This window comes from Dromaius novaehollandiae, chromosome 15, assembly GCF_036370855.1.
Source record: "Dromaius novaehollandiae isolate bDroNov1 chromosome 15, bDroNov1.hap1, whole genome shotgun sequence".
Classification (NCBI taxonomy): domain Eukaryota; kingdom Metazoa; phylum Chordata; class Aves; order Casuariiformes; family Dromaiidae; genus Dromaius; species Dromaius novaehollandiae.
Genome location: NC_088112.1, coordinates 22,649,864 through 22,753,500, shown reverse-complemented (window position 1 = coordinate 22,753,500; position 103,637 = coordinate 22,649,864). Strand labels below are relative to the sequence as shown.

At 41.4% G+C, this 103,637-nt stretch overlaps 1 long non-coding RNA gene across 1 annotated transcript; it reads left to right on the top strand.

The window, feature by feature from the left end:
* Window positions 1–44,188: 44,188 nt before the first annotated feature.
* Window positions 44,189–79,213, top strand: LOC112994052 (uncharacterized). The gene is made up of 11 exons (XR_003261839.2): window positions 44,189–44,320; window positions 44,512–44,626; window positions 52,525–52,569; window positions 52,691–52,776; window positions 59,772–59,937; window positions 60,687–60,905; window positions 61,591–61,695; window positions 73,518–78,377; window positions 78,467–78,553; window positions 78,963–79,030; window positions 79,170–79,213. It is a non-coding gene; the product is annotated as an uncharacterized LOC112994052 (long non-coding RNA).
* The last annotated feature ends 24,424 nt before the right edge of the window (window positions 79,214–103,637 follow it).

Here is a 103,637-nt window from a genome sequence, read left to right as displayed (position 1 = left end):
AAGGTGTCAAACGGGAGACTCCCTTCTCAGAGGAAGCAGAAAGCTCCTGCAGCCTGACAGCCTCAGCAGAACCTCTCCAGATTTTCAAGGGAAGCCAAATGCATACGTGTTTCCAAATGGATATTAATTAATTTCAGCTTCTTGGCCCCAGATGAAATAACAGCAATGGTATGTCTAAACAACATGTGGTGATGCTATACAGAGATGTATAAGCCAATTTAAATGCTGAAAAATTGATAGCTTAATTAGCTGCTGTGTTACCTCAAAGGAGGAAGAGCTGGAAGATAGGCAAGGTCCCCTGCTCCTCAGAGTCCTGCACCCCGCCTGACAAAACCCTCACCGTGCACTTTGGTGGCTCCCAGAAGTAGAGCGGCTTCAGAGCAGCATGCAGACACGTTGATAACAAAGTAAGCATTCTGGCAGGATCCCGTTCAGTGGAAAACTCTCTGAAAATACCTGTCTTCAGTTATGTGAGTTATGTTTCATAAAGCTATTATTCTGTAAGAGTAAGAACAGGTGCCGTTGTACCAAAGTTTAATAGTATTTAACAGGAAGGTTGTTGTTTAGTCTTCAGTGATGCACTCTAGAAGCAGCATGAAGGAAGCTTCTCTTAAAATGGTTTTTATTCTTCATTTTTGCTGCTTTCAGCATGTTGGGTATATCCTTTAATCTCTTTTTATAATTTATCAGTGTTTGCCACAGCAATATTGCTATAGCTTTTAACATTGGAGAGCCTAATTGCTTTATTGCATTTCCTGCACTGAGTGTTTTGGTACTTACTTCTTGATTTCTTTTTTCCCCTGCTGCCTTTTGTGTGATCATGCAGCAGTAAAGGCTCCTGTGTATAGACTAAAATATCCAGGCTCAGCTCGAGTTGAGTGGCCCAGGGTGATGTTCAGTGATGTTCTGGTACGACCTGAATTGTCTCTGAGGTCCTGTAAAGAGGGCGGTGAGCCATCTTGGAGAGGAAATGCCTTTATAAAATGTTTTCCTTGTCAAGAGCTTCTGAAAAGCTGCTTTTTATTTGAGGTTGCAAGTCAGATCTTCATATTTATTATCTTCAGAGGCTAAAAAATAGATGAATTGTAATATTCTTTCTTCTCAGATCATAATACAATGCTGTCTCTACTTGATAAGGGGGGATATGCTTTCTTCATCTTTTCTGAGGCTGAAGCCAACGGCTTTTTTACAATATTAAAATAGCAGTGAAAATAGCATAGCAGTGATTTTTTAAAAAAAATACCCACACAAATGTATTTACATATAATAAATACATTCTGCCTACTTCATGTATTACAGCTTGTGCTGAGCTCTTCTTATTAAAGATGCACAGAAATACAGTCTAATATGCTAGATAGTTTAAAGCACGTGCAAAAAGCATCTTAAAATTGATTTTTTTTAACTGTACTTGGTAAAAGGGTTTACTTGGATTTGTCTGAAAACTTTCAGACTGAGAATCCCAATTTCATAGTTCATTCATATGTAGGAAATTAATTTGAAATCTGAGCAGTTTTGATCTGATTATGAAGTCACATGATCTTCCATTTCTGGAGTGGAAAAATTTAAATCTCAGTTGGATTTTTGGTATGTGTGAATGCTCATGATTAGGAATTTGGCATGTGTTTCTGTAGGTAATCTGTAGTAAATACTTTTCTTCTCTGTAGGCATTTCTGGCAACAAATTGTTTGTTGGAATATGCACAGAAGTGAATGTACAAAGACATAGAAACATTAGAAATGAACTGGATTGCTTTTAAAAGAATATTAGCAAAACCTTTTTTGTTATAACAAATATGGAATACTGGGCAACAACTATGTGATGGGAACCATGAATAGCAGAGGCAATGGCATCCATCTTTCCCTCACATCCGTATTTTTTCAGGCCCTTGCGAAGTCAGTGCTTTGAACGCACATGAGCTCCCTGGTTCAGAAGTTAGGTGATGGCTTCCCAAACTCCGTGGCTCTGCAGCATTGCACAAATTTCAGCTCAGCTGCTGCGAATATTGAGTAAAATGCTTTGTTGGAAGAATGACTGAAGGGGTGAGAGTATTTCCTTTACCTGTGGTGAAACGGACACACACGTTTTTTGTGCCCCCAGAAAGGGAACGTGGGTTGCGTGGGCTGCCAGCACGGTGCCCTGCAGCGGGGCGCGCAAGGCCGGTAACACTGCTCCCTCTCATGCTCAGATCAGAGGATATCAGACCCTGGTTACAGAGCTTTTGCTGGTAGCCCTCTGTTCTAGTTTCTCTGCACCTAATACTGAATGGAGAATGCCTGTTTGCATTATTGCCTAGATCATTGCTTTAGCACCCAAGATTTTATCCAACACGACTTTTTGTATCCTTGTAAAAATTGCAGTGATCGAAGATGCATCAGCAATTTTCAGTCTTATTTCTTTCCCAGTGTTGCTCATCAGCTTCTGTAACAGTCTAATGAATGAGCTCACAGGTGCTCTTCTTCTACTATCTTCCATTTGTTTCAAAGCAGCTGTATTTTGGTCAATGAGACGTATGAAAGAAAAGCAAGGTGAACTAAAGTTTACCTTTTTTGCACATGTCTAACAGAATGTAATTAAACATTAAAACCATGCAGTTAATTCTACTATATTTACCAAAAGAAAATTTTCTGAGAAGTGGTTGTTATGGAAACAGTAGCCCTCTGTCCTTCCAAATGGAAAAGATTTATTTTAAGGGAGCTAAAAACCTTTAAATATTCAGTAAGTATAAAAAGGTGAGATCACAATATTCATCTTGCATATCCTCTACAAAGCTTCAAAAACTTTTGGAAAGATGAGGAGTAGAAAGTAAGAAAGCAGTAAGAAAGATTTGAGGGTCGGTTTATAATGTGGGAAAGCAAAGGGACTCATAAATAAGGGAAATAGGGCATTTGTAAAGCAGAAAGTGACTGCTCAAATAGAGACAAATCGTCACATGCAAACCCTGCCTAGGAGAATAAAGCTCCAATTCCACAAATTGGTTTACGTGCATGCATTAACCTTAACACAGAGAGTCTGAAGAAGATGCTAGCCTCCTTACGTAGTTGTTGTCATGGTTCAAGCGTTTGGAGGTGACTTTCAGGACTTGCAGCACGAATAGATTCTATTTATGGGGGTTCTGTGGGCCGCGTAACTGCATGTAATTTCAATACGCATGGCGGCCTGATAGTGTTTCTATGTGCATCACAGGGTAGCTCCAGAACAGTTCTCCGTGGTATATGCAAAGAATTTAGATTCAGCATACCAGAAATTGGCATAGCAGTAACTTTGGATGACAACCTTAAATACTATAATTTGTTGAACAATGACATATGTGTGTAAAAATAAAATTAAAAAATTCCCAAATTAATAACAAACCTCCCAGTGCTATGTGGGAAAATTGTTCCCAAAAGTACATTCACATTCAAAATCGAGCTTTGGCTATACTGCATTCCTGTTTCTTCTGTGCTTGCTTTCCAAAACACAGACAACTATAAAAGAGGGCTGCAAATTAAAAATATATTTTTTCTCTGCAAATGAATAAAAAGTGTATATTGAATTGCAGTTCTCAAATTTTCGATGTGTTGTTTAATTACAGAACACATTTAGATATATGTTGTGTTTCTGATATTTTTCTGATAGGATTTCTTTTTACATCAAATGTGTTCAGGTCAAAACCTTAACACAGTAGTACTTGTGTATTGTAATGAAGTATAAATTTTGAATTCTTTCTGTATGTTGGAACAAATACATAATGATTAACTGCACCGATTAACTATGAGGGCTTCCAGTGATAACAGAGAGTGGAGGGAGGAAGCTGAAGGAAACTGTAATGAAGATGCACAGGACTTGATGCAATGTTCTGTCATTAGTGTTTTCATTGAACCTTGGCAGAGAAAGTGAAAAATGTAAAATTTCAGATGACAGGAGATGCCTAGTCTTAGAAGGCAGCTTGTTAAATGCAAAACACTTTTCTTTTTCTTGGGTTGCATGTGATGATGGCGTTTCCACATCAGTGCAGGAAGCACTGACGGATGAGCGGACTGCAAGCTTGCAATCGAGATAGTCCGTGGGAATAAGAGTAGAAGAGGCTCTTCGCTAATACTGAAATTATATGCTGACGCTAATATTTCCCTATGCAAGCATTTTGATTATAATTAAGAAAGACACTGCTTGCAAACTCTCACCTGAATTTAGCTCACAATATTTCTTTGTATGCCAGAAAGAGTTTATTAAACTTTCAGATCAAATAGAAACTAACATAGGGAATGGAAAAATCAATGCTGCTTTAATTAATCTTTTGTTTTTGAGAGGGGGGGAGGGGAGAACGTCGCTTTCAATGTGGAAAAGAGAAATTAACCTTTTTCCAAACTCCTAGAAAAGCATAGTTTTTGGTAAAAGTCCAAATATTGCAGATGCAAAGGAGGAAGAATGAATCATGGCGCACAAATAGCCAGGCTTTCAATGTCATGAACACGTTTGCTCCCTGCAAACACAATTATTAGTTGCTACAGTTAGCAGATATTGATGTGGAGACATTGCAACAAGCTATGTCTGTATTTTTTTGGTACTTCTATTGTCTGGGTGAAAACTGAGATTCTGCAGAAATCGTTAACGTTGTTCCGTACTGCTTAACCTCTATTTTGTTGGCCCCTTACAGAGGGGCAACGCAAGCTTTTGTGAATAGCTTGCCAGCTGTGTAGGGAAGAAAGTGAGTTTTAGTTCTACCTAAGTTACCTCATGTTCTGTTCTTTGGGAGGTTAATGATGGGATATTTTCCTGTTAGATTTTGCACTAGAGAAAAAAAACTTTTGTGTAGCTTTATGGATCTTTGTTTTGTCAGCTCCATTCTACGGCTGTTTAACCATAGTTAGACGCTCTGTCTTTTACTTTTCAAGCTGTATTTTAACAATTCAGATGTGTGAAGTGTTAACGGTATGTAACCTTTAAATACTAGATTGTTCCGGTTAAGACATTTTTCATATCTGGAAAAAGGAGAAGCTCCCTGTCCCATGGCAGAGCACAGCACTTCTACTCTCGCCCCTGCACGGGAAGGAGATGCCTGTGGCCTCTCCGGAGGGCCCCACTGGCTGTATCGTCCTCGCTAGAAGTATTTGCTTCCTTTTCAGTGTGTGCGTAAGTAGAAGACTTCATACGACAGCCATCCACAGAGAATATTTTGGTGTTATTTATACACCTCCGTACCATATGTTCTAGACGGGACATGGCCCTTTGCTGAAAGATATCAATGTTATTTCTTTTGTCACAGTCTTAACAGTCTCTCTTTTACCCTTGGCCTCAGCATGCATGTCATTAACGCCACTGCAGCTTAATCAAGCTGTTACAAAGCCACTCTAGTTTCTTGCAGAAATGAGGGATAATCTCTTTTACAGTAGCCTCATGCATCCTTTGCTGGGGTATGTAACACAGATCCCCTAACTGCAGTGGTCTGTACAGATGATAACCAGCTGAGGGTCTGGCTCGGCACTGAATGCTCCTAACTTTTGGCCACAAGGTGCAGGGGGACAGCAATTGCTGACCTTAGCACCAATAACGGGTCCTTGGAAGGAGATATCTGAAATGAAGTGAAAACTTTTATTTAACTTCAGTTATTAGTCTGGACTGGGTCCAGAATAGATCCTTCCAAGAAGGGGGTTGTTTGCTGTATTTGTGTGCAAGAAGAATAAAAAAAAATCTGTGCAGAATTTCTGATGGATTTCATTGAAAATTTGGCAAATAAATTGCCAAGGAGAGTGAAGGAGCTCGCAGACGGTGAAGTTAGGCTTTTTAGATGGAGCACATGACACAAACCCTAACAAGCCCGGGAACAGGAAAGGTCTCTCTGGCTGTGTAAACCTGCAGCAATAAAATAGGGCAGTGTAGGATGCTCTGTCTCACAGAGGTGACATATCCAGATTGAATACCACTTGCAGGCAGCCTTCAAGGACTTGTGCCTCAGACCATGTCTAGGCTGAGGCTATAACATCTCCCGTAAGCTGGGTTTTGGTGTTTCGACGCTTTTTATGACAGTACTGGGTTTGGGGAAGGAATTTGCTCTGATATGCAAAACCAGAAGGCCTCCTGTTGCAGGCGAACCCTGAAGCAGCATGAGGCCTATTTCCACACTTAATTAGGTAAATTCATTTGATAATTCCTCAGACACATGATCTTGCTCCTTGGTTATCCACAGGACCTCAGCTGTGCTGTCCTCTCTCTCCCCAGGATCTACTCCTCCTCTCCTCTTGCAGCATTCCCCTCTAGTCTGCCTTTGACTTTGTATTTTGTTAAAGGTTGAATCTTTTTTTTATAGCGGAGCAGTAATAATACTCAGAGGTCAGTGTCTGAACTTTTCCCAGCAGTTGTGAGGAATGCAGAGCACCTTCGGAGATCCTGTGAGTGAACGACGATAATATCTATAGCCTGATCTCTGAACCTTCCTGACTCTAATGAGTGTTTCTGGGGAATTATGTCCCTAATGAGCCAGCACGTTCCGAAGGGAAGCAGTCCTTAAGACATCAATTGGTATGTGTGGGAACCCTCGAGGAGAGTAGCTGAGCAAAGTGCTGAAAGACTCCGGGCTCCTTTTTCTTTCTGTGTATAAAGTGCCTGCACAAACCTCTAAAGTACCTAAAGCTCATGTTTCTTGCTTTCTCTATAGTTGAACTGTATGCGTGAGTTCCACATTTATAATATCTTTGTAATGTTAATTGCTAAAATATATGAAATCTCTTAGGTCCAGAAAAGAGCACTAATGATATGCAATGAAATATGAATGTGTAATATTGGTCTTTAGCTGAATGCTTTGGATCAGGCACGAGGAACTTTGCAGTGAACTAGGAAGGTAAATTTATTGCCTGGATGTTGGTGCCCACTTTCTGCCTCTTCTGGGACCTGCTGACAGCAGAAGGATAATGGCTTTATGGTGTTACTGCTGCGGCTAACTTTTGCATACCAGGTTAATCTTTACAAATAGTCAGCATTACAAAACCAAATTCTACCTCTATACTCTGATTCTGCAGCATACTGCGAAAATTTCATGTTAAATTTTGAGGCGTATTAGGTTGCTACAGCCATTGCTCTAGATGTTAGTTGATGATATAATCATCTTATTTCGTGTGTTTCCACAGTAAATTTGGTATTATATATGGCCAGAGGTCATTCCAGTCCTGTTGCTCTTATGTATATTTAAGTATGAAATGAATTCATCATGAAATGGTTCAGCACTTCCAATTAAAATTAATGGGATACTAGTTTCAACTTCATTGGATCAGAGCCTGGGAATTGAAAAGTAGCTGAGCTTTTAATAAAGCCTTACAAATCTTGCTTTAAATGTTACATGTGATTTATCAGACTCTGGCTAAAGAAGAGCTTACTGTATCAATTTATCCTGACAGCATGTGTCTCTGATGTTTAATTTGATTAATAAAGAAACACTTCCACAGAGCATTCGGAGTTGTATGGGGCTGCTGCCATGGCAGAGAGTTAATAGTCTTGAAATAAATTATTGCTTCAGGGCAGCTGAGAAGAGTGACAGGAGAAGGGCGTTTGGGTTTCACGAACCTGTCTGCATGTTAGCTACTTGGTGTATCATGTGTGAAAGTTTTGCGGGCGATCTGGTGCAGCTTTTTGTGTGGAAGTGACAAGATGCTATAGATTTTCTCTGAGCACATGAAAATAAAGATGTGGGAAAAAGTCTGCCCATCTTGTCTAACTTGGCTGTTGCTTTCTCTCTCTTTCTCCCTCTCTCTTTCTGTTTCTCTTCCTCCCTCTGTCAGTTTCCCTTCTCTTTCCCCTCTATGAACTATCAATGATTTCGTTTCATTTGCGCTAACAACTGCTCACCATACTTCAGCTGACCCTGGTCAGCTCTGGCTGTACCAAGCAATGCTCTTTTCCAAGGTCTGTAAGTGCTCCCTCTCTTCCCCAGCCTTCTCTCTCTTAGTCTTAAGTCTGCCTTATTTGCTGCCCAACCGCTGGACTTTAACACAGTGTTTCCTTGTGCTGCTGCTTTTTTTTTTTTTTTTTAATTTAGAAGTTTTTCGTTAATAATGGTTCTGCTCTGGTGAAATACTCTCTTGTGCTAGTGGGTCTGTTTCCTGCTGCACGCCCTATTCCTGCAGCTTTGGCAGAGAAGCTGGAGTTTGCTGTACCTTGGAATTAGAGTTGCACAGGATATTCAGACATTTTGAAGTTTTGTTAACTGAGTTCAGCATCCATTGTTTTTTTATAGCATTTATTATTCTTGGCTTGTGGTAGTGCCTAGCAGCACTGAAATATGACTGCACCACGCAGTGCAGACACTCGTAGCGCAGGTCTCTGCTTTAGATTGCTGACAGATGGAAGAAGATGGTGAGAGGGTATAGCCAAGACAGGGGAGGCAAAGATAGCAATGACGCTACAGTTTACATAACGAGCAGTGGCCACATCGCTCCGTGAGCAAGCCTTACAGTAAGGATTGCATGGCAGCACAGAATAAAAAAACCCAGCTATGGCCACAAGTGTGCTGTTGGTTATATGGCTCCTCTTGTACGTCCCAGCTACCCACCCCTCCCTGGTCCAACCAGCCCCACTGGCCTGGGCTCAGTCCCTGCACAGGGCACAAGTAAGGGAGCTGTGTGTTACAATTTATTGTGTCAGCTGCTCTCCAGTAATGAACCACATGCAGGCTTTTCCCCTCTGCAGCATGAAAGGTAATTTCAAGTTATTTGTCTCTCCTTGAAAGAGAGGTATGCTGCTCTGCACATGCTGTGGAGTAGGGACCAGCAGACAGGCAATTGCTGTGGACCAGCTGGTGCTCAGGGCCTTTTTGAAGAGGAGAGTTAACCAAGATGAACTGTAGGCTTAAAGCTGTTACTTACGTTGTCCATGTCTAAGACCAGCTCTGCCTGAAGATATAATGCATATCTTCACATATGACCTTATTCAGAGAATATAGAAAAGGATTTGATTTCTGGATAGCAGAGTCCTTACTCTGGGTGTTCTTGTTAATTATCGCTGTCGAGGGTGCTGGAAGGGATATAAACATCACAGCTGAAGCCACACGTGCACCCTCTGTAGAGGGGGTTATGAAGAACCATTCCCTATGGAGCAGTGACTTTTATGCGAGCGCCCCTCACATCTTTTGCGAATAAACCTTGGCAGGCTGGTGGGCAGAGCACGTAGCTTGGTGGCCTGGTGGTAGGACTTTCCATGGCATTCCCATGTTCCCACTCGGCTTTGGAAGCAGGATGCTGTAAAGCTATTGGCACCACCTCTGTCCTGTGCAACTGTTTCCCATCACTCCTGGTCCCGTGCAGCTCTAGGCACAGAGATGCTCTGCCGGATGCGCAGTGCCATGAGCTGGGGCCCTGGGGCAATGGCAGCTGCAGTCTCACTCCTCGCTGCGAGGACAGAGCAGCGGCCAGGGCTCTGCGTGTGCAACCAGATGTGGGGCAGAGCAAATGACCAGCATCTCTGCACAAGCAGCATCCCTGGCTGGGCCACTCCAGGCAGTGGGAAAAATAGAGCAAAGGAGAGAAGAGATGTTGCGCGTGAAGCCCTCTTTGGTAGCAATCTTATTAGTGCCTGTGTGCAATAACTTTGAGTCATTATTGAGGCATTTTTATCTTCATCTCTTTTATCTTCGGTAGTAATTCTCTCTCTGACATATATAAAAAGCACAGAAGAACAAAGCATCCACTCCTGAAATGTGGCCATTTCTATATCAGAAATTGTCAGCAGTGTCACAAAGTGTCCTGGGGCAGGAGTGTGGGTAGGCAGGATGAAGCGCGCAGAGAACTGGCATTTGGGTAGATAGCAGTGATAAGCATCCTAATGGAGAAAAATGGGAAAAATCCAATGGTTTTACCATAGGATCCTTAAAGACAGTGAATGGACCGTACCAAAGAGATGGAGTCAGCTGACTATTAGCTGTTATTCTACCCATCTAGAAAGAAAAATTGTAGCTGATTGCATTGTTTTAGCACAAGGGTGTATTCTGAGGAGGCTTTTCATCCAAGTATCAGATCCAATGCATTTTAATTTACAAGATCTGTAAAGAATCTGCATAAAATAGGATGGCCTTGGACAGATGATTAGTGTAAGGACACTGCATAATTAGTGAAGGTGTTTATTGTGCAAATTAATGGAAGTGAAAGCTTTACCTGTGCCTACCAAATAGTAGTACATATGTGTGTATGTATGTGCAGTGAATTCTGATATTTTCTAATGCCTGCCCCTCAGTGCAGTACAGGTCCTCGCCATACTGATTTGGATTTGGATCTGGTTGTTGCTGTGATGAAATGACTTTAGAATTTCCAGCATCTGTTTTCTGCTGATATTGTTATTGCAGTCCTGCTTTCCATCCCACAAGGCTCGTTCCCTTCTCCCCCTGCTCCTCTCTGCTTCTGTTGTAAACTTGCTTCCCACCTGCTCTCACAGTCCGCGGGAGAGGCGCGTCTCGGCGCAGCAGACAGACGTGGCGATAGCGTGCCTGCAGCCAAGAGGTAGTGAGCGTTTCCTAATCTGTCGTGCAGCTGGCTAAATTGTAAGGAGAGCAGCATCCTGCAGCTCTTCCATTACTAGATTAAAATTCCAACTGTGCTCAAAGCTATTTTTGTATTTTAGTTTATTTTGTGTTAAAAAGTGGGTAGGGAGGGAGAAGGGACTTTGGAGAAACTTGATGCATGGTATGCATTTATGATCCATTCAGGAGGTGACCCTCTTATCTTGCACATCTTTTGCCTTGGGCAGGCTTGAATATTTTATTAGTTCTTAAGGTTTTATACCCTTTCAAATAAAATCCCTGCACTGCAAAGCCATTGTCCAAGCACCCTGCTTATATTGTTTCTGTAAGTGATAGCTCCAGAAAAAGAATGCACTGAAAAATGAAATTCAGAATGAAAGATACAAGAAAGAACAGCATTTCACTCTGTTCAAAAATAGTCTTTTTTTTTTAATTTTACCATTCCCTAGTAATAAAATTATATCCCAAATAACTACTCCAAATAGAGTGCGACTCAGAGAACTGCAGGGAAAACTATGAACAGTTTTAAGGACTTAGCTATTTTCTGTTGATTTTGTGGGGAATATGCTTGGAAGAAATCATGATGTGGCTATTTCAGAGTTTTTATACTGCTACCAAGTTTTCTTAGGCAGTAACCGATTATTAAGTAAAAGAAGAATACTTTAGTGTAAAGCTAGAATATGACTGCATACTGTTCTGGATGTTTCAGTTAACCCTTTACAAATGCAGATATGAACAGCTCGGCTGGACAGGTTCCATTTTCCAGATCGGGTGCCTTCATCACACACAATCTAATGGCGAAGTTCTGGTGTGCTGCAGCTGGAATTATTCCTCCATGTCAGTCAGAACTGAAATTTGATGTTGAGACCAGGGGCCTCTGGAACCCACCTGCTTCGGACAGCGCACAACAGTGGTGACCGTGGGAGCAGAGGGTGTTGGGGACACACCGTCAGTTACAAGAAATGACACAGCATCCTCTAAATTAAGATGCTACTGTAGAGGATTAACATTTAGTTTAAAAAATGAAATACCTCTGCAGTGTTAGCAGGACCTGTTCGCAGGTCGCTGCTGTGGATCCTGCCGGGCCCTCAGGGCCAGGCGTCCGCCTCGCTGTCCCTGACTTGTCAGCCCTTCTCTCGTGGAGACCGCTCACGCGAAGGTCCCTGTTCCTTACGGATGGCCGCCGGGCCTGGAGCACGTGGTCTGTAAGAAATGCACCTCCCGAGGGATGCAGCTTCGGAGGCAGCATGGTTTTCTTTGAAATCTGCTTTAACCCAAGCCAGGCTCAGTCAAAACAAATGCGCGTATCTGAGCTTCCAAAGCTGATGTAGTGACAGGCTTATAAAGACAGAGCTGCTAGAAATGATAAAACCTACACTTGCACCGTTTCCATCAGATTGGCAAAGTGTGTCGTATGAACTGCAGACACTCACCTAAGCGACGTGGGCAGGCAACTGAAGTGTTTGCATCCCCTGGTTGTCTGCTGAGGAGAGAGCCCTGCGTTAGTAAAGCCTGTGAAATTTCGTACTTGATCCTTTTCTTAGGTTCTCCATGGATTTGCATTGTATTTAAACCCAGCGTGTGAGTTTATTGATTTGTAATTTATTCAGAAGGCAGTTGCAAACCTCCTCTTCCCAGATGGACTGCCCTCCCCACGCTGGAAATGTCAGTGCTCTTTTGGATTATCGGTTTCCGTCCCCTGAGCTTGACTGAGGGGGCAGGATGTGCCTCTCCAGTTTGGAAAGGTGACCAGTGACAATCGCAGCAAAAAGCCTTGATTACACTGAAAGTGTGTGTTAGTAGCCCTACCCGAGATCAGTAGACTCATGGAATTAATGCACATAGTTCATTACTTGGTTTTGTTGGAGACCAGACAAAATGAAAATCAAATATACCGGGCAGATGGTGGATGATCAAACCCAAGCCCACCTCTGAGGAGCGCTGTGGCAGTGGCTGTCACTGGCTGTAATCCCTCCTCTCAAAACAGGCAGTTCTTCCCTACCACTGCCCCAGAGCTCTTGTAAGAGCTCGTTGCATCCCTAAACATGGCAACTCCTTAAATCACTTAGGGACAACAACTGTCCTGTGCTCATTTATTTTGAATTTTATACTAAACTTCTGCTAATTGCATGTTTTTGCAGAGCAAATGATACCTTATTAACCCAAGGAAATCAAACTGGCAGTATCGCAGAGTGAGGTGTTTACGCAATGTGAGGTGAGCGGTAAGCACCATCTCGAACAGGCTTACGTATTCCGAGTGATATCTTCAGGTTTACTTTCTGTATTTAGCCCACCTTTGGGTACAGTTGGGTAAATAATTCTAACAATCATCAGTCTTTTCTACTTTGATCTCTTTTTTCTTTCTTCCTTCTGTTCCCTGGGCACCTCAGTCTTTCTCCACACCTCAGTCTTTCTCCATCTGCATCCTTACTTCCTTTTATTTTGCTTCCAGCTTTCTTGGTTGCACTGTGACTGTTGTGCTTGATGCTCAGCAGTCACTCGTGTATCTGGGTCTGTAGATAGAGGGTACCTCTTTAAAAATAATGTTAGTGGGCAGAGCACGATCCACTTAGTCTTCATTTTCATGCATTGTATTTCAGACTGTGGATGGATCACTACATAGTTCAGTGAATTAACTTGCGCACTCTTTCCATATACCTGAGGCTGGGGAATCTGAACTCATCCCACAGAAAAGTGACTGAAAATCAATCAGCTTAGATAGCTGTAAAGAGCTCACTGGGGAAATGCAGTCAGGCAACTCCATCCTGAACTACTTACAGTGTGACAACAGCAGCCTGCTTTTCCACTAACTCAGTTGTCTCCAGGGCGTTCATGGTAAGCACGTCCGGGAAACGCATTTTTAATATTGCGGCTGCACAAATGACTCCTGCAGGAGGCACGGCGCAAGGAGACTGCTAACTGTGCTGTGGGCACGGTGATTCACTGCTGTCCGCCCATGCGTGCCTCTTGCAAAAACACCGAGTGAGGCTGTCCCTACCTTGCAGAAACCCAGGAGCATTTGTCAGTTCTCCAGCCCCAAATCTCTCCCCTTGCATGGCTCCCAAGAGAAGGAGCACTTTCCTAAGGAAAAATGGAAAGCAGCAGCTTCAGTTGGCTGCATCGCTCATCTGCAGAAGTGGCTGATTTCAGCAGTGAGTTAAGTGGTCGTATGTACCCTCCCTCCCCCCTCCCTCTGTCTGTACTCTGAGAAACTATAAATACAGTTTCCATGTCTTAGACTAGACATTTTGTTGTTATCTCTGCTTCACCCATCTATCCCTAAGCCTGCTGCTGTCCAGACCCCTGGCTTTATTGGGGTTTGTTGTGGCTTTACATGCATATACGCTGATTGTGACTGAAGTGTTTTGCCCCGTCTCCCTCTGCCTCTCTTACCAGAAGAGCTTGCTGTTAAGGAATCAGTGACCCGAGGCTGTGAAGACGGTGTGATGTATAATAGGGAAGATGCTCTGCTGTGAAGTCAGAACTGGGACACAGTCTTGTCCTCTGAGCGCTCTTCTGAGGGTGCATTTTTTTCTGCTTTTCTTTCCCGTCCTCCCTCTCTCTCATAACCTTTTTAATATGAAAAATGTGTGAACCGATGTTGAAAAAATACACTGCAATTGGGTTTATTAACCTAGACCATGTTTGTGGTTCTGAGAAGTTATATATTCTTGCAGTCTGTTCCAAGGTTTAAACCCTCGTGGATAACTGGAACATATCCGCACAGCCGTAGCAGTGCGATGGGCAGCACCGTCGGAGAGCCAGTGGTTCTGCACAAGGTCTTCAGGCACATCAGAGTGGTCTGGGTGAGCCATTATGTTTCTCAACTCCTTATTTTTTGCACTAGGAAAATAGGCTTGTTTCTCGGTTATCTCAGAGGAGTAAAGTTAGAATTCATTTGGGTTGATTAAAGTGCTTTGTAGCCCTTTGGTGAAGCTACGTGAAAGTGAAAAGGGGCTGTTACAACTAGCGCCTTGGTCCGTAGTGCCATGTCTTCGGGGTAAATTCAGTTCAGGCTTTAGGTGTTCTCCAGCCTTTCACCTGGGAGCGGAGGTTGGTGTTGTGTGCGGTGGGGCTGCAGGAGGGAGCGGCATTGCCGAGGTTACCGTGCAGGCACGGAAACAGCCTCGTCTGCGGGCTGCCAGCTCCTTGGGCAAAGAGGGCAGAAAGCCAGGGCTGAGCTGTGCCCTGAAACTGCTGCTGGGCGGTGGCTGTGCTCCAGAGCTGGGAGCCGACACCTGGGATGCCGGGGAGGACTGAGGTGCCGCAGGGCTTGGGCCAGCTTTCCGTGGGGTTTCTCCTGATAGGTGACGGGGCACGGCAGAGGGGAAAAAAATATGCAGCTAGGTTTGGGTATTGGGGTTTTATTCTGCACTATCTTCTCTGTAACTCGTGCGGGACACGCTTCCAGCAGCAGCCCTACGTGGGGATTGCTGTCGTGCCGTTTGCTTGTCGGCTGGGAAGCAGAGGCAGAGGGGCTCAGGTTTGCTCTGTTCTCTCCAATTTTGCATTCAGAGCAGTGCTTTAAAGGACTGTCTATCCTCCCCTTGGCTATTCTTTTACACTTCACTAAAACTTCTGCCCAAAGGCAGGGAAATTAAAATGATTCTTGCCCTCCCTTCCCTTTGAACACGAGATTAGTTGATTTCTCTCTGAGCTGAAGATCAAAAATAGGTCCCTAGTTCCTGTTAACAAAGGTCAATGACAAAAGGGCTGAATTGTTTGAAGTTTGGGTAAGTAATATTTCCGCAAGATACCATTTAAACTTCTGGTGATCAAAGACTAAAAAATAAGGAGCCTGGGTTTCTGCCAACGTTATTTTTGGATGGTGAGGGTTTTCAAGTACAGCGTTAGCTAGTACACAGTGGGTTTGCAACTGAGTACCCAGCGTTTACCATTTCTGCAGTGCTCCCTTAGCATGTTCCCGCTGTGACGGGGGCTGGACGCTGGACAGAACCGGCAGCGTTCCGGCGGCCCAGGCTCTGCTCCAGCACAGCCTGAAAATGAATGACCTAAAATTGAAAGATGCCACTGTCAGATGCATGTTGTGTGTGCCCGAGGAGCGTGATGCACGCTGTAAAAACAGAAGAAATATTTGTGGCGTTGTCCTGAGTTTCCAACAACCTTATAAAAACAAAAATTACATGTTGCAGATTTCTGGTTGTTTGGTAAAACAACTGAACAATTCCCAATAAGCACATTAACTTCGTTTGCCAGGAAACAGCTACTCAAGCCCTTAAGTCAACTAATTCCTGCTTCCTGCCTGTGTGATGCTTGCATGGACCTTGCGTGTCTGCTGCTGCACAAACCCTAAGCCCCTGGGGCAGGCCGGGCGGGGAGCCGCAGAGCGCCCTGCACGCCCTGAGTTGGGGAGGGCCCTGCTCCAGCAACCCCCCCCTCTGTGAGCAGCTCTGTCTCCCTAGGAGAAGTTGTAGGGAAGCTGGAAGTTTGCCTGTGGACAGACTGCGTATGTGAACAGCAGCAGTGTGGTTAGGTTCTCCCTCAGCTCTTTCCGTCGGCTTCCCTGCATTTCGGAAGAGCTGTAGTGCTAAAGAGGTACACAGGTGTACGTTACATGGCATATATTTTTAGGAGGATGATTAAAGATGGGTAGGAGGGGTGCAAGCCAAATTCCTAGCTTTTATTGAAATGCAGGGGTGGTGTGAGCAGTCTCAGAACAAAATCCTCTACTTATCCGACAGTATACCTCTACATGTTTCTGCCATGGAAGATTATTTTCTTTGCACTGCAGAGCTTGAGAAAACTATGAATTAAAATTGAAGGTTGAAAAGACATTCACATAGATACGTAGATCATCACTTTGCACTGTCTTTAGTTTTCTGTCTGCGTTTCTCACAGCTCTCCCAAAGTCACACGAAAGTGAAGCCACCACGAGGACATACTTGCAATTGTAAATAGTGCCCTAGGTAGTCCACCCTCTTGCAAAAGGCACCTGCGTTTCACCCCCTTTGTACCCTTTCTCTCCAGCACTCTCTGCCCATGAGTGGTAGAGATAACTTCTTAGGTTAATTAAGAAAAGGCTAAGCACTGTTCAAAGACAGGACAGGACACATGCAGACAGGAGCCCATCTTCCAGCTGCTGGAAAACATTAAGTGCTATGTGAGAATGACTGCCATTTTTGGTGGCTTGCCCAGAATATTTTTTTATAATGATTTATCAGTTAGTAGGAAAAAAAAACAATGAAATTCAGGGAAATCCGTCCTTTGTGAGTGATTTTTTTGGCTGCACTGAAGTGAACAGCATTGACTTAGAGGCCGAGATTTCTTCCCATGTACGCTATGTAATCATTCACTGGTGGCTTTGTCTGCCCTTGTCCATGCTGAGTGCTGAGCAGAGAAGGAAAACACCTGCGCCGGGGGCTCAGGAACCAGCGGCCCCTGCAGATGCCGAGATGCCCAGCACAGGGGTTGTGGGCTGAAGGTGTGGAGCACTCTGGCAATAGCACAGGTGGGGAGCACAGCCTGTTCCCAGCCTGAAAATGTGGGATTTGGGCTTTTTTCTTTTTTCGTTTTTGACTTCTAGCTGCAAGGTTATGATGAGGAATGAAATTGCTCTCTGGAGGAGACCTGGCTATGACAACGAGCCCTTCCTTATGCAGGGAAGGTGGCTGCCACCCCTGCTCACTCAGGCAGGTGCAATCCTAACCTGACCCAGATTTCTCTTAGAAGATTAATGATTTTGGTGACCTGTGCAGACTCGGACCATGTGAGTGTGTGCTGCAGGGAAGCTGTTCTGCTTCCACTCCTTTCTGCGTTCCCTGGCTGCCGCCAAACTGTCCAGGCAGGCTGGTGCCTGGGTGAGGGATGCTGCGGGGTAGCAAGCATAGAGCGAGGGTACAGGGGTTAAATGCAGCCCCCACGAGCTCCGATCCTGGACCCTGGTCTGGGTGAAACACTCCTTGGTCTGAGCAGGAGCATGAGCTTGAGAGCCACAGGGTGTGGGCCTGGCCCAGCATTTTTTCAGTGCACCAAGCCACATGGGAGGTGTTAGCTTCCTTCTTATCTGGCGAAAATGGAGCCCAGAAGTGATGTCCATGTGGGCCTTCAAGGGTATTTTGCCCTCTCTGAGCTGTCTTTGTCTACAGGCCACTTGAGCTCATCTGCTTAGCTCTGTTTCTGTTCAATTGTTGGTGGAAAAAAATCTCCTTTTCCTTAAATTAATTCCTTAAATTAATTTAAACAGGAGAACATTGTCAAGAGTTGCTTTGGCAGAGGGAGGAGACAGGTTTGGGGGTTTTTTTGTTTTTTGTTTTTTGTTTTTTTTCCTCTTTCTCTGTAAATACGTGGATGTCTGTACAGGCTTTCTCCTTACTACTAGCTGTGCCTTCAGGAGGGTGAAAGGTTTAAGTAGATCCCATTAGTGTAAAGTAGGTAGATAGAAATCCTTTCTATGCTGCGTGATAAGGAAGAAAATACTACACAGGCCACAGGATTGCCAGACATGTGGCTACGGGTCTTAGTAAAATAACATGGAAAAAGTAGTTCTTCACTTTCATCTTCCCCACATAATTAGAGAACGTTTTTTGTGTGCCCATTTTTTCCCCTGATTTTAAAAGGGCCTCATGCAGGATCAGGTAGTCTTCTGGTGATGGGCAGTTTGCTTTTCCCGTTAGGAGGACCAAGGCCCCACTGTTTTTCTGCTGGTGCATAGAGAATTAGTGGAACTGAATCAGACTTCAAGTTTGGAAATAAAAAGGTTTTAGCAAGATATTTTTAAAAATGTGTTCACTGAACACCTGTCAAAGATGACTGGAGCACAACTCTGTGTGAAAGCTTTTGCCTCAGAGTCCTCTTTAAAGGCTAAGAAAGATCAAACCGGTTCTGCCATCTTTCAGAAGTTCTTCAGAAAGCCCGTCAAAGTTTATAGCTCTGATATTTCATAGCGTTTCTTTTACTTTGCTCTTTAATTTCTTCCTGGCTCTTAGCATGAGAGACAATCCCATCTAATGTTTCGTTCCAAAGATAGTGTTGCCGTACCTATACCGAGACTTAAAATGTTTTATGTATTTTCTGTTTCCTGATGCCTGATAATTAAGTATTATTACCAGAGTTAGTAAATGACTTTGTTAGTACTGGATCAGGGATAGACTGATCTGCATGGATACGGCTACTAGAAAAGGAGTATGTTAATTGAAAGTAACACTACCTACAATGCAGCAAGAAAAAGATTTTCCCATTGTATTTTGCCGTACAGAAATTTTGATATTGGAGTGCAGCAGTGTTTCTAGGCAGAGTGCTTAACTGTTGTCAGGATTTGGTGTTCAAAACTGGCTACGTGGCTTGTACCGTGAGCTGCTACAAAGGGGCATCTCTCGGTGCAGTGCGACAGGGACCGAAGTCCAGAGGGAGCAGTTTGGATCCCTGAGCAGGAGGGCATGAGATTTGACTTCGATTCCTAAATTGAGGTCAGAAAGAGCAGGACCATCTTTGGGCAAGATCTCAGAAAATTTGTCAGGACCTGTGCAATGAGGGAGGTATTTAGGATGGCAAACTGGCTGCAGGGCAGAAGAAATAAAAAGTTCATAAAGTGGAAGAAAAGAAATTTGTTGAGATCTACAGGGAGATCGGATGATTGGAGAGAATGGGGCCAGCTCCTAGCAGATCTTGAATGCTCAAGCAGGAAAATGGGTTTGGCAGAAATAATTACAGACATTAATACAATGTTAATGTTAATTAACTTTATTAATGCAAGGTCTGAAAACATAATCAATAGTTGGGAGATTCAGGTGAGGAACCATGTCGGTAAGAGTGGGGCAGGCAGATGTGATGCTGTCACGGGAGCATTACGGCCTGTAAATAGTGTGTGTTGGGATGAGGAAAATGCCGAAGGAATAAGCACATGGACTGTAGAATTGCTCCTGTTTTCTGTGCTGTCAACTTCAGTGTGACTAATCCTGACTTATGTTTGCATAAATAAATATATTATCAGGCCAATTATGGAAAATAACCCATCTTTTACTTTGTGCTTTTCAGAAGAATAATTTTTAATAGGTTTTTTTAAGTTTTTTCATTTTTTTCATTTTTGGTTTTGTTTTGCTTGTGGGCGTTTTTGTTTTTCTTTTTTTTTTTTTTTTTTTCTTTTTGTGCTAATCTAACTTGAAATCTGAAAGAAGGCTGCTTTGGGGTGAGAGAGCATAAAGGTGTCTTGTTGCAGACTTCAAACAAACTGTGCCATGAGTAAATCCATATCAAATTCACATAAAATTGGGTTGGCTAGCATGCTTTTGATGTCATTGTATTACTACACAAAAAATCCTCAACAGAGAGATTATCTATTATGATTTCTAGTCCAGTTGGGCAATTATTTTAATTTAGAAAAAGGTTTCATCTTCATGGAGTGCCAGTTAATAGCAGTTCTCGCTTCCTTCTGATGTAGAATGGATTCGTTGGTGCTTTTCCTGCCAATACCATTCAGATCAGCTTCAGTTCTCTAGTAAAACAGGTATCCTCAGATGTTCCCAAATATTGGTGGGGCAGGTAGGCACAGCTTAGCTTTTACTAGGTTCACCCCCTTTCATGAAGCCAAGGACGCACTGATTTGCCAGATGGGGCTATAGAAGTCACAGAATTAATTCCAACTTTCCGGCAGACAGGCGTGGAGGTGCTCCTGGAGAGGACTTCTGCACACGCGTGGCGAAACGAAGACACTCGATGGGTATTCGCATTCCGCCTGCTTTGTCTCCTCGTTTTGCTGGAGTGCAAAGGAGGAGAGAGTGGGCTTGTTTTTCTGTTTCTGTATTTAGAAGGTGAGAATTCAAAGTGTCTAGTGGTTTGATATTCTTTCTAATGTATTCTCTCTGCTTTGTTAATTCTAGCAATTTCTGATTAACTTCATGTTAATTAAGGTGAGGCATATGTGTGTAGGGGGAAGACCTCATAGCTGTCCTTGCCTGCCCCCCCACCTCCCAAAAAAAAGGCTAGCGAAAGATAAATGTGGTTCTGAACAAACTTTTTAAAGGTGAATTGATGCCTTTAAGCAACAAGCTAAGTCTCTGCATCAAAACCAGGCACCTAGTGGAGACTGTGCCAGTGCTGAACTTCAAATGGGATGATCCAAGGACTTTTGACCTCGCCTTGGAAGGGAGGAGAGATTCCGGTTATTTTCTGACCGTGAGGAAAAGTGCAGTTCTGCTGAACTCTAGACCATCTGACAGGATTTTGTTTATGCTTTAAACAAACATGAAAAAGAACTATTTGAGCTGAGACCAAATTTAGAAAATTGTGTCCCTGAGATGCATGTTTGGATCATTACGAGCAAACAGCAGCAGGGCATCGCTGTGCAGCCTTAGCTAATGAAAGCTGCCAAGTGTCCTGAGGGATGACGCTGATACTGCGTGTCCCTACAGGGTTTTCCTGGGACGTGGACAGATGAGTGGATTCTTCCTGAGCCTAATGAGTGCAGGTTGCTTGTCGGGGATGCTGCAGAGACTATGGTATGACTGTTAGTCAGCTGATAGTACTCTGAGTCTCTGGAGCTGAGGTGCCATAATGCCAGAGAAGTGCAGAGAATTGTATTACACATAACTCCATGCTGGTATTATTTTTGAAAGTTGTTACCTGCTTTTCCCCAGAGCAACTCTGCTGCTGCTTGCTAGAGCACTGCAGAAAAAGAGAGAAAGCAGCATTCACGGTTTCACTGCTGTGCATGCACGAGACAAAAAGTCATTGCAATTTTCACCAGCCAGGATATTTTGATGGTCTTCTACACTTGTAGCTAAACAAAAGCTGTTGGTTCTGGTGTGCTACAGAGACTACGGGGTTAGTGTCTACTAACAGCATCTACTACAGTGCTAGCTAGTGTTTGTCTGCTGCCTTCATCACTGATAGCGCTGAGTGCTGTGAAAGCCCGTGTGAGACCTGGGAATTCCTTGCTTTTCGTGAGCCATAATGCCCACATTTAATGTCCCTGTGGATGGTATACGATTTTAAGTATTGCATGAAGTTGTGCGGATCCCTCTGTGTCTACCAACTATCAGGGGACTTCGGCAGTGTCTCAGTGTCTCACCACAAACCTGCACTTAGGGAACGGGAAGGGGAGGTGCTGGGTGGTTAGCACCGCTCCTCCACACGTGCGCTGCGAATCGCAGGTGAAGTGGGCAATGCGAGGTGAGCGTTTAGATTCCCAGGTTCTTCATCCAATGGAAACACCAGTCGTAGGTGACCGTGTTAGCTGGGGGCCTCCAAAATGCGATTCTGAAGCTCCAGTGACAACATGGAAGACAGATCCCTCTCTTGTGAACTGCAGCTGGGATGTGCAAGAGGGATCTTCCCCTGGGCAGCTAGCACAGGACTGCTGCTGGAGTCGTGCTCTTGCTGCACTCCCTGGCACTTTGCTTTCCTTTTCACTGTGTGCTGCTTTTGTTCTGTCCCATGGTCCCTCACCTCTGAGCTTGAATTGCTGCCTATATGCATGGGTAAAGCCTTTGGAAAAAGCCCAAGCATATAATTAAAAGAGTCAGTGTATTTTACAGAGAGAGTGACTAGAGGAAGCAGCTTTTCACTTTAGTAATTGTGAATGCCTGTCGAAAGCAGTTTGTGGCAAAGGGAGGTCGGCTGGGAGGAGAGCTCCTGCTGGAGAAAAGTTGGCTTCCTTCTAGAATGGCTAGAATTGGGTTAATCAAAATTATAACATTTTACAGATCCCATGCATGGATAGGGTTAGCTCTCTTGGGGCATGCACCCCAATTGCTGAATTGCTGTGTGAGATCAGGGAGGAACCTAAAGCCAAACCCCTTTCTGAAGAGAGGCAGGATGTCATCAGGTCATGCAGAGCCAAGAGTTTTTGTATCAGCTCACTTTGTGTAAAGAACAAATCTCTACCACTTGGAAGCCTGGGCAGGGAGAAACCTTGCGGATTGAAGGAAAGCTGGATTTACTGTAACATTAAAAGGCTTGAGGCATAGCAGCATAGTCCTCCCAAGCATCCAACAACAGGAGAAATAGTAAGTGGGAAAGTCAAAGCATCTTTGTTGTGGTGTCAGTTTAATTCATGGTTGACAGCCAGGCAGTCAGAGACTGCAACCTATTGCCTGCCTGATTCTCCTGCATGGCAAGGGCAGGCAGCACATGCAGAAAGTATGATGTAATTCGCTCCTGATCTCCTCTTATAAAGAGCTGTATCATTAGACAGTCCTGGTTCAGTGCCCGCATTTCTGTTTCTGCTAGTACTTTTCTCTAAAATGCCCTGAGGTGTATTTATTAAGGCTGATTCTTATGCTGTTTTCATACTGGGATGTCTGCACCAAAGGATGGTTAGAAAGCAGAAAGCCTGATATTTTCTAGCTGCTGCGAGTAGCTGTTGCATTTTCAAACCCTCTGGAAGAACGGCTGGGTTTGCACGCTGCGTGAATCCCTGGTGAGCACAGCGCAGCTGGGTTTGCACGCTGCGTGAATCCCCAGTGCCCAGCGAGCGCGGTGCGGCCGGGTTTGCACGCTGCGTGAATCCCCGGTGAGCACAGTGCAGCTGGGTTTGCACGCTGCGTGAATCCCCGGTGCCCGGTGAGCACAGGCCGCGTCAGGGAGCGCTCATGCCTTAACTTGCTCCCCTCTGCATCCAGGATTTCCTGTAGTTTTAAGTTCACGTTCCCAGTGCTTTGCAATACTTTCCTCTCCTTTTATGTATGTTAATGAGGAGTGCTTTATAGTTATAAGACCATTATAATTATCCTTAAGCACACAAAATCTAGCTAATTTAGCAATGAAAGAGAGGTGACAATGCTTTTAGAACTTCTTATGAAGGCCGTGAGTAAATAAGAAGCAGTAATTAGTTTAAAGCAGAAAAATTAGTATTAGAGTGTTTATTGTAGATGTGATTTACTGATACCTGTATGTCGCGGTGATGGTAGGCACACAGATAAGTAAAGACAGGCAGAGTAAAGGAGTGTTTTGCTGAGACACGTGGTTTGTTATGCTCTGCAAATAGTTAATCAAGTGGCATATTAACGTATCTTGTTTTCCAGTAAGTCATTAGTCGTTTAAGTGAAGTTGCTCGTGCCAGTTTTCCCTTTCATTAAATATTCATGTTTACTAATGGAAATTGTCTTGACAAATTGGTCAAACTGAGCAACTTATGAATTCATGCCACAGACTAAAAAAAGTTGCTGTGGACCTCCCAGCGAGCTGGGGTAATGCGTAAAATCATTAACACTTCACTGATTTTATAATTAAAAAATCTGTAGAATAAATAGAGCATCCCTTTAAATGTAGCATAGCTGTTTATCTCAGTACTTAGTATTAATATTCATTTTTTTTCCTGAAAATATCCATAAACTTCTAAAGATGCCTTTTATTGCCAGGTCTTAGGACTCCCTGCCCACCCCAGAAGCTTTAGCTGGTGACAGTTACAGTCGATATCTTCCAGGGTCACTTCGTTTTTCTGTTTTTGTGTCACCCACCCCATCACCACAGCATTTCAGTGGTAAACAGCTTCTGTGGCAAGCGGGGGCCCCTCAGGCTGTGGATACAGGTACGCCAGTCCTAGGGAATTTGTGTGGCCCTGCGTTAGTAAGGTGATACCGTCCATTTCCCGAAGAGGAAAATCGCCCCACGGGCGATGGGATCCGGGGGAAAACACTGAGAAGCTGGCTCTATAACGACTCTAACAGGCCAGTAATGAGTATCTCGTGGCAATGCAAAATCTACCTGGGGACTACGGTGTCTCTGGTCATCTCTGGCATAGCTGCATGCATGTTCCATGAAGAATTATTACATTAATTACGCTGCAAAATCAAATGCCTGAGGTGAGGCAGAATTAAGGTTGCCTTAGGCAACAATTACAAGAATTAGTAGATGTATCTCTGCCGCTGCTAAGCGTGCTTATTATAAACTCAAATGGGGATATATTTCATGGAGACTGATTTAGCCCATTAACTAATAGCTAAAAGCCCACAACGAGTTTCATGGAGGCTAATATTTCAATTCTCTGCTCCAAAGCATGGCTGCTAGAGCTTCCCAAGGAAAGATAAGATCTTTTTAAGATAGACACTTTTCTTTTTTTAACCTATTTTGGAAATAACCACACTGTTACTTAAAACAAAACCAAAAAAAGAACAAAGAAAGAGAAGAAAAAAGTCATCCTGGCATAGAAAATTTCAGGCCTTATAGTTTTTTGGAAAAAAAGTGGCTCCAGTTTGGGTCAGCTGATGAGAAGTGTCTTTGACTTACCTTTTCACATAAGCATTACCCCCTGTTTGTGCACGTGCAGATATTTACAGGCACAGCGCATGCACCTCTCCTGCGCAGAAGGCAGGGCCATCTTGCTCGCGCCGCGGTCCCCCGGGAAGCCGTCGGGGTGGGACAGGCAGCCGTGCAGGTGCCCCGACGCTGGGCTGGAGAGGGGAGAGCAGCTCCGCTGCAGCCAGCGGCAGCTTCTGCCCCTCCCATTGCCTCAAGCCCAGAATGACAAATGATTTATTTTGCAGTCGTCTGGAGCAAATATACTGCACTTGTTATCCTTGTTCTGAGCCTCTGATGATCTCCACAGCTCAGCCACAGGAAAACATTAAAAGTAGATGCTAAAGCACAAACAGTGGGAGGACAAAATGTGTTTAACGCACCAACTTTGTATTTCTTTCTTTGGATAATGAGAGCCTTCTGTTCTCTCAGTATCAGTCTATTTTCTCTTCTAATTAGCTTTCATCTGCTAGAAGATATATACTGTGTAGTGGCAACCTCTTAGAGCAGCCGCGAAGCCTCGTTTGGAGGAGATGGTGTAACAAAACATGACAAAAGCATTTGTACAGGGCTTTAACTTTCAAGAATCCAGGAACCAACCTGTTGGCTGGCATTGCACCTACAAAACTGGGCTGCAACTGCTATACAAAAATAACAAGTCACTCCTGCCTATCTGATAAAAAAGGTATTTTTAGTTGACATAGCAGTGTTATCCTCTTCCCTGAAAAGAAGAGCAATTTTGGTTAGAATTGCTGCGGTCCTGTATATTACACTGTAAAAGGAGAGGGATGTTTTTCATCCTGTGTAGCCTGTGTGCTTCAGTATCGCCTTTAAAAAATACGTCACCAGCTTAATGCCTGTGTGTGTGTGTGACTATTAGTAGGCATCGTGCATAGCTCTGCCACTGCAAAACAAGAGAATTAAACGAGTGGGAGCCAAGAATATATGCTCTGCGTGACACTTTGTGGTTTAGTCTGAGTGACCTTCAGCTTGCAAATAGCAGTTCAAAAGTTTCATACATTAGCAAAAATGACAGGCATTTATCTGCAGTGATAACAACAGGCTACAGCCTATGTACTCACAATTATCTATATACCCTCAAGAAGAATATTTGAACCAAGCAGGAAATTTTTTTGGAAGAATTCACTTTTGATTTTATATAACATACAGTTAGAGGGCAAAGCAGATAGAAGTAGAGAACAACGAATATTATTTAACATGTATTCGTAATTATTTGATTAAATAAAGAAGATAAAATTGTTTTACTAACAGATGTACTTCACTATGCTTTTTCCATGTGAATTATATTTTGTTCCAAATACTTTGAAGCACAGCTGTCATACTGTTGTCACATCGCTGTTTTCCTCCTTTTACTTGTAAAAGCTCCACTCCTCCAGTTCTGGACTGGAGATACTCCTAGTGATACTGCGAGGGGCCACATGCCACAGGTAACTTATAGTTGAGATGAATTGCTTGTGAGCAACTCACCTGAGAAGAAATCTCCTGAAATATTCGCTGAAAAAATTAGTCACGTGCATTCACAGCATTCAAATTCTATTCATGGGTAATTAAAGAAGGAAAAGGAGTTAAAATTAATTGAATAAATGGTTCACTGGATAATTTGCATAAGACCTAATTGCTTCAATAATCTCTTGTAATATGCTGTATAAAATTCACAGGATAATACACTGGAAATAAAAAGGTGGTTGGATAGCAATTAAAATATTTTATTGTTTCTGTTGTGGTTTATGGCTGCTGGGTTATCCTGGCAGGTGGGAAGGAACGGGCTCACCACCGTGGTGCCCGGAGGGCTGCTGTGCGGCTGGCAGTCCTCCTTTCGCGGCATGGGCAGAACAGAGGTCTTGAGCAAAACCATCTTTAGAATTTGCAGAATTGCTCATGAATTTCTTTGCTGATCATCTGCCCAGATTTATTTTCTGTTAAAAGTGAATTTTTTAATTTTCATGTATTTTTCATCATTGTTGAAGTATGCTTAGCATTTTCATTCTGATTTGAAACATTTTTGTTCTTTGTTTATGCTGACAACATTTCAATGTTCCTGCTGAACGAGGCTGTTTTCTATCCTCCCTTGGTGTAATGCACGCACACACACACACTTTCCTATATTATTTAAGCAAAGCTATGAAAACATGTTACTTAAGAATAGCATTTTGTATGTTGTTTAAAGACTAGAGAGTAGAAACTTAATAAAACAAAGCTAAGTAACACAGGGGTTGCTACTGTTACTAATGTGTGTGATTCTCCATTGTTGATAATGATATTGAAAATAAATGCATCTGCCTTACAGGTCAGTGACACCTGGAGTAGTCCCCTAGAGCAGGCAAAACAGAAGAACAGTGACTCTATTTTCTGCAGTCATCGATGTTTCATCTGGTTAAGTTTAAAACAGCATGAGTGCATCTTGATAGGAGAACTACAAGGAATTTAATACTTTTTTTTTCTTTACACCTACAGCTTGCAGCGAGTGGGAGGTTTTCAGCGAGAGATTACTGGAGTTGTAGGAATGCCCTCTGAAACTGTTCCGAGTGTGTAGCTAATGGGCAGTTATCTTTGAGAGGCTTTTATAGGTTAATGTATCTGGAGAAAAATTAACCAGGAGATGAGGTAGGGAGGTAACCTCGTTTTGGTTTATAATCTCTCTTATATTTCCAGCAGATAATTTCTGGATGCCATTGGGGATGTTAATTTAGTAGTCTAGGATGTAGAATGGAATTAATATCCTTAATTAATAGATTCAGTTTGAAGCTCTAATATTGTAAGATAATCAGGTTCTGGTGTAAACTATCATAACTACACTTAAATAATTTTTGGATATGTTGATTTGAAAATGTTTCTGACTATGTTAAAGGATTTTTTTGGTAATCTCTATCACCTGCAGAAAAGTTGCACTGAATTTGCAGAACTATGCAATGTTGACTTTAATTAGCGTTCTCTTGATTTCTGTAGGATGTCTGTTATTACTTCAAGAAATAGGCTGCTTCTGAATGTTTGAAAATTCTACCTAAATTCCTTCTAAGAAGAAAATAGGACAGTCACACGTTTGTCCAGTGTTCCACGTTTGGAAGTAAGCACGATAAGAAAAGATGGGGATAGTTTACTTTCACAAGCCAGTGGTGGTTGGAGAGACTGCAAGGTATAAGATTGTTTGAATTAATGCAGAGAGCATTAACAAGTCATCCCAAAAGCCAAAACTGAACATTGGTTGAGTTTGAAATAAATTGACTAGTTTTTCTACTATGTTTCTTTTTCTTCATAGTATTCTTCTTGGAGTGCACAAGCTCCCAGGTTTTTAGACTCATGAATTATGGTTGACTGATGACAGGGTTTCTGCCAGGAGAGAAAATGAAGAGTCGAAATATGTATACATTCCCTCTTATACAAATAATTTTGCTTGAAAAAACAAGCAAATGGTTTAGAATGATTTTTTTCAGAGGCCTTGATTGTGACTAAGTCTCCTCTTTACTAGGCAAATATTTCCACAAATCTGTCAACACGTAGGATATTTTTCTAGCAAACAACTCGGGGTTTAATATCTTCTGTAACATGATTGATGTGCATAGCTTTGATTTCTCGAGGGCATGCAGATTAGCTTATATATTCTTTATTATTTTGAATAATGGGGAGGGGTACAAATGGTAAAATATGCTTATGCTATCAAAAATATGAGATTTATGGGGGGGGAAAACTTCTGCAATTGTTCATTCTGTTTTAAAATTAATTTTTTGAGCTGTTTTTCTTTCATATCTGAGATTTCCAGAAACTTGTCAGCAATGAGGTTCTCTAAGAATGAACATTGGCTGAAAGCCTATTTTAAGGGCTGTGTGTGTGCGTGTATAGGAACAGAACTTTATGTTCTGATACGTGAGCAATTACAGTAGGAGTTGTCCCTCATACAGCTAGTCAGTTGAAACTGGGCCTTGTTACTTGTTGGATCAGTTGCAAATAAACAATGTAACGTGGAATTCATGATCTACAGTATGGAAAAAAACTATCTAGAAAGGGTTTTTCCTAGTTAAGGGGATAATGAACCTGTCATGTACCTGCATAGAGAAAGAGTGAATGATGAATTAGTTAGCCTCCTGTAGAGAAGTACTTAAAATACCTGTAAGGCGTTTTTCTTTCTTTTCCTCTGATGGTTTGAGGGACTTTCTATCTGGCTTTTGTTGACTAAGAACTGATGGGGATTCACAGCTTTTCTGAAGCTGTTGGCTTTGGCTGTGCAGCGTACTTGGCAAGATTTCCACAATAAGGATGTCAAAATTAAGAACAGTATTAAGCTGTCATTTCTGATCCCTTGTAACAGAGTTCATCATGTTTTAGCCCTTTTGATCAAGTTGGGAGTTTTAAGATCTTGCAGAACTTGATACAATCATTCTAAGTGAATACCCACCAGTGTTTTGTTTTTACACAGCGTGCATAATCCCGTCATCGTCATTTTTTGTGTCTTTCTGCTGTGTTTTGTAGATCTTTAGAGGAAATACTTTTCTAAGCTCAGTTCAACTAGAACAATCTCTTCTAATTCAAATTTCTTCTGGATGGAAATGTGTCACTGTTCAAAACCTGAAAAGATAATTTATTGGAACTGTTCGCATTTCAAGATCTCATGGCCACTAGTATACATGTTCTTCAGTACTTTTTATGTAGACAGTCTCATCTTCACTGACTTTTTCCTATCAAAAGGAAGAAATCCTTCCTGGAAGAAGAGAGTGGATAATCAAAGCAGAATTTCCACACCTTGCAGGGATGGAGACCATGGTAGGGAGCTGATAAGGTTGAGGCTGAAGTTAAATGATGTGATGAAGTTAGGGTGCTAATTATCTTGGCCAGCCTGTTGAGGTACTGCAACTTCAGGTGATTTAGAATATCTAAATTAGCCATCTGCTCCTTGTCGCTGCCTGTATTAGTTTGTTCTTCTCCGCTGACCCTCTAGAAACCCTGATGGTATCAACCTCCTATTTTAAGCAATTAAGGGTGAAATCCTGACCCTATGGTGTTGAGTTTTGCCATTTATATTACTAAAGCAAGGAGCGGGAGAGGTGAAAGAATGGGTAAAGAATAAATTAAGGAGATCCAAGGATGATTTTTTACCTATTAAAATGGCCTTACCGAAGGCTGTATTAACTCTGTCATAAAGTCTCTCTCTGTCAGTCTTATTGGGAGTCATGGCTGAAGGCCAGAGCAATGAGGCTTCCATGGAAATTGCTCCAATTTTGAAAAGAAAATACAATTGAAATGAAAGCTCCAAAATGGAAGAAAAAATGATTTTGAACAGTGTCCCAAAAAACATCACTTTTATTGCTTCACCCTGAGTTTGAGTTCTTTTATAAGTTCTTTTATAAAGTTTTGCGTCGTAAACCTAAATTGGTCTCTGAGCTCAGTATCACTGTGGACGTGACTTGTGAGCGGGTGCAGACCAGTCTGGGCTTCCTCTACTCATGCATTTAGCTAGTAATATCTGAGTAAACTCAAATCGGAGAAGCCACTTAGACACAACAATAGAGTGCTGCATCCGAAATTGTACTCTGACTTTAAGCAGACTTTTCTTTTGCGTGAAATAATATGAATTCCATTGTCATCTAGTTAGTTTTATATGATTTCTGAACTAGAGCAAGCACAGCCAGCTCCTGCTCGTATCTGTAGCGTTCTTGGTCTAGCTGCCCATCAAAATTCAGTGTTTCACAATTCCTCACTTGCCTTTCTGAATTCTTCTTACCGCGAAGTTCACATCTCCCTCCCCCCCCACCCCCCAAGTTACCCTCCTGTTAGCTCTGCGAGTTTGTCTTCTCTTGGTCAGCAGCTGATAAGGTGGATGCCAGTGCCTAGCTTTCAGGGAGTTTTCAAGGATGACCATTATCCTACCCTGTTTCTTGGTTGTTCATATCACATTGAGTAGCTAATATGTTTATCACCAAGCCCAGTAGTAACCAATCTCCAACCAGTCCTTCGTGACTTCCCTCCATTAACAGTAGATCTTCTAGATTTGGTGTTCTTCAAAAAAGTATCAGACCAGGCAGAAACTACATGTACAGGATGAAACATTAGATTCAGATTTGTCACTGGTATCAAAATGTGGTACATTGAATGAATGCTATGTAAACATTGAGGGGAATAGTAAATTCCCTTATGCAGATGATTAAGGAAGGTATTGAAGCAGTGAAGTAGATAAATAAAAATCCACATAGCCTATGAAAGTCAAGACTGACCAAGCAAAACCCTGTGATCAATCCACACACAGAAAAAACTAATGAGGTAACACAGTTACTCCAAATTCTAGCTTTTCTAGTAGGTGAAGAGCATTTCAGATACGGCTATCTCCTTGGTTGGTGTTGCTTAGTTTAAAAAAACTTTCCGTGGCAGTCCCCAGCTGCTCCAGGCTTTTCCTCGACTCCGTGATAATGAACATGCATTCAACCAGAAAAGTAGACAGCACAGCTCTCGCCACTGCCTCGGCTCCTGGAGGTATTTTGTTTCTTTGGAACTGGTTCAGAACTGAAATATGATTATCTGACAACTCACATTATGCTCCATTGATTACTTTTCCCTGATGACGAGGGTAGTTGCTCAATAGTTGTTCAGCAGTGATATGATCAACAGTTAACTTTAAATTTTAAAAAAGGGAGTATAAAGGATAAGGAGCAGGAAATTTCTGCCTAGATTAACCCCATAAAATTTCAAAGTTATGTAAAAACTTTATCTGGAATAAATCAAGGTGAAAACTACATGAAATTTCTCATGTACTGTCTAGTTTAACTCCAGCCACTCCTTACTGTTGTACAAAGGTAACCCACTCTGGGCAGGTCAGGTGCTGAGAGGAGAATATGTTGGTCGGTTATTAAACAGAGGTAGCGATCAGTCTGGAAACGATGGCCTGGAGTTTAGCAAGTTCTGCTTGGTTGTTGGGCAGCAGGTACAAGGCAGCCAGCCTAATGCTCTACTCATGGTCCAGAAGTTTTATGTAAATCCCAGCCTTATGTACAGGTAAGAGATTTAAATAATCTGTTTAGCCTTAAAACTTTGGAAATTTTCACTCAGATTTGGCTGAAAGCGTTCGTACCAAAGTCATTCACTTGTCTCTAATGAGCTGCCCTGGCACAGCTGGGTCGCGCTGTGCATGGAGGTGCTGCGTGCTCCTTGTACCTGTGCTGCAGCGGCTGCCCTGGGCGACGCGGTCCCGGCTGTGAGCCGGCTGACAGCTGAGGAAGGTGCAATTCGACTTGCAATTTTTGTTGCATCTTCCTTCAGTAATGTGCCCGCCTCTGCCCTGCCACAGGTTTGCATGCGTGTACTTATATGTGTATCCGATATTCCTACAATGCTTTTAGAGTTTCCTCTTCTTCAAACCACCTGGTCCAAATAAATATAAAAAAATAAAACCACATTAGAACACTGTTTTGGGCATGACTCTCAAAACTGACAAGCTTTTCTTTCTCTTACTGCAAATTATTTATTTCAGATTATTGTATGTTCCTAGGGCCTGAAATAGGCATTTGTTTTGAGAGTTATGTATAACTCTGGCTGATTTCCTGTGGTTTAAGGGTTTCCCGTAGTTCTGTTATCAGTTCCTAAGAGTCTTAATTTAGCAGTTTACTTGCAGTGCACTGTGCTTGATGTGCCAGAATGCGCCTTTAAATATGCATATATGCTGAGGAAAACGGTGCTTTTCCATGTGTTTTAAAACTGCGAGTGGTGAGTTATGGAACGAGATTAAGGCAGGGCCTGGAGGGGGACTGAGGATGCGGTAACTTCCGTGGGCCTCCACTCCGTGTTGTCACCCGCTCTGGACCAAGCGACATGGAGGCACCTGCGAAATCCTCCTCCGGGTCATGGCTGTGGCAGGATCGGTGTTAGTATCGCTGAGAGAAGTCTGACAGATCGGCTTGCTTTGTTTGGAAGTGGTAGGATGTCTTGGATTATAATACAAAAGGTAAAAAAATATTTTTTTACTTTGACCAAAAGCAAAGTACTAAGCTGAGCCCGGTGCTTAAGTTCAAATCTGGTGAAACATATTCTGTATTCTTCCCAGCTACAGTATTAGTGTTGCATGCCTGTTCCCTGTGCTAGATTCCCTGTGTGTGTTCTGTCTTGGTTTGTCTCGTTGCATTTTGCTTTGTGTCTTTGTAAGATGAAGAAACCATCCTTTCTTCTTTCCTAGTAGTAGTTATAATTAAGGTAGGGTCCAATACAGTTGCCAGAAAAGCCTAGATAGTTGCTTGAAAAAACAGCACACAATGGAAACTTGCCACAGTAAAGAAAAAAACGGTTACAGCACAGTACTCCTGTGCTCCAGCAAATTGAAGAATACTTTTTTAAAAGCAGGAGCATTGGAAAATGCGTATTGTTGAAAGCAATGTACTTTCCTGTCTCCCTCACCAATAATAGCCAGAGAGATTGCCTTGATGTAGTAAAAAGCGTTGTATCTTACATCTGCTTGCACTACCAACAGACTAAATGTTCCTTTTGTCATCACTGCTAAGTTGTTTGCGGCTCTAGTGTGGATCCTTCACTTGGAAACATGCTGGTGGTCCCCCCACCATACAGTCTTGTGCCTCGTCCTCCTCTCGTGCCCCCGTTGCCTGGGCTGTTTATTTGTCCCCCGAGGTCCGTGCTGCAGCGCAGGGCAGCAGCGTTCAGCACGGCGCTTCCTCAGCACGTCTCGGTGCACGCAGGGACACGGCTTAACGCTAATACTTGGGTAACTGGAAGTAACTGTCTAAAAATTGCAATGTGGCAACTGTTGAATTTGCATACTTAGAGCTTTTGCAAAGTAAGTAGTACCATTCATCATAAAGCATTATCTAAATTTGTTGCAGAAATGCTCTTAGCCACAGGGAGTTTGCTTTATGGCTCGAAAAGAGTGGCACGTTTTTCAGTGTCTATAGTAATAGCTGTCTGTTTCCTGAGTGTAAAGATCATTATCCAGTGCTCTTTCATTCAGCATAACTTTTATGTCTAGCAAATTAAATTCCTCGGCAAAATAATTACATGTAAATGCAGCTAGGCTATTATTCACAGGGGGGCAATTTTCTAGCCATTTGTTGGCATTTGAAATGTCAAATTTATTGCACTGTAATACATACAACATATAGAATATGAAAGGCTCCAATCAAGTCTGCAGATGTAAATTTTGAAGATATCTGGACATCAGAGCAGGAAATGAAATTATCTGAGTTAAGCCAAATGACTATTTTATTTCAAATATACTGCGTTTTCTGTTCCATACTCTTCGAATGTCGGTAAGTTACTGGCAGCATGTGCTGCAGTGCCAGAGCGAGTGTTTTTCTGCATGTGTTTCTGCAGTTGGAAACCTGACTTTCCTCCAGTTGAACAGACCTTCACGTTTCCTGTATCTAACTGGGCTGGAGATACGGCAAGATGCTTGTTATTGCTGATACTCTAATGAACGAGGTCACGCATGTTTTGGATTCACCACCTGGTGCAAGGACCAAAATTTGCAATAGGGTTATGCCGTATTAACAGTGGTAGTACCACTGTCTGGAGGGCCTAGGCTGCGTCTCTGTTATGATTTGAAGTTTCATGGGGGCACGCTCAGTTTTCTAGGTATCTGGATCAATATTTTTGAACTTCTGTTTCAGCAAATACAGTCAGTGTCTTTCTTTCACTGAGATGAAGACCATTTATCTTCTGCTGTTGTTGTTGTGTGGTATGTCCTAGTAAGGTAAATATCTGCCTAATTTGGTTTTTATTTAAATTACCCCACCCTGCTCCACCTGAAAACAAAGCTGAAAACAGAGTGTACGCGTATGTGCCGTGTGTGCATACATGATATACGTATGTTGTGATAACGCTGCATAACGTTAGCAGTTTTGCTTGCATTAATACAGAGGCTTGCAGGGTACTAGCCCCTGCGTGCCATGCAGAATGAGCCTGCTAGCAGGAGTCCGCAGCAGCGTTTTGTTGTGGGCAGCGAGCAGCTGTTGCTTTTGCCAGTCTCCCTGAAGTTTTTGGTAGGTTTCCCAGGAAACTCAGAAGTCTCTTCCCTTGTGCTGCGCTCTGGATAGAGGTATGAGCTGGGGTGCTCACTGGTACTGTGGCAACAGAATTACCCACCCGGTTTTGGCAGCTATCCCTGCACTTGTGACCTGCCGGAGCCACGCTAGCGCTCCTGGGGTGAGGCCGGGCATCCCGGCCCGGCAGCCTGCGGGGACCCGGCTCTGGCCAAGGCCTGATGTGGACGGATGGCGGCGACAGCCCAGCCTGGCTCCTCCAGCAGCACCGCGCCGGCTCCATCAGTCAGCACCGTCAGCAGCCCCTTCTTGGGAGAGGGGATTCACCTCTTGCAAGCTGAGGTTGAAGAGCTGTGTATATTCACACACCAGGTGTCTCGCTCGATGTTATCTCCCCTTAAAGTTTTTATAACGTGCACACCCCCACGCTCCTGCTTTCTCTCACGGTGCTCTCAGAAAACAATCAATGTAAAGCCCTGTCTTCTCCTCATAAGATAGATGACTAATGAGTTGTAATTGCTTCCCTACCCCACAGGAAACTAACTTCATGAGGAGTTAAGGATTATCTAGCTCTATGTCCCTGGGAGGTTATTATTCTGGGAAATTAATTTAATTAGTTTAGTCCTATTAGAAATACAGCGAGAGCGCTGAAAATTGGCAGGGCAGAGGCAGAGGAATAGGCTTTTTTAAAAAAAAAAAAAAAAACTGTAAAGGCTGTGAGTGAAAGGGGTAATTTCATGTTAACAAAATTACTTCTTTCTCCTTTGGGGCTTTATTGTTCTGAAATTAAAATTCTATTTTTTTTTTCTTTTAGGCAAACAGCTTTATTCTGCTCTCCCTGTGAACACAGTATGTATTTCGGCAGCGCGCGCATTCAGACGCACGTGACTGGGGTCCTGTTCTAAATACAGCGATTTCCTCTGCATGCCTTGGGAAAGCAAGGTGTGTGGCACAAGCCGTGGCGCGTGTTCCTTGCCTGGCGCCTCCGCGTTAGATGATGAGGTTAGTGTCTAAATGAGTATGGTTTCTTAGGCAGAAAGGAACAGCATTATTCCCTCAGGGTGTGCTTAGCTAATAAGCCTTGTCGATGATAGAGAAATTTTACAAATATTTGCTAATATTGCTTTGGTGTTGAAAATCCCAGCACTGGCAGGCCGCGGGCATTTCCGACTGCTGTGTAATCCCGCTGGGCTGTGTGCTGGCGGTGCTGGTGGTGCTCCTGTTGTCTGCTGCTGGAATGATCAAATTCCACCCAAAACAGAAGTGTTTGCAAAAATCTACAATGCAAGAGATTTGCCTTGAAAGAAGTGTGGGATTGTGCTGTAACCTTTGGTTTTAACTGGGCATAAGAACTACACTTGGGCATTTCCCATGTACAAAGCAGAAGAGTTCTATTTGGAAAATTTTATTTGAAAACTTCAATTGAAATTTGGAGAAAGAATGCATTTCTTAGCAAAAATTTCAGAAGTAAAATGAAGCAGCTTATTTTAAGGACAGCTTTACACCATTTGGGGTCAGTTTATTGAAATTTTACAGGGAAGAACAGGGAACGTGCAGCTCCGCTGCATCACTGCAGCACACTGGGGAACTTTGATCCTGCTCCAGCTTTGGAGTGCAGTGGAAACGCCCCAGGCTTGCACTGGTGCTGTATGTGGCTCCTGGGCGGTGCTGCGCCGCGGGGGAGTCGCGCGAGCCCTGTTCCTTCCCTACGCCGGCTGCACCTCAGTTCCTTGATCTGTGAAAGAGAATGTATTTTTCCTCTTGGATGAAACAGAGATTGCACTGCACCCACTCAGCAAAGCACCTAGGCCAAAGCGCTTGCCCACGCGTGCTTTGCTGGCCAGGGCTGTATCGGTCTCGCCGAACCCGTCCGCACGCACATGCGTAAGCGCTCTGCGGCACAAAGCAGGGTGATGGCTGCGATTTGAGCTCAGGAGAGAACAAACAAAACCAATAACAGCTGGTGTCACTGCGTGGCCGAGGCGCTGAGGGCAGTGCTGTGGTAGGGCGTGCTGACAGTGTTCATTGGCGTCAGCTCTTTCTGGTGAAAACCTCATTCTGCAGGTGCTCGTTCAGGGGCTTTGCGAGTCCAAGGCCCACGCAGCTGAACCGCTGCTCAGAAGCAAGGGAAGAAATCCAAATTCCCTTCTGAAAAGACAAAAGTGTCAGTGCCGGTCTGGACTGGCGGCAGGGTTGGGGTGATCGAGCTGACTGGTGGAGCTGCCGTACGAGCTTTCTGCTGTGTTTTACAGCCTTTTCACCAAAGCTATTTTTCCACGTGAAAGTGATGCAAACATCTCCTAGAGAAGATGTACTTTACAGCTGTCCCATTCTCACGGTATCTGTCATAGCAAGATCCTTCTTGCCTGAGACAGGAACGCATAGGATATTAAGGTAAACAATTAACAGACAAAAAGCTCAAAAACGGGAAGCCTCAGGCACGGCGGCAGTTCATCCCTGGCTGCGCTGGCAGGCACGCGGGATCCCATCCTGGGGTGAGGGGTGCTCCCACTGGGCGCTTGCCTTGGCTACGAAGCAGCTCATCGTTGGCTTTGCTCCTTAAAAATGAGGGTTGCCGTTGTACTGAACGGTGCCCCGGCGGGGAGAGCCTCCTCTTCCCCCGCTGCCCCGAGCGCTGCTGGGGGGAACCCGGGTTAATGCCTTCCTTACAGCAGCTGCCTCCCTTTAGAGCTGCTGTGAGTGATGCTGGACCACTGTGGTCCGGGGTGCGTTGCACATGTGAAACAAGGAACTACACATCTCTTAGAGGGGAACCTCTTTGGTAATATCTAAATTCAACCTCAAATAGCTGTTAGGGGAAAACACTTTATTTGCATTAAAATGTGTTTCACTACCCCGTGAATAGTGATGTGGCAAGTAGGCACTATTACTTTTAATTTTAGTCAGCTTTTGGGGGACAGTAATAGATTGTATCATGGTTTGCTTATATTCAGAGAATATAAGCAAATATAATTCAGGGGCAGAGAAAGTCCAACAGGGAAAACTGCTACAAAAATTGATACGGTCTGGGTAAACTGCATCTGCACAGCAGAACCACCTATTTCTTTGGAAAAAAAGACGTTCTTACATACTATGACTTATTTTCTCATTCTGTTTTCTGTCTTATATTGTGCCTATCATGGCATGGGGTGTCTAAGCACCTAGGAGTAGTCTGTGTCTAATATCTACTAGATATGTGGTATTTGATAAGGACAAAATTTAATAGTGTTTGCTATCTAATTTATGAAGTGTGATGGTATCCCGAAAGAAAGTATGCTACATTATTTATATAAATCCTGGTATTGCAAAGTCTATTTGAAATGAAGCTTTTTGGTTGTGCAGTTGGGAACGCAGATTATCGCCTTATACCTTAGTAAACCCTGGAAACCAACAACTGATCTCAGGCATCATTATTTTTGGTACTTCTCAATGTGTCTCTAACCTTAAGGCACCTCCCATCCCAAGACAACGATGAATGAAGAACGTGTGTTTTCAGGGTCATGGAAGATGCAGTTTGGAGTAGTTTTAAACACTCAGAGAAGAATGTTTTGCCTTGTTAATGAAGAAGCGTAGTACTTCTGCTCATCAGCAAAGAGTGTTGGGAAAATAATGAAAAATATTATTTGTAATTATTTTTAAAGCATATGTATCTGTGACATAGCGTATGTTCCTGCAGAAAAAATACTCAACAAAATACTAAAAACTGCTGCTGCTTGTTAATTTCCCATCAACATTGATTACTGAAAATCTGGTTTCTGATGAAATAAGAGTTCTTATGATTTGGGCAGGGGGATTTTCCTGGCCTCATAAAAAGCCCAACCACCAGGAAAAAGAAGCATCTTTCCCAAAACATTTCTACTTATGACAAAGTATTTTTCATTTTTGGCTGAGAATTGAGGCCAGAATTACATTGCATTACTGGACTGAGCAATGAGCCTGTCTCTCTGCCCTTCCTCGGGCCAAGTCATGAACTCGGCCGTGGCCCTTGGCCGCTGCAGGTGGCTAGTGTGGATGGGCTGCTGCAGTCCAGCGCTGCGAGCTTTCACTGGTGCCAAAAAAATAACAAGTTTGGGGGTTGTTGATGTTTCTGGTAGGAGATTTATGCAGCGTGCCTAGAACGGGTTTATCTCGGTGAGAGGGAGATAGGCCCTGGAATGGATTTTCATGCTTAAAGCTTCCAAACATAAGCACTGTGCAGCTTTCCGTTTGTTTTGCAAATCCTTATCATATCACAGTTATTGCTTGTGAAGTGGAGCAAGAAATAAAACCGCTGAGGACTGGGTGGCAGAACTCTCTCTCTCTTTTTTTTTTTTTTTTTTTTTCTTTTTTTTCCCCCTCCTCTCTTTGCTTAGCCATTCTGTTGTTTTGGAAGGAGCAACGTACACATCTAACAAAAGCCTCCAAAACATGCATCTTACATATAGTTAATTAGTTTGCAAGTTTAACCTTCTAGGAACTAAATATATTGCATTTCCCCCGTTGTGAGTTGCTTACAGACAGCTTATTTCTTGGGTTCTTTATTTCATGTCTCAAGATTTGTTTTATCTATTTGGTATGAGAATTGTGATTTGCTTTGACTTATTTTAGATAGACAGTTAAAAAGCCATCAGTCTGTAATTTTTTTAATGTTATAATGAAGCTTACCTGTTAAAATTCAAAAAGGGAGGGGGGAAGGAAAGGGAGAGGGTCGGTAAGTGAGTGATTTTCCTTTGCTGGCAAATGGACCTTATCTGCTGTTGTCCTAGAGCTCCAGCTGCTGTAGGCAGGTTTGCAGATTTAAGCAGAACAGTCTCGGTTTGCATGATTTCTCTTGCTATCATGAAATAGTGTAAAATTATGAAAAGAATACAAAAGTGGAAATAGGAGAATATCCCAAGATATATATTTTCTTCAGTTTGGTTTCTTGGGTGTGCTGGGTGGAATTTGTTTGCAGGTAATTTAATCAAAAACTACAATTTTGCAAGGAGTTAAAGTTTCATCATACTGGCATTGTTTTCTGTAAAACCACTTAAACGTTTTCTCCCTAGCTGTGCTTATTGACTCCTTCCCGGTTAGCCAGGCCGCAGCCCGTTCAGAGCGTGCTAATGCCCTTCTCCATGGCCATAGGGAAAAACAGCATTGCCAGCTTAAATTATTTAAACGCTACATGTCAGACTTTCAAAATTAGGAGACTCGTACATACACTTCGCACATGTTTTGGAAAGAATGCCTGTGCCACCGGCGCGGAGCGGGGACACGGGCTGAGCCGCTCCTCGTCACGGCAAGGAGCTGGTGCTGGGAGCACAGGGAGCGAACACCCAGGCTGCTCGAGCCCTGCGGAGCCCTTGTGGAGCCTGTCAATTGGCCTTTGGTGCTGCTACTGAAATTAGAAAAAAAAACAAAAAAAAAACCAAGAAACCCCCGCCCCCAAGAACACTATGTGCATAGTAACAGCAATTGATTAAGATGACATGGAAATGCAAGGTGATAATTTCTTGTAAGTAACCTTGTACAAAATTTCTCAGTAAAAGAGCTCTTCTGCAGGAAAAGAGGGGTTTCTGATTCTGCCGATAATTACTATGTATTTTTTAACATAGACAAAAATGATATTCTGTTTATAAAGTGGCTTAAAATATCCATGGGGTACGTATAAATTGGTATGAAAGTAGGTCAGTGTGGCTTTTCACATAGCACAATTGTGTTGCATTTGTATGTGAATTCAATTACAGAATTGTAAAAGCTTATGGAGAAAGCTATGTGATAAGCGAGTTCTTTGGCATGCTCTCTTTTGCCTTTAATCCCTGCAAGCTGGTGAGTCTGGGCAGAGCTTAATTAAAGTTGGTGAAAGTAATTCTGAAAAACACAAACCCACGGAGCGCTTGGACCTGCTGCCCGTGTCCTGGCCTGTTAGCCTGTCTCCTTCTTGCCATCTGCCTTTCTCTGTTTCCCTTGCCTAACTCTCAGAGAGGGCAACAAAGTCAAAAAAAATGAACCGAGTTTTGGATACCTTTCCCACCCACGTGAGCGCTGGTTTCCCGGCTGTCCGTTCACCGGCGGGCGAGCGGAGCCGTGACCTGCGTGGGGCCTTTGGAGACCTGCTGGATGCGGGCACTGTCCATTGCACAACCTCCCTCTGCCACCGGGGAGGCAGCTGGTTGCAGCTGGTCTTTTTCCTTTTCAAAATCCCTTTCTAGTGCCTTGTTTATTATTCCGTAATGGATTATTATGGTTATGGGCAGCAAGACTGTGAATAAAGAACAGCTACAGGCCTGTACTCGGTGGCTCTGTAACTGGCTGCCCAAAGCCCCGGTCCTGCTTGCCAGCTTGGCAGATAGCTTTCGGTTCCTTTTACTGACCACCCATTACCCTGCGCAGTAGGAAAGGGAGACAGCTACAGTATGGCCGAGCCATCCTCAGGGAGCAGTCCTGGAAGTGCCTGACCCCTCGGATGATCTCCTCTGCCTTGCTGTTTTCAAAGCCCGACTGTGGAGGGGAGGGTTCGTACTCATGCCCTCAATAGGAAAAGCCTCGTGCTCAAAGGTTGCAGCGTGCAAACGCTCACTTACTCAAGTGAGAGGATTCATCCAGCAAAATTCCCATGGATTTCAGGCAGAAGTTGACACTGCCAACTTTGATAGAGTGCGAACGTCCAGCAGTGCAGGCTTCTGATCCGTAATATTTTGTACGTGGTGGATTATTGCTAGAAGTCCTTGAGCAAACTGAGTGCTGTAAAATGGGATTTGAACTCGGGAGGAGAAGCTGTTTAATGAGTGAAAGAAAACAGGGTGGAGAATTCTGGCGTTAAAGGTAGGGAATCAGAAATGACAGTATAGTGGCAAGGGGAAGTTTTTGTTCAGAGGGTTGTTTTCTCTTTTTCTCTCAGAAAGAGAAAAGATTAGAGGTGCACAGTGGAGAAGACTGAGAAAAGGAAGCTCCTCCAGCAGCAGCATTGTTTGCAAAGAGTGCTCCAAACATAGAAGCAGCAGCATCTCCCCTTCACCCCTTCTCCCTTTTCCCTTCCCCTCTGCCAAGACTGGCCAGTAAACTCCCTCTTCTCTCCTATTGCTGATTATTGAGTTAGAATAAGATGGAGTCAAACTATATGCATGTTCAAAGAGGGAAAATAAAACTAGACTGGAGCCAGAGGTGGCATATTTTATGGCTTTTATAAAATTTTGTTGCATGTTCTTGGAATAGATGGGAAGCCAGCACCACAGCTTGAGGGCAGAGTTCTTCCTGAGAAAGAATTATTGCTGAATTTATGCAGGGGATTAGTTAGGAGCAAACAAGGAGATGAGGTTAAGAATGGAAAGGTAAATGTTTTATTTTTATATGCCAAAGAAGAGATGCATCTGATTAAAAAATACTGATTTTGTTGCAGCCCTGAGGTTGTATGTTTAGCGTTTGTTTCTCAAATTCGGACAGATGGATTAAAATCTCATTAGAAACTAGAAGGGCAGAGTAGCAGGAAAATGGGAAGAGCAGGAAAGAGAAGCAAAACAAATGTAATAGCTCAAATAATACGGGGGTTTTAAGTGTGTGTGTGTTTTTTCTTAAGTTTAAACTGTGTATCTCACAGTACGTGTGTCTTCTGTGGGACTAACACCTTATTAATTTTGTTGTCAGCTATCAGATATCATTATTATGACTGTTCATCTGCTCCAGAGATTTCCTTATGCACCAGGTTAGAATGGCAGCTCCTACAGATGAACACGTTTACACTTCCAGGCACAGGATACTTGTAAGCTAAGATTTATCTTAATGGAGAAACCCAGGCACCGATAAAGGAAACAAATACCACTATTATTTCTTTGTATTAAGCACCCTAAATAAATTCCAGGCGAGGATTAAGATTCCTTCTTGCTTCCTCTGTGCAAATGTTGGTGCACATCTTTTCTTGCCCCCGATCAAGGCTGGGGGTTTATCTGGGGTTTATCCTGCTGCCAGTTGTACTTAGTGGTAAAACTCTTGCTGACCACCAGTTCAGTCTTTTGCTCAGGGTAACAGCGAGTTATTTACTGAAAGATTACAGTGACATAAAGGTCAGTGGTGTCCTGCAAGGTAAACCCTGCAACTCACTGTAATACATCTGTGTTTCAGTTTGGTACAAGGATGATATACCAAATGTTTATCCATATCTGCATGTTAAAAGCTTCTGAATGAATGACTCTGATTTCTTTTACAGATTCAGTGTTAATCTGTCAGTATTATTTATGTATCTGCGCAATGTGGCATAGCTTTGAGTCTAATATGACTCCTTTCATTAAAAACCTACAATTACCTCAAGATAACCTCCTTTTCCCCCCCCCCCCTCGTTTTATTCATGACTTTGACATTTTTGGTTGATGTGCTTCAAGCTTCACTTGGGTTTTGAGGAAGCAAATTTTTGTACCACTGTGTAATGATTGCATCACATTAGTATTCAAACTACATGCACTGGATTGCAGCTGTATAGTTAAGGTAATGTGAAATAAGAAGTTTGACACATTGCCAACCTTGCAGGCATTTTCTTCTTCAGAGCTGATCTGCTGTCTTTAAAAGCTTCACTGTGGGAACGCTTTTCTTCAGGGTTATCTGTAATATTTATTTGTGTTTTGACAGGCAAGTGTGCCAGCAAGATTCTCAGGTCTAGGGGAACTTGCAGAGTCCCAAGCTCTCTGGGCCTATAAATTTCTGCTGCCCAACTTGATCCCTATTCGCTCTCTCTTTGTGTCCCTTTCTCCAGCACATTGCAGAGCACCTGGGAAGTTCTGCACGCTTTCTACCAAATATCTACATTCTAACATTTCTATATTTCTCATCTACGTTTCTAACAAAATATCTACATTCAATATTCAGTATAACTGAATATGGTCATACGTAAGCCAGCGTAGGCACCATGAAGAGTAAAGTTGCATCATTTTGCAGTCTTATTGCAAATTGTTTGAAACATCAATTTGTTTGTGAGCACTTGCATATTGTCACTATACATGCACTTATTCATGCACAACTCATTACACATTGAGTTGCTTGGTTTTACATACAAATGGATTGTATGGTTATGTGTGTATATAGATTTGTGACAGCTACAACATGCTTGTCTCTGGAAAAGGAGAATTGGAAATTAAACACTTGAGAAAGTATGCAAACTAAACTCCTGAAAAGCAGTATGAGTTCAAAATGTTTGCAATCTGAAGAGAAAACAGTAAAGATGAACATGCATGTTTTCTCTTACACAGACACATACACAGGCCTCCTAATCAGCTCTGTGAAAACTGTTAACATAAATATCTCTTGGTTGCATTTTCAGTTTTGAACTAAGAACCTAGCATTTTGCATAATCTAAATTCTCCATTGCTTTAGCAGAAGTGTGACTGCTACTGTGCAAGGTTAGTGTGAAGTGTTGAGAATGTGCCACATTGCATTATGCAATCAGATTTTGTTGCTGTTTTAATGAATACATTCTGGAGAAGGCTATTATTAATTAAGCTACAATATGGCATAATCGGAGAGCGATAAGAAGATGCTAACTTGATCTGAAGGACCCATCTGTAGAACTTTCTTTTTCAGAAGCAAAGCCCAGTTGTCACCATACACTGGAGGAAATCTTTGGCAGCATTTCAATGCTTTACTGTGCCAAAAACGTGCCTTTGGAAGACAGAAATAATTAGAAGTGTGGGGATTCATTGTGAGATGCCTGCCACAGGTAGGTAACATGGGGACAAGAAGCAGTCCAACCTATTACGGTCTTGGGTATGAATAGATGAAAAAAATTCCAAGCATATGTTAAGCTATTCTCCATATGAATAACAGTTTCTAATTTGCTTGACACAATTCTAATAATTCTGGCAGCTTCTTCTTTCATAATTAACATCTTCATTTTGTTGCATTCTAAAGGTGTAATGTGTATTCTGGCTCAGAGGGATTCAGCCTCTTAATTTCCAATGTGGAAAGTGGAGACGGCATGCGGAAGATGTGCTGGGAAGCTGAAAAGAACATTCCAGCCACCTGGGTAAGCTGAACTACCAGGCAAGCTTAGCTCTTCTGGCTCACTGGTTATTTTCTGATATTCTCAAATAGATGAATTTCATCTAAAAATTGCCATATGCAAGATGTGTGGTTTTATATGTGGTCAGCAGTAGATGTGTAGAATAAATTGTTTGTTCACTAATATAAAACATGAAGCTCTGTTTAGTAATTGTGTAGATAAATATAGACCACACTACGCCTTTTATATATGTGTACCATGGCTTTGGTATATATTAGTTACTGTGTGACACAGATTATAAAACTATCCAATTTCATCACTGTGGTATCAATATTAGAAATTACAATATTTGGGCTGTTACTGTTGAGTCCCGCGAAGCCTGGAAGCACAGCCACTTCACAGTCAATGTCTTACCACTGTTAAGAGTAGGGACACCACTCTGATGCTTGCAGTTTCTGGAGACCTTTGAATCTCAGCATTGTCTTTTATTTTGCATATAAGCAAAATCATAGAGGTGAATGCCACAGAAACATGGTAGTTTCCTGATGTAGATTTGAGTACATGGTCCAAACCTAATCGAGTCCATCATTATTCATTCTGAAATGGAAACTAGAGCTGTGAAGAGCAGAAGTCTGTCTCTTGTCCTTTATCTGCTATGGGATTTGTCCGATATGGCATAATGAGCGCTGGCTTTGGACCAAGGATCAGATATAGTCTCCTAGCCCTGTCCTACCTTGCAACAGAGAAACTGGCTGCATAAATTATCCCCAGAATACAAAAATCATTTTCCTCCCACAGCTTTTCCTATCTGTATGACCTAGTTACTGGCTCAGAGTACACACAGAAAGCCACAGGAGTTAAAAACAGATATTTATTTGAATAAGGAAAGTTGATTACTATTTTAAGCCCCTTATCACATGGAAGCATTTCAAGCTCAGACACCCTACTCATCTATAACAGTGAGATAACTCTAAAGGCTTTTTCCTTCTGCTCTGCAGTTTGACAGTAATGTAGTTTCAGGCAATTAAAATCACTTCACATGTCTCTAGTTCACCTGCTGTAGTCTCTGTATCACAGGCCAACATGATTCCGACTTGAAACAATAATATATCTTGTTTGGAGGAGGTGTTTTACAGGTTCTTTTACCTAATTGGTGCAATGTGAATATTTCAGATGGATTAGTTTAATTAAGTGACTCTTGAGTTACCACACTGCTTTGGGACAGAGGTGAGGAAAAGCCCCAGACATAACACAATTTGAGAAAGAGAACTTGTGCAAAGAAAACAGAGAAGCCCTTCAATCCCATAACACTACACTTGGTTAGTTGCTTTCCATATTTCCCAGAGAAACAAAAGGATTTTTTGGTTGTCCTTATATTCCCCAGAGTGCTGCTGGAGATATTTATGATTGAATGAGCATATTCTCCCCTGCAACCTCTATTTGTGTTTTGCTCTATCCAGCAATTACACATCTGTTTCTGATCCAGCAATCACTTGAGTGTGTTGCAGAAAGCAGCACAGTGACCTCACTGTGTGATCAGCTAGAGCAAGAGGTGGGAATGACTGGACACTGAAAATATTAGAAGATAGAATACAATTTTATCATAGCATTACTGATAGGAATGGCTTGCAAACTAGAATAGAGCTTACAGAATATATCAAGGTATGACATGTTTTCATTCATTGTACGATGTCTTTCAGCCCTTTTATTTTGGTGAAATCTCTCCAAACCTCTCCTCCAAAAAATGACAGAGAGAATGTGGAGGGAACCCCTTTAGGCTAGTCAGCAGCTCCCCATCTAAGACGCTCATAAATGAGTGAGACGTGGGCATGAACCTTTGAGAGCAGAGACTTGAACCTGTGTCTCCCCCATTCCGGGTAGATTCTCCGACTACTTGAGTTAGTCGCCCTGTATCTGGCCCAATGGATGGTCCATCCTGTGTATGAAGCCACACAGCTGGAAGAAACTGTCTTTATAACATTTTGAACTGTGTCTTCTAAATCCTGTGTAAACACCTTTCTTTTAGACTATTGAGTACTCTGGTTGTAAGACAGATTAATCTTTATCTGACCAAAAAAGTTCATGATTGGTTTTAAATGTTGATGCAACAATGCAGTTCAAGTGGAGGAGATACAGCATAAATGAATAATCCCCAAAGTATGATAGCATATGCAAGTGGATGTATAGACGAGGTTTTTACTTCCTGAGCTTTTGCTATCTTGTCTGGAAAACTGGAATAAAAAAAATCAAATGTCAAATGATATCTTTGCCTGTTTGCTCAGGAAGTACCATTCAACATGCACAAGTGTGGCATAATGTGCTGTTGACATGCTAACATATTTCCATGGGAAAAGGAGAGGTCTTTTGCTCCTGAAAATCATTTTGTCTCTGTAGTTCCATGTAAAACACACACCTTCCCTCCAAACCTTTCATCTTAAGGTTTTTTATATTTCTTTTCTCCTTGCTCTTTTCTTCAACTGAAGATCAAAATGCAGCTGTTGGATAATGGCTTTGGGGAGATGCACCGTCTTTTTTTGGCAGATTTCATCAGTAAAGGTGTGCCAGATGTGGTGTATTCAGATGCAAAGGGTTAAAGAGGGCCTAGATGCTTGCTTCTCCTTCCTTCTCTGCCTGGAGGAAAAAAAACCAAGCTCTGTTAATCTGAGAATTTTTGACATAGATTCAGCAAACTGTTATTAGGAGCATTCATAATGCATTTGGTATTACTTAATTTGGACTTTAAAATCGTGTAGAGAAGATTTAAAACAAAGAGAAAGCAACAGACCCAGCTGTACAATACTAATTTTGTGTTGCAACTTCATTTAGATAAATTACTCCCATGAGTTTCTAATAAAAACAAATGTTGGCTTGTGTCAAAATTACTGAACAATTCTGATAACAGGAGCAGCTATTTTTAGTTATGTATTAACACAGTTCATTCAGTCTTACATCAAATTATATTAAATTTAGAAGATACAAATAGGATCCATGCTGGTTATTCATTTGCTTCAAAACATGCTTAAAACATCTCTTTTGCTTTGCATAGTAGGTGGGATAAGTCAGTAGCTGAAAGGCAAGTTATTTGTCAAATTTCAAACAGCGGTTGTGTGTTAGTAACTGGTATGGCAGCATTAATTAGGGGAGCTGGCACAAGCCAAGTAATTAGTGTAGCGAAGGGTCACCAGATACACGGAACAAGTAATCTGTCCTTACAAAAAATATTTGCCATAACTGAAACTGATGTGCTTCGTTTGCTGCACTGCACAATCAGATTATCGGCAGCTCCCAGGTATTCAGGCAGCCCTGGGTATTTGTGGATGACTTTGAGGTGTGAATTTTTGGCAAGGCAGATGCTGCTCTCTCACAGGAGGAGGTATGCCAGTAGCTATTTGTTAGCATCTTTCGAATGTTTCAGGCACTGACAGTAGAGGAAGAAATCCTACCTCAGAACAAAAATGACCAGTGATGTGTCATGTATGGTGAATAACCAACAGCGCAGCACTGCTGGGCAGTGCTCTGTCCTGCTCCTGGACTTCTTTGTGCTTCCAGGTGTATCACTGTGGTGTAAGGTACACTACCTCATATTTACCCCATACTGTAGATCCTGCAATTTTTAAGGTAAAATTATTTTATTATTTTGTGTAAACATATTTAAGTGCGTTTGTTCTGATATTTTCAGTGGGAGTTGGGCATATTTTGAACAATCAATAGATATGTAGCTAATAAATTATCCCTTTAATGCTCAATCCTCACTGTTTTATGAGGTAAAATATGCTAGTCTCAGTCAGGTACTATATTCCAGAGAAGGAAATAGAAGAATCTATTCAAAAACTTCATATTTCTAGTTGACAGTAATCTTAAAAATATGCATGGAAACTGGCAGCTCAACCAGCAGGATCCCTATAAAGCGTGGGTGTCAAAACCTCCCTCCACTCTGTAAAGGTGAACAGAGACCCCATTCTGTTGGTTATATGACACTGATGTATTTCCACCTTATGCACATCACAAATATGTGAACAAAGCACAAGTCTGAATTCTGGTCATTCATTCATGATTTAGTGTGCGATAGAAGGAAAATGGGCGATTTTCCAGAAAACTTAAGGAACAATGTGAGTAATGGAATGCCGATGTATAATATGCTGCATGTAAGGGAAGAGTGCTAGTTCTGCCCTATGAAAAAACAGATTTCACTGATCTAGATTTCACCTGATGTATGGAAACAGCAGTTCTTGTATTTTCCCAAGAACAATAGATATCCTATACTGTAGTCAGTCTTAGTGAATTAATTCCTGTTTATTTGGATTGTAGTGCATTTTTTGATTCTGTTAGTGCAACTGTACCTGGGAGCTCAGATGTGAAGTAGTATTTATGGGGTATTTGGAGTTTAAGTGTTTATTACCTATGCGCTGTGCAGCAGGCTGTCTCATTATCAGCTAGGTGCACGGCAACTCAGGCTCATAAGGAGCTGCTCAGAAAGCCTGTTATCTTCTTGCACAGATATTTGCGCACAGCAAGAAGGTGATCCTATCCCAGTGAAATAATAAGGTTTTTGCCAGGTACTTGGATAGAAATGGGTTGGTACTAGGTTATCTGCTGGATCTATAACTTGTGGGTATTACAGTAATGAGAAATATGTATGCAAAGAAAGGTAAGATTGGCTTAAAAATAAGCAAATGGAGGTTTCTAAATGCCAGTTAGGTACCCAACTTCCTTCAGAAGTTGCTGGGAGTTGAGCACCAAACTCCCATTTTTGTCAAGTAAAGTCTCTCACCAATGTTATTTGCCTGAACTTGAATGCACTATTTATTGTTAGCTAGGTGTGTTGGGATAGAGAATGGGCAGGACAATTCAGATCATTTAATTGCTTAGAAACAGGGTTTTACCTAAAACTTGCATCAGCCAAGAATGAAACTTTGTGCATGCTAGCTCCTTTCTGTTTTTTCCCCTTTTCCTATTCATTCAAGAACAGTTGCAGTCAAAAAAGCAACGAGGGCAAGTATCTAGATCTTTTCATGGTAGGTCTTGGCTGGTTACATCAGTGTTCATACACACTCTTGACTGTTTAACTTCTCATCTTTTTAAGTGTCTAATGTTTCTATTTCAGTGTTCTCTTCCGTGATAGACACCGAGAACTTTCGTAGAGCCAAAAATAGTTGCCATTTAAAATCTGCTCTCTACAACTGTTGCATTACTGAGATGTTAGGGCAACGCATTCCTTCAAATTGCAGTTCTCTGTGTCATTCAAACTATATATTCAATATACATTTGAATATGCTTCTGTACAATTTGAAGCCTTGAAGTGTATGGATAGCCTTTCAAAAGTGTGGTTTCCATTGCATGGGTATTAAGTATGCACTGTAAAAACCACAGTTTATTTAATGAAGTGTTGAGCCTTTTCAGACTAGAACAGTTTACTGAGACTTTTATTTAATCATCTCAATGGTTATTCTATATTACTATGAATTATGTTATATGAAGTTACGTTTTCTTCCAGTGCAATGTAAGTAAGAAGGAACACAACATAAACAAAAAATCCAATCTTAGTTTGGTTTTTTTTAGCTTAGTTTAGCTTAGTTTAAAATGTAGAGAATAAGCTTTATAATGATTCTTGAGTTTTGACAGTTTTTTGTTTTCAGGGGCTTCCTTTTCCAAATTCTAGATTTTATCAACTAGTAGTAGCTCTGACATTAAGTGCATTGCTAAAAACATTTAGGATGCACAATTAAATCACTATTTATATCGATTTTTCTCTTCATGGGAAAAGTTTTATTTCAGCTCCTCATTATTTTAAAGCAATTTACAGAAAAAAATATCATTAGGAAAATTAGGTTGATGGCATTTGGGGCGAGTCGAATGCACTGTTAAGCAAATCAGAAATTAGTGTAAATTTCTTTCATTTGACTTCATTTGCTGAGGATCAAATTTGATATTAATGATGAAAACAGGTCAAGCTTTTATAAAAATTGAGGTCTTTCTGTGTGATGAAACTGAATAACGGGGCAAGAGAGATGAGTGTGGGGGGTTTCCTGTTATAAGCTGGAGTAATATTAATGATTGTGTTATCTCTTGAAACCAAGGTGCAGTCTTGTCTCAGAGCGTATCACATAGACATAAAGAGCCTTTCCCCATAGTAGAAACAGGGCAAAATCTGATCTGTGAATGCCAGCAGGACGTGGAGTGACCTAGGTGGAACTGTGGATATCCTCATTTGCCCTGGTGCCATTAAAATCAGATTCTAGTCTACAGAATGCAGAACTGCCTACTGTACTTTTAAAAAAATAAAAGAGAAAAACAAGTGGATGAGATCAATCTAGCTTGATAAATGATAATGTTTGGGACTGTTTTTCCTTATGATTTGTATTCTGCTGCTTCTCCCCTTGCTCAGCTATTACTGTGTGTCAAGATGCTCACCGAGTCTTTGATTCGGTGCAACATCACTTCTAGTGGGGGCATCACTAGCCCTTTTCAAATGGGCGGCTTATTTGTATTAGAGAAAGGCACAGTACCTGGATCATATAATGTAAAGTGATACATGTATGTACAGTAGGAGAGGAAGAAGATGCAATTAAAGGCCCTGATTCTACAATTACTTATATACCTGCCTAATATTAGTTGGAGTATTCAAGGCAGGAAATTAAATGTCATTAGCACATTTGGCAGTGGTATAGAAATGCAGCTTGTGGCTATTATAACACCCAGAAATATGGAGAAGCTGCTGCTGACGGAAAAGAGTAATCAATAGCTAAAGCAGAAGGAGAAGAGAAAGGAGAGATTCAGGAGAAAAAAGAGACCCCAGAGCATTCCTGAAACTTTTATATTTGGAGAATCATATTAATGGTTTTTGGCTGATTGCAGCAATGTCCTCCACCAGAACACTTTTGCATCAGAAACCAATGTAGTATCTACAATGTAAATGATCATTTTACATTTATTCAAAAGTCTTTTCAATTCTACTGTGTTAAACCATGAGTGAAGCCCTGAAGAGAGAATATGTTTGACAGTTTGTATTGTATACTGCTCCAGCTTGTGCTCTTTTCATCAAAAGTGAACAAAAGCTACAGCAGGTTTACGCAAGAGTACCTGAGAGTAGCGCATGGCCCTTCTTTTTTGCGTTGTCTGAGAAGGTCTAAAATGTCTTGGATGCTATGGGAGAAAATATTGGGAAGTTCTGAAGAGCTGCTGAATAGTCCAGTGATTTCAGCAGGAATGTGAGTGCTCAGAAGATATATGGATTAACAGTGCTAAAAGCCTAGTTCATTCCTTTTAGCTTGACTTGAGAAAATGGAATTCCATGCAGGAGGCAAGGTAGGAGGTAAGATTCGGAAAGGGTATAAAATGAAGCAGAAAACAGGTTTCATGTTTAGTATCTCCTAATCAAAGACAGCCAAATGAAGTATGATTGCTTCACCTTATTTTCCTGCCCATCCTTTCATTGGATGTGATCAAAAAGGAATTCTTCCATCTGCTTCCTCAGTGTAAAATGAAGATGTACTGTGATTTGAGAATGGGATGCAAGTTCTACTAGAATAGTAAAAAGCATGTCAATACTTAAACAGTTGTAAAACGAAAAGGAAGGAAAAGCCAAAAGAGATGAGAAAATAGCTGATACTAAATTGATAGAATAATCTTACCCCATGGTACAATTCTGTGTAGCTTAAAGCAGCTTTCTTCACCCAATATCTGTCAAATCCTATCAGGAATGTAAGGTGACATTATGAAGTCTCCAGATATATTTTCATGTCATTTAGTTGATTTGTGTCATTTGATAAATTGCGTGTTTGTAAAAATCAATGTTCTTCACTGTGTGTATTCTATTACTTTGCAAGTGTCAAGGTTCTGTGCTAGAAACAATAATAGCAATTCATAAGAGCTAGTATTTCATCTTATCACCATCTTATTAAAAATCCTTCTTCATTTTCCAGCACACTTGGTATAAAAGATTGATGAGATACATGAAGATACATAAGGTGAGTCTTCTTTAATTCTGCTTAATGACATCTCAGTTATTTTTTAAACATGAGGTAAAAGGGAAAATGAAGTACTAGAGAAAGCTGGAGACACATAATCTTGTTCTATTGCTTGTGGCAGTTAAACCCAGGAGAAAGGCATTCACTGCTGGTGCAAATGAAGGACAACGTGGGACCCAACTATCTGAGCCGGGCCTCCTTGGGCAGGTGAGCTGAACCGTGGCCAAGCGGCACCACTGTGGATCACAGCATACACCGCGGTCCTGCATCCGCTGTGAACACAGCTCGACCCTTAATATCTCCTAGGTACCTTCCGCCTCCTCATGGGGCAGAGGACAGGCAGCTGAACAAAGTGATGTGCTGAACTCGCGCAGTCCGTAGCTATTTGCCAGTGGCAAGGTGAATCCATAAAACTCCATTGCTGTTGAGTACTGAGGCAAGATCTGGACCAAGGTTTCCAGAAGTGGCTATGTATTTGTGTTAGGCACTCAAGTGGCATGATAGATGCAGTGCAAGGACCTCAGCGGATGCACTAATTAATCCTGTAAAGGTTTAGAAATCCAGAAGAATGTCTGTTGCCCTCAGAGCCCCTGGCCTCAAGAAGGAAGTTGAGCTGGAGTTGGCCTTTAAAATTCCCTGAGGACTGATGATTTTTAACTGGTTTGAACTATTCCAAGCAGTTTGGTTCTGCGGATTATGCACAGATAAAATCCTGTAATCTTTGCAGGAATCACAGAAGAGATGTTTCTGAGTATTTAATCAGGACAGCCATCTTCCATGCATAAATCAAGACCAATGTTGTTTTAAACCCTGAGGTTTTTTTTGTTTTGTTTTTTGTTTTTTTGCTAAGCCATTAAGTTAGAAAAAGCAACTCTAACTTTTCCATTATTGACTATTTGTTTGAAAGTCATTTAATCTTTCAAGCAAAATATGCATTATGAAGTTTTACATTACCTGATATATTTTCTTCCATTGTAAATATACACTAAACCTGCCACATAATCGATCAAATAAGGATGTTTTTCTATGAATAACACTCCCCTTCTAAACTAACATTTTTAATACCACCTGACCATTACCTGCTGCAGTGGATCAGGTTGGTTCTTTGAACAGCTCAAGCTCTCAGAAGTTTCTCAGCAGTGTATTTTGAATCTACTGAGTGGCAGTAAAGTGAACTCTAGGTCAGCGTCAGTGGAATATGCGTATGGTTTGGCTAAGGACCCTGGCACTGGGAAGGGCATTTTCTGCAATAATCCCAAGAGGGATCTCAAATGTGAAGTAGATCAGCAGAGTAAAGATAGTTTTGATTTGACTGGGAAACCTGTAAGGTTTATTCAGTTGGATAATCCAAAAGCTTCCAGGCCTTTAATTTGTTACTTTCTTTCCTATATGATGGCTGAATTTCTGCTCTCCCAGAAGCCCCTTCAGTTATTTCTTTCTCATTAGAGTTGGAAGATGTCAGCATTGTTACAAAACACCTCTAAAATGATGTGTCGTCTCAAAGTGTCATTGTAGTGTATTGGCTCAACCACAAGTGTACTTTTAAAAACATTGGTACCTTACACCACAGGGTAAAATGTTTCTCAGTCGCATCTTATGCAGCACAAATTGACCCCTCCGCTGTTGCAGAGGCTGCAAGACAAGGAAAAATGCTGTCCATTTAGGGGTTTATTGTTGTTTTGGTTTGGATTGTTTTGCTTCTTTTCTTGGAGACTTTAATGTAATTTAACACACAATCAACAGTACACAGTACTTGTCTTGAAGAAATTGCACAAAGAGCTCATCTTGGGAATGCAGCTGTGTAATTAATGTTTCAGTTGTTTTGCTGAGGAGTTATGAAAAAATGTTTAGGTTAGCTTTCCCATTGTTGGTCGGTTAACTATCGCACTGCTAGCCTAGGACAAAGCACTGGGCAGGTGTCATAATTTCTATTCATCATACATCTCAGACAAAAATGGATCTCTGCTGCTGTTGTGCTCTCTCAGCTAATCTTCCTTCTGGAGTCTGAGCTTTCCTGACTCTTGTTTGTACATTGCTGAGTGCTCAGACTGATGATGAAACAGTATTTGTGCAGCTGCCACCGTCAGTGTTCGTGACTGCATTCAGTGCATCAGTCTCCATGCCCAAATATCTGTTGGTTTTTGCCTGAAATACCGTCCGAGATGCTCCAGACTATTCTTATAATGGCCTTTAAAGGACAAAGAGAGGACAGACAAACACGATATTCCAGACCACGTTCTTCTGGCAAACTGAATTATGCTGTGACAATCTGCAAATGACGTAGGCTTTGAACCTGGTTTTGCCATCAAGATAGTGGTCTAGTATCTAAACGCAGGCAGCTAATTCACCCCAGCTGCATAGACACTGACACTGTCCTCTCTGCTGCTTCTCATTAAATGTCTTTTTTCCATCCATGGTAGTAGCCTAACTACGTCTACTCTAAGGTCTGTATAGTTGAGATTAATTAAATAGCTGCCTTTCAGTTTCAGATAGACTTTCTTCTTAGCCAGGCAAACATTTTTATGGAAAATAAGATGACACGTTATTCACTGATCCTGGTATCCTATTATAGTTTATAGCTATAGGTAAAACAGTTCTGGCAAACACAAGCTCAAAATAAGAGCATCTTAGTCAATATTAATACATGATAACTTGGGACAATGAGTTATTCACAAGTTTTATGATGGCATACAAATCAATATACATCACTAGGAAATCTTGTTTGGGAAATTATTGGCCAAATCATTACCTTGGGGCAAGCTCTCCCCACCTTTCTCCAGTGCATCTGAGTCCTTACGGCAGTTCCTTGTGAGCAGTGTCTTAATGATGTGATCACCTTCATACTTAGCTCAGGTCAGTACCCTTCTTGACAGTCTTATTAATCTGTCCATTTTTAGTTATGCTATGAAATTAAAAGTTACCCTGATACCTTTGGTACACTCCCGTTAACGTAAGTAAGTGTTAGTAAGTACTAGGCTACATCTGGCAAGTCTGACTCAGTGACTGCGCGTCTTCGAGGCCTTAGATTGGGAAGGACTATCCTGCCTAATTTCCTGATTGTAAAAACAGAAATATTAATAAATAAGGAATATCTGCATCTTCTGATAGTGTACTTTTTTAGACATTTCTTTATTTAGTTTTTCTTGCTATTTCTTTACTTAGTTTTTCTTGCAGCTTTTCTTTCTTTCTTTCTTTATTTAGTTTTTCTTGCAGCTTATCAGCTTTTTTCACTTTCAGTCTTTCTGTCTTGGGTCTTGTAAGATAAATGTTCGTCTCAAAGTCAGCCTATCAGTTCTATTTTACTTTCACATGCAAAGTTTAATGGCTTTCCTGATGACCCAGCATGATGTCTGGTTTGTTTGCTAAAAAAAAAAATTAAAATAAAAATAGAGCCAAAAAGCAACCCCCCCAAATAAAACATATATATAAAATTTTTTTAGCAAAACCACACCATACGATACTTCTATTAGGTGGATAGATATCTACCTAATAGATAACACAGATAACAGTGAGCTAAATAAATCATATATATTAAGTAGTAGTAATTTTCAGCACATCAGTGATTGGTGTAGGGTTTTAATAGCCTCACTTGAGCTGTACTGCATAGTTAAGACCAAATGTGATGAAGAATAAATCATGCATTTGAATAGTCCAAATGAATAGAGTATGTCCTGTACTGTAATTTAACCGAAGTTTTCAAATTTGTCTTTGTTATCCCAAAAAGGGAGGACAGAATGAAAAACTGAGAAATGTGACATTGGATAAATAACATATTTATGGCTGTACCCATCTATCTGTCTGTCTCTCAAAACCTGCAGCCTTTCTTTCCTTTAGAACAGCATAAGGCCTGTCAGCACTTTTGATGCCAACTTTTTAAAAACTTTGGCTGGGATCTTGCAATAGTAACCTGGTAGGTGTTAGAAAAGGCGGAACAAATTTGGTACCCTGAATTTACCATCAAAGAACCGAAGCATATAAAGCTTGTGAGCCCACTTTTGGGGCAAATAACTTGAAAATATAAAGTAAAAATGAATTAAAATTCATCTTCTTGACCTGACTCTTGCAGAGAAGTCTTTACATGTCTGTCTTGTAGGGTGCCAGGGGAGAGGAAGAGAGGGACGTCGCTCTTGCTTCCTAGAGCTGACATGTTGAGGACAAAAATCAAATGCATATAATGGAGGAGCATCACATGGGAAACACAGACTTCAAAAGCAATTTTAATAGTAGGCTGAATTCTAGTTCTAAGAGCGATAGTTGAATGGGAGGACAACATAATTGCGGTTTACAGGTATTAAGTTGCAGAGCAGAGCAATTGTAGTTCTCTCTCAAAATGCATCTCCTGTCAGACTGTACTGGAAGGCTCTGCTCAACGCACCAGTTCTGGGAAGATGGAGATGATTCAAGGAGCAACTAAAATGATGAAAGATAGGATGGGATTTATGAGGGAAGATTAAGGAATTAAATATATGTAGTCTGGCTACCTGATGACTTAAGGAGAAGTATAACTTTTTATGAGTATTTGAAGCTTGCAAATACCAAGTATTGGAAGAATTATTCAGCATGATACAGAGCAGAATTGCTAAGAGTAATGGGATGATATTAAGAAAAAGTAAATTTTCAAACACTCTAGGTACTATTTGATCACATTTGCAGGTAACTGGAAAACAAAATCTGTCTGTATGGAGATGACATAAATGCCTTAGATTTATGGAGAGCTTTTCAGTAATAGATTCCCAAAGTCTTTTTATAGAATCACTGCAGTTCTCACTGAAATGCAACCAGCTCTCAGGTGGGACTCACCACTGAAACACCCAGCAGCATTACAAACAGGCAGGAAAGCAGAATTAGTATCATATCCACTGCAAAAGAAAGCTAACAAATCTAGACAACACTGAATTTTGTCTCTCTCATAATCCCGGTCTTTCAGCAAGAGACTTGAACAGGATGTGTCTGCAAAGGGATCTGCAAAACAAGGGGAGGAAGAGGGCACAAGGAGAAATGTAAGAAGAGCCCCGTTCCTTTCTGAGACTCTCTTCTCCCTGTTGGATAGCTGGACAAAAAGGAGAGAAGATGCGTTCTGTACTCTTCCCCCTCCGCTCACGCTCCTGTTCTCTCAAAACTGGTTGTGGGGATGAGCCTGGTGCTGACTGTGGCTGCCCTTTTTCTCTGAAGCTACAGTGAGGGAACCATGTTCCCGAAGGATCTTGGGGCACGGCTAAGAATCAGCTTCTAGGGTGGAAAGTGGCAGTGTTTCTCACTGCATGTAAAAGTGGTGGATGGTAGGTGGAAGATGGAGAGGACAGAAGAACCCATCTGTTCTTGGATCTGAGTTACAAACCATGGTATATTTCCTAACTGAAGACCAGATGAGCTAGATACATTTGGAAAAATTTCCAGTTAACTTAAGGTAGCACTAAAAGGATTTAAAACTAGGCGAGACTGCCTAGTTCATTGCATCCAGTTCTGTACAGTTGCAGGCAAACATGCAGTAGGGTGCAGTCTAGAAGACTTTAGAGAACATCCAAAGAGGTATTTGGACTTACGAAGTGCTTATCATTTTCACTGTGTGTTCATATTTATATATTTCATATAATAATAATGAGTGTTTATAAGCTCCGCATTCATATATTAGCAATAAACTTTAAGTAGACTTCAGTCAATGTCAAGAACCCTATCATGCAGGTATCAGGAATTATATTGCCTGCATTGAGGAATATATAGCTCTACACATCAATTACAAGTTGGAGAGAATTATAAAATATTTCCTGAAAATATCTTATAATGAGTGAGATAGAAAATCTCACTCATTCAGGTAATTGAGATCTGTATCCAGGTAGATCGTTAAATCAGTTATGGAAAACAGACTTGAGAAATTATAATCATTACTGCATTGCATCCCCCTGCAGTGTATGGCTTGGCTTTTATTTTGTTGTCTCTTACCCTTTTTCTTAGATGATCTAAAGGAGAAAAATTGTTTTCGATATGGGCTTAATCCTCATTTTAGGAATCATTTATATTTCAAAATCCAAATGTTATACTGGCTGAGCACCAAACAGTTATTTTTCAATTACCTTAATTCACTTTCTCAAAGCATTTCTTATTCTAGGTAATTTGTTTTTATACCTCATCTAGAACTTGGAAAATGTAGAGAGGCCTTTTTATTATTAGCCTTGAGCAATGACTCTAAGTTAATCAGCATCAGCTAAATGTCTGTAAGTTGGCTGAAAATAAGAAATTTCTGAAGAACGTTGAGTGGCAGTGTGATGGAGCACAGTACTGGAGTACAGCTACGGTAGATGTCTGAAATGTCTGCTCTTGCCTTTTCTCACCCTCATCTCTTCTGTGTCCTTGGGCGAATCAGTTTCTTTTGGACTTGCATGCTCCTGCCATGTCCCTGGTAGTGTCACCCTCGCCTATGCAAAGTGCTGAAATGTTCGTATGCCATGGATCTGGCATGGGAGAGCACAGCGCAAGACAAGAACTGGGGTCTGTCGCTTGTTTTCCTGAAGGTTTAACCTGAAATGAAACCCAGCTTTGCAAATCACCACCTTCAGCTGTTCAGATGAATTATCCCAAGGGAGAGGATATTGTATTGCTGTCTACGAGAATTACGTTCATACATTAGACAAGAAAAATTGGAGGTAGCCATTAGGATCTTCTCTAATACATCGTGACATAAAACCTAAAAAGAATATAAGAAAAAGCAGAAGAAACGTACTCTTTAAATAAGTAGTACAGCTAGGCGTTGACAACACATAATAGGATACAGGCATTTCAACTAAAAAAAACTAAATTGCTTCCAAAAGATAGGTATCATGGCTGAAATTGCTTCCATGCTTCACACTAATTAAAGTCCATGACATTTGTTGCAACTGTCAGCTGGTATTTATTTTTTTGTTTAACCATCTGATAACTGCTGCTGTATTAAATGAATGGGTGATCTTTTGATTTCTTTGTATGTCCATGTCACCTGTTACACTAGCAGATGCCCCTTCTGACTATTTCATCAAAACCCAAGCACCGAAAGATTGCAGAGGATGTAGTCTGACTTTTAGCTGTAAGCCAACAGAATTTTTCCATTGAATTCCGAAGGTCTTGGGCTAAATCTGCTCTGAAAGCCTCTCTTAACATGGTAAGGCAGTGGTTAGCAATTTTTCCCCTTTTAATCTCTTTTTCTTAAATCTCCTTTCTCCCCATCACAGAGCCCCGCTGTCCCTAGGTGAGTGAGGGGTTCAGGCCTTCGACAGAAGATGCTGTGTTGAACACCGAGGGCCCTGGTGGGTTAAGAACCTCAGTCACCGTTGCGAAGAAGCTTCTGCGCTGACAGCTGTGCCCGCATGGCCACATCAGGCTCCGTGATGTTCCCAGGTACTGTCTCCTCGCTGCAGCCCCTTGCAGCAGTTCCCCAGTGACACCACCTCCACCCCTTCCCAGCAACAATCCTCTCAATCTCCTCTGCTCTCATAGCCTCCCCTTTCTGAAGAAATTCAGTGGACTAACCTCTATCCGACTATGTTTTAGCAGTCAGGAGGCTGAGGTGATAAACAAGGTCTTTAGAATTTGGGTAAACAACATTTTGCTGCTTTACAAAATCATTTTATCGTAATTTCAGGTGGTAGAATTAAGCACTGATAGCAGTCAAGAGTCAGTCGCCAATTCTGCTTGCCGGTGGGTGCTAACACACACATCCCTGCACATTTGGGAGATACACATGTGTGATTTTTTAACTGCAATTTTTTTCATGGAGCTTCTCAAATCTCTAGGCCAGCACTGGTTCACAGATCACGTGCCGAGCGATGCCATCTTTTCAAGTTTGACCTGTGGTGCCTGGCAGGAGCACTGAGGAGGCATGCATGGCAGAGTCCTTGCTGAACCCAGCCACCAGGCAAGACAGCATCTCGACTGACTGACTGCACTGAGTGAAATAAATGGAGAGTAAAAATAGACTATCCTTTGAAATGGGCAGGGCGTGGGGAGAAAAATATTTCTACTGGAAGTGAAGGTGCTTCCATGACATGGCCAGTTTTTGATGGATTTCTTTTGCCTTTAGAAAAATGAAACTCCAGTAAGCAATACTGCTTCTTAACAGATTTGTCAGCAATGACTTCTTGTTGCAGTGTTTTGATGCCATTTTCCTGAACTGCCTTTATAATGGATGATGCATCTTTACATGCCCAGTGTGAGTTACTCAGATCCAAAGCCATTCTGGAAACAGTCTGTCTGACAGCCTTTTTATTGGCAAAGAAGCTATTTAAATGAGAAACCTGTGCAAGAGATGAACTAGCTGCCCCATGCGATGGCAAACGGAAGCTGATGAATTCTGCTTGGGCAAACAGGTGACCTTTCTGCTTTCCACTCTAATTACTTTCCTGTCAGATGTTCAATTAGAGTGACAGGGTCCCAAATTCCCAAAGATCTCTGTTTTGTCTTAGAAGATTAAAGGGTGGCAACTATTTTCAATATGATTATCGTCATTATCTCTGGGAGATTTTATACCTCAGAAGTCAAAGTCATAATAGCCCAGCTCACTGCAATTATTTGCAAATTGCCTTAATGTATTTTCCAGAAGCTCTTTTCGCACTGTGTAATTTATTTATTTGCTAATCCAATAGCACGCTAAAATGTCTGTGAACCAATATGAAGCCAGTCTGACATGGTAACTTGCATAGACTTTGCCAGCATTCCCTTTACCCACCAGTAACCCTTTATCTTTCCTCTGTGTGTTCTCTTTGGTAAAATAGCTTAAAGAATTCCTCTTGTTTGTGTGAAAATTGAAGAAAATTGAAGAAAATTTTGTTAACATTGCAGTAGTTGTCTATGCTGTTGGAAATGTTTGTGAAAACATTACATTTGAACCAGCAGAAGAGAATATTCACTGGTACAAAAAAAGCTCAACTTCTCAAAACATGCATTTTCACTAGAAGCATGTTTCTAAAGAGTGATCCATCAAGGAACGGAAATAGTCCTGTACAACCAGTATGTTGGAAACTACCTAACAGGCCTCCATTTTCTCTACTGCAGAAGCCAACAGGTCTTAAAAGAGCAACAAATGTATTCTTGCATGCCGCTGGTAAACACAGTGTTTGGACCCAGCTCTGTCTGTGCCACTGCTGCATATTTCTGATGGTGAGTATAGAATGAAGAGACAATATGCTCTATGTATTCAGTTGAATACATGCAATTGAAACTAACCCAAATAGCTTCTAAAATACACTCAGCTAATTGTTTAGGACTAATTTACAGACCAAGAGTTACATTGTAATAATTGTGAATAATGAGTAAACCATGAAAAAATCGTAAATGGCTTGCAGACATTTTGTGAACAGAAAATGAGCCTAAATTCATTGAATAAATTAATTGCTATGGATTATTCTCCCAGCTTTCATCTGCTGCCTGCTAAAAGAAGCCTGTATAAATGTGAAAGCTTGTCCACTGCTTTCATTTTGAAATGATGCTGTTTCGCATTGAATAGAGAAGAGAGAAGAGGCCTGGAAGGGAATTTGCTGTGTTATAATAATGCATCATGCTTGTAACACAATTTTCACCCTCACAGTTTTACCTGTCCTTTAGGATGGGACAGTTTTATAATCCCATTTTATAAGGGAGAAGCAGATGGGGAGCCTGCAGGGAGGAGAGGAGGTTTTTCCCAAGGCCACACATTGTCTCTCTGACAGAATTCAAGTCGGAACTTGGGATTTTGCAATCCCTGGCTGATGCTTATGATGTTTTTCTATTTGAAGACTTTCCTTTCCTGCAAGATCATTCATACCGGGAGAAAACAACCCTAAGCTGATTTGAGGCTTAGCCAGTCAAAATGAGGAGGGGGGAAAAAAAAAAAGGAAACGAGAAGACACATCCACCAGTCCATTTTTGAAGATCAGTCCTAGTAAAGAGGAGTTATATTCTGAGAACCAGACAAATTGTCTCAGATTTAATATCTTAGAGGACAGCAGTGAAGGCAAAGCATTTTTCTGTAAGGATTAAGATTACCTGACAGTCTTATCATTACCAAATGACCCTGATTTAGAATTGATCTGTTCATTTATAAGTAGCTGTTGCTTCCTAATAGTTCATATTTTTCATACTGCTATTAATATTAATTAAAATAGACCTCAGGTCTATGACTTTACTTGGTTGAAATTTGTGATTTAAAACATAATTTCCAGATCAATCCTCACATTTTATAAGCTGCTAGTAGCAATTTGTATAGATAATAGACTACAAAGCCCTTTCAGGTGCCGAGCACAGGCTGTCTGCAGTGCTGTAGCTTTTGGCAGCCTTTTCTTTCCCAGTTTGATTTGGTGTGGTCAGGGGCCTTAGCAGGGTGTCCTTGAGCTGGAAGTCCTGTGACAGTCCAGGAGCTTAGGACAAGCTCTCTGCTATTAATGGGGCTCAGAGTCGTATCTCTGGGCTCAGATTTATGTACCGTGCAAGTCACCTCTTCGAGAAAGCTTTGCCTTCCCTGTGTACAGGACGTGACATCCCCTCGCTGCCGTTATTTATAGCACGATACCTTTACACACTGCCTGACTCTGCATAGCTATAGTAAACAAATTGGTAAGTCCTTTCCATTTTAGCTCCAGTCCGAAGCGAGCCGAACGCTACTATAAACCAGCATAGCCGTATGGGGATGCAGTTGCTGGAGAGGTTTGTTGAACAGAGCACAATTACTCCGTCTGGCTTGGTCATATCTACTCAGTTTATCAAAATAGATTTTTCCCCTCCATTTAATAAAGTTTAATAGAGCAGAACAGAAACCCAAATGTTAACGTTAACCGTAAGGTAACAAAGGGAGACGCAGCGGTATCGGTCATGGGAAGCAAATCAGAGGGGCCCGAGCTCTTTCCGCGCTCCAGGCGAGCGTCTGCCGCTCTGCCTGCGCGGACGCTCCGCGGCAGCTCCCGTGTCCAGCCTGCCGGGGCACCGCAACCCAAACGGTGCGCGGGGCCGGGGCAGGCCTCCCCCGCTCCCCCAGGCCGGGAATCCTCTTTACTACAAATTTTAGTGTCTAACAACCCCCACAGAATTAGTACTGTTGGAACAAACAGTTACAAATTGTTGACCTGAATATACTATTAGTTTTTGTTGCTGTCCTTGACTTCTGCTGTGTGTCCCTTTTTGTATACCTTCCCATTCTTTTTCTTTCAAAACACCTTTGTTTGCTGTCTTGAGGTTAGAGTGTATTTCCAGTATAATGGATGTATTTATCCAAATTTATCTAGCTCTATTGACACCCAAACTGCGCTCTAGACTTACCTGCTGTGGGAAGTCTAGTGTGAGAGGAGCACAGCCTAATACTGTTGGTCTTGTGCAATGTCTTGGATTGGGGTTGATTTGCTATTGTGGAAGGTTCTTAATTCTCTTGTGCTGTTTCAGACATTAACTGTGAATCAAACTTACTGCATTCCCTTGAAATGACACCAACATAAAGAAATGAAAATAAGCATCTTTTCCTGACATGCTTGAAGCCATAGAATGATTTGTATACAAATAAAAATCAATCTAAATAAATCAGAATCTTTTTCTCTATGTTCAGGAAGGTTAAACCTCAAACAGCAATGGCAGCAACACATTGTACTCAGAGTTTTGCAGCCATAGTGTCACTCTTTTATTTTATTATACAATGCAGTTCACCCTAAATTACATTTTCTTCTTTTAATTTATTTGCATGAAAAAGATGGCATGGCATAAATCATCTTGTGTAGGTTGCTCTGGGTTATTTGCATTTCAGAGGTTGTTTTTAACTTTGTATTAGAAAGGAATTTGCAATCAAGAAGCTCTGGGAGGCATTTACTTTTAGTGATTGGTGATTCTGAAACGGTGATGAATGATGTTCCTTGCACTTAGGACAAACATCCCAAAGTTTGTGTCTTTCTGAGAGACAAAGACTGAAAGCGAGTGAACTGTGCTTTCATCTCAAGAGATCGTTCCTCTTGGAGAAGCAGGACAGGCTGGATCAGAATTTGGTCTCGGAAACCGGCCTCTCGGCTCCGTCCCAGCAGTGCAGACCTGCCCGAAGCAGGCGGCTGCCCGGGGGAGCTCTGCAGCCGCAGCGCCACGGGGTCCCGGGGGCAGCCACTGCCTCCAGGAGCAAGAGGTGCCAGTGGCACCCAGCTTCAGCCACCGCGGCCAACTGATGCAGCAGTGTGTGTAGTGTTGCATGGCCTGTTCCTTGTGTGCATTTTGAGAAGAAAAAGAGGATTTTTAGTCCCTAAGCCTGTCAATCCTGACACTTTTAAAAAGCTCTGACTATGCTTAGAATAGGACAATGTGTGGGAAAATTTAGTGCCAGGTCTGCATTTTAGAGCTGCTTTTTTGGGAAGAGGAGGGGGAGTGGAGCCTACCATACCAAGTTTTTGTCTAGAAGCTAGAAACTACAGTGAGACTGAAGCTCTGGGAGTCTGTGAACCACTCTTTCTGTGAAATTTTCGTTTTACACTTACAGAATGAGACAGCAGTAGGGACTCAGCAGTTGCCAAACCTGACCAGAGATGTGGGCCAAGTTCTGCTCTCTGTTATTCCAGTAAAAATCCACTGAAGTGGCTATTACTGTGTACTTATATAAGAGAGAGCAGAATTTGACCTGTGGATGCTGAGTCACTCGGTGTCTGCCTTTCTAAAATGGAGGCATTTGGGCTGCAATTAAGTAGAAAAAGAGCTCCTCTCTTGTAGGGAGCTTTTGAAGAAGTGCCTCTCCTCCTCTGCAAGGAGAACAATCAGACAGGCTTCGACAGCCTTTCCTGCCCGAGCTTGCTGTTGCTTTTCGTTAGGGTCCTTGGTTAACGGCATCTGACACAGGGCAACTGGAAGTCTGAGAGGCTTTAATGAGCCTGCAGATGACTATTCCCTGCTCAAAAGTGTGATGAGAAGCTGTATCTTAAATCTAATACAGCATGTGGCATACAGTGAACAAAACAGCAGAGTAAAACATATTTTATTAGCGATGAACTGAGGCTGCACATGAAAGAACCCTTTAAACATCTCACATATTAAATGCATTATATTCCCCTTCAGGAAAGGAAGTAGTCAAAGGGACAGGGCGGATGAACTGAGCTTATTAAATTGACTTGGTGGTGATGAGAATGATATTGACAAAAAGGCTGTGGTTTACTTCAAACACATTTACTGCAGTAATGAACTTAAAGCACTATTCTAGCAAAAAGTTGGCATTACTTTACAGGTTGATGCAAGGTCTCCAGTGGATGCTTATCATCTGAAGCTGAGCATAGTTCAGAAGTTGAAAGCGAAATGATGAAACGTATCCACGTCATACAGCAAGCTGGGAATCGGAGAGCATCAAAGCTTGCTTCACCGCAGGCACGAGCAAGGGTAACGCAGCTGAGCCGCAGCATGAAAGGCACCTCCTGGAAGAACGAGGCCCTTGTTGCTAACAGGACAGCATTCACAGCTCTTAAAAAATGTAGGGAAATTGTTTATTCCCTCATTATTCTCCTTGTTGATTCATCTGGCCGTCGCCTTTTGAACAAGTTGCTCGCTGCTTTACTCAGCTTGCTGTGTAACAAGATGGATCTGAAGTCAAGTGGTCCTTAGTGGTATACAAATATCCCATAACTTTTGTAAGTTAGTTGAGTCTTGATTGGGACTGCTGCTAAGGGTCCGGGATAAAAAACATTTCTGAAGTGCTAGGTGTCACCAAAACAGTTTTAACATGCTGAAATGTATAAGTAAACAAATTTTGCTTTCCCTTCTTACAGAGGACTGCTTCCATGTAGTTTTCTTCTTGAAAAAGCCCTTTGGGATTTGCAGATCCCTTAGAATTAGAGAGTATGTGTTTCAGGTTTCCCTGTATCTCACTCTGACTTGCTTGTGCTAGAATAACAATTTCTCATATTTGTTGTTTTATCTGTGCCTCTTTTTTTCTCTCTGTTGGCAGCACAGCCATCTAACTTCCTATAATATCTTTTCCCATATTTTTTACACTAGCTGCTTTCATGTTCTAATTCCAACTGAAGGTCCCTCTCTGTATACAAACTCTGCATTATTCACTAAGGAAGCTATTTCATCACATTTCTTTATTGCTGGTCCCCCAAAGACTGGGAACTGCAGAGGAAATTGCCAGATCTAATTTGATCTGTTTTGTCAAATGGATTCTTAAATGTGTGAAGATTTGTCCACTCTCTGCCTGTTACTAAATTCCTTCACATTAAAAGGGACTTTTTGGTAAATGAAGGGGAAAGTATTGAATGAAAAATCATTTGCATTCTAGAGAATTTGGAGCTGGGAAGCATACTAACCAGGTTAGCGGCCTTATCAGGAATTCAGATTTACTAAAAACTGGATTTAGAAGCCAATACAAAAACTGATGTCCTCTAAGCTGTCAGTTGAGTAAGTTACACTAATGTGACTACTATTCAGTAAAAAATCTGAATCCTGGTTTTCTGCAATAGTTCTCTGTGTGCAGGTTTACAGCCCAGGACTGTGCCTTCGGATGTGTTTTTACAAGTGGTGGCCCAACGCATGCTGTTCTTGACCAAGCCCTCTGTGCAGTGGGATAGAAAAAGCTCCGGACCCGGTTACCCACCTGTTAGTGTGAGTAGCTAATCCCAGTTGCACTTTCAACAGTGTGGAGGGATTAGTCTTGTTTGCAGCTTCTCTCCTACATGAGCACGGGATTTGCAGCAGAGCTGTGAGGAAGAGCTGTTTCATGGGCCCGTTGTTTCCCCTGCGCCACCACTGTGGTGTAATTTGGGAAGGTTTGGCTCTTTACCCCGAGGCCGCCCACGGTACCCCGCAGCCCCAGGCTGCCTCCTGTGTGTGCCCACGCGCTGAGCAGCATGTTCACGGCAGGGGAGCCTAGCTCCGCGGGTCTGGCTCGCTGGCCACGGCTGCCGGGTGCTGCAGCAGTTCCCCGGATGAATGCGATTACATCACGCTTCTCGCATAGGAAGAGGAAAATAACTCATCCAGGAACAGGTTTCTTGGCATGGTTTACTAATGAATGAAGAACTGCCTTTGGCTGTTTTATGAGAACAGTTTTTGTGAGTTTTGTCCGTGTATTGGTTTGTATGAGTGGCTTAGACTTAAGGCTTTCCTAACTGGTTCATAAAAATTTGGTAGTGTGCTAAACTGCAGCCGCCTTTCCTGTGATGGAGCCCAGCTTGGTCCCACTCCCTTCCTGTTACTTCCCCATATTACTCCTGCTTGAGGATATCAAGGCAGTCTATCGAAACAGATTGGTATATTTATTTATTGCCTAACATTATGGTGCTATTTTGTAAAGAAAAGATGCAAATGTTTAAACTAATTCTTTTACATTCACAAATGTGTATAAAGCCTTTAGAAGCATCAGAACAGGAGGGAGTGTCTTGGTTTAAGCTCGAGCAGATATATTACTCCGAGAGCTACAGGAACTTACTCAGCAGTATCTGAATACACTAGCCATTTTTTTAGACAGAAGCTCAGTGCTCTAAATAGAAATCATTGCCAGGAGGACTGAACGGAGTTTCTGGCCATGTCCAGTTACCCTCAGTGAAGTCTCTACAAGCTATTTGTGAGGACACCACAAAGGAAAGGACTCTGGGTTTCTGGGAGCCGTGACTGTACATCTCATTGTGAGAACCCGGGCAGCAAGTGCTGATGTTAATATATCTGTCTGCACCTGTAGATGCCTATAGGCATATCTGCCTTCTGCCATAGGCATATTATTTATGGGCTACTTGAGAGTGTTTGTGGAGACATGCAGGTGTTATTTTACTATTTTTCTAACTCATTTTATGTAGAATTAGTATTCACTGAACTGATGTATATGCATTTTTGTACTTTGTGTTGCCTAGGGCTATTGCACTTCAGACTTTGATCCTGTCAGATTTTGCAAGCTAAGCTGGTGGGAACTTGGCCAGTACTTGGATAAGAGATTTGATAGGAATTTCATAATACTGTGAGAAATTGTTAGTGCCTGAAGATGCCCCTTTTTCCTATGAGTAGCACTGAACAAATACCCCAGGATGGAGTCAGGGTTGCGGGGATGGCGCAGGTGCTGTCTTCAGAGGAGAGGGAAAATGGTGCCATAGAAATCTGCTAGCAATAGCAGAATGGATGTCTGTGCCAAAATCAAATCTATGTAATTAATGCTGTATTCAAAAGTTTCAGTGAATGTATGATTACCTTTCGCTCTGTCCCAGCCTATTGCTTTCTGAGCACAGCTGTAGCATTTCAATGAAGGATGAAGCATTTCAATGAAGGAGACTGGAGAGTGAGAGTTGTGACGCCAGCAGCTGCTTTTTGTATGTTACTTTTGTGTATGTGTGTAGTACGAGTACGATGTGCAGATACACAAAACATACCTGTGTGCATTTTGGTGAGTAGAAAATTGTGATAACTCTCACTTGAGTAGAGGCACCGTTGTTTTCGTGGAGGTATTACATCTGGGCAAAGAGGCCCTCGGGGCAGCACGTGCTGCTGGCTGTGAGCTTCGTGCAGGGAGCCCCACGCCCGCAAGAGCCAGGGGCTCCCAGACACGTCTGCGCTGGTGTGGGCGTCCATCTGACTCGTGAAGGGCAGCTCCTGGTTCAAAAGCGGTGAAACACCAAGAGCACAGAGCAAAGGACTCCCCAGTGCTACCAGGAGTGCTACTTACTTCTTCAGCAAAAGATTTCCTTACATTAATGTGGAAAACAGCTGCAGAAAACTGGCCATTATTTCTAAGGCACTGTGGGACTCATATAGCAAAGTTCAGCAAACAGTGTCTATTTTGCCATTAGAGAGTGACCCCTTAATCACATCGAAAAGTAATCACTCACATGAGTAATCCTATTGACAGTTGGACTAGATGCTGCATCGTTATAATTTAGCAAATAACTACTCAGTTGTTTAGAATATAAATGCTTCAATTGTTGTAGAAATGGAAGGCATTTCTCTCTCTTTCATTAAAGAAAACACTATGTGAATTATCACTTAACATAGCCAGGATAAAGAAGATTTTAAGCAGCATAACACAATAAAAAGAATGAATCTTTTTCCACCAGTGTCAATGTGAAATTCCTAGTGAATATTTCCCATATTTTTTTCTTACCTGAATGGTAAACTCAAGCTGAATCTAAAACTTTTTTTGTTTTGTTTTTTCAAGATTAGACATCATCAGTGGTTTTGAACTTTGTTTTGAAATTGTGGTCTTGCAGAACTGTATGGACTTATATAACCCCACTTTAATCCTACTGTTAAATACAAAGCAAGAGCTTTCCTAGTTAGGAAAATAAAAGTTTCAAAGAACGCCAAATTGAAACGTTTCTTCTTTAAAAAAAAATTGTGCTAGTTGCAATTCATGGCATCATTTCCTGAGTTGCAAGAGTGTTAGTTTAAAAAGAAATCTCTGTAGTGGCACAGGAAGAAAAAGAAACTGTGAAGTCTTGACAAATTGATGGCTTCTTCCTTCCTCTAAATCTTTATAGATTAGCACATCTATTTTCTTTTCACAGATATGTTTGTTTGCACTATATCATCTAACCTAATCTGTAAGGGAAGTATATATATCCTAGAGCTATGGGGCCTTTATACTGTTGACTTGTCACCAAGAATAATGGAGGGGATAGGTAAGATAATTTCAACCATGTTAAAGGCTGAGAGGCAGCTGTACATATTTTGATAATAGGACACGCACAATGAATAAGTTGAAATTCTTACGTCACATATTTGCTGAAAACCCACCTTTTTATGTGCTTTTTCCTGTTTTTTCTCTGTTCCACCACTGAGTGAGGTCGCCTGGCATTGTTCTGGGACAGAATGACTTCCATAGCCACCCAGGGCTTGCCCAAAGGACCACCAACATGAAAACACATCGGGGTGCGAGCCTCTGGTTCACAAATAACGGCTTGGTCTAAGCAAAACAGAATTACATCAGGAGTTAAAATGGAGGTACAGGGGTGGTGCCTTGTACAACTCACATTTATTCTTGAAGTTCCCTATCTGAAGAAGTTTTTAGTCTTTGTGACTTGTGATGACTTTCCTTCCCTTTGGTTTGGGCTCATGTTTTGTTTGGCATGTTGTGTGCTTATCCTACTTTAAATGCTGATGAAATGTGCAAACTATTATCAGCAGTGCTTTATCTAAAGACATGGTAGCCCTCCTTGTGATAAATGTATCTCTCTTATTCTTTTACCGTCCAAAGATGCGCTTTTACATTACTGAGCTCTGGAGGGAATGGATGCTCTGGGTTTGACCATCTGCTTTGGTCACTTGCTCATCTGAGCCTTACTGAAGTTATCTCCTGTGGTTCTAGTCCGGAGCATTAATTAAGTAATCCTCGGTGTTATGGGAACTGTGCTTTACTGGATAGAGCAGAAAAAACTTTTTAACTTTGATCGTTCACAAACCAGACAGGATTTTTCAGAGCTAACGTCTCCTAAGACAGAAAAAGATGGATAAAAGACTTCTAAAACGAATACAAAGTGTCTTTTCAAGGCTAGCTAGTTTCTACTGAATTTTGAGGAAATAATTTCATCCTGATTTATGGATAAAGGAATGTTATAGTGGCTATTTTAAAGTTATCTAAGAGGTCACAGTAAGTTCTGCGATAATAGCAGCAGGAGTGATTCACCAAGCTGGAAGAGGATGGAGCTTTTCCTTTTTTACTGCAGATCTTAATGATGTGCATACATTATTGAACCTTCCCACAGTGATGCTGAGAGCTGAGGATGCTATTTGGACAACAGAGAGGTAGGAAACGTGTTGAAAGGCCCAAAGTTAAGTATGAATTGAATGGCAACAGGAGTCTAGGCGTGTTTTTCACCTCTCCAGAGCCAGTGCAATAATTTTGGACCCAGGTGGCTGGTTCCCCACAGTTCCTCCCTCTCCTGTAAATGAAATACAGGGTTCAGAATAGGGGGTAAGTCCACATTAGGGACCCATGTGACTTTTTTCATCACAAAGATACTTTTTCTGGGTAACGGCTGACTAGGGATTTATTTCTAGATCTAATGAAGAAGCTGGTCTCTGAAAGACTGCTCCTAGTCTTTGTTCTGTGACCAGACATTATGCAAGCAAGACTATGTTAGTTAACTGCTAATTCACACTCAAGCAGCAAAGGAGTCTTTTCTGCAGTCCTGCTGTTTTGCCAGATGTTCTCTTCTGTGATCTTGTATCTGCACATTTGATTCTTCCTTTCTAAGCATAATTGTTTGTAACTCTTTACTGGATTTCATCTTACTGATTTCAGACCACTTCTGCAATTGTCAAAATCATTTTGAATTCTGATCCTGTTCTCCAAAGGCTTGCAACCACTCCCAGCTTGCTGTCATCCACAAATTATATTAGTGCCTTCTCTATTCCAGCATCTGAGTCAGAACCGAGAGCACACTGTCAGCCTCCACTTCATCTGTCCTTTCAGCTTCACAGGTGACACTAATAACCACTCTTTGACTGGTGATTTTCAACACATTTCAACTCACTTTGCATTAATTTCATTTAGACCATGCTTTTCCAGTTTTGCTTATGAGAGTGGTGTATGGAATTGTGTCGAAAACCTTGCTACGTGAGATCTGTCAAAGCCAGTGCTTCCTCAGTGATGTGGTCATTCATCCCTTCTGTCCCTTCCCTCCCTCATGCTGTCTTCTCTCCCCTCCCACACAACTGCACATTAAGGCTGATTTTTTTTATTCTTGAGAAATTAATAAACTTACATTGGCAATTTCTCTTGGGCCAGCATCTTATCCTCTAGATGGTGACAACTTGATTGATGAATAAGAGATTCCAGTATCTTTGTAGCTGTCGAAGAGAGCTACGCTTTCTAAATGCATCCTTTAACATAGAAGTAGTGTTTGTCCTTCTGCAGGAGTTGGTCCTTATTCAGCCCTGTCTTCTTTACACTGTTGAAAACCTCTTTTCATTGAAATATACAACAAAACTATTGAGAAATAAGCCATTTACATTGCATTAGTGCACAGATTAGGGGCCCAATATTTTGCGTGCTGCAGAAATCTTCTGATATTCCTTGCTCTGGAAAACTTCTACATTAAGTAGACAAGGTAGATGATTGAAAGGGCTGCAGACAAACACATAGGGAGGTAAAGTGACTTACTGAAGGTCAGGTATAGATCAGTTGCACAAGGAAAATTAAAAATCAGTCTCTTCAAACCTCAGAATAAAACTTCACCATTGCTCTGGTGGCATTTTTTAAATAGACTATGGAAAGTACAGAAAAATGGAATTGTTTCCTTGAAAACATTCCAGATTGAAGAATAACTTGCAATTTCATAATTTCAAAGATCTTTTTTTATTAGCATTCACTAAAATCCCAATGGGAACTGAAACCTGAACTTTTTCACTTATTCTGTGTTTATACTTCCAATGTGGAAGTCAGCTATCAATATACTTGCCTCATAATGTTAGAAAAAAAAATAGTTGGAGAAAGCTGAATTTCATCTTCTTCCATAACTGTGGATACAAACAAAAGTGGTTATGAATCACTTCTTATTGATAGAAGGAATTTATTTGTCCATTTGTTTTACCGGAGTGTCTGCTGTAATTGAAGTTCTTGATTTATGATCTACAGGAGAGAACACTGGAGAAATCTGCTTTTGCAAGCAGCTTTTTTGAAGCTCTGAAAGGACTCAGTGGATTATATATCATACAGACCCTAATCGCTGCTAAGAACATAACCCGTACAAACACAAATGGACAAAATATCATGTACAGACCAGGGTCACTCACTAGTGGGCAGAGACATCGCTCCTGTCACACAGTTATATGGAAATGTGTCAGGTACAGTTGTTCAACAACCAGCTTATCAGAAACAGTCCTTTAGGTAATTCTACTAGAAATATAAACAGATCCAGGTTATTTGGAGAATGTTCAGCTTTTCTGAATCAGCATTACCTCCCAGAAACCTCTCTAACAAAATTGCAGTGCTGGTACAGTCCAACGTTTTAAATAAAAATAAGAAAATGAGGGTATCAAGCCAAACATTAACCACAGCTTTCTGAACACTCACCCAGGGCTCTCTGCTGAAGCGTGATGGAGTTCGAAGGCGCGGAGGAAAAGACGCTCTGATTTGTGCTGGATGGCCCAAAGAGAGACCCGCCAGGACTGCTCACCCGTTCCTGCAGCTTTCTTCTCTTATGCTCAGATCCAACTTGCTACAGATTTCTCAAAGGCAGAAGTCTCACTGAAATTAAGATGAGTTTAAATTATCTTCATGTCTACTAAAGAGTCCTGCATTTAAAATATTATAATATTTATAGCAAGATTTTATTGAAAATGCAGGAAAAAAAGCTGCTTTCATCTTTATCTTGTTGTGTATTATTGATGAGGCAAGCGTACAGCACTAGGGCAGTTCCTGGAGGCTGAGCTCACGCTCATCACAAGGGCACGGCTCCTGCACAGGGCCTGACAAATGGCACTGCTCACTTCTGTTTGACATTCAATTCCTTCAGTTGCTAAAGTGATTTCTGACATACCTCAGCTCCTGGCATTCCCAGAGCTGGTTTGGATTACAGGCCCCCAGAAACAGGTGTACAGATGCACTCATCTCTCATAAATCTTGCTTGTTTGGGGTATTTCTGGGGACTCTTCACTCTGGCATTGCTGAAGGTGGACTCTCTCATGCTTTGCCTATTATCTTTTTATTTTACTTTCTTCCTAGTTTTTTTTTTCCTAATAGAAACTTTAGGTAGCTTATCCTTTACCATAGAGAGTAGAATTTCTCTCTTCTGCTATCCTCTGGACTGCACCACTCTTCACTCCCTTATTCTTGGAGTTAGATTACAAAATGCAAATATGCCAGACAGGAACTTTCCTATTCTCCGAGACCTTCTCTGCCTCTAGGTCCATTGTATTCCTTAAATAGCACAGCTTTTCCTGCATGAGCAGGTTTTTCTGAAATTAAGAGCCTTTTTGAGAGTGCTGCAACACTTTATTAATCATATATCATAAGGAGTATTTATCGTACACACAGCTTAGCAAACTCATTTTTCAGCTTGCTGTTGGCTTTTCCTAAAGCCCGCACATGGTATGTCGGTAGTGAGGCCGTGGGTCCACTAGTGGGGTTTGCTCTCAGTTACTGCCTCACTCTTCCTCTTCCCCCTTTAATCAGCTTTAGGATTAGGAGTATTACAAGGCAGCAACAGAGTATGTCTTGTCTGTCTGGACTTTTTTTTTACTGAAAATGGTAAAACTGTTTTTCTAAAGAAAAGAAAAAGGTGTGCAAGTACACCAAATGCATGCATTCCTTTTGCAGACGCATACTATCTAGTGAATATCTGCCTTATAAATACATAGTAACAATCAGTTTTCAGATTTAACTTACACAGTAAGTAACAGAAAATGAAGCTCTTCCTCATTATTGGCCTCGTGCCTATATTTGTGTTATCCAGTTGGCTGTAGTTAACCATAGTCGTAGGTTAGATGCTGCCCCAGAAATGAGACACATACAATATACAAAATTTCTATGGGATCGAAGAGTTTGTATGCTAAAATTTCTCCTCTACAGCCTGAACTCTTTATTCAATCTACAGCTAGGATAGGAAGTTTTATCATTTGGGATTCCCTGAGGATGCAGTCTGGGGAGTCTAACCCGTAGAAGATGGAGCAGACAGAAGGCAGCCGAACTGTGATTTCCATGAGGCATTTTGGAGTCTAAATATTTCCCTTTTCAGGCTGTAGATCTTACAATAAAAAAGAAAGTATGTTTTGCAGAAACTCTTTCTATGGTAAAACAGTATTCACTTGAAAATCCAATTCGTCATTGAAAGAATCTTGACATAAAAAGTTTTAATTAGTCTTGTGAGGAATTTTGCAGGAGATTGTTCACTAAGTCCTGGGCCAGCAAAGTCATTTGGGTCTTTCATTTGACTTGAGTGGGAGTTCAAGCAAATCCTCTGTAACAAAAATAGCTGGAATCAATACTTGGACTTCATCTCACAGAATGGAAAGTGTGATAATGAGTTAACTGCTATTTTGGCTTCTGATATGCTCTCTACATTACCAGAACTGATGAAGCATTTTATGGGAGAAGAGAGAAAAAAAACAACAAATTAGGGAGTATTCCCCTAGGGTGATGAGTACATGCAGTGTGATAAAATACTATTATCAATCTCAGCTGGAGGCAAATAATGGATTCACAGTAGAAAAAAACATGCAAAGATACCCCAGCCACTTGGAAAAAATGTCCTAAACATAAAAGCAAAAAGTTACAAATGTTACATAAGGGCTTGTGTCTAATGGCCCAAAATATGGCCTACTATTGAACAGTTTTGCATGCAATTACTTTACTATATTAAAAAAAGCAATTAAAATGAAAATATTTACAGTATTTAACAGATTGCTTATTTACATGCATGTAATTGTATTTTGCTTCCCTAGATGCTCTCAGCTGGCTGTAATGTTTTCCATTTTCCATACGTATTGCTGTCCCGTAGCTGTTTGCTGTTACCCATGGGTGCGCGGGGAGAGGGATTCCTGCACCGCCTTGCGTGGAGCATCACCACGGTCCTGCCGAGCGCGAGGTCCCAGCTCGCTTTATTGGCACAAAGGGAACGAAACTGCCTCCTGCCTGGTAATTCAGCACACCAGGAATAAGTCTCCTATCAGAATGAACATTCACCTCATGAGTACCACAAGCCTCTGGAGCCAAAGCCATTTCGCTGTGGTTATACCCAAGCACGTACAACCAGGAGAGTGGGGATGTGCTGGAGATGCATTACGTACAAACCGGCTGTGTTTATTTCTGGAGAGCAGGCGACTGCAGGAAGACTGGCCATAAGATGAGGTTTCTGGGATGCTGTGATAGTTTTTGGCTGAGCATGTATAATTAATTTAATCTTAAATCAATTTACAATATAAATAATGAAGCACCTGTTAATGGGCTTTTGGCTGGTCAAGTGTCAAGCCAGATTGCACAACACAGAAAGAATCAAGAGGAACAACTTGCCTGGTTACATAACTTTTTGTAGAACATAAATAAATTATTCCCTCTTACTGGCAACTGTTTTATACTGTTCTAAGATTTCTGAAGTTAACTTCCTTGTAATTTAACATATGCCAGCAGTTTAAAAGCAGTCTCATCCGCTTAAGAAAAAGCACCTAATTTATGCACTGCTTTTAACTTTTAATAAAAGAGCATGCTTGTGAACTCTGAAAAAGAGAAATAGTTGAGAATTAAATTTATGTTTTCTACCAACTTTGGAGATTAACAGCTACTAAGAGAAGGCTAGCAGGAGTTAACTGCGTCTGCAAAACGCTGAGAGTCCTGCAGTACTGCTTGGAGCTTTTTATGTAATTGTATGAACTGTTTTCCCTTATAAAGGCACTGGATAAGCTCTTTCTTCACTCTCATTAAAATATCACCACGTATTTTCATCTGAATTTCCCATACTGCCTGGGAATTTTGATGCATTTCTGCTCTGGAATGAGGCTACTAATAATACTGCTATGTGCTCTGGCTGTTGTGCCTCTGCACTGAATTATGTATTTCCTAATTGCTGAGACAATGTGGAGAGTTTTAGCACTGTTGCATCCATTAAAATCAACCACGACTATACTGGTAAAGCTCTCCATAATACTTTCAAAATTGTAATTTGCTCATGAGTCTTGCTAACAAGTTTTCTCTAGCCCAAGAATATGAATGAAACCAAGAACATCTGTTCAGCAAATAGATTTATCTCCTTTATTCCCCTTCTCTGCCTTTATTTCCGTGATGTACTCATCACCATGTTCCACCTTTGAAACAGACTGAGGACTTCACTAGGAGAAAAAGCTGGCAAATTTAGGGACTGCGATTTTTTGCTAGCCAAACCGCTGGTGGCATGCGCTTTGTGACTCCAGCCTGTTAGCCCCCAACCAAGGTTCTCACGTGACAGCCCACAGGAGGAGCGGCCAGGCTGAAATAAACCTCATGTTTTGATCTCCAGAATGGTGTTACAACCTGCCCAGGCTTAGGAGGTTTGGTGCAGTTTCTCACATGCAAGGAGGGGTCTCGGAGAACACCTCTGCCAACCTTTTTATTGGAAGAGCTACAGCTCTAGGAGATAAAGGATTTCACAGGCCCCAAGCAGCCTGTGCCGGAGACCAGAACTGGCCTGCAGACCAGTTCTGAAAAGCAATATTCAGCTATTTCAGTGCTTACCTTTCATGTAGATTTGTGCTTGAGTTTTAAAGGGTGTGGACTAGTTCAGCATTAATTGGACTAGCCAGAGAGCACAAGTGCTGGATGCTGTGGTGTCTTTGGGCTGCGCCTGTGGTACTTCCAGGCAGGCAGGCATTTTTTTTGTTTCAATGTACATCTGATGCAGCCTGCTCTTGCATTAACTGTATAGCGCATCCTAAGTGAGATTTTCAAAGCTAAAGGTTTCTCTACCCAGTTCCCACTGGAAAATTCCTTCCTTTCTGCACTGTGGTTGGCATCTTGGCTGCATTCAAAGCGATAGTTACCATTGCCATTTACAGATTTCCCTAAATCTAACACAGAAAAAATTGTTTTTGATTCCTCCTCAGAAAGAAGCTGCTTCTGTTAAATGTAATGCTATTAAAACAAACAAACAAAGCGCAAAAAATTCCTATGTTATTTCACAACAGGGAATATTGTCTTCTGCATTATTAAAATTCCAATTCAGTGGGTTTTTTTAAGCAAATACAGTATTTTTCTAATGATAGAATTTACAACAGGACTAAACAAGGCTGTCCAGAAAGTAAGTTTACCTCTGAGTATCCACAAACAGCTCAGTTAAATAGTGCTGCTACTGACTTTTCCTTCTCATTTCTAAATACAGGCAAGCATCTTATAATGAATGTCTCTGTGCCCAGTCATCGCATAGTTGCAGCATCAGGAAAAGAATAGGGAGCTTTTACCATTTTCCTGGGTAAGATAAATAATGATTAAGTGGTAGGTTTCTCATCTGAAGATGGATTGAGTAATAGAAGCTTTTCTCTCTTAAATTTCTGTTTTCAGATGGCTGAGAAGCAATTTCAAGCAACAGGGAAGTTCTGACCTGGTAGCGTTCATCACTTTGTTTCTAGTAGAGAAATTAGTCATGATGTAAGTAAATAATGGAGGGAGGGTAAACGGCAGTGATGCAGTATTTTTCTTCATCTTTTGATTACTGCATTGCAAAAGTCATTGCCATGGAGAAGTGCAATCTGCAGCATGGTAGCTTTCCCCTGCAAAAAGATGCAGTGTGACTAGCAAGGAGATTGTTCTGTGCACACCTGCCTGCTTTTGTAACCAGAATACCCGCCTGGTTTAATAAACAGATCTTTTAGCAGCTTCTCGAAGGCTTTTCCCTCCAGTCACCCTCACCCCCACTCCTTTTGAAGAAGGCTTCTTTCTCAACTCCCTTCTAGTTTCCTTTAGACTGCAAAGTCCAGAAGCACAAAATCACTATGACTGCAGTAGTGCTTGGCTGGGAATTTATAAATTTATTCTTTTTTCTAATCTGGTTTTGCAGGTTAAAGAGATTGGACTGCACCATATAAATGGTCAAGTTTCAGGATGCCTCTCTGAATCAAACTCATTGTAAGCTTAGAATTAAAAGTATTAAACCCGCATATTGCTTTTATTGAGGGGAAACCACCCCCCCAGTAGTATGTCCATAATTTCCCATGCGCTTTTGAGGTACCAATAAATTACTCTTAATATTAATATTTGTTTGAAGATTGACAACTGATGGGGAGAGATGGGACCCACCTCACTAAGCGGGACACGCATGTCTTTGCCAACAGGTTGGCCAGCCTGGTAAGGAGGGCTTTAAACTGGGAAAGATGGGGGAAGGGGGGAGTTACAGAGACAGGGTAGTCAGCAAAACGCGGCTCAAGTCGGGATGCCTCCAGCGGGTGCACACAGCCGGGGAAGCGCCTATGGGACGTGACTACGGAGGAGCCTCTCGCAGCCCTGGGAAACTTGTGTGCTCAGTCACCTCTCTGAAGTGCCTGCACACCAGTGCGCGCAGCATGGGGAATAAACAGGAAGAACTAGACATCTGTGTGCAATCGCAGGGCCATGATCTCACTGCAATTACAGAGACGTGGTGGGATAGCTCGCATGGCTGGAATGCTGCCATGGATGGCTACGTGCTGTTTAGGAAAGACAGGCCAAGAAAATGAGGTGATGGAGTTGCTCTTTATGTGAGAGAGCAACTGGAATGTACTGAGCTCTGCCTGGGGGTGGATGAAGAGCAAGTTGAGAGTTTATGGGTAAGGATTAAAGGGCAGGCTAACAGGGGTAACACTGTTGTGGGTGTTTACTACAGGCCACCTGATCAGGACGAGGAAGTGGATGAGGCCTTCTGCAGACAGCTGAAGTAGCCTCATGATCACAGGCCCTGGTTCTCGAGGGGGACTTCAGCCACCCTGATATCTGCTAGAAAGACAACACAGCTGGGCACGAACAGTCCAGGAGGTTCCTGCAGAGCACTGATGGTAACTTTCTGGCACAGGTGGTGGAGGAGCCAACAAGGAGAGGTGTGCTGCTGGCCCTTGTACTAACAAACAACGAAGCACTAGTTGGAGACGTGAAGGTTGGGGGCAGCCCAAAATATCTGAAGGGAGGGTGTCAAGAGGATGGGGCCAGGCTGTTTTCAGTGGTGCCCAGTGACAGGACAAGAGGCAACGGGCACAAACTGAAACACAGGAAGTTCCATCTGAATATGAGGAAAAACTTCTTTACTGTGAGGGTGACAGAGCACTGGAACAGGTTGCCCAGAGAGGTTGTGGAGTCTTCTTCCCCGGAGATATTCAAAACCCACCTGGACACGATCCTGTGCAACATGCTCTAGGTGACCCTGCTTGAGCAGAGAGTTGGCCTAGATGATCTCCAGAGGTGCCTTCCAACCTCAGCCATTCTGTGATTCTGTGATTTACTGCGTTGTTCTTCCATACCTGCTCTTTGCTTTTATTAATGGAAAGCGTGTCCCCTGCCTACCGTGACTGCTACCAGTGCAGATTTCATAGGAGGAGAGAGCAAAACAAAACAAAAGTTCTGTGGTTTTCAGGTTGAGATGACTGAATTTTATATACGTATGGGATTTTTTTGGTCTAGATTACAGCTATCTGTCACCTCATAAAAGATATGTTATAAAACTATTTTTTGGTCCCTGCACAGAACTGAATGGAATTTTCTTGCAGCGTTTAAGATCTGTCACATACTACCTTTTAGTTTAGCTTATTTTTCATTTCAAGGCCATAGGAAAAATTACTTTTGCTGCTCATTCCATTTCATATTCATTCATCATTTTCACATGATAACTACGCAGAGAAGTGTCATGTGTTAATCAGCTCAGCCACACTGAAAGCTGCCAAAGCTGAAAATCAATTTTTTTCTCTGAATCAGAAACTAGTAAGTGTTTTTTATCACTCTTCAAGAAAGTGAAAAGTAGCACTGGCTCAAAAACTGTGTTTTTTTCATTCCTAAGTTCTTGAGATTTCAGAAAGTTTCCTTGTTCATATTGAATTAAAATCATGCACTTTTGAAGGTTTCCTTACAAAAAACAAAGCAAATGAAGATGTTCAACGTATAGTCAATAGCACGTTTCTGAGGTCAGTAAAACATGTTTCTATAAATTGATTCTTTCCATATTCAGCACTAGCCAGCTTGAGTCTCCCTGGACTATTCAGAATCTGTTCTTGGGGGTTATGTACATCTTGTATGTGTAATGGATTTGCATAGAAATTCTTCATTTACACATTAATATGAACTGAATTCATGGTCCATTCAGTTCTTATACCTGGGTAGAATTTTTTGCGGCTGCATCTCTACAGGCCAAAGGAGGCAACTCTCTGTCCAGAGGAAGGGGAGTGTTATGTTAAATGTTAAGTGATCCCCTTTTCAATAATTCTATTTTCAGTTTTAAAAGATTATTAATAATAAGGCAGTATCTGTTTAGAAACAAGGTGCATGGTAGAAACATGTAGGAATACATGTGTATATGTAAAAGAGAAACAAATTTCTCTAAATCAGTAAAACTTTCTTAATACATCAAGTGGTAAATGTTGGATTGTGGATGTAATCAGAGTAGTTCTACTATTTTAGTCCTTATACTAAAACCCCTGTGAAGGGTTCCTCCTCTGCTCAATTAGTTAAGATTATTTTGGGGAAAAGATGAGGCCTGAGTTCTTGCATACTTGCTGCCATGAATTCCCAAGTACCATTGAAACTTTTTCCCTCTAAAACCAGCACAGCTGTTTTTTGACTGCACAGCTACAACAAGACTGTATCTTTGTTTCATTCAGCACAATGAGACATCCTGGGTAGGTCAATTAATGGAATAAAACGGACATTACTAAATCTTTGGGCGCTGGCTACAGGCTAAGCTTTTATTCAGCTTACCCTCCTGGTACCTTAGATAGCTGTAGCAAAGAGAAGTCTCAGATTTTGAGAGGACAGCTCTGGCTTTTCGATGAGAGCTTTGAATGATTATCGATTTGTATGCTCACCCCAAACAGAGCAAACCCATTCTTGCTGCCTTGCTTTTCAGTATACACAATGTCAAGCTTTCATCCAAAAATTCCTTTAAAATTTCAGACTATTTAACAAAACGCCACTGGAAAACAGGAACTATTGATTTGAAATTCATTAAGCCTTCCGCACTGACATTTCAGTTCTGGCCTCTTGCTACTGCTCTCCCCATGCCTCACTCGTGCGGGGGACGAGCTCTGTTGAGGAGCTATATTTCTGACTGTGCACCACAGCTTATTCTGTCCGAGCAGCAATGCTGTGCCATGGAAGAACAGTCCAGCTGGGACTGTTAGAAGCTGGACTTACAGAAGACATAGGGGCATGGTGGATCTGAGTTACAGCTTTAATCATCTAGCAGCACAATTTGTTATATGTCCTGACTACTAAAAAATTAGCCTTCACAGATACCAGCTTCAAGCTGAATTGAAATGTTCATGGTAGAAATAGTAAGTACTACAGTAGGTTAATGACAATATTTTGTATACTTAGTAAAACAAGGAGTTAACAGTTCTTTTGTAATAAAAAGAGGTAGCTAACAGCATAGTGAGACTTCTTTTATTTAGTCTTGTAAAGCAGGGATAGTTCAGCTGGAGAATTTGAAATTGCAGTGGTATGTTATCAGTGTCAAACAGGAATCAAGACCAGTAAACAACTCCTGCTACTCACTTACTGGTAGTCATCCTTTATATGTATATATAGCTCCATAAAGATACACAACGCTTTGCAAACAATTAGGACAATACCATCTACATCTTTCAGTATGTTTGGTGAGAATTTGGCTGTATTGGCTCTTTTGTTGTGGTTGTGGGAGGGAGGGAAGGAGGAATCCTCCATCTTCATTTTCCAAGTTATTCTTTCAGCTCTTACTGCCAGCAACAGAGAGATGAAGGCTGATTGTCCCTGAACTCATTTAGAAATTGGTGCCCATCTTGTGGGTTAGCTCAGACAACCTCCGTACCCTTAGCTGCAATGGCAAGCTGTGGCTTAGATAAATAATTTTTCAAGGAGCAGGGCTGTGGGTGAATATACAGTTTTATGACACTGGGACCAAATGGTGAAAGGCCGGTCTTGATTTGGCTTTCTCATTTTCCTGTAGCATGCTAGAGTTGAGCAGAAATGGATCTCAGAAGTCAGTTTTAGTAATACGGAGGATGACTTGGCTCACTGCTGTCTGTAGCTGTTGGCCTGCACCGACAACACCAAAGGGCTGGAGCCCGGAGCTAATAAAGACCTAAGATCGCATTGATGTAGCTGTGTTGTCTTCACAGTGAAGAGGCTCCGTGAATTTCTGAGCGGTACACTCTCCTGCTGAGAGGGCAAGTGAGCCAGGAGAGGGACTGCATCACAAGAGAAAGGTAATGGTGACTCCTAAACATGACAGTTTTGGAGTCTTTTTTTTCAGTTAATGAGATTTTTTTTTCCAGTTAACTGTCAGAGAGAGAGCCTGATCCTGGGTCCTTGTTTGTTCTTTTGCATGTACTGATAGATGATACTTCCTCCAAAAAGGTGAAACAGAGAACAAGCAGTCAGAGTAACTATGGGTAGAACAGTGTAGTCATGTTCCTCCAATTGCATTTCCAGCTCCCGTTACACTAGTCTGGGGTGCCCGTGTGGTATTCTCCTATTTACTGCAATATCCAGACGAGCATGTCTCCATCGAGCCTTTTGCTGAAGCAGAAAAGTTTATTTAAATAGGTCTCTGAGGTGATTTGCCAGTGCTGTACTTTGGAGGCCTGCAATAATTTAAACTGTATCTTTTCAGAGCTGACATTAAATCTATGGAAATAAATCACTTCAGAAAACCCATTATTTTTTAATTACAGGACATACTACTGTCTAGCTTAGAAAACCCCTAGTGGGTTAAGGGATCATGTAGTTAGAGGAAAGGTTTCATTTAACCTACTGCCATTCCAGACATCAGTGGAACATCACTATTAGCAAAGGCAGAGAGTTACGTAGACTTACTCCAGCTTGCTTAAAAATTGCTAACTTGAATATGGAGGGGAGTCTCATGAAACAAAAATGACTGACAAAATGAGGACTTTAAAATCTACCAAAGGAACTGGGGAAGTACTCGAGTGACTAGCCCACACTGTGCACCAGGACAACTGTTTAGACGCTGCTGGCGTCAAAGCTAGCCTGGCTGCATCTATGCTGCAAATGTTTCCAGAAAGAGGTCTGGTCCAAAATAGAAACAGATAATCTGGGGAATGACTGGAAAGGGGAGGAGCAAGGTGTTATTATTTTCCCATCTCTAGTAAAAGCTGTAGACTGACTGGAAATTTTAAGGGACAGGGTTTTTTTTCCCCACTTCAGGAGAAGGAGTGAAAGGAAAGACAGTAGGGAGTATTGCTGACAAAAAGTAAGTGGTTAGTGTTTCTCATGCTTTTCCAAGAGCCTAACTTCTCCCTGGATTGTCCAGATCTGGGATTCTAGTTCTGTATTTTATAGCTAAAGTGGCTACTGACTAAGGAGGGAGATTGTCATGCCAGGAACTCAGGCTTGGCAGCACGTAGGCTTTTGCTTCCTGAAATAGATGATGTCTTACTCTGACATTTGGGAATTCAGTTCTCCCAGAGCTCCCTTTCGATGCCTAGTCCTTTTCTGAATTATTTGGTGTTTTTTGAGGCTGACACCACGTGTGCAGCAATATGTATCATACTTACATATTAGTATTACAGTGATACCATAGCACAGCGACATGATGCCCTACAAAATATAGAGAAGTGAAGACATGAGATTCAGGGGAAAAAAGGGCATTTAAATTTTTTACTTGGAGGAGTAAAAGAAACATGGGATATTTCCCAGGAGAAGAGCTTGTTATGATATATGTAAAATTCTAGAGTTTTCCAGGTCACATGTATGAGCTTTGCAGAAATATTTCACTCTTTCCATTACAAACTAGTTTTCTGTGATATTGCCTTTCCATGCCAACTGCATAAAGCATGCCAGACTAATTTGCCCCAAACTGGCAAGGCACTTAAACTTATTCTAATATCCTACATTCAAGAAAGACCAAAACAGAGGAAATGATTTGCAGTGGCTAGATTTGTTTGCTGTTATTTCAACCACAAACATAAAATCTTTGAATTTATTGAAAAAGCCATTTTCTGATGGAAAAGAATGCTTTTATAGGAAAATTTAAGCCAGCTTTACCAAGGAGGAATGCTAAATGGCCTCTTTAAGGTGTTCATGTTGCTAAGGCAACACAATGTGGATGGGGTGGAAATCCAGTCCGTACATTCCAGAATAAACCCCTAGTCCTGTGTGAATCTGTACTCTGACATTCTTTACTCTATCTTTCATTTTATTTTGTTGCAGTAACAGTGCTTAAGCACAGTTATTTAATAAAGTAATTGTGATAATATTAAATTGGGAAAGGTTAAGTTTAATGAACTGTGGAATGTTTTTTATTTTTGGTATTGAACTTATTAGCCTGTTGCACATATTTATTGGTAAGAACCATGAAGATTCAGTGCATATTAATACAAAGCACGTTTCTGTCTCTTCACAGCAATTATTTGATTAGCATTATTTGTCTTGGATTCAGAACTTAAGTATGTGGAATGCAAATAATCATTCAAACATCAAGTTCAAACAGTTGATGCAGATGAGTGTAAATAAGATCCAAGTACAACAGGCAAATCTGTGAGCAGGGAGAGGGATAAGTAAGGGAAGTTCAGCACCTAGCACGTGGGTAACACAAGGCCATACAGTACCACCTTTATGATGTTACCTCATTTCCCAATGTATGAGTACAAATCCACGAAGTCAGACCTTACCTTTAGGTACATTAGTGTGCACTTGGCGCACTAGCATCTGCCGTGGTCTTACCAGTGCTCCCTGCCTCGACTGTCTGGGCAAAGTGTTTTCAACAGGCAGCTCTTGATAATGGGATTTCCTCTTTTGTCCTGCATGGCCTGAGGCTACTTAGAATCAGTTCTTGGTTCAAAGTCCATCTTGTTACTCATATTCTTGGCCCCAAGACAGATGGTCGGTCAGGATGGGCCTTTCTTCAGATTGCTGGATAGGGATTTTGTTGCTGAACTTCTTTTCTTGTCTTCTGGTGCAAGCATTTGTTATTAATGAGATCTGAACAATCTAGTAATCATGGCTTACTGATGTAAATGCATCCAGGGGCTTGCTTTTATCAATCTAAAAATAAAAGCAGGCAGGACAGGTCATCTCAGGACAGGTCAGAGCAACATAATGCTAAACCGGCCCTACACAGACCCAGCAATGTGCTGTAGTGTTTCTACACTGTCGCACAAGTCATAGCTGTAGACTCCAGGGTAAAGCGCATTTTCACCAAGGAACTGTAGTGTTAGATGTTGCAAGAAATCTGCAGGGGAGATCTTTTTGCATGTGGCCATTTAACAAGATAAGAAAGTCAGCAATGATATTAGTAGAAATTTTATACCTTACAGATGCCTCTTTATTGCAGACTGAACTGTGAACCATTCAGGTATATCCATATGGAAAAATAAAACCAGTAGCAGTATTTGATTTTTGATGACTTTGATTGGACACCAAGCAAAGGTCTCTATGCCTTCTGCTACCAATTTGTGTGAATATCCAGGCTCTACCAAAGGTATTTGAAACAAATACTTGTGACTTTTTCACATCAGGAAGAAACGCTTGCAACTTGAATCTTCTCAGCATTTATACTGATAAATGCCCATTTCTAAACTGGTGATTACATATTGTTTCTCATACTATGCTCTCACATGTTCCGTTTTCTTCGCGTAAGATGTGGTTTGTATTGTTCTGGTTACACTTCCATAAGCATCCCATTGAAGATCAGCTAAGTGATTATTTAGCAACTGGGCTTTTCTTTTTATATGTGGTTTTAAAAAATGGGGGTGTAAATTTTTGAAGAAATATTCATGTTAGTGAGCTGATTTCAAATCCTTTAGAACTTTCTGAAATAGTCCAAAGCCCTGGGAGCTGCAGTAGACAGGACAGTCATAAATCTGTATCTGATAAAATGCGTCTTCTCCTGTGCTATACATAGCTCAAAATTTATTTAGGAGTTCAAAGCTGCCGACGTGCCTTAGGCTGGTAAAGGTGGTGATACGTTTGTTCCATTCTCTGAGGCAGAAACATAATAAAGTTGTTAGGTTTGTCGTCCTTCGGTACCTACTTGCATGAGGGTATTAAAACCGCTTGGATCAGCTCGTTTGATTGCTCTCAGAGAATGCAGTTCCTTTAGCTGGGAACCACAACTGCGAAGAGCAGCAATTTTCTCAGTGAGGGGATCTGTAGCTGAAGCCGTTAAAGTCTGCTCATTGCTGGGAGGTGAAAGAAACACAACAGCTCTGTTATGGGCTGATTATCCCCAAAGCAATAAAATACGTTTTTAACATGCCAGAAGGGTAATGCTCCCTTGTACATATTCTAGGACTGTTTAACCAGGCAGACATCATATAGGCAGCCATTACCAGGAATCCTGTCCTTAGGTATATGACGCCATACAAGAAATTTACTCTGCATCATATATTGTTCAGAGTTTCACTTTTTAACTCTGTGAAGCGTAGTGTTGTGCTAGAGAAGAATGAAGATTTTATGCTATAATGAAATGTAGTTGGTTCCTCCCCTTTTCTGGACTGTGCATAGACTTACTGTGGAATCTGAAGAAGTTATTTAAACTCTTATTTTAAAAGCTAGGATAATAATTCTGACTTTAGGGGATGTTATAAGATATAATTCATTTATAATTCCAAAGCTTTTTTACATCTTCAGATGGCTTTTCTTTAAAATGTTGTTATTCTTATTCATTTTTATTGCATAAGCAACACAGAGAATAATACCAAATGTTATTTATGAATGCTTTTTCATATAAAAAATGCAAATTCACTTTCACATTTGCAATATTTTTTGTTTGTTTTCCTCAAACCTTCACACAGATGTTTCTGTTTATAAAAGCTAAAGGTCTAAATTTTTCTAGTGTCACCAGCATTATTAAACGTATCTGTGTTTGAATGCCAAGCGATATGATAGACATACGAAATAAAGCAAGTCTCGAGCACCTCTGAAAATCGGATTGATTTAACGTATTCTAAGTTAGACAGTAAAAAATTAGCGTGCCTCAAAAGTCACCGGATATTCTTCAAATTTTAACTAAAATCTTGCTAATACCCAGAGAGTATTTTAAATTTTCCTCCAGCTGCATGTACAGTTTTCATGCCATCGATGCCCATGTTCTGCCTGGGGTTCGGAAGGAAGCAGTGTCTTTTAGTCTGTGCCCGTGGCGGGCGCTTGGCCCCGCAGCAGCAGTCACGGAGGCGGGGACAGTGGTGACGTGTCCTCGCCCACGTCCCCAGCAGCGGTCGAAGGAGCCCTGGGTGGCGGCGGTGGCACACGCAGCTTTGAGTGCAGCTCATTCAGAAATGTCAGAAATGTTGGGTAGACCATGAAATACGTCTTGGCAGTGCTCATGACACAAGGAGTAAACTAAAATTTAACATCCAACTCCAGATAATTAAAGAGCATAAGAGACCAAGTAGGTATTTACTTCACATGACTGTTTCATGGCTATTGCAGAATGCCTCTTACTCAAACTGCACCCTAAACTGCTCAGGAATAAACAGGAATGAGGTGAAAGAAAGTCAAGGAGTTTAGCCAGGAAAAAAGTTCTGACACTTCAGAGGGAGAAAAAACTGATGAAGAAGAGCGAGAGGGGGAAGATATGTCAAAACTTCTTTTTTTTCGGTTTCGGTTTGTTCTTACGTCTGGAAACAAAACAGTAGTCTCGAGCTTGCCATTTTGGTGCTGTTTTGTGGCACCATTAGCTAAACTTGAAAGAAGTCTTTGAACTAGTGTTGTAGTGGGATTTCAGTGAAGTTTAAACTTGCAGCCATGTTTCGATTAATATTCTCCGGCTTCTAGTACTTCCTCGATGCTTGTTATGAGAAGTAGCTATAGGCTTGTAAACAAAACACAGAGCAGCATATATAAAAACTTTTTATCAAGCTGGTGTTTATTTAATCCTCATGACAATTTTTTGCTTGAAAGAAACAAAACATCATTTTAAATAATTACTGGAGAAAATAAAAATTCCAATTAATTACAGACCACCCACTGTTTTAGATGCAGTCTTAAACGTTGTAAGATAAAAGCACAGTAAATATTATAATGTCCAATGCGGAAAGCCTAGGAATGGTGGATGTTAGGATTAATCTTGGTGAAAAAAGATTATGGGAGACATCTCAATCCTGTTGCCCCCTCAAGCAGGTATAAGTCATTGATGTGGCCCTTGTTTGCTGTGTTTTTTTATTGTACCTAATAAAAACACAGCACCGAAGTCTAACTGAGATAAAGCAGAATCAGTTAACTTACTCACAGATCAGTGTTTTCGCTTGGGCTCTGAATTAGAACTATTCTCTGCCACTAGGACGCCGGGTTTTTTGTTCAAAATCCAAGCTGTAAGCATCGAATTTACAGTTTTAGGTGAAGATACTAGGGAAAAGAATATTGTCATTCATATGACTCCATGGGGAGTTAGTTGGATGTATTTGTAATACATTATCCATTTTTTGGTGTTATATATATGCAGACATATTAACGGCAGCTGAATGAAACAAAATAAAAATCAGTGCAAGTGAAAACGTAAGTTTTTTACCTGGTAATATTCTCCTTCTTTAAAAAACCAAGTGTGCAATATGGTTCCCTTAAATGAGCGGCCATATGAAGAACAGATACAAGTAAAAATGAGTATCATCTTAAATCACTAGAGAAAAAGTTTCCTGCTCCTTGAAGTGGAGAGGCCTGTATCTCCAGGAATTTCAGAGAAGTCCAAGCCTGTATCCAGAGGAGCATTAGGTGCCCAAATCCTGCTGATATTAATGGGACTGGGGCTAGTAACAGGAGTCAGGCATCTAAAAATACCTTTGAGGATCTTGGGACTCAGGTTACATTTCAGCTTACTGTGACTGCAGATAACAGAGCAGCAGAAAGTTTTAAAGCAGTTATTTCCTTATGACAAGTGTAGGTCTTCCAAAGAGTAATTTATCTTTGCAGGTCAGTCTTCTCAATTTCTTCTGCTGTCCTCATTTGAAAGGGCTTACTATAATACTGCCAATACAATATATACCTCAGGCATACCTTTGATTAAATAATTGGTTTTTGATTAGTGTATTTAACTGTCTTAGTAGAAAAACTGGATACTGGACAAATTATGGCTTTTTGGTGCCTTTTTTAGTTTCCTCAGTGAAATTGGATCTGTTGTTCTAAGTGCCACTGACAAAGTCAATATAACTAAGTGTGCTTTGATAGGGAACATTGTCTCATCTCATATTTTAAACCATATACTGGAAGATGACAGAATATAGCATTCTCTAAATACTCCAATCAATAAGAGTTCAGGTGGCACAGTGTTTGGTATCCAGTGAGAACAGGATACCTTTATCAAATGGGCTTTTTGAAAGACGTAAGTGGAGATGTAAGACCGTCCATCCCTTTCAAGAGCTATGCATATCACTTCATCTGAAGAGAAGTCAAATGTATTAAACACAAAATGTGATCCAGGAGAGAAAAAAACCTCAACCCTGGTTTCTTTACGAACCTTTTTACTCTGACTGAGTGCCAGCAGTGCAATCTCAGCAGCAAGAAGCAACATTATTATGCTCACCTTGAAGAACAGAGGTGATCTGATCCCTAGATGGAAGTAACTATTATATTGAAAAGTGACATTTGTGTGACATTTTCAGGATAGGAGAAGAATAGTAATTAAGAGATTTTTATGGAGCAGCACTCCTTATCTGCACATCTCCATGCTTACAGAAGTGTAGAAGATGTGTCATCACCTTCTGATAGAAAAATGGATTGGGAGAGCCAGGAAGGACACTCAATACCTTAAGCTTCTCTCCTGCCTGCCATGAAGCAGCTACACAGCACCCGAGCAGCAAGCCGTGGGGAGTCTTCTGCTGCACAGGCTCCCGCTGCCTGTGTTCTCCCGTGCACTGAGGAGGGACGTGGTTGAGCAGAAGCAGTGGGGTTGCTGGTTTGGAGGACTGGGCCATGAGTCATAAATACAGCGTGAGGCAGCAAAGTGGTAGAGAAACCCACTAGGTGCTAGACTATTCTCAGTCCTTTATTATTGACACAGTGTCAGTGTACATTTCATTTTCTTTTTTTCCTTTTTTTACTTCTTTCTTTTCCCCAGTGTGTGAGAACTGGTGATAATAAAAGTGGTGATATCTGAGCCATCTTCATCTTCCTACATGTGCTCTGTGACTGGAAAACTAGATAAAGGTCTGGATACCTTCAAAGAGGTATCAAGAGGACACACTCCTTTGCTCCTTCCTCTTTTTGGAGGTTCCCATGCTGTAGGTTATGTGGTATCCTGGTTTTTTTTTTTTTTTCCATTTTTGCTTTTTGGAAGAAAATAGAAGCTAATGAGCCTGATTTGCCAAATGAGAGTCGAAGATCTAAAACAAGAGATTCCCTCCTCAAGTGATGTTGGTTGTGACCTGTGTCAGACTCCTTTATCGCCACTTGGGGCATGGGACTATGGCGGGAAATTAACTTCCACCAAGCTTGCTTTTTATCTAGCAAATCCAAAGGGCTCTACAGCTGGCATAGCAAAACTCAACAGATGATTCCCAGTCCCTCTAAAGCTTTTGGCCTATCTGAAAAAGATCATTAGGCACCCTCTTGAACTGTGCTGAAGCATCCTACTCAGTATAGGGTGATCTGAGGATTTTACGGTTTCACCACCAACTTCACATTCTTTTGCATTGTTCTTGACTCTGACTTCTGAATGGACTTTTCCTTAGACTAAGCTGAAAGACATGGCAATAAAATGGAAAGAATGGCTAAGGATTTCCCAAGCCTGGTCCTCTGCAGACACTAAGATACTCTCTGACAGAAAATTTCAAGAAGACCTGCCTATCCATTGCTGATAATGCGGAATGAAAGTGAATGCCTCTATGTCAAGATTAAAGAGATTAAGGATGCAGTGAGGTAACATGCACTCTTGTCAGTAGGGTGAAATGGCTAAGCTAAAGACTAACTGGACATTTTTTATTGCCTTTGACATTCAGTGATGGTTTATCAGTTCTCAGGAATAAAAAACGTGCTTTGGCTATCAAGATGTTTATGATCTGAAGCCTTTCCTACTTGCCAGAGAACTGAGCTCCAACTTAAATGAGGTAAAATTGAATCAAATTAATGTTGAGGAGTTAAAATCAAAAGGAGGTAAAAAGAATGCTTGTCACTAATAGATGCTAAGGCATAACTTAAAAGCCTGAGCAGGTATTTACACAAACGTTATTTGCTGCAACAGTGAAAGGTGATCCTTTTGATACTGTATGTTTTCATAAATATACAGTGGATTAGTATACAAGCAAGTTGCACACAAATTACTGTCCACCTTGAACAGTGCCAAAACAAAGACTTCAGTGTGCACAACGCAATTGTCTGCAGCGAGTGTGGTCGCTTTGGGCGAGTGATCGTTGTAGCTGCACTGTGGGTAGTGGTACACCTGGAAGGCAGTAACAGGTTTACGCACGTGGTGCGACTTTGAGGCAGAGCACAAACATCATCCGCTTGGGAATTTGTGCAGCTGTATCATCTGGATGGTTTGGGCCTGCATTTTTGTTTTAATATGATCTCTATTGCTTCTAGTTAGGCAGTTGAGATCAAACTGCATATTGGAAGGGATTATAAATTACTCCAGGAGCTTTTTTCTATAATTTCAGATTACATGACCTGAAATGTTTTAAAGCCATGGGGTTTTGACGGTAGTATAGAAGAAGAACTGTGTAAGTGCAGACCAAAGGTCCATCTCTCCTGGTGTCCTTACTCAGAGTATGGCCTTTAGGGAACATCAGCAGGAGAGAATGAGAATAAAGCAGTATTCTTACCCAGCTTCCAGAACTTTTATCAACACATTTGCATTTAACATCTATTGATGCACTTTCTGCCAGGAATTTGCCTACTTGTTTTTTAAACTCATTTATACTTTGTACTTTTCAAAGCATTCTATGGCAGTGAGTTCCAAAATGTAATTATGTGTACTTGCTTTTGCTTGTTTCAAAGCTGCTGCTAGATAATTTAATTTTATGTTCCTGTACTACATGAATGACTAGTTGTTCCCTATTCACCCTTAATCTGCCATTCATAATTTCACATAACCTCATTGTAGCCTCTCCCTCTGTACATATGAAATGATTACATAAATCACACATTTCATTGGCATTTGATAAGCCATCAAATGTTAAAATAAGAAAAACAATCTCTAAAGCTATAGAATCCAAAAATCCAGTTGAAAAATGGCTGGAGATTTGCACTGACTCCAGCTATTTTTGCCAAACAGAGATCAGCCTTCTGGGCAGATTTACACCTGGTAGAAAAAGATCTCCCCATGTGGAGGCTGCTTGAAAAAATGGAAAGGAACTTGATCTTCCTCAGTAGTGAACCTGCTGTCCTTGCGAGGGTACGGGAGCTAACAGTATTTGCATTTTACTTGCTTTGACACATAGCTGAAAGTGAAAAGCTGCTATAGGAAGAAATCAACAGCACAAACCATGATTAATATGAAGTAACTAATTGGACCAAACCTCTGGAGAGAGAAGTAAGGATTAGAGATAAGAGAAGCACAAATCTTTCTGTTTGTTCTTGTTAAGTGAAAGACTACTATTGTTTAAATTTCTTCTTATTGGTATGCTACATAGAGTGTAACAAGATTTTCTTCCTGCATTTTATTTGCAAATGTTTCTAAGGGTGACCTTTGAAGTTACTTAATGAATATGCCAAATACCTAAATATCAATCGTTTCTTTTAATAAAACATTAGTTTTAATCTATCTTGCTTTATGGAAAGGAGATTTTCCAGCCTATTCGTTAGTCAGCTACTGGAGGCAATTAGCTTGTTTCTAAGACTGCTTCAGTGGAAAACACAGCTGGTCATATAGTTGCAATGCTGCAACATTCAGAAGCTGCTAAATTACTGGAAACAGGGACTGAGATGAATTTTTTTTTCTTTGAAAATTAGGGTTGTGGAAACCTGAGTGTGAGCCTGTCTGTTTAGATTGTAATTTGGATAGGTGGGAAACTGCCTAACCACCCGCAGAAAGCTTTTAGCTTTAATTTTTCTCCCCTATCCTACAGTGCAAAACCCAAGGCTTTTCAAATATATGGGAAAAGGGGAGGAGGAGAGACAACCTCAAGAACAGTTTATTGCCTGGTGATGTGGAGTTCATTGCAGTGGTAGGGAGCCTGTATTCAAGTCCCTTGTGTGAATCAGACACAGCACAGACCGTATCACTTCGTTTCTCTGAAAGAGTCTCTCTGGTTTTGATCAATACTTTCATCTAACAGCTGAGAAACATTTTCCAGTTGAAAATACAGTTGAAACAGCTTTGTTCTGATAAGTGTTCCCATAATAATAAATGAGTCTTTTGAGGGAGAAGTAAAGTATGTCAGGTTTTCTTTGCTGGCTCTATTGTGAGTTCCTCAGAGCAGACTTTTTGGTGTCCACACAGCCCCAGATACGGTAACGCCCTAGTCTTCCAGCTAGTATGTAGACCTGAGCACGTCAGCGTCGTGATCTCCTTTAAGGCTAGTTAATACAACCAATAAAAGTTATTTAAATGTGATGTATCTGTATTTTTACTAAGTTTTTAAAATAACTGTGATGTTGTAAGCTCCATCCAACTACATATAGTAGTAAAGAAAGGTGAAGAACAGCTTTTCCTTTAGAAGTTAGTGTCTTTTAAGTGCAATGGAAAAAAGGGGGGGGGGGCACTCAAATTCCCCAAGTGTGCAATGTGCAGGAACCGGGAGGAGGTATCCAAAGCCACGAGCTGCCTTTCTGCTGTTGGTTCTTTGCCAGAGGTTCCCCAATAAATGCTCAGCATGGAAGATTTCTTCTTCCTACAGTCCTTGTGATATCACTGCTGTGATATCACTACTCAAATATATGTATTTATTGTTTCTGGAGAAGCAGCAGTGCGCCAGAGTGGCCAACCCCACCCAGACTCACATTTGATAACAAAAAATGTTGCATGTGAAAAATAATGAAAGTGTAGTCTAACAAAGCAAAGTGTGTATTCCTGATTACAAAATTGGAAACACAGTCACTGTGTAAAACAAGAAAACTCAAGCTTAATAGATACCTGTTATTATAGTTCTTTTCAGTGGTTGCTTCAGATATTTTTACTCTGTGACAGCAAGAGAAGTTAGGGAACAACGGAAAAGCGATCTGCTACATGAATGCTGCCTATTCCACATTCCTAGCAGTCTTCTGGTTTCTAGAGCAAATGATGCTCTACCTTTTGAACAGGTTTTTCAGCTTACCAACCACAGTATTTTAATCAAGTGAAAATTTGTCCTAGAAAATTGAGGTTCTCCATTCAGGGGAACTTTTGTTCCATTGCAGTTTTGAGCACCCATTCAGAGACAGAGGAAAGACAAGTGGAGTGTCTTTAAGCCTAGCTGAGGAGTTTTGAGTCATCTACTGATTTTAACATTTTTGTTTGTGTAAAGTATACCTTTACATAAAGTATAGTCCCATAGCTGAACTGCAGCTATGAATTTATACAGCAAACCGTGTATGTATACCACATATCATAAGGGCTTTATACAGAGGCCACACATGACATTAATAAAACAGGTATTAGACTTGGGATTACAGTACTTAGATCAAAGCTTTTTCCCACACACAACTAGTTTTAGGATTATTATGTTATAGATTTGTTAAATACACATAAACACACCCTCAAACACACTATGAATGCAAACAGTTTTCTATATCCTAGAGAAAATACGGTTTGATGGAGAAAGAGGGATTTGTTGTAGGGGCTAGACAATCTTATCTCTAAATTATAGCTTTGTATCAAATATGACATCCAGAAATGCACTAATTTACATCAGCAGTCCTGGTTACCCTCTGAGCTACTGCTGTGAAATATATTGAAAGATTGCTGAAGCACTTCAACTTCAGTGAATAAAATGGTTGAAACCTCCTGGTCATTTAGAGTATTTGTCTAGCTACCAACCAGGGGACCATATATTTCAAACAAAAAGCTGCATGTCTTCAGAAGGAGAAAAAAGCCTAGGTGGGAGAGGAATAAAAGCTATTCTTTACTTATTTCTGAAAAATAAAATAGCCTATTTGTACATTGATTTATCAAGCTTTTCCCAACCATCTTCCAGCCAGGATTCACAGTCCTCTCTTTCTGTTTTGCTACATGCTACAGCACACACACAGTCACTTCATAGTGAAAATCAATATATCTGCAGGATGTCTCAGGTGCTAGTACAGTCCACTGCTTCTTTGATTAAACTCTACTAAAGCATAATTATCTGGAATGCATCCTTATTTCCTTGGCAATGCTGATAGAGCTTTCAAACCAGGAATCATTTTATCAGGGTATTAGAGCCACACACAACACATGCTAGATAGAGAAAATTACCATCCTTGGGGCATGAAAACATTTGTATAGCATCCAACTTCAGGAGCCTATAGGAAAGGAGCCACATATTTGTTTCTGCATCTAGCTTTGATGGTGGACTTTGGCCTCATTACGGCTTAAGTATTCCTCTCAGAGCTTCACGTTTATGCATTTTGCCAGTGATTCTGTGCAACTTCGTGAGGATGGTAGCAGGAGGTGTCTTTAGCATTTCCTACAAAATCCTGAGGGTGCTTTTAAGGAGAGAAAGTGCTGATAATGTGCAGGGGCAGGTTGCCCATCCTGTTTTAATCAGAGATATCTGTGATCATTGCCACCCAGGGTGCTGAGCCTCCTCTCATATGTCAGTCCTGCCCGACTGAGTTCAGATGTTGCCAACTGCTAGTGCCCCGGGAGACTGAGCAAGCTATCGGTTTGCCGGCTCTGCTCCTCCGAGCGCTAGCTCCACTTTTTAACTCCGATTTGTGCAATATGGTTATAGTAACAAAACAAATTTCAAAGTGACATTATCCTCTGGCAATCCATAGCTCAGGCTTTCTCCAAACATGGAACAGAAGGAGAACTGTCATGTTAACATTTTAGCTGACTCCAACCTCCTCCTTTTTCCTTTTTTTCTAAGATTGTGTATAAAATCTGCCTCTTCTTCCATACATTGCCAGATGAAACTGCTGTACAACACTTCTCTGAGTAGTATGTGAAAACCCCTGCTTTTCACAGGGAAGGTTTGAGTCACAAAATGTCAGTAAGTTTAAAATACAAGACAATTGGTGAGTCAGGATGATTGCTGTGGGTTTCATAAAAGATGTTTCAATCCTGTGGTGTTGTGCCAAAGCAAAATAGTTATTTTGAAAGACTTATGCCTCTGCAAAATCAGCCTATTCTGGCTAGATGCCAACAGCCATATTTCTACCCCTTTTTCCTTTCTTGATGACGGGTATCATCAGTGCTTGAGGTGTGACTTTTTCTGTTACAAAGTGATAAAGCTTTATTAGTTGGTATAGGAAAAAAATTTCCATGTAGGCAAATTTCTGCTACTACAGAGAGCAGCAGAATGAATATTCTATTACAGTACTTTATATCACTTTTATCCAGAGTATTTAATGCCCATGTTCTTTGGCCTTAGGCAGGTAAGTGGCTTTCCCCAGACATGTTGGGGAGCACTGAAAGAGCTGCCCTTCCTCTGCCTCCCCGCCAGCCAGTGAAGTCGCACCGAGAACTGAAGGGTCTGCACAGTCCCCTACGCAGAGACTGTGGCCAGGGGGTCACGTAGTGGTGGAACTAGCATGTATCTCCTTACTCTCCTTTCCAGTTAAGTGATCCTCAAGAGTTCATTTTTTTCTCTACTGCAAAGCTCTTTTTTCCTTTGTATCAACTTCCCACCTAACGATGGCCACATGATGAATACCAGAATGTAGTGATTGCTTTAATCGTGTGGAACCACTTGGGAGAAAGAGAAGATAGCCACCAGTAGCTCTCCAGAGGCCAGCAATACCTCATTGAAAGCTAAAATTGGAAAATATGATAGACAAGCTCAAAAATCACTCTGTTTCCAAGCAATAAAGATATTCTTAGGCATACTTATATTGCCAATTAAAGAAATTAAAATAAAAGAGCTATCCCTTGGAGTCATAATCAGCCAGCACAATTGTCATAAAAACAAGTCAAAACACCTTACAAAAGATTATGAGGCTCAAAATTTAGTGAAAGGCACAGAGTTTGTGGTTTCCCAGCCTGAGTAACTGGGTTAGATGTTAGCATCCAACTCCCTCAAAAATAGCTGCTGCCATAAAATCGCACTGACGGTGCACTAGTTTCTCTCATTTGTGCTCGGCAGTGATGTTGCCATGGTTCTGCCCTTAGTCAGATGCTAATATTGGAGAATTTAACAAATAAGATGGAGCAAAGGAATTCATTTTTGTTGTTATACTCTATGTACTTGGAATACATGTGCTTCCTCTTGTTCGTGACTTGGGGGCATGTATATCAAAGCATTGCATCAGTCCTGTCTTGGGTCTGTCAGGTTTTGTCGATCATTTCACCAGTGTCAGAAGAAATACTCTGCTTCACTGTCATGAAGATGGCAGACATCAATGGAATATGTGATGCTGTTTTTTAACTTTTGCTGTATTCCTGCAATATTTCTTCAGTGTTCGGGGAAAAGGTATTGCTTTGGTTCCACTCGGCGAGGTTTAAGAGCAATTCAGCACTACAATGCAGTACCTACAGTGCAGCTTCTGGAATCTGCAGCTCCCAAAATATGATTAATAAGAAATCTTAATGATGAGCCATACCAGCCTGCTTGTGTTTTAAGCTTTACTTAAGAAGAATATAAACAACTCTGTAACCAGCAAACTGAAATAATGACTTTCTGTAGCTTTCTATATCTTATTGTACAGATATACAAGGATATTTTTACTGCTGAGGTTCAGTCATTTATTATAGATAGGAGCTAATAATAATTTATTATAGATAGGCTTTCTGAAACCTTGGTATCATAGCGAGAATGGGACTGAAAGCCAAGAACTTAACCTTATTTGCTCACTTAGCAATACTGGAAGAAGAAATCGTAGTGCCATTTTTGACTTTGTTGTTTCATAGATGGCCAATAATGACGGAAATAATAAATAGTTAATACCTAATGAAATACTGGCTTCCTAAAGATTTGGCTTTTGCAATCTGCAATGTACAGATGATTAAAGTGCTAATAATAGCTCATCAAGTTCAAGATTTATTTGATTTATACCTCCTTCTTTTTGATCACAGAAGCAGTTGAACACAGACAATTTAGCCAATGTGGATTTATTGTCTAACAAGGACACAGCATCTCTCACAGGCCATGCTCAGCCTCCTGTGACTCATGGAACACCTCAGCAGCTTTGCTACACAGTTTGACCAGTGTTTTGCACCTTTTTCGGTTCTTTGCCATCTAAGCAGCAGAACCAGCTGAGCACTGCAAAAGCGGCACAGAGGAAGTACTTTGCATCCCAATTGATTGCCAATGCAGTCATGTTTGTGTCCTCTGCTGTTTGCATTTGCAAACATTTCCAAGGGCTTTTTTTTAAATTTTGTTTTTTATGAAAGGGTTTTGGGAGTACTTGTTCTTTCCACCAGTAGTGGTATTTGTATATGAATGCTAGAATTTGTACACAAATAAGGCTGTTTCTAATCCATCTGTTGTGAAACATGCCATAAGAACAGCAAAGAGACAATACTGTGCAATTTATGCTGTGGACACACATCCACTTTGGCTACAGCTGTGCTGGGGGTGAGGTTTCTGCCTGTTCCCAGCTGCCGATCATCACCTCAATCTGCCGGCAGCACTGTGTGTGTGAGATTGCCCTCCCAAATGAACCTGTTAAGCAAAGACCTACCCTTTAAATAGCTTGAACCAAACCAGCTTATTTTGTTTCTTACTTGGTCTGTCTCAGGTGCCTAAGCAGCTCTGTGGACCTGAGCAAGCAGCAGCAGCAGCAGCAGCAAAGGTAAGCAGAGAGGCTTGAGCTGTGGAGGTTGACCTCCCAAACTGGTACGGGTGCAGCCATCAAAGAATGTTTGTCTCTGGGCTAGCTGATACTTGTACAGTCAAGAACAGTGAAAGATCAGAAAGTTTAGGACCAGCTCTTCAATAATGCGTAATGCAAGTACACATAGAAAGCCTAGGTGAATCCATAAGAACTGCTTATATAAATTGAAGAGAAGTAAATGCAGCATGTGATGTTGGAAGATATAACCAACCCCACTCAATGATGCATAAATCTTGCTTTAGAGGATATTTCTATGTGATAGGAAATAACTGAGCATGTTCTGAGTAGAAGTTGTAATTAATTAGCCAGGAAAGAATTAGCCATTCTGATGTAGCTATGCTGCTTCAAGGATGTGGATGCCCAGCTCATTTGCCTACGTAAGTCTGAATATGTCTCTATGTGTCATTGTGCAGCACAGGTGTACTCAGAGCCTGGTGACAGCAGTGTGGCTGTGGTGATGCTAGCAATAGTGCTCCTTCTGTGGGCACTGCCTGCAAGCTGCCCAGGCAGATCTGTGAGCTCTCCCCTGTTCTTCCTTGCCTGGCTCCTGGCTCGACTCTTGCTATCTACATTACATTAGTAGTCTGTTACTTTTGATGTTGTTCAGAAGTGTTTTTACAGTCTCAGGGAGATGTGCTGCTGCAGAGCTGTGCTGCAGACATTCTCATTTTCTTTCATATAAATAGGCTTTAACACTTGAATTGCTACACTAAGTTAGGAAAGCCTGCCCTGCTGACTACATCTGTAAGCAGGGGGGTGGTTAGGTTAACCCTCTCAAGCTGTAAAGCCCATCCCTATTTTTGCCTTCCTACTTGCTGTATGAGGTCAACTATCTTCAGCTTTTGGTTTGTTTTAAAAATCTGAAACCTCAGGCTGTTTTGGCTCTGTCTCTTTCTCTCCTAGAACTGTACTAGGACCAAGACTGTTAGTGTATGCAGGGAATTTAACAGCTGCCAATGGCACCAGTGCTGCCATCATTTACACTCCTTTACAGAGAAAGGATGGTCAGAACGCAGCTCAGCCAGAATGATTAACTGTGATGTTTCATGCGGGGAGCTGTATGTGCCTCTGTGTTAAGTTTCTTGCAGAAAATGCTATTTGAGAGTGCCTGCAAGCTATAGCCTATCACTTGCTTTGGGCTCTTGAGCTGTGTGGTGTAGCAGCTGGTTAGCTTCTTTCCTGTAGCAACAGACATCAGGGGAGAACATAATAAATCCCCCAAAGAGTATCCAGCTCACATGCTACACCCCTCCTCAGTTAGAAACCCATCCCTATCATTATACTGTTTGGTTTCCTTTTTTTTTTTCCTCTTGAATGTGTTTTGTAACTTATTTATATATGATATATACACTCTGTTTAATGCAGCAGCCTGATGATGATACTCCTCTCAAATTATTCCCACTGTACTAGGAGTCCTGCTTTTGAAACATAACACAAGTGCATTGTAACTGTGCTTCTGCCTTCCTCCAGAATGGCCATTTTAGAAGCTGCCTCTGCTTTTAGTCCTTGTTTTGACCCAACCCACTCAGCCTAGCCATCCTAGGGGACCCTGGGTTGTATTTGGGGTACTCAAGTTTCACATACTTTCAGTTCTGATTTTTTCAACCTTTTACAGTTGGCTGACAGTGTTACAAAGATATTGTTAGTTCTTTTCCCTATTCTCAATCTATAAACAGTAAAAATAGCAACAAACTTTCAGATATTCTCTTTATAAGCTCTTGAATACTAAAGAGACCACAGGTAACAGTTTGAAAAGGCAACATTTAGAAGAGAAACGGAATGTAAGCAAGTCACTGTTGGACACTTACCCAGTGCCTGTGTATTAGGCAGGTAGAAACCATATGCATTAATGCAATAAATGCTTGACTTTCTAATATTTTTGCAATATAAGCTCAAATATTAAAATTATCTTTAGCTACAAAACTATGAACCAGATTTCTCCCTTCTCAATGCCAGTTGTTCGGAATTGGAGCTTGATCCAGATCCTTCAGAAAGTCTCCTAACCTTTGCTTTATAGCTCAGGAAAGAATAACTTTATAGTTTTTAGTATTTATATTTGTGCTAGATTCCATGTTCTATGAGACATGCTTTCAAAGACTACTGTTTGATTATAGATGACCAAAGCAGATTAAAGCAATAAGACTGTTCATAGTAGCTAATGACAATGTTCTTCCAGTTATCTATGGCTAACTTCCATACGGCCAAGTAAAAACACTGAAGTAGAACAAGGTTGTGTTTTACAGTTCCTTACACAGTGGAAAAAGCTCTAGGTAGCTGAAGCCACTGATGAACTGTAAATAGAAACAGTAATTTCCTTAGGACAGTGCTCCTAGCAGCATTAGCTAACACCTGCAAGTGTTCTGTGTAATCTCTAATGGCTGCAAGGTGAGGTTCTAAGGCTCACTGAACAGTAGCTTTTTCTAGCAGCACAGTGCTGTAAGCATCATATTGCTCTGCAAAGTTAACACCAGAACAGCCTCAGTTGTGTCTAAATGATATATATATATATTTAGAGACTAAAATATACCTCTCTTTCTGTGTATGTATATACACACAAGCAACTTGGCATAGTAGAGTAGTTGGTGTTTACAGAGCAGTGCAGTTCTGCAGACTGCGTGTGAGCAGGGACAGGGCTTTGAGACTTCAGCTGTGTCTATAGGCGAGAAGCAAGCGGCAGGGAGTGCAAAGGGAGCTGGAAGAGGAGCAGAAAGCAGGGGGGAGCACAATGGTAATCACTGAGAGCATGGCCCCTGAGAAAGCATGCAGAGAGAATTCCCTTGGGGAAGAGTGTTGGCTGAAAAAGGCTTGAAAGTATAAGTACAGAAACGGCTTCCTGCTTCTGGTTCCTGCTGTGTCTAGGGAACAGAACTTTATAAGAAAACAGTGTTGTCTCAAAGAAATAACTGATTTACATCAGTTTTCTTCTAATGGAGACAATCCACAAAATCCTGAAAGCTGCTGTTTGTGACAAGGACGAGAATATGACATGGGCTCAGTTTAGAAGGACAATACTTGTGAACTGGTGTTATGATTGACCCAGTGTGGAATAAATAGTGGAGGTCCCTAGAGTAACAAAAACTGTCAAAAGGAATGAAAATCAGATGAGAAAAACCTGAAATGTTTTTTAAAATAGGACATTTAAAGCAGCAATTAAAGTTTTAGAGCAAGTGCTGGCAGTTTCACAAAGGGATTTAAGTGGTATGTGCAGGCTTCCCAAAAATTGCTGGCAGATGACCCAGGTGAAAATGAAGTGTTGGGGCAGAAACTTTGAAGTGTCCAGACTGGCTGGAAGACAGATGCAACACTTGCCATCTGGCATGGCAAAACAGATCAATGAAGTGATCAGCAATTTAACTGCTATAGACAAGAGGTTTCTACAGCACAGAGGCTAAAAAGTTTTCATCGTCTTGGGACCTGCTAACCTAGATGACTTGCTCCTTCAGCAAGGCGCTAGTAATTCACCCTGAATGGGAAATCAAATGCCTCGAAGCAGCAGAGGCTGGTCACGTCTGGGAATGAGACTAGTCTGAGGGACAGCAGATGTTTGCAACCTTTCTACTCTGTCTGGTACAAAGTGTAGAAAAGCCTGTATTGTCTTTCCTCTGGAAGAGAAGTTCTGGTAATGTTCCTGGCTCAATTCAGTCATTTAGGAATCACTGGCATAATGAACAGAAAAGCAGGGAAGGAGGATGGACAGAAGCAAGGGGAGGGAGGAGGTTTGGGCTGCCAGCTG